The sequence below is a fragment of the Haemorhous mexicanus genome, chromosome 15 (genome assembly GCF_027477595.1).
Source record: "Haemorhous mexicanus isolate bHaeMex1 chromosome 15, bHaeMex1.pri, whole genome shotgun sequence".
Taxonomy (NCBI): Eukaryota; Metazoa; Chordata; class Aves; order Passeriformes; family Fringillidae; genus Haemorhous; species Haemorhous mexicanus.
Genome location: NC_082355.1, coordinates 6367328 through 6489223, shown reverse-complemented (window position 1 = coordinate 6489223; position 121896 = coordinate 6367328). Strand labels below are relative to the sequence as shown.

The 121896-nt window shown below is 51.3% G+C and overlaps 3 protein-coding genes and 3 long non-coding RNA genes across 7 annotated transcripts; 4 read left to right on the top strand and 2 right to left on the bottom strand.

The window, feature by feature from the left end:
• The first annotated feature begins 217 nt into the window (after window positions 1-217).
• LOC132334330 (proton-coupled amino acid transporter 1-like) lies at window positions 218-21080 on the top strand. 2 transcript variants are annotated; one of them, XM_059860292.1, is made up of 11 exons: window positions 218-290; window positions 3621-3768; window positions 4465-4555; window positions 5154-5242; window positions 5473-5568; window positions 6296-6380; window positions 8466-8684; window positions 8925-9023; window positions 10411-10577; window positions 15500-15669; window positions 18357-21080. In XM_059860292.1, exons 2-11 carry the CDS (start codon window positions 3626-3628, stop codon window positions 18623-18625), a joined length of 1428 nt encoding a protein of 475 aa, XP_059716275.1. In that variant the 5' UTR covers window positions 218-290; window positions 3621-3625; the 3' UTR covers window positions 18626-21080. The 2 variants fall into 2 exon arrangements, with proteins under 2 accessions (XP_059716275.1, XP_059716276.1); XM_059860293.1 differs by lacking the exons at window positions 218-290; window positions 10411-10577.
• A 1395-nt stretch (window positions 21081-22475) lies between these two features.
• FAT2 (FAT atypical cadherin 2) lies at window positions 22476-78290 on the bottom strand. Its single transcript, XM_059860291.1, has 24 exons — window positions 77964-78290; window positions 63300-66585; window positions 62579-62893; window positions 56135-56196; window positions 54995-55306; window positions 54132-54342; window positions 51599-51738; window positions 49652-49927; window positions 49009-49219; window positions 43993-48045; window positions 41557-41753; window positions 40775-40928; window positions 39860-40093; window positions 38675-39064; window positions 37656-37870; window positions 36929-37066; window positions 35925-36068; window positions 35479-35676; window positions 33551-34358; window positions 32664-32809; window positions 29164-29605; window positions 26603-26756; window positions 24360-24952; window positions 22476-24027 (listed from the first exon to the last, which is right to left on the bottom strand). Exons 2-24 carry the CDS (start codon window positions 66562-66564, stop codon window positions 23495-23497), a joined length of 13191 nt encoding a protein of 4396 aa, XP_059716274.1. The 5' UTR covers window positions 66565-66585; window positions 77964-78290; the 3' UTR covers window positions 22476-23494.
• Window positions 29449-31811, top strand: LOC132334332 (uncharacterized). The gene is made up of 2 exons (XR_009488375.1): window positions 29449-29584; window positions 30518-31811. It is a non-coding gene; the product is annotated as an uncharacterized LOC132334332 (long non-coding RNA).
• On the top strand, window positions 40092-43674 carry LOC132334331 (uncharacterized). Its single transcript, XR_009488374.1, has 2 exons — window positions 40092-40696; window positions 41168-43674. It is a non-coding gene; the product is annotated as an uncharacterized LOC132334331 (long non-coding RNA).
• A 23689-nt stretch (window positions 78291-101979) lies between the features above and the next one.
• LOC132334126 (uncharacterized) lies at window positions 101980-117577 on the top strand. Its single transcript, XR_009488343.1, has 4 exons — window positions 101980-102031; window positions 102580-102838; window positions 116675-117083; window positions 117166-117577. It is a non-coding gene; the product is annotated as an uncharacterized LOC132334126 (long non-coding RNA).
• On the bottom strand, window positions 107589-117648 carry SPARC (secreted protein acidic and cysteine rich). Its single transcript, XM_059859901.1, has 10 exons — window positions 117576-117648; window positions 111690-111758; window positions 111457-111507; window positions 111219-111303; window positions 110680-110801; window positions 110354-110474; window positions 110043-110176; window positions 109751-109899; window positions 109045-109193; window positions 107589-108859 (listed from the first exon to the last, which is right to left on the bottom strand). The coding sequence occupies exons 2-10, from the start codon at window positions 111744-111746 to the stop codon at window positions 108831-108833; spliced, it is 897 nt and encodes a 298-aa protein (XP_059715884.1). The 5' UTR covers window positions 111747-111758; window positions 117576-117648; the 3' UTR covers window positions 107589-108830.
• Between the last annotated feature and the right edge of the window lie 4248 nt (window positions 117649-121896).

Genomic DNA, 121896 nt, shown 5'->3' with positions numbered 1-121896 from the left:
GCTCCAGACCGCTGCCCAGCTCGGTTCCCGTCCCCGGCCGCCCCGCGGGGGCTCGGCGCTCCCGCCTTTCCCCACAGCGGCCTGGGGACCCGCCCGCCGCCAGGGGGCGCCGCCGCGCCGCGCCCGGCCCCGCCCGGCCCCGCCCGGCCCCGCCCGGCCCCGCCCCTCGCCCTCAGCGCTCCCCGCGCGCACGCGCCGCGCTCAGCTGAGCCGCGGTCACGTGACGGCGCGGCCGAGCGAGCGGGCCCGGCGGGGCCCGGCGGGGCCGGGCGGTGCGGGGCGGCGGAGAGGTGTGGCACCGGCACCGGGACAGGCACCGGGGGGACAGGGAACGGGGGGCTGCGGGTGGGTGGGGGCTGTCAGCCGCCTGTCAACCCGCTGCGTGCCCGGAGAGCCGGGGGCGCGGTGGATGCGCGGGGTCCCGGCAGTGCCGCCGTCCCGCGTGGGTGCTCGGGCCAGCCTGGGCGCGCTGACGGGACGCGGGGCTGCGGGGCGTCGTTGGCAGCCCCTGTGCATGAGCGGATGCTCAGAGCTTGGGGGTCCTGGCAGCTGACATGGGTGCTGGGGGTTTCTGGGGTTTCTTTAGGCTGACATGGGTATGCTGGGCGTGCTGGCGATGCCCTGCAAGAAGGCTGGCACCCCGTGGGGCTCCTTCGGGCGTGCCGTGCAGTGTGGAGGGTACAGCCCCCGATGTGAGGTGCTGGGAAGGGTGCGGGATGCTCTGTGGCACCCACGGGGGAGGGTGCAGGGAGCCCCACACTCTGCAGGCCTCAGTTGTGCTGCTCTGTGGAGGGGCAAGGTGAGCTGGGCAGCACAGCCTGGCTGGGGTGGCAGCTGTGGGGATTGGTGGGGTTTGTGCCCAGCAGCCTCCCTGTGGGGAGAAGCTGGGCTGTGGGCACCGGGCCATGCTGTGAAATGCTGGAGAGGTGAATCTGAGTGTTCTTGGAGCTGTGGGAGCACTGGGTAGAACAGGGACAAGAGGACTGATGCTGTGACTGGGAGGTGGGCATGGTGGCCTGGGGAAGGGGCTTGTTTGTGGCCTCTATGCAGGCAGGGCAGGGGGATCTGGCAGTGCTGGCTCTCCGTTGTGTTACACTGTGGTGGGTTATTACAAGTAGTGCTTTGGAAAAACAAGATTCAACACACATGGTGGGAAGCAGCAATGAGTTTTGCTGTGAAGCTCACTTTTCTGGAAGATTTCCTGATCTACACACAGCCCAGCTCAGCTGGGGAGAGCTATCACGGTCAGCAGTAAGTAACAGCTCGCTTTTGACTTCTGGCATGGAGCTGTCACTGTAAGGGACGAATTGCTGTCACTACCCCCCTAGCTTTCCTAATAGGATGAAATTGCTTCTGTGAGTGGGTGGCAAAAAAAAGCACATGAAAGTGGCTGAGGAGTTGGGTTTGAAGTGGGAACTGTATGTTCCTGCCTTTGCTGTTTCCAGTGACAAGGAAATGCTGTTTCCAGTGACAAGGAAATGGTGGAAATAGTGGGGTTTTGCTTTGGTTTTAAATGTTTTTCTTGTGAATGAGAGAAGTTTTGCAGCTTTTCCTTGTTGGTTGCGGGAGAGCAGAGTGCTCGCTCCCTGCTGCTACACAACCTTTAATCCAGACACAAGGCAGGCAAGTCACGATGAATGCATTTCCCTGGCTCTTCAAAGCAGAAAGCAGACGGGCCTGCTTGAAAGGGAAAAAAAAATCCACAGGGAGCAATCAGGCAGAGTGATGTCAGCACGTTGTGTTTATCTCAAACTCACTGCTCTTGGTTTCTTTGGATGCTGTGCAGGCCATCCTTGGGAAGGGTACCCATGCTCGACCCAGTCCTGTACCCCTTCTGCCCACTCTCCTTGCCCTCTGCCAGCCCTCTGCAGAGCCTCTCAGGTTTCTCTGCTGCCCCTTGGGCCTGTCATCGATGACAAATAGCTTCTAATGCTTTCCTTGTGTAAACTCCTGCTGCTGCTCTTCCCAGTCTCTGCCTCGCCGGATCGCCCAGCCTGCGGCAGAGCCGGTTCAGGATACGATTACGTGTCCCAGCTGTGAGGGAGGAGGCTGGGCAGGAGTGATGCATGTGGTGCCTTTGGCTCTGGAGTGCCTGCCAGCCAGTCTCACTGCTGCTCCAGAGCCTGGTACTCCATGGGACACACTGCTACTTCCTGCTGCTGGTGTTGCCTGGTGCTGCAGGAAATACAGCACTGCTGTTGTGGCCTGGATAACTGCTCCAGAGCAGCTGGGATCTGGAGCATCCAGACCTGAGGAAAAATCTTTGCTCTCTGCTACCCTTCTGATCACCAGGCTGGACCCTCCCAGTGGTTTCAGCCCTTGGCTTGTTTTCCATGTAGCAGCCAGATTTGCAGAGCGCTGCTCTGGGGAATGTCTGGGTGCTCTGGGGGTGAAGCGGCACTCGGGTGCCCTGGCTGAGCATTCCTGGCATGGCCAGATGTGTTGGTCTGTGCTGAGGTTGCATCTGGCAAGCGCTTGCATGACTTGGTGGGTTAATGAAGAGCTTTGGCAGGAAATGAGACAGTTTTTTGCAGTAGTAACATTTCTCTGCTGCTTCCTGTTGCTCCCAGTTCTTTACCAGTGTTGGGGAGTGGGATGGGGGGGCACCAGGACTGCTGGGGCAGGTGTGAAGCTTGGGGCATGACAGCGCAGAGGAGCCGTGGGGCAGGGACTGGATCACCAGTCTGTGGCGCAAGAGCCTTACACATAATTTCCCTGCCTCTGGTGCTCCTTCCCAGTGGGTGTTCAGGATACTGGGTGTGGCATGTGTGGGAATTGAACCAGCTGATTGTTTTCCAGACAAAGGCATGAGGTGTGTGTCCATGGTGAGGCTTGTGCTGGTGCTCCTGGCTTGCTGGACACTGTTGGAGTTTCTGTTGGAGCAAGAGCTCCAGGCTGTGCAGGTGCCTCATCCTGGGAAGCCCCTTTTCCCCATATGCACCTCCTTGGCTGTGAAACCTTTGGGGCAGGTGTTTCGCTGTCAGCACATGGTCTGTGCTCCTCTCTGATGGGGGCATAATAATTTTTTGTAAAAATTCTCTTTAATAAAAATTCTTCAATAAGGGAAAAAAAAAAAAGGGAAAAGAAAAAAAGAGAAGTTAGGAAACTTTCCCTTCCCTGGCAAGAGCAAACTGTTCCCTTGCAGCACACTGTGTCCGAGTTAAAAGCAGTTACACTTTCCTGGCCCGTCCACTTGACAGCCCAAGTGTCCCAAGTGCCAGAGCAGGGGACAGGGACACAGTGCCAGCATGTCCTCTCCTACCCCACTGCCTGTGGTGTCACTCACCACCCTTAGAGCAGGGGTACGCAGCTCCCGTGCCTGACATGAATTGGGTCACATCCAGGCTTTGCCTGCAGGATCCTGACCCCATTCTGTCTGGGTGTGCCCAAAACATGGGCACGAGCCTGAAGGAAGATCCAGTGGGAATGTGCCATGCACCTTTGGCCTTAGGACATGCCAACTCTGTGATTGCTGGGGCGGGAGCATGTGGCTGTATAAAAGCCCTGGAGGAGAACTTGCTCTGGCAGTGTGAGCGGGTCTCTCTGCACAATGGCTGACCCCAAGAAGCCTGAGGATGGGGCTGTTGAGCTGAGCACCCCTAATGCCACTGTCCCCACAGGGACCATGTCCACCCGGCGCCTCCGCAGCGAGGACTACAATGACTACAGTTCCACAGATGTCACACCCGAGGGGAGCCCTCCCGACGGCATGAATGGCTTTGCCCACCCCGAGTCCTACCAGCGCTTTGGGGAGACCAACGGGACAACGTGAGTGATGCTTCCCTCCTTCCTGGGCTGGCCTGGCACTGGGGAGGGTGGAGGAGGTCATGCTGTCTCCCTGCTGCCTTTGCTAGAGGATGGTGGAACTGTGTTTTTAGGGGGAGTTCTCATGAGGGTGATGAGGGCACAGCTGTGGTCCTGCATTTGTGGGGTGCTGGCACCAAGTGAGCAGCTGCCCCAAGCCACCCCTCTTTGCTCTCTGGTGAAGCTGGGCTTGCTCTCAGTGGGCAGTGATTGATGCTTTTCCCAATATTTTCTCATTCCACCTTCATTTGGTGAGGAACTCTGGCAAGCAAACGGCATGCCCAGATTCAGAGCCAGCCATGTTCTGGGGTCTTCCTTGTGCCCAGGTGCGCAGAGGATGCTGTCTTTGCCTGACACAGACTCATCCCTTCAACTCAGAGACTTCCTTATGCGGGTCCTTGGTGCTGCGCTGTGCTTATGCTGGGTTTTGCCATAAAGTTGGTTTTACAAATGCCCATCCAAAATCTGTTTGTTCAGTCTTTGCTTTCACACCTAGCTCAGTCCCAGTTGGTTGAGGTGGGTTCAGGGGACAGGATCATGGCTTCCATGTGCACTCCCTGCAGCAGTTCAGAGCTGCTGTGGACCCTTAACAGGATAAGCTGTGTATGGTCTGGGTGTGGGCACCTGCTGACAGTGACCTCTGCATCTACTCTCCTTCAGGTGGTACCAGACCCTGATCCATCTGCTGAAGGGGAATATTGGGACAGGGCTGCTGGGGTTGCCTCTGGCTGTGAAGAATGCTGGCATCCTGGTAAGGCAGTTCAGCCCTGCTGTGCTGGAGCTTGTGGGGCAGAGTGACCCCGAGGCACTGGGCAGCTCACATAGCCAGTGTTGAGGGTGTTGGGGCTTGAGTTCCTGCCCAGACAACTCTCAGTGTTTGGCGACTTGCCCATGTTTGCACCCTAAGCTCTGTGGCTTTGTTTCGCTGCTGAGACTGTTCCTGCTGTTCCTGCATTGTTGCTGCCTGGTGTGGGGGAGTTCAATGTGTGAGCTGGGCCTGTGGTTTCATCTGCTGGGGTCAGGCAGGACTCTGTGTCCAGGTCATGACCTCTTCATCACCTGCGTAGTAGAGATTTGCAAAATAGTTTGGAAAACAATCCTAGAAGTTCTTTGCTATACCCATAACTGCCCAAACTTGCTTCTTTTGCATCATTCCTGCCAAGCTCATGGCTCTGTCAGGTTACTTGGTCCTGGGGGGCTGGTTCCTGGGAGCTGCACCAGAGCTCTGGTTCAGCCTCCAGCAGTGTTTGCACTCGCCTAGCCCATGGAGTTTTGTCTGGAAGTAGAAGGCGCAGTGCAGCTCTGCCTCTGGCCATCAGAGTGCAGCCTTCCCCCTCTCTTCCCTGCAGCTGGGTCCTCTGAGCCTGCTGGTGATGGGAGTCGTGGCTGTGCACTGCATGGGCATCCTCGTCAAATGTGCCCATCACTTCTGCAACAGGTAAGGAGCAACTCCCCTTCTCAGCCCTGCAACTCCTACAGTTCTTCCCTCTTGCCCAAAAAGCCCTGGGGTTTTTCTGAAGCCCCTCAGCAGCAAGTTGCCCATGCCAAAGCCTCAGTTGGGAACTTCTCTTCTTTTTCACAGGAACTGTTTGCCTTTTAATGTCACTATTTGCCTTGGGAACTAGCAGACAGGGCTGATGTGATGATCCTTCTTCCTTCTCTGGACAGGTTCCAGAAGCAGTTCCTGGACTATGGAGGTGTTGTGATGTACGGGCTGGAGGCAACTCCCAGTGCCTGCCTGAGGACACATGCCATCTGGGGAAGGTACTGTTCCCCTGCCCCAGGCAGGGACTCATCTTTGAGCCTAGCATGTGCTGCAGCTGGGACAGAAGAGCCTCTGGTCACTGAGCTGTGTCAGCAGATAAGCACAGGTGACATAAAATGCTGTTTGGCTCACCTGAGTGAGCACTGACCTGAGTGCTCAGTGTCCCCGAGAGGGTAATGCTGAGGTCTTTGATCCAGTACTGTCCCCAGCCAGATGTGACTTACCCTAAATGTGTGGGATTACTAAGTCTCCACAGCATAACAAAGGGGTGAGTAGGGTCTTGCAGTGCTGGCCCATCTTGCCAGACATAGAACGTGTCCAGTGGCTGCTCCCTGCCCTGTGGGTGTCCCACATTGCATCACACAGATCATTGCCCATCAGGGGATGGGAGCATTCACCTATTCCTGTGTCCAGGGAGTGTTGCCTCCAGCTCTGACAATTCAGCAGCAGACTGGAGATGCTGAAACCAAAAAGGAGGCTTTTCTCCTGAGGCTGGTCCTGACCTTGTGAAAGGGATGAGATGTGGAGACTGGAGAGCCTGAGATCTGTGAGGTTGGGTGGAGAGAAGGTCCTGTCTCTTGATCACAGAGAAGTGAGTTGGGTGTGCTCTGACCTGCACACCCCAACCTTGGGGAGAGCAGCATTGCTGCACTCTGCAAGTGCAACCTAAGGCAACCCAAATTTTCTTATGATCTGGCTGACAAATGCTCTTCTTTTGCTTTCCAGGCGTATAGTGGGACTTTTCCTGATCATCACTCAGCTGGGTTTCTGCTGCGTGTACTTTGTCTTTCTGGCAGACAATCTGAAACAGGTTGGACTTAAACCTCCTTCATGAGCTGGGGGGAGGTGAGAGGTTGTGAAGATGCTTGGGTTTTTCTTAGCTCCTGTATCCAGTGCCCTGCTTTCCCCTAAAGATCTGGTTTCTGAGGATATGCTGCTCTGAAAAGTCCACCCCTCAGCCCAGGTACTTTGGAGGATTGTTTTTCCTGTTCAAACAGAGCAGGTTTTCCTGAGAATCTCTGTGATTTTGCAGAGGTGCTGGAGGTGTCTGTGTTGCCCAGGAAAAGTGAGGCCATCCTTAGTGAGGTAACAACAGGAAAAGGATGAAAGCAGAGGGACTGTGCATTTTCTATCCTGTCCCCCTCAGTTAATTGGTTTATTGGTGTCAATGATAACATGTAGGTCCCAGGACCTGCTGTGAACCTCTCTTCTCCCTTCTTTGGATCTGTTTGCATTCCAGTTTCTTTCCTCATCCTATGGCTCTGAAGCTTAATTACATCTTTAGAGAAAGAGTTTCTTCCTGCCAGGCCTCAGGAGGAAGTAAACAGAAACCCTGAACCGCTTGACTGGCTGCTGTTCTGTAATAAACTGGGAATAATGAGTCCTCATTCCCAGCCTCCACCAGCTCAGTGCCTTGCAGGCACTGCTCAGCTTTTTTCCCGTGTGCTCCTGCTGTGCTCTTGCAGCGGTGCTCTGGTCACTGCCATCGTGGCTGTGCCCTTTGTCAGCTCTTCATCAGTGGCAGCCATCAGCTTCAGAGGGGGCTCCTGGGGAGCAAGGGGGGGCAGGGGTCCCTCCAGTGGGAGACTTCCTATGCTCTTGGAGCAGCAGCTGAGGAGATTTCCATTGTTGGGTGGCAGGAGGAATAAACAAGTCAACACTGGTGATCCACCAGCCCTGAGAGCAGAAGGGACCAGGGTGTGTGCAGGGGCCAGGCTGCTGCTGGCCCCTGCACACACCCTGGGAACAGCCCCCTGCCCCGCTTCAAGGTGAGCTTCTTTCTCCTCAGCCCCTCACAGCAAAGACTGAAGGCTGTCTCAAGCCTCAGGGGAGATTTTCAAAAACCTGCAAGTCCACACTAGTTTTTTTGGCCACAGGTGGGAAACCCCTTGGCTTTGGTTTTGGAATTTTTTGGGTGGGGAGAGGGGAGTGTTGCTTGTTTCTTTTTGTGGTGAGGAACAGCGTGTTAGGTGGAGAATCATGGTACAGGTGGTACCTTGGGCGAGGTGCCACTGTGTTGGGCAGGGCTTTGGTTTGGAAAACTGATTTGCAGCAAGCCATAAAGAGGCAGGGCAGGCTGGGGCTTGAGCAGCACTGTCCCATGGGTGCATGGCCCTGCACTGCCCTCTCCCACAGAGGATGCTGGTTTACACAGAGTTCTTCAGCCTCTCCTCTGGGGCAGGACCTGCTCTGGAGCAGGTTAAATCAGTTTGCAGACTGCTCTTTGCTGCAGTGACTGGACAGGACCTGGTACCTGAACCATCCTGTTCATGGTTGTTTTGGTGATTCAGGGAGCCCATGCTCTTGGGATGAATGGCTCTGCCACCCAGTTCCTGGGCATGAGCTGCCTCTAGAAGTGAGCACATGGCCTGGAGTGCCTTTGGAATGAAAGACCCCAAGGAAAGAATGATTTGTCATGAGAAGGTGAACTTGGGGGCAGCAGTAGTTTCCAGATGTCCTTGCATGTGAATGGGGCACTGGGTACCTGAAGGACTGTGTGACTTAGATAAAAACTTGGTGCAGTAAGAGGGAAATGATACCTTTGGAAATAGCACTTAATGCCTCTTTCCTCTCTTCTGAACTGACCTCGTGGGCAGTGCAAAGATGCAGCCTTTGCTTTCTGTCCTCTGTGTGCCTGGCTGCTGAGTCCTCCTGCTTGGGCAGGATTTGCTGTCCTGGCTCAGGTGCCATAGCCAGTCCCACCTCTGCCCCCTGCAAGATAACAGGGATTTGCTTCAGCGCTGTCTGAAAACAGTTTGTTGGTTTGATTTTAATCAGCTAGCTGTGCTTGAAGTGAGCTCTTGGGGTACTCTGACCCACCTGGGATGGGCTGCTAAGATCTGTGGCTTTTAGACCTGGGTGGTGGAGTTCATCAGGGCTTCCTGTGCTTCCCCAGGTTGTGTCTGCTGCAAATGGGACCACCAATGATTGCAGCTCAAACAGGACGGTGGTGATGACCCCCACCATGGACTCCCGCCTGTACATGCTTTCCATCCTGCCTTTCGTGGTGCTGCTCACGTTCATCCAGAACCTCAAGGTCCTGTCCATCTTCTCCATGCTGGCCAATGTGGCCATGCTTGTCAGCCTTGTTGTGATCTACCAGTACATCGTCAGGGTACGTGTGTATGGCTCCCCTCTCTCGTTTCTGTGCTGTCCCATGTTTTGGCAGGTGGAGGGAGCTTGGCAGTGGGGCATTTGGATGCTGGGGGGGTACTGCTTGTTCCTGTGGATATGATGGTTCCCTCTGCTCTGCAGGGCTTTCCCTGCAGTGTGAGGCTGTGACAGGGAGTGATGGGAAAAGGCTAGGTCTTCCCTGTCCTCCCTGTGTCTGAACTCTGCATGGGCTTTTTTCCAGGATATTCCTGATCCCAGAAACCTGCCTCTAGCAGCAGCCTGGAAGACCTACCCTCTGTTCTTTGGCACGGCAATCTTTGCTTTTGAAGGCATTGGTGTGGTAAGTCTGGGCATGTGGCAGTGGGGCTGCTGCACAGGAGGCTCAGCATTGCTTGGACTTGCTGCAGCACCTGCTCCGCTTTGCAGCTGCAGTTGCAGCTGAACTTTGCTGACAGTAGCCCAAATTCTGGATGATGCTGTTAGCTTTAGCTCCAGGCTATCTCCTGGGTCAAACTCTGGTGCTTCCATCTGAGGCTGGAGGAGCACGTGCTCCAAACCTCAGGAGGTTGGTTGCTGCTTTAGAGGGGGCTTTATCTGGCAGTAGACTGGAAATCACACCAGCCTCTGCCTTGGGCTCTGCTGGCTGATGAGGAATTGTCCTGAGTCTTGTAACCAGGCTGGATCCTGAGGTTGCTTAAATGGGAGGCCAAAAAGTGTGGCATGAAAGATGTGATCCTTCCCTTCCCCCCTGCTGCGGGGGCACTGAGATCTCCCTTTGGCAGCCACATGGCCCCAGCCTGCCCATGCAAATGGTCCTCTCATGCAAGATGCTGTAAATAGACCAACTGTGTCTGTGAAAAAAGCTGGGTGGGTGGGTGGAGAGCTTAATTACTCCCTAAGATGTTGTGAGTTGTTTCTGGGAGCTCCCTTCAAAGGAGGAAAAAATGTTTTCATCTCTTAATACAAGCTGGCTGTATAAACACGGGGCTGGAGAGGGCCAAATCCATTACAGGAGGAGTGCTTACTGAATGCTATGCCCTGGGCAGAGGGTTCTTGCCAGCACTGAGGCACAAATGCTTTCTTTCTCGCATGACTTGGAGGTGAAGAAGCAAATAAAAATTTTTCTTGTCCTACCTCCTCACCAGATCTGCCATTGTCTCTCTTCTTGAAACCAACACCACCCAAGGACAGCTATAAAATTGTTTGTTGAAGGCCTATGTTTAGTGTCAGTAGTGTAGAGGTGGAAGAATTACCTCTCCTTGCTCTTTTTATTGTCCTGCCTGGTTGAAATCTGTCCAGATAAATTTGCTAGCAGAGGAGAGTGTGTCTTGGTCTTTCCAGAATTTACTGGGGAAAATAGGATGGTGTAAAATAGTGGGCATGGCTGTGCTGTTTTGGGGTGCAGAGCATAACGCACCCAAGATTTGGGTGGTTGGCATTGCCCCACAGCCCAGCACTGGGCACAGCTCGTGCCAAGGGCAGGGAGCAGGTCCCATATTTAAGACAAGGGTGTGGGTGATCTGTTGGAGACTTGCTATGCTCCAATGGGAGCACAGAAATCAGATCTTCAGTATAGGTTTGTTTTCAGCTGGATTCTCCAGGCTACATGTGGGACTATCCCATCCTGGCATGGTGGGCTGTGCTTGACCATGGGGATGCCCCTCCTTTTTGGGGCTGAGGGACAGGCAACCTGCTGCTCTGTCATCTTCCTCCTCCTCTTCTCCCAGGTGCTGCCTCTGGAGAACAAGATGAAGCAGCCCCGTCAGTTCCCAGTGATCCTGTACGTGGGGATGAGCATTGTCACCATCCTGTACATCAGCCTGGGTGTCCTGGGGTACCTGCGCTTTGGGACAGACATTCAGGCCAGCATAACACTCAACCTGCCCAACTGCTGGTGAGTCCCTCTGGGCAGTGGAGGGACTGGGGTGTGGAATGAGGGGCCCAGATAGGCAGGTGGGAGATCTAGGCAGGGGGACCTCACTCCTTACAGGAACTAATCTGGGTGAGCTTGAGGAAGCTTAAGGAACTGTGCCATAGGCAAACTTTAGGGAGTTTGACAAGGATTGTCAGATGCATCTGCTGGAAGAGGCTTGTTGCTGTAGTGTCTGGGAGCTCAGGCTGCTTCATCAGGATCCCTTTGGTCCCTGCCTGGGTAGGTGCAAATCTTGTTTTTTTTCTTGAAGCCTTGTGGCATCTTTTTGGGGCTCAGCAGGGCACTGGCTAGCAGATGTTGAACACAACCCCCCTGCAGCCGTACCAGAACATAACTGAATTGTGCAAAACCCACTCCTCTTCCTCACATGTAGCATGTGAAAAACCCACCCAACGCTGGGAGCTCCCAGAGGGAGTGAGATGTAACATCTTCATGTGTGGGTTGTGTTCCTTGTTTGCAGCCCTGGAGCTGAAACTCCCACTTTTGGGCTCCACATTGTGCCTGGATGTGGCTCATTTTGAGCCAATGCTTTGCCTATGAGCACTGGTGCCATGAGGATACCCCTTCCTTCTGTGGGGGCTGAGCTCTGCAGCAGCCTCCCAAACCTGTCTGTCCTCTGGGATCTGGTGACGCTCTTGAGATGCTCCAGTTTCTCTCTGGAGCCCTGTAGCCTGACCCCACGCCTGCCTGCCTAGAGGAGTTGTTTCTCCTCTTGCCAGGGCTGGTGGCTGCTGCAGCAGCTGCCTAAGATGTGTGCTGCTCTGTCCCTGAGAATGGGTGGCTGCTCAGTGTCATGGCTCCATATTCTTCCACAGGAGAAATGCAAGCAGTCCTCTTTGATGGTGTCTGCTGGCTTGAAACCCTGCAAGAGACCAGAGTGAGATGTGGAGCTGGGGGTGCCTGTCCTCCACTTCAGCCCATCCTCTCTGCTCCTAGTAGCACCCAGCACCTTGCAGTGGGACTCACTGTCTCACTGTTGGAGTAAGTTTGGGCAGGACTCAAGTTTTGAGTCACTGGTGCTTCAACATGCTGTCCTGGTAGAGCTGAGAGCTGGGGCTCTGGAGACAGCAAAGATTTGACAAAAATAGAGCCTGGTTTTGCTTTAATTATTGCTGTGTGGGTTTCTTTTCAGTTTGAGTGCGTGGATGTTCATTCATGCTGGGTCTGTGTAGTGACTGCACTGCTGGATGTTGGTGTTGGTGTGGGAGATGATCCTGCTCCTGCCAAGAGCCTTGTCTTGTCCCCTGCAGGTGTTGGGAGCTCTGCCAGGTCCCTGCTCTCAGTGAGGAGGGATGGGGCTGGTGGGAAGATGTGCCTGTGTTGTAGGGCAGTCTGAATCCCATCATGCCAAGCACAGGAGGTGTGAATCCCTTCTGCTCAGTAAGCTGAAGTACTGTGTGGAGGGGATGAGATGCTGCTATTTCTCCTGAAGGTGGAAAGCAGGTCATTTCCAGGTTTGGGCTCTGCATGCCACAGCCTGCCATGACATCTGCTGACCTGAAATGCTGCAAAGGGGCTTCTGCAGGGAGTCTCAGCTCTGTGTGCCCTAAGGAATGACATTCCCTTAGAACAGGTCCTTAGAATGGGATTACTTTGACCTGCTAGGCTACAGAGAGAAGAGTGCAAATCCATGTTTCTAGGAGTATCCACACCTTCTGTCTTTTCTTGAGGTAAACTACTTTTCTGAAAGCCAAGTATTCTTAAGTTACTTTTTAAAAGTAGCCATAGGGTTTTTGGATAGTGAGAAGAGAATAGCCTTTTGGAATCAGTGTCTGGGGAAGCCTGGCTATGTGGCAGGCCAGCTGCAGGGAAGGTGTGTTGTGGTCCTTGTCACTTGGCACACAGAACACCTTGATGTTTGTGTATGTTGCCTCTTGACAGTAAATGTTGGACTTGGAAATGGGTTATCTCAAGTAAGGGCTGTGACAGTTGAGATAAAGTCTTCACTACCACTCCTGTAGATTGAACCACAGGTGCTGGGTGAAGACTTGCTCTTGCAATGAAAGTCTTGCCCATCCTGCCTCGCCCATGGGTTTTCTTCCTGACAGTAAAAGGCTGGGCTGTAGGAGCTGGTCGTAAGGGCTGTGGGTGAGAAGTCATGGGATTTGCCTGCAGCCTGGGAGACGAGGCAAGGATTGTGGTGGAGGTGCTGCAGCCTTCCTTAGCTGTAGCCATTGCCTGGAGGTCTCTGGAGCAGATTTGGTGAGTGCTGCAGGAATCATTGAGTTACAGGGTGACTAAGGACTTTTCCAGTCTTGTTTCTCTGAAACCTCAGCTTCCTCAAACGAGGAGTGTGTCAGTTCCCAGGTCTAACCACAGTGTCCAAAATACAGTGCTGCTATGCAGAAATCCTTTCTTGCCTCCTAGGAAGGGTTGCCTCACTGCACTATGTGAAGGGTGAAGAGGTGCTGTAATGAGGGGCAAGCTGTTGGGTTGCGTGTGGCCAGTTGAAGGTAATGACAAAGCTTATGGTCCCAGGAGAGTATTTAACTTCTTGCAGCCTTTTGGGATGGCCTGGCATAGCAATCTGGCTGAAGCAGGCGTTGCTGTGGTTGGCAGAGTTCCTCTCCAAGGCCCTGCATGGGTCTTTGCTTTCTGTGGATCAAGGGTAATGCTTGAATGCTTCCTCTTTTTGGTATTTAAAATGCCCTTTGATCTTGTTGTCGTCGTTCATGACCTGTGCAGGACAGGTACACAGCCTTCTTCTGTACTTTTCTTAACAACTATTAATCTTGGATTGCCCTGGAGCACTTTATGGCTTTCATAGAATCCTTTTCTTGGGAATGCAGTGATAAGATATGCCAGCTGTGGGTTGGTGGCTCAAGGCTCCTGTGCACACGTGTTGGATGCACGGGTGCACTCTGGACTCTGGAGATAACTTTGTGTTCAGTTTGCCTTTGGAACCTCAGGGTAATTCAGGTTGGAGAGGACACCAAGGGATCTCTGGGTCCTCTTACCAGCATAAGAACTAAGTATCAGTAAGGACAGTGATTTCCTATCAATCCAGGCCCTTAACCATTCTTTGAAGATGCAGTTCTGTCTAATTGCACCTGTTTCTTCTGCTGTGCAACTCCAAGAAGAGCCTGTTACTCTCTCCTTCATGCTGTCCTATTAGGCAGCTGAAGAGATTAATAACATCCCCTTTTAACCTTCTCATCATGCCAAATGAGCCCAGGGCTTGCAGCCTCTTTTTGGACATCATGCTCCAGCCCCAACCATTTTAGTAGCCTGCACTCAACTTGCAATGCAGAGTAAGTCAGTGTCCTGTCCTGGAGTATCAGGGCTGGACACAATACTCAAGATGCACAAGCCCCAAACAAGAAAATAATCTCTTGATCCCTGTCCTTAACCTCCTGGCTGTGTTTTTGCTAGCACAGCCTGCTTTGTGATTGACCTTTATCACTGCAGGGTCCTGCTACTGGCTCATGTTCAGTCTGCTGCCCACCAAGAACCCAAGGTCCTGTTCTCCTGGCCCCAGCCCTCACATGTGTGGGAATTTGTGTTTGCACTGGAGCTTTGCTTGTGACATCATGTTGTTCCTCCGAGCTGTCAGCCATTTCTTCCAATTTGATCTTGCTTGGAATTTGATGAAAATGTGCTCTGGGTCACTGAAAGCTCATCCAGGTCAGTGATGAGGATATTTCCATGATTACCCCTTGGCAAATCCCTGCTGGCTGTTTACTGTCCAGTATGTGCCTGGAAATAGATACCAGGAGGACTTAACCCATATTCTTCTGGGGATTGAGGTGAGGCTGATTAGCCTGTACCTTCCCTCATCCTTCTTGAAGGTGGATATCATTCTTCTCCCAAGGCAGCAGGACCTCTCCCTGAGCACCCTGCTCTTTTGAAGATGATAAGGTGGCTTCAGGCTCCTGTTGGCTGCAACCTTGAATACATCTGAACTGGTCCCATAGACTTGTGTAACATTCTATTCACTTAGGTGAGCCCTAACTCCATCTGTGGGAAATGTTTGACTCTGCCAGGCTCTGCCACTAGTGTTCAAAGCTGTCTGCATGGAAATACTTGGATTTCTCTGATTTAAGGCTGTTGTAGAAGGTGGATGCTGAGACCCGGCATACAGAAGGGCACAGGCCCAAAGAAGGTCGAGGGAAGGCAGGAGCCAGATACATTCTTCAGCTTGGATCCACCCCATATTTACCCAAGTGGTATGGCCAGGACCCATGTTTCCTGTTTGGTTAGTGTGTCTTGAGTTGGAGAAGGGTTAGGACAATATGTGAGGTAACCAGATGTTACTTCTCTTTTGGAGAGGCTTTTTCTCCTGCTGGGAAGCTGAGGGCAGAGATGGGGTGGGAGGTGCCTTTTGGTCACTTGTGATGGGCTCTCTCCTGCAGCCACACTGTATCACTGCAGGATCTGGGACATGGTTAGATTTGACTTGGGGTGAGCCCAAAGTGCTGTTTTCAGCCTGTCTGCACTCTGCCTTCCTTCTGCTCAGCCCAAACTGCTCTTTTAATTCTCTTCCCCCCAAACATGTACCATGCAGCATTCCAAAAATAGCTGCTCTTTTTTGTTTGATGGAGGAGGCTGAGTTGCTTGTTCACATGACTTTGGTTTTGGAACATTGTGACGTTCACTCTGCATGGAAGCCCAGACTTATCCCATCAGTGCTGTCCTTTTCCCCCTCCTCCGAAGCCAAGCAGCAGCTGGAATGTGTTATCATGGCTGCAGCTGATCCATGTCTTTACTGTCTCTTGCTCAGTGAAGGACTTTGTGAATTAAATGCATCACCCCTAATTTTCTAAGGGTGTTCAGGAGTTTAGACCCCTAGCTCACGAAAGTCCTGGTAGAACATTCCTTTTCTGCTGTTGATATGTCAGGGGCTGGAGCAAGAGCCTGTCTCACTGTGTCCTTGTCCTTTGCAGGCTGTACCAAGCTGTAAAGCTGCTCTTCTCCTTTGGGATTTTCTTCACCTACGCCGTGCAGTTCTATGTGCCTGCCGAGATCATCATCCCTCCCCTCGTGGCCCGGGTGTCGGAGCGCTGGGGCTGGCTGGTCAACCTGCTCCTGAGGATAGCCCTGGTCTGTGTGACCTGTGAGTACAGACCACCTTGTCTGACCTTCCCTATGATGCTGTGGCACCTCCTTCCCACTGAGCCATCAACCCTCACCTTTAGCCCTGCTCGTCAAGCCCTCACAGCTGGTAGTTCCTGGGACTGGCTAATACAAACCAGTGGCCTCCAAGAAGCAGCAGCAGTGATCCTTTGCCCCCTCTGTATGGGATCAGTCTATCCAGTGGAGGAGTAGTAAACTGCATTGTTTAGAAGTGGCAGATCCCCCAGGAGCCTCAGGCCTGGGGATGGCAGTTTTGCAGGATGTCAAGTCCCACCAGGGTTTGCATGGAACACCCAGCACAGGGTTCAGTGCCAGGGCAGCCTAGCCTAGAGTCTGTTTCCTGTAGGCAGTGTGCAGCCAGGCTCCTCGTGCCTATGTGTTAGGGACATGGCTGCAAAGGAGTCATTGACTGTGAGGGATGGGCTGTTCTTGTTCCCACACACTCATTGCAGCGTGGAGCACAGCAGGAGACAGCTGACAGGTGTAGGTGACCAATAACCAGAGCTCTGGTGTGCTGCTGGGCAGGTGTGCCTGGAGCAGCCCCACAGGGTCCCTTCCCTTCGTGGTGTCCTGTAGTGAGGTTTTGGTGGATCAGGCTCCTGGCCTGAGTCTGGTGGACCTTTGGGAAAGGTGTGGAACGAATCAGGTGGTATCTGATTTTGGCTGGCTTTGATTCCTGAAGACCAAATGTTTGCTGTTGTCAGCACAGCTGAGATGCTTGACTGAGCTCCCTGGCGTCCCCTGCTGAAATGGAGCTTTGCTCCATGGCTTGATGCTGCTGATGCATCAGAGCTGAGCATCAGGGAGCTGGCCCGGTGTCCCAGCTGGCTTTGGTTTGGGTTTGAGAGGAGCGTGGTGCTAACTCAGGGGTGGTAGAGCTGGCTGAGAGCAGGGTGCTGCTGTTTCTGGCTCTCACTAATGAAAGGCCAGAAGTGCTGCATTAACAGAGGTGGGCAAGGCCCATCTCTGTGCTGAGTTCCTGAAGCCTTGATGTCCTCAGAGGGTGCAGGGATGAAATCCTGCCATACTGGGCAATATGCTCTGGCCACCCTCATGCTGTGGGTGAACTTGGAAGTTGCTTGTGGGGTTGGAGCCTCTCCTGGAGGGTGTTGGGCTGTGTCAAGCCATGGAAGTAGAGGCTTGGAGAGATGAGATGGCTTTAGGCATCAGCAGTACCCTCCTTTTTGGGGGTAGGGAGGCAGCAGAGGTGTTGGTGGAAGGATGTAGGTTCCTTTGTACCTCCTCCCCTCACCCTTCCACTTAAGGGATCTCTGTGACTCTTGCTGAGGATAAAAGTAATTGGGGGGTTGCATGAATATTCATTGGATGATTGTGTGGCCGCACAACAAGCCCCCACCAGGGCTTTGGCTCCCAAAAAGAGAATGCAGTCTGGTGTATGGGTGTCTTTCAACCTTAAACTTCAAAACCAGCATTCTTAAAACGTCTTTGAATTAATACCTGCAGAAATCAGACCATTTCCCCGGAGGCTGAGTACTGCAGCTGGTGCTTCAAATCTGCTTGTTTTAGAGGGGAGTTAATAATTTTGTTTACTTTTGAGTCCAAAGAGCAGTGTGGGGTGGGCTGAGGATGCTGTTTGAGGGGAGCTGCTCTGCTCTCCTCAGAGGCTGCTGGAGCAGGGATGCTGCTTGCAGCAGTCACCTGGCAGAGCACTCCTTTGGCTCTGTTCAGGGCTGAGCACCAGGATAAACTGGCTCAGGACCTTTGTTGCTGTTTCCCTTGGTGAAGGGATGGTTTATCTCTGGGTTTATCCAGATAACAGCAGTGTTGCAGTGGTGGCACAGTCAGTCTCCCAAACTTTCCTTCTTCTGCAGTTCCATGGATGATCTATGTCTCAGGGAGGCTCTATTGCCTCTAGCTGATTGTCAGGGAGAGAACAAATCCTCCAATAAGGAGCTCTGAGATGTCCCTTCTCCACAGGGGCTGCTCCACCTAGGCCCTTCTAGGTGTCTCCTGTTTCTAAGCAGAAAAGCTTTCAAAGCAATAAACTAATTTATTTCTCTTGGTCACTGGTTAAGCACTGAAGTCTGCTTTGCTTGCAGGGGGTTCTCTTGTGTTGTGCAGAGCTCTGGTGACATCCCTCTGTCCCCTCCTGGTGCCATGCAGGAGGAGGAGCAGGAATATTCCTAAACTTGCATTGCTAAGCTCAAGCTGTCAGGAGTCTCCCAGGGGGATTTTCCTTGGCTGCAGTTTTAACCTAACAAATGAGTCCTAACAAATGTTCTCCCCCAGGCTGTGCCGTGGGCGTGCTGCTGCTGGAGCAGCTCTTCTTCCCTCCTCCTGCTTTTATGGAGTTTCTGAGGCTTTATGGCTCCCCAGGTGTGGGGAGCAGGAGTGCTGACTCGCACAGGGGGGTCAGGAATGCTGGCAGCCAGCAGCACCCATCCTGCTGAGCCTTGCAGCTTGCTCTGGTGGTGCCCAGGGCGACAAAAAGGCTCATTAATTTAACAGCTTAATTGCTTCTTGGGGAGGAGTTGCTGGAAAAATATGCAGCCCTGTCTTCTGTCAGGGAGGAGGGCAGAGGTGGGACTCAGCCAGTGGCATCCCTGGGTGGGGTTTTGCTAGCTTTTTGCTAGCTTTGACACGGGGAGGAGCCTCTCTGCCATCTGGGAGGTGGCAGCACTGATGTCGTGCCTGTTCTTCCTCCAGGCGTGCTGGCTGTCCTCATCCCACGCCTGGACCTTGTCATCTCCCTGGTGGGCTCCATCAGCAGCAGCGCCCTGGCTCTCATCTTCCCCCCACTGCTGGAGATTGCCACCTACTACTCCGAGGGCATGCACCCCCTTGTCATTGCCAAGGACATCGCCATCAGCCTCTTCGGCTTTGTCGGCTTCGTGGTGGGCACGTACGAGGCGCTGGTGGAGCTGGTGGCACCCGCGGCCACCGTGGTGAATGCCACCACTGTCCTGGTGCAGTGACCATCCTCTCGCCCCACTGGTCCCTCTGGATGCTGAGCTGAGGGTGCATGGACACCGGGCACTGCTCTCCTGGGACTGGCCTCCCCTCTCCTCTTGGGAAGTGGGGTGGGTTTGGTCTGTGAGGGGATGGGGCTGCCCAGCACCGCGGCCAAGCTGCAGCAGGATCCTGCCCTGGGCTCTGTCTGGAAGGTGGGATCTAGGCTGGGGCAGTGCCTTCCCTGGGGGCTCTTAGGGCTGGTGGTACAGTTCCTCTGTAAATAGGCACTTTGAGAGGTGAGGAATCCCAGGGATGTAGATTTTATTTTATTATTTTTTAAAATCCCAACCTTTCCATATTTTCCCATCCCTTCAGTCAGGGCGGGGAACAGGGACTACTCTTTTTTTGTGCCAGTTTGATTTTTTTTTTTTTCCCCCCTGAGCACTTTATTTTTACAGCAACAGACAAACCTCAGCTCAGGTTAGAGAGCGTGGGGCTCACTCCTCACCTTGGCCTTGTGAGTGAGAGCCTGAGGTGTGGAGCATGCTGGGGCCCACAGCTCTCTCTCAGTGGGATCCCCATCCATGGGCACTGGCTCCTGCAGTGTTTCAGCTCTGTTTCCAGCTGCCTTGAGCAGGAAGTCTGAGCAGGCCCTGGAGCTGGGCACTGGGAGGGTTTGCTGACCCTTGGTCCACGCTTTCAATAGTGACACTTCTTTATCCCCATCCAGCGCACAACCCAATGCTTGGCTTTCAGAAGCTTTACAAAACTGAGGTGTGTGGGGAGCAAACAGGCTCTTCCATAATGATGGGCTTACCTGGTCCCCTTTGGGTGGGATGGGGTTTCCCCAGGGGTCACCACATTCTGCCCACACGCCACAAGAATACATCACCTTGTTTACAGTGCCTGAGCTGGCCCTGGCACGCTCCACCTGCCTCTGCAGGCTGATACTGAATGTCAAATCACACACAAAAACTCCGTAATATTTCTGTTTTTAACCCTTCCTCTCCTGGTTGTACTCCCTCTGCATTCTCTGCTTCTGCCCAGCTCCTCTCCTCCTGTAGGATGCAGCTCCCTGGCACTTCTCTCTGTGCTCTTTTTGCTTCTTTTGTCGTGGCTGGTGCATGCCTGGTAGGGATGGTCCTGTGCTGCTGCTGTTTTCCTTTCTCTGAGAGCCCAGCTTCCTTCTTAGAGAGTTTCCTCGCCTTTCTACTGGATTTCTACTTTTTTAAGACAAGGGAGCAAATGCATCCTCCACAGGACAGGTCTAACTCCTGCCTGCTAACGCAGCATCTCCCAAATGCCAGCTCTCTCTGGAGAGCCTTCATCCCTCATCCCACTGCAGCCATGCCTCCCTGGGGGTGGGCAAAGGCTGCCGGTGGTGGGAAAGGAGGCTGAGTACAGCACCAGTGGGCTGTGTTCCCATCTTTGGTGGAGGGTGAGGTTTGCAGTTACTTTTGGTGTTTGGCTGGGTTCTGTGAGGGGAAGGCTGTGTGGAGCAGTGTCCCTGCAGCCTGCCTCTCCCTGAGTGCTGCTTGTGTCTGCATTGTGCCCCTTTGCTGGCAGTTCTGGGTGCCACATGCTGGTACATGGACCCATGGCCAGGTGTGAGGTGGGTCTGTGCCACGTCTCTGCCCCTTTCCAGCCCCTCTTCTGCTCCCTTCATCTCTTGGGGCTCACCTCATCTTGTCCAAGGCTGTGCTGGGGAAGGTTTTGGCTTGGTCAGGAGGAGAGCAAAGCTTTAACTCAAATCCTCCCTCTGGAGGGCACAGTGGGGATAGAGAGGAAGCACCCAGGGCTGGGAAAGGGCTCCAGGACATGACACAAGCGGGACAAGTGCAATATTCATGTCCATCTCTGTGTACTGAGGCCAGTGTGGCCCTTGGGGTTGAGTTTGAGTCAGAATTGTCAAGCAGAGGAGGGAGTGCTGTGAGGAGCAGGGGATGATGTGTGATGCTTCCCCTTGCCCTGCTAGTAGTGCACTCGAAGAAGGCTGGCCACATTTTAGGGACAGCTTTGTGCCAAGGAATGTCCCTGGCCTGGCACTGGGCATCAGTGAGTTTGCTGATGAGGCTCCTGGCAACGAAACTCACTTTGCAAGCAGCAGTGAAGACTTCATTTCCAAGGGGGCTGGGATATCACAGAAGCATTAAATGGGTTTTGCAGCTCTTCCCTTTTATTAGGGTGAGCAGGGGTGTTTGAAGATGGGGCAACTTGTGCTGGTGAGACTTGTGAGGGGCTCTGCTGAGCCAGGGGTCAATGATGGACACGAAAACTTGACACTTGTGTATTGTAGGCTGCTCAGTAACCAAGAAACTTGTCTGTGTAAATATAGCAATGGTCACGTCCATGTCTCGTGCCTATGGATATTGTCAGTGTACAGCACAGGTGCCTGCCCAGCGGGAGAGCTGGCGCTGCACCTGAATCATGTATCTTACTTTAATCAATAAATATGATCTATTTTTTATGTGTAAAGGCTTTGGGGGTGTGAAGTGTGGGTTTTTCTTCCAAAAGAAGTGAGCAGGTGATGTGGAGCCCAGCAAGCACTCAGGATCCCATTCTGTGCTGCTCCCACCCCCCACACAGCACACACTATTTCCCCTCCTAGTAAATGTTTCAAATAAAAGTGTTCCAGCTTTGCTGCTTGGAAAATGTAATTTTTCTTTTGACCTCATTTGTGCAAGTAGGTTGTGGGCAGAGCTTCTTAGCTTGTAGGGCTGAGCTTTTCTCTGCCTCACCAAAGCTGGGCCTTGGTTTCTCATCTCTGTATTTATGCCAAAAGTAGAGCTGCAGCTGAAAAAAAGAGCCTGGCATGTGAAAAAAGATGGGGGATGCTGAATTGCTGCAGATCCACCCTAGAGATCAAAGGAGCAAAAGTCAGCCCACACTGGGAGACTGCCAGCACTGCTGCAGCTCAGCTTCTCTTCACTGCTGAATAATTCATGCCATTGCAGTGTGTCATTAAAGGGCTGTTGGGAAATCTGTGCTATAAAAAGTTCATCTTTAGAAACTCTGGCATATTTTTTTCCTTAAACTAGGAGGCTTTTTCAGGTTGATGGGGACTGTGGATCTGAGGTCACCTGAATGACAGGGCAGGAGGGACTGCTGAGCACAGGCACTCTGGTGCTTCAGGGTGTTTCTGACTCTGGAGAGTCACCATACTGGGATCCACAGTCATCCTTTCTCAGGGCTGAGCATTGCAGGGCTGTCCCCATCCCATGAAATGGCTTTACTGAAGCTGCTCCCTCCCAGGTATTACTTAGAGGAGCTTCATCTCAAGCTGCCTTTGCCCTTCCCTGTGTTGTGACCACTGGCCAAAGCAACCCTGGGGAGTTAAAAAAATCTAAAGGAAAATATCACTGTTGTATGTGCTGCTTCTGCTGCTGGAAAGAACAATTTGTGTTTTCCCTATGGGCAAAAGAGGTGCCTGTTGCTGAGACACCTGAAAATTAAATGTCCTCAAAATACAGAAATGCATTATTTTTGGATGATGTTTAGAGAGATTTACCAAGTGGAATGAAACCAACTAGATAAAAAAGGTCTAATCTAGGCAATAACTGCTTTCTGCTGAGCAGAGCTGGTGAGAAAGTTTTGTGGAAGTGCATGAGAGCTTTGAGAGGTAAAACACTCCTGAGCTAAGAAATACCGTGAGGAGGCTCATGGTTTCCTAAAGCAGGACAGGGTACTGTGGGTCTGTCTGCTTCATCCCTCTGGCATGCACAGGATCCTCAAAAAAGTGTTTAACTTGCTATCTTGGTACTTCTCTGAAAGCTTTTGGTGCCCAAACTAAGCTGTTATTCCCTTGGCTGAAGCTAAGCAAGGATGTCCTATTTATTTACAAGAGAATCCCTGAGATACTGAATAAAATCATAATAGTAAAAAAATCCAAACTCTTTTAATACTTTCCAAAAATTCAACAACAAAAAAAGTTACATCAAACAACCAACCAAAGAAAACCTCTCACGAAGAAACGGTACATGTCCAAGCACAAGGACAAACAGGCAAACCCATGCTCAGTGCCCCTCTCTGGTCAGAGATTCCAGGCAGTGCTGGCCAGTCTTTCTGGATACAGTACAGGATGTACAGCTGCATCACCGTGAGACTGTGACAGCCACAGGGACAAGGCTGTGCACACAATCCTTGGGGCAGGGTCCTCCTTACTTGTGTGCACAACAGCCCAACTGGGCAACCTGGTTTGAGTCTGTGGGTGGTTCCTGCTGTAACAAACCTTGTTGCTTGGTTTTTCTACACAAATTTTCTTTTTTTTTTTTTTCTTTCCCTTGGACTTCTGTTAGCCAGTCAGGGATGTGCTGGTGGGACCAGCTGCATTCCCTCTTCTCTCTCCCAGTGTCAGGGAGCAGACATGAAGAGGGTTTGCACCAGCTGATCCATTCCACGAACAAACTGTTGGCTTGATGCAAGCCCTTGGAGCCAGAGCTGGGAGCAGGGAGCCTCTGTACCCCACAAGGGGCACCACCAGGCTGTGCATTGCTAATCCTTTCACACCTTTTTCCACCATGACTGCTGCCATACCTGCACTGCTTGCCCTCCTCCTCCTCATCCTCCCTGTGGCCAGGAAGCCTGGGGTGGGAGGAGGTAGCATGCTGTTGGAGGCAGTCCCCTCGGTGAGGAAGCAGGTTAGACACTGGCATCCCAGGAGCATCCTCCATGTCCCTGCAGTGGCTGGAGCATTTCCCCTCCATTTGCAGCAGGAGCACCGTGGAGGGCAGCAAGGGGAAAGATCCAGCCAAAATTACAACCCATCCATGCAGGGGGGGACGCTGCAAGCTGAGAGAGACACACACAAGCCTCCCTTCAGCAGCATGTGCCAGCCCCCTGCCTTCTGTTCTCCGTGGAAACGCGCTTCTCTCCTCATCCCAGAGCAAGCCCCGCTAGAACATCACCTCCTCGCAGCTCCCGTAGTCACTCTCCACCATGTCAGAGCCCTCGTAGTTGGGGGGTGCCAAGGGCTGGGCTCGGATGCTGGGCTGGTGGCCCAGCTCGCAGTCGGCGTAGGAGGGCTGGGCCACACTCAGGCGCATGCTGACCCTCTTGTAGCCTGGCTCAGGCTGGAAAGGGACCCCCTCACCCTGCACCAGCTGCGCTGGGTAGTAGCTGATGGCCGTGTACTCGTTCTGGCACTGGGATGCTCCCACGTCCACGGGGCCCAGCGGCAGGAAGTCCTCCAGGTTCTGGTTGCTGTAGCGGGGTGGGATGGGGGCGCGCTTGTTGCTCTGGTCCAGCGGGAAGGGGAAGCCCCCGTAGAGAGCGACCGGCTCTGTGTCTGCTGGGGGAGGGGGCGGTGGTGGGAGAGGAGGGTGAGAGGAGGAGGCAGGGGAACCTTGGATGATCTCGTAGTGGGAATACTCCTGGACATCTGATGACAGGTACCGGGGCGGCCAGTAGGTGGTTTCTGCTGGGTAGACTGGAACAAAAGAAAGTCGTGTTAGCTGCAGCTCTAGCAGTTGGTGCCCCTCTCTTGCCCTCCTGCCAATGAGCCTCTAGGATACGTGTCAGGCCAGGGAGGACAGGAGATGTAGGGACAGGAGAGGTGTGGCTGCTAATTTGGGGATTGTGGGGTCCTGAGATCACCCCTGGCTGTGATGACACAGTGTCCCCACCATCCACTACTACTCCAGCACCCAAAAGCCAACAGCTTTAGCCAACAGCATTTTCCCACCATGTCTGCAAACCTCAGATCCACTTCCCAAGGGAAAGAGGGATGTGTAAGAGCAAGAAAAAGCTGTGGTTACTTACCCATCTCCTCCCTGGCCCAGGTGCACTTGATGAAGGAGTCGTTGTCGGAGTTGGATGGGGGTGCAGCAGGGGGCAGGTTGGGGGCCACGCTGCACACGATGGTGCCCCGGTGCTTGGGGGCGTTGGCTGAGTTGAAGGTGACAAACTCGGGGGTGCCGGCGGCTTTGCGCTGCTCGGGCGTGGCCCGGTCCAGGTTGTTGTGCGCCACATCACCGAGGATGTTGAGCTCAATGGGGGGCACAGGCTGGGTGCCCACGCCCACACTCTTGGAGAACTCGCTCTTGGAGAGCAGGTCGGGGTCCTCACGGGCCACCGGCTTGTGCGCCTTGGCACGGTGGCGGCAGTGCTTGCGGATGAGCACGAAGGCCGTGGCCAGGATGGCCGCCCCCAGCACGCCGGCAGTGATCTCCGCGATCTCCTCGGGGCCCAGTGCCCACTGCGTGGGCACGATGGCCGGGGTGATGATGGGCTGGGTGCAGTAGTCCCCCTGGAAATCCGAGGGGCAGATGCAGTACATAGAGCCCTGGCTGCTCACGCAGCGCCCGGCGTTGCGGCACGGGTTGTCTTGGCACTCCTCTGCCAGCTTCTCACACCTGTGGGGAGAAAGGGATGGAGATGACCCCCTGTCAGTCTGGGATGCACCAGAACTGCCTCATCCTGGTCAGGCTCTGGCTTACACCACCCAAGGATGCTCTGTCCTGGTCTGCTCTCCCTCCCTTGCTAGATTCTTGCTACCTGCTTATCCTGGCAGACGATCCTTGAGTATAAAATGATGCTTTTCAATAGACCATGTTTTACAGGGTGGTCCTATTTTTCAGTTGTATGCCCAAATTAAAATAGGGGGCTTTCTGCCTCAAAGGAGTGTTTGGCTAACACTGCATAGACAGATGCTCCCCTCCTGTTAAATTAGGGAGCACAGGATCAGTGTGAGGTGTGTTAACCTCTTATGAAGCCTCCCATGTCCTCCAAGCTCTGTGGAGCCTCAAGATGGTCTGTGGATGTCTGCAGGTTGAAGCAAACATTTGGAAAAAGATTCACCATGAGGTGGTGAATGGACACCCTTGCTGGAGAGGCTTTTTGACATTTTATGGAGCATCTGTAGAACTGAGATGGAATTTCTGATTCTCTGTCCTGCTCCACCCCACACACAACCTAAATGTTTGCCAACAGTACAGGGGACCTTTCCTTCCAACAGCAATGACCTCCCCATGCTTGGGGCAATACACAGTGCTTTAGTGGCTTTCCTTCCCTTTTTTCGTTCTCATTACTGAACAAACTCTGTGATGTTTGCACTGCTCTTGTTGTAGTCAGTAGTTTAGGATGTGTGAGCTGGTGTGTGCAACATGCACCCACAGGCTCTGGCTGATGTCAGGTACTACACTGCCATCTAATGCTCAGCTACAGGCTTTTATTCCAAAAGCTGAACAGGTAATTTCTGCCTTTGCCTTGACCCACAAGACCAGTGTCCATCCTGGCTAAATGGGCAAGGCAGAAGGATGAACTAGGTGTGATGCTGTTTGAACCTGCACTGGGAATCTCTGACCAGGCTGGGCTGGAGGCAAGGTGGGGGTCTCGGAGGGGCTGCTGGGCTGGGGTGGTAATGCCCACCATCTTGAGCTGGGATTTGAATTGGATGAATCACAGCTGCAACCTGGGACAGAGATTTCTTTTGCATAAACCCTGTAGAGCTGGTCCCAGATAAAACAACCCCTTCAGCACCCTGCGGGGTGGGTGTTCAGGCTACTGAAGCAGGGGGCACCTGACAGCTCTGCCAGGCAGGTTCCCCCAGCCTCAGGGCACCCTCTGGCCACCCAGGGCAGTGTCTGCCTGTACCCTGCTGCCAGGCCCCCCATCACAGCTGAGCTCCCCCACCACAGCCATTACTGCTGAAAGCTCCTGAGTTCCCTCACAGGGAGCAGCAGTGTGTGGGGAGAGACTTTCCCATCAAGGAAAGTCTTTGCACTGCCCCACAGCACCTGCAGGCACCAAAGCATCTGTAAGCAGACACGTTTCTGTTTTCCCTCCTGCTCAGAGGGGCAGTGGCCACACGATGGCAGAGTTATTTGTGTCCTGCTTTGCTCAGCTCTGCCCTCCAACACCTCCCTGCTGCAACGCTCAGGTGCCCGCAGTTTGCAATTAATCCCAGAGTGTGTGGATCTGGTGAGCTCCAGAAAGGTGCAGTGTTCATGTTTTCAGCCCATCACCTGGGATTTCACCTGTCCCAAAGTCCCCCCAGGCCTTACCTTTCGCCCAGGGACCAGTCAGGGCAGTGGCAGGAGTAGCCAGTGGCTGAGAGGGTGCAGGTTCCCCCATGCAGGCAGGGTTTGGACTCGCAGGGACTGTCCCCAAGCTCACAGTGCTCACCAGAGAACAGCCCGGGGCAGATGCAGGTGTAACCTGGAGAGGGTGAGAGTGAACATATCCGTGTGGAAAAATGGGCAACAACAGGGAGGAGCAGTGCCTGGTGCTGATGGCCCCTACAGGGGGCTCGCACAGCTACCCAGGCACAGGAATTTGCTGCTGCAGAAGGTGCTGGGGGACACCCAGGCCATCCATGGAGGCTTGGTGGGTTCATTACAGGACCTGGCGTGGTTACTGGAGGCTGGGTGGCCCTTCTGGAACAACACAGTGGCACTAGGGAGCTGTTTGAGCAACAAGTCAAGCCCATCTTCTCCTGATACAGATCAGAGATGCAGTCAGGGCACAGCTTTATGGCATGGAGAAGCTGAGGGACAAATCTGGGATAAAGGAAGAGGAACTTGGCTGGCTGATTCACAGTTTCTGACTCTGTTCAGTGCAATCCCCTGTAATTTGTTGTTCTCAGGAGTCTTCGGTCCTGCGAGTTCTCGTGGTATGAAGTGCCTGTCTCAACATGCCGAGTTTCTCCTGCTTGCAGGAGATGTCTGCTCACAGACAGAGAGAAACCCAGCACAGCCAGGGACTCGGAGGGGGCTCCTGCTGTTTGTGCTTTTGGCTGCTGTTTAACACAGCCCTAAGCATGGGAATGTCCCAGGCTATGCTGAGCTCCTGCTTGTCACCTGGCTGGTGATGCTGTGAGGGAAATTCAGAGTTTGCACCTTGCAGCACACTTGAAAAGTCTTTGCTACTCATCCACAAGCTGAACAACCCTGCTTTAAGAGCATGGGGCAAACAACCTGGGCCTGTTCCCACATGCGTGTCAGTGGCTGACACTGGTGCAGCAGGTGCTGGACATTGCCCACAGGGCTGTGTGTGCCCAAACACATGTCCTGGATGTGGGGCTCACTTGTATTTGTGGTCCTGGGGTGGTGCTGGGCTGGCCTGGGTCCTCTCCCCACAGCTGTGTTCTCACACAGCCACGTGGTTCCCCAGGCTGCTCCACAGGCGAGTCCCTGCCTGTGCAGTAATCCCACGCTGAGGTCCCTGGGCACAGCTCTGCAGGAGCTTGTGCTGCCTGCCCAGGGTCCCCAGGACTGAGCCCATGGCACTCAGAGAAGCAGGGTAACCTCACAAATAAACATCCTTTGGGCAGTCCCTTCCCTGCAGCAGTGCCCTGACTGGAGCCATGCCCCACAGGCTCTTTCCTGGTCAGCTGGGCCATTTGCAGGAGAAATTGTTCATCCTGGAAGGAAACTATGGGAAGGGTGTTAGATGATCATTAAGTTATTACTGAGGGAGTGATTTTTCACCTCCCCCTCCCACTGTATTCTCTCTGCAATGAAAGCAGGGGATTCCTTGACTTAGAGCAGAGATCTGTTTTCCCCTTGTGGGCTTTGAGCCCCTTCTAGCCCAACCAGAGAGGTTTTCTTTGCAGAGGGTCTGAAGGCTGAGGTGTGAGTGCCAGCCAGACTAACTGTTCTGTACATTTACACCTGGTGTCAAACCAGTTCACCTGAACCAGGCAGCTGCTGAGTCGACAGGGCTGGGAATCTTGTTCCCAGAGGCAGCGGGCAGGGCAGGAGAAGGTGGTGCCTCCTCTGTCCTCACTTGCTCGCCGGGCAGGGTGTGCTTTGGCAAGGGCCCCAGAGAGCTGCAGGAACAGCTTCTGCCCCACACAGCAACGTGGGAAGCGCCCCACTGCCCCTCAGAGGGGCCAAGGCACAGGCAGTACCCATCTTATAGAGGGTGTTATGGGGTGCAGCCCTGCTGTGCTGGCAGCTACAACCAGTTGTAGGGCAGTGACACATGGGTGGACATCACTGGGAGTAGCTCCTCTGCTCACAGCCCCTGTCCCTGTGACACAGCTCACTGCAAGGAGCCCCTCTGATGGCAGGAATGGGGCAGCAGGGATACTGCCTGGGGCAGAGCCTGTATAAAACATCTTTTGGGTGTGTGTACCCCACATTAGTCTGGGACTCTTGGATTTGAGCTTATGGTTTTCCCATATCCCTTTGCATAGCCCTGGGGAGTCTCTCACTGCAGTGGGAAGAGTCCAAGATCTTGGCTTGTCTCTGCCCAGATACCATCACCACATGATCCCATCTTGCCTGATTCCAGCCTTGTTAACAGCTCCTTAAGCAAAAAGGATGCAGAGGGGTGGGTGGAATCTCTATATGCATTTGAGTTTTTGGCAGCACTGCTCTCCTATGTCATGCACACTCCTTAAAAACACCTTCCTGCCCTCTGGGCCCATGGTCCACTGGTGAGAGCCAGCATGATGATCTCACACCCTGCAGCTGCTGCTGCACTGAGTCACCTGAGGTCCCCTGGGATAAAGGTTCTCTGCTTCCCCTCTGTAATAGCCCCTCCACAGGGGGAATAAAGTTGTTTTTCCCCCCCTCGCTGCTTACTGCTCTCCACAGCTCTGTGTGGGATGTTCACATACCTCCTCCTTGAGTTTCGGAGCACATCCCGTTGTTGAGGCAAGGGTTGCTGCTGCAGGCACCGGTGGGGGAGCAGCACTGCCTTATCCCCACCTGCTCCAAGACTTCCTTTGACTGCCCTTTCCCTGGAAGGAGAACCACTTCTCTGCCGTTGATTGCAACCATGTCCAGGCAGCCCCTGAACCCCCGTGTGACCCTCTGGGGCTGCAGGGACTTTGGGAGGCCCCCAAAGACCAGGTCTCGTCTGCCCTGGGAGACAGCACAGGTCCCTGGCAGCTGGAGGGAGGCGTTGCCCAGGCCGTCGATGAGCAGGCGGACGGAAGTGTTCTTCACCTCCAGGAACACCGAGTGCCACTCGCCATCACTCACAAACCGTGAGGAGGAGAGGTTCCCAGAGGAGCTTCCCTGGCAGCTGTAGGCAAGGTGAGGCACTCCATTGACCATCTGTAAAACACAGGTAGCTGTGATACAGGTTGCTGCTGTTTCATGAATGGTTTCAACATTTCTCCTGCTGCTTGTTCCCCTCTCTCCTGGCCTTCATATTGACAGTTGAGATTATTCCCAATTTTCTGATTCCAAGAAGTATCAATACAGCCTCTTTCACCTTTTTTAACCTATGCCTGGATCAATTAAGTGACTGCAACTCCTTAATTTTGCAGAACACCTTCACCTCTCTGGCACAATTTCACCCTTGGTCCTTCCTGGCAGTCTGTGACCACCATGCAAGGAGGGAAGCCCATCTTTCCATGTAACAGAGCCATGGGATCATACAGCTACTGCTGCAGCTGTTTGCCTTTTCCCCCACCTTCCTGAGCCTGATTAGAGCCCTGGCATTCAGACTATCCATAAGAGCATCACCCGTCACAGATGGACTCTTGTTCTGGGCCACGTGGCTTTTGTTCTGTTCTCACTGTCTCATTAGTGGTGGGGAAGGTGCTGGAACAGTTGCCCCTTTGGCAAGGGTGAGGGTGGTGAAAGAATCTTATTGAGGAGAAGCACTGGCAGCTTTCTCTGGAGGAAAAAGCAGGACTTGGGAGGCAGAGAAAGGAATTACTGTTGTACCCATGCTGGAAAACCAGGCCAAAGTTACTGATATGTGCTGCAATCTAATCCTTGATCTCCACCAGACTGGAGAGAGACAAGGTATTGAGCTGCTAAAAGTGAACCACATCAACGTCCTCTGCATTAAACTGGGACATCAGAAATTCCGATTTCTGGCCCAAGATGCATCTTTAAAAGTCATATAGGATGGAGAAAGGAAAAGTTAGCTGTGTTGTTTCAGGGTGAAGTCAGGGTTAAACCCCTTTTTCACCTTTATCTCCCCAGTGCTTTGTTGATAAAACCTCTCTCTCACAGAAGTCAAGAGCCTACGGAAAAGGAGAAAAGAGATGGAAAGAAGTGTTGGTGGGAAACCTGCAAAAACCTGCTATGTAACATCAAGCAATTCATCCCAGACAGGAGAGATGTCCCTGGGGGACATTAGAGACAGCGAGGAGGGTTTCACTCTTGGAAGGGGTTAGAAGAACAGGAATGATTATGGGCTACACTGACTCTAGAGAAACCCACACACAATATGAAGGGGCTACTCTGGAGCAGAGCAGGACCACAGCTAACTCTCAGAGAAGCCCACGGTATAAATAAATACCAGTGGGAGGAGAGAGCAACTGCTGAAGGAAGAAATAACAAGAAGCAGCTGGCACATGGCATGGAAGGGCCTCAGGGCAACACGTGTGTAAATCCCTTTGCACAACTGGCAAGCACACCAGAGAACTTTGTCACTTCACTTCATCTGCAGGAACATGATTTCTCTTCAGATGGGTCTGTAGATTTGGCTTATCAATTTCTGGGGCTGGGAGACAGCTGAGAACTCGATTCCCTGGAGCAAGAACTGACACACTGCCAAGCCTTTCCCAGCTTGCCTGGTCTGCCATCCTCTTCCTGTAACCTATTTCTGAACATCAGGAGAGCTCAGGGACTGGAAAAGTGATGATATGCATGCTCTTGGAAGAGCTCATCCTCTTCATGAAATCTACAAGCCATCAGTTATTGTCCTTTCAAGGCTTAGGCTCATATCTGGAGTACTTCAGTATATAAAATTTAAAATCTTGAGAGATTCCTTCATTTTTATCAGGCCATGTGATTTAGAAACCTTTTTATCCCTAAAATATTGCTAATAAAGTGAGCCAGGAAAGAAATTATTCACAGACACTTTTATGGAGGAGGCTTTATCAATGTTTCCTATTGAAAAGACTGTGGAGACAAGCTTGGGCACAGGAGATCATGGGCTCACTGAACTCCACCAATAATGAGCCTTTTCTCCCTTGACTCCCTGTGCTGGCCTGGATCAGTGGAGTTTCTTGCCATCTTGTACTTCCTGAGCACCACCGAAAGTGCAGGATTCCTTCTGATGAGCTCTTTGGTGAGGCAGAAAGGATAAGACCCTTCATGAGAAGTTTTTCACACTGGCCCTTTCAGCCTAAAGTCACTCTCAGAGATGGGTACAGGACACATGGCTGATATTTCTTTGCTCCTGCTCTTCAGGAGTAATGGCTGTGGCAGCAGGAGTTTGAAATATGTGCAAAAGGCATGTGTGGGGGGGTTGGCTGCTGTGCAGCTCCCTGTCTGAGTGGGTCTTTTGTAACTGTGGAAAGATGGAACAGGAAGATGGGGTTGTGAAACCACGAGAAGAGATGGGGAAATCCAAGAACAGGATGAACACTTCCAGGTAGGTTATAGTGTGTAGATCTCAATGTGATCATTCTCAAGGATAAACCTCTGTAAGCTGGTAAGCATGTCCTGTGATCTTAGTCTCCAGTTAGTCTGAATTCAGTTGATGAGGAATATATAAAACAGCTTTTCTTTAGTCATCGGCTGCTTTCCTTCTGTTGCCAAAGTGGAAGAGAGAGATCATCTTTGAATGCTTTGGTAAGTTCAGTGTTCAGTTGAGTGGAGGAGAGTGATCAGAATGAAATATTCCTGTCTCTGCAGGTGTCTAAAATAGTGAAACCATCTGAAGAAAGTGGTTGAAAAGAAGGGGGTGTGTGTGAAAAATACATTTTGGATTCCTGCTCTTTCTTTTCTGTCCATTATTGTAAAGAACCTTTAATTTGAGGTATGGGAGAAAGTTTGCCCTTTGCTAAAGTAGAAACAAACTGTTTTGTGGACAACTCCACCTGATAAATTCTTTGTCCTGAGAGGTGAGATGCAAGAGAGGAATGAAGAACCAAGAAAGAAGGTGATGTAGACCTGCTATGCATGTCTGATGACTTCACCAGAAGTCACAATCAGAGACCAATACATGCATTTACATGTATAGAGGACGATTTCCTGTTGTGGCTGCAGCAAATGCCAAACTGTGCTTGGCTCTCATTTGGTCTTCCCAAGTCTTGTATTTCACAAATTACTAAGGGTACATATTTTTGCATATTCTGTGATTCCCTTCCCTGAGATAGTGAGGTTTTTGTAGCTGTGAAGAGAAGTTCCCCTGCAGTGCCACACCCACCTCCAGAGTGGCGTGGTCGGTCCCGTTGGCGTGGAACATGACTGCGTGATGCTGGTGGGTCTTGAGGCGAAAGTGCATGTGCCAGGAGGCAGCCTGGGAGTGCTGGTACCAAATGTAGCTGTGGCCCCCAAACCTCACAGCTGTTCCTGAAAGGAGAATGAAAGAAAGGTTTCATCTTTGGCTATGACTCTGAGGCTATGGACTGTATCAAACCTTGCCTCTTTTGCTAGTCTGATGCCACAACTGTCCAGGAGCAGTCCTATCCACAGCAACCCATGGATCCCTGCACTGCATCTCCCACACCCCCAACAGGATCTCCCAGTATTTCTTCTATGCACTCTACTGTGAAGCAACCCTGAAATATCAGCCTGGCTATTTCTGTCCTTCAAGGTCTCCTCAGTGTGGTCTACAACACCCTTGACTTTCTCCATCCTTAGTAAGTTTTTGTATTATTCTCTGGTATCCCCTTACATTCCTGCCCTAGTGTCACTGATCCCTGCTTCCTCCAATTATTTCTTGAAGTATATTAGAGCCAGTATAACAAATATATTTTATTTGGCTTTCCTCAAATTTATCAGTTACTCTGTGCTTTGTCAGGATCACAGGTAAAAAATTCTGATCACTGACCTTTATTTCCTGCTAAGTATGAGTGACTTTTCCCAATCAGAGAGACAGATGTTGCTGTTATTAAATGCTACAGGAGATCAATTTTAAAAAATAGACTATAAGAAACTTTCAGACTCTAAAATCTTTGAAGTTGTGGGCAGAACTGTTGGTCACTGGGCAGCCTAATTCCATGGAAAATCCAGGTGCTCTATAGTGTACTGAAGGAGAACACAATATGTCCAGGTTTATAGGGTCAGACACTGCCAGGAGGGATTGCTCACCATTGCACGAGCAGATCTGCTCCAAGCTGTGCCGTGGGGTGAGGACGCTGAGCCGGGCAGTGCTGTACGTGGACATCATGCCGGGGTCCAGCTGGATGGTCTCCTTGCAGACACGGTGGGCACAGTCTGACCCGTGACAGGGCACATGGATTGCTTTCTTCATCTGGAGCCCCACGAGCTGGTCCATCTCCCCAGCTGACCCAGTGAGCTTGCTGACCAGCACCCGCGGCTCGTACAAGGAGCCGTGTGGCTCTCCAACAGCCAACAGCAGATCCACTCCATCAGAGGCAGCTGCAGGCTGCAGGCTGGCCATGTGGATGTTCTGGCGCCGGGTGACAAGGATGTTCCCCAGAAATCTCTGCAGGTTGCGCCAGTGGTCCCCCACAAACTCCTCAGGGGAGAGGTGTCGGAAGTGCAGCACCACGGCCTTGTCCAAGGCCTCCTGCGTGAAGCACCACACGTGGACGCTGACGCTCGTGGCGGCTGTGAACGTTCCGTCACTCACTGTCACGTTCAGAAGGTAGTGGCCGTGGGGGAGCTTGTCCCCAGCAATGATCTTCCCATCTGCAGCCCCAACAGAGAAGAGCCCCTCCTTGGGCACCTGAGCCACCAGAGTGTACACCAGCGTGTCGTGGGGGTCCCGGTCTGTGGCGTGGATCTTGCCCAGAACGCCGCCTCGGAAGGCCTCCTCGTTGGTGGTGATGAATATTTCCAGGGGAAGGGCTGAGGGCGCGTATTGGCTCTGCTCAGTCACTTGGATATTTATAAATGCAGATGAGGAGAGGGGAGGGATGCCGCTGTCGGAGACCTGGCAAGGAAAAGAGAAGGATCTGTTACAGCCACACGCTGACTTACTGTCACCTCACCTGACTGGTGAGGTCCTGAAAAGGAGAGCGCCTTTCACAGAGCAGTGTGTGGAAGCTCTCAGGCAGCACATTGGGAGTGAAGAAGGATGGGAAAACTTGGCAGCAGTGTTGGAACTCTGCCTGGAGAAAGCCCTAGGGAAAGAGCAGCTTCCCATCCTTAGGGAAGGATGGAGGAGACTGATGAGGCCTTGGAGACGGACTGAGGCCCTCTGCTAGTGGTGGGGTCACACTCACTTCCCTGTGCATTCAGCAGAGCTGAGGCACCTCTGAGCGGCTCTGAATTCCTGAGGGTTAATAATTTTTTGTGATGCTGCCAATCTTTATGGATCCACACGTAACTGAGTGTACAGAGATGTAAAGCAGTTACGCACAGCAAAACATTCGCTCACCTTCCAGGCTGCTTAAGCCCCTGTCCCACCTCTGACAATGTCTGTCTAGCACTGAGTCAGGGAACCTCAAACAGAAAAATGCGAATAATCAGATTATGGGATAAATTTCTCCCTAATGCTAAGCAGTTAGAGGTTGAGGTTTGTAATATAATAGCACCCAGCTTTTGCAACAATTGCCATTACTGAAGAAGTATGTACTTTACATGTTATTATCCTTTTGTTTGTAATAGACTATCCCTACTGATAAAGTTGAAAAATAATGAATTCATTCTGCAACAATAGAAATCTTTTTTGAAGAGGAACTGAAACCACTTCTTAAATGACAAGGATAATTAGAGAAAGCTTGTAGGACCAGATCCAGGTCTCACTTTAAATTGGAATTCACTAGAATGATTATGGGGAAAGCATCTGTCAAAGGAAACTGCTGACAGAGTATTGTTCATGATCATATTATCTGATTTTATCAACACAGAAGCTGGCCCCCTGCTTCTTGTGGGCAGACTGTGTGGAGAAATGAGCTCTGCAGCTGGCTCCAAGCTGCAAAATTTGTGCCTGGATTGGATTTCTTCAAAGCCAGAGATGTTTTCATTCAGCTGGGCCATGCTAATCGCATTTTATTGCTACTTAAGCTGGCTGGGGAATTCAGACTCCAGGACAGTAACACAGGCTCTACCTGGACTTGCAATAGGTACTGTTCTTTCACTCTTCTGTTAAGGACAGATGATGTCACCAGCAGACCATTTTGGGTGACTTCAAAGGCTTTCCCATCATTGCCCTGGGTGATCTGGAACGAGTAGGGTGGTCCATTTTCTGGAGAGTCTCTGTCGCTCATAATCAGCTCCAGGACACTCGTCCCCACGGGAGCATTCTCCTGAAATGGGGAAAGATGCTATTGGAGGAAGATAAGCAAAGAGAAATGGCCCAGGGGAACCTGGAGTACCCCAGGAGCTGCTGGATCAGGAACAGGAAAACAAATCCCACCCCTGCCCTAGAACACACAGAGCACAAAGCAGCGATGTGATTCATCACTGTCTCCCCACTTTACTAGAACAGCAGCCTAGGAATGAGTTCCTTAGTGCAATGAGAGGGACTGGGAGAAAAAACTGTCTCCTGGCTTACCTGCACCACCACACTGTAGTTGAGCTGGAAGAAGCGAGGAGGGTTGTCGTTGACATCAGACACATGGACGTGCACAGGGACATCACTGAACTGAGCAGGGTGGCCGTTGTCCGTGGCTCGAACTGTCAGGGAGTAACTGGGGATCTGGAGGATTTGTAGTGCAGGATTACTTGGAGAAATGGCAGAATGGTGGCTTTTCCACATTGAAATTTTATTCTGCTGCAGCTTGTTGAAATGCCCAAGGTCATGCACCATGGCCTCAACAGCTTTGCCTTTGGCTAAGGCTCTCCATCCATAAATCTCACTCAGAGATCATTGCTAAACTAAATCAGCCTCACAACAGTTTCAGAAAAGAGAAACAACTTGGCAAAGATGGATGAAATTAAGATGGGAAAACACCTGTCAATAGTGGTTTAAGAATTATAGAATCACAGAATAAGGTGAGCTGTAAGGGACTAACCAGGTTCAGCTCCTGTCCCTGTGCAGGACATCCCAAGAATTCCACCATGTGCCTCAGAGTGTTCTCCAAAGGCTTCTGAACTCTGGCAGGCTGAGACAAGCTGCTGCTGTTTTATGAATGAGAGATTATCCAGGTGACCTTTCTCCTCCCCATACCTGTTTTCTCTAATGTTCTAATGCAGAGAAGCAGAACCCAACCATGTTGGTTTCCACAACCAACATTCCCAATATTGAGACCAAAACTCAGAGCTATGGAAGGCATTCCTGCCTATGGAAGAGGCTGGAACTAGATGATCCTCAAAGTCCCTTCCAATCCAAACCATTCTATGATTCTATACTGCCTTTCCTAAAGCTCAGCCTTCCTACTGCAATATCTGTGAGTCTAGAAAACAAATTAATGCCTTGTCTTCTACCTACAATATTCTACCTACAATATTATGAGTAAATAATTCAGAAAACAGGGGGTAGCTGAGTAAGCTGTTCTCCCTCAAGTCTTTTGGGGCACATCTGTTTCAGCCTTGCCATTCTCATTTTCCTGAACTCACCTCCTCCCTGTCCAGATGCTTGGCAATGCTGATCTGCCCATTTTTGGGTTGAATGGCAAAGTGTCCCAGTGGGTTCCCTTCCACAATGGAATATGTGATCTGATTGTTCATGGATCCATCCAAGTCATCAGCTGACACCTGTTTGGAGAAAAAAAAAAAAAAACACTGCTAGGACTCTTGGGCCAAAAAGGACATGCCATAAAGAAATGGGACCACTTTGTCATTTAAGGGTATTGGTTTGAGCTTGCCTTAAATGAGGAGGGGGAAAGGAAGGTCGTTCAAATAAGTGTCATCCAATAGATTTTTTCAAGACAACACATTTTCCTCAGCTTTCTCCAAGTCCATTTCCTGACTTTACCACCCCTGTAATGGTAAGAGCCTGGACTCTACTATTCTGCCCAGGGGAGCCTCTGCCTTCCCCAGGTCACAAGGGCCTTGTCCTTTTTCAGGCATTTTTGTTTTCTTGGGATGTTCTCAAAGCTCCTAAGCCCACCCTTAAACTTCACCTAAAGGTGTCTTATAAGGCAAAGTGTTCTCCATGTCTGTGGAGTTTCAGGAATTCTGCCAACCATCCTTTTTTAAAAGTCACACTTTAATCTTAGACGCTGAATGCCACAAGCCCACTGAGGTCACTGTGTCCAAGGAAAAGAAAAGCGCACCAGAGGAGTGAATATTGCATAGCACAAACAAGGAAGAGGTAAAGACAGCTGGCGTGGTTCAGTCATACCGTGAGGATGATCTCTCCAATGGCAGCATCCTCCCGAATGTCAGCGAAGTAGGGATCTTGGATGAACTCTGGAGCATGGTCATTAATGTCAGTTATGTTGATCACCACCATGGTCACATCACTGAGAGAGGCTGAGCCCTTCCTCGTGCCCTCAATGGACAGGTAATACTCGTGACTCGCTTCAAAGTCCAGGCTCCCATTGATGTATAAGGCACCTACGTTGGGAGATGGGGAGGAAGGGACAGAAAATACTTCAAATGAATGGCACATGAGATTTCTTGGAATACTGAAGATATGCCAAGGCAACTGCCAAACTGCCCGATGAAACAGTGTAGTTGACCTAACTTTGACCCCCCTGATGTGGAAGAATTTTATCAAGAGCCTTGTGACCAGAGAGGCTGAGGAGCCATTGATGAGGATGTTACAGCCGAGGGCAGAAGGCCATTGCTGACACAGCCAAGGGCTCACTTCAGGGAGTTTGCACTGGCCTTCTGATAACAGCTCTTATCACACCTCTGTGCAAATAGAATAGGGCTTTATTTGGCTGGTAATCATGGCTCAACACCTGCCCATGGTTAGGGTGCTATTATCCATGGGTTAGGGTGGGTATTATCCATGTTCACTGAGTGCTACTCAATAAAGCTGCCTGTTACCCTGGGCAGCAGGTTCCTCGTGGGAAAGACTTTTTAAATGAAAACACTTTCTCCTGAAGTTTGAAGTGGGAAAATGTCCTCATCCCGTTCTCCACATATACCTCATTCACATGGACCTGTCTCAGGTTTCAGACACACAGGAGGAATCTTTCCATTAATTTCAGTAAGATTTGGATCACGTCTAAAGTAACTTGAATTGCAAAATTTGAAGTAGAAAAAAAGACTGTATTCCCTACCCTTGTGCTGGGTAAACACAGAACTAAGCAGAAGTGGGAGCCAAATGGGGAAGAAGCAGAGAAGATGCACACAAAGACATCCTTTGATGTTGGATCATCCTGGACCTGCTTGGGCACAAGATCATTTTACCTGTGTTTGAGTTGAGCTGAAATTTCCCGTGGTCATTGCCGTTCACAATTTCATACTTGATCTCTGTGTTTTCTGCATTGTCCCTCGTCAGGACTGACAAGTTGAGCACCTCGGTACCAACAGCCACATCTTCTTTCACCATGGCCACGTATTCAGGGGCCAGGAAAACAGGCAGGTACTCATTGAGATCCACAACAGAGACAGTGACAGTGCCGAGGGATGAGAGGGGCTGCGGGCTGCCACGGTCGGTGGCACAGACTGTCAGCTCAAAGGCTGAGTGCTGGGAGTCCTTCAGGGGCTTTTCCAGCCGGATCACCCCCGTGGTTTCCTCAATTGAAAAGTGTCCGTTGGCAGAGTCAGACAGAGAATAGACCACCTCAGCGTTGAGACCTGGAAGGGAAACAGACAGGCTGCAGTAATTAATGGGTAGGGATGCTGCTGGGTTTATTAATTTATAATGCATTATTAGGACTATATGAACAGAATGACCTTCAATTCCCAGGGAAAATGGAGGCTGTATGAACATCATACCAACACTGAGTGTGCCCCTGCCCATCTGCAGGGTCAGTCATCTAGCCAGCCCTGACCATTATCCACCAGTGTCAGCTGTCTGCATTTACTACTGTTCCTCATTTTTAATTACCTTGTCTTCAAATGTAATTTCTCTTCATATCTGCTTCCAAAGAAGATAAATATGATCTTTCTTTTCTAAATTCAGCCTCTGCGGGAGAGGTTTATTGAAAGTTCCTTTCTTAGGAGCCTTACCTACACTTCTGAGAATCTCTGTGTCTTCAGGAGGACCTCTCCATCCATATTACCTACCCCACCCATATCTAAAGCTCCTTTTTTCCTTTATTACACTCATTCTCAGTCCCCACCTTTGAACAAGTTTCTGTCCAGTTTGGATCCCTGCGTCACAGTTTATGCTGTGTATCACAGCCACAGTTACTGAGCGCATTCTCAAAGAAGGTCTGCATGTTTCTACAGATACTGTGCTCCCAACAGGGTCACAAAAATGCTGATGCCAGCCCAGTAGTCAAGAACATGTCAGCGACGAGATCCAGGCACATCTTCGCCAAGATTCAATCACCTAAGCCCATTGCTGTAGCACTTCCTGGGTTTCAAAGGCTTCTATTCAGAATGAAAGATGAACTCTACCAACACATAAATCCCATTCTGACTCACCTTCATCAAGGTCCCTGGCAGCAACCACAGCGATGGGTGTCTTAGTTGTGGTGTTATCAAAGACGGCCACAGCGCAGTGGCTGGGGAAGAACCTTGGTGCGTTGTCATTGGTGTCCTCAATGATGAGTGTCACGTCAGCCTGGCACGAACGGCCCCCGCCGTCAGTGGCTTTGGCTACGAGGTGGTACGTGGGCTTCTGCTCACGGTCCAGGGTTGCAGATGTGGTCAGCTCCCCTGTGGGAAAGAACAGGAGGTGGTTGTGTCTCCAGCAATCACAGCTGCAGCCTACAGGACCTCAGAAGGTTCAGCTGTTTTCCTGGATGAACCGTGGGAGACAATAATTGAGCTAATAGTGGTGATGTGTCCACGCCACATTGCTCAGGGCTATCCTTGGATCATTGCCAGCCAGGGCCCTGGCAAGGTTTTGCATGGGCAGTCCTGCAAGTTCAGCTGAACTTCATCCAAGGGATGCCATCATGGGATAAAACTGTTCATAAATAAATTGTACTTCAAAACCCCACTGCACTGAGCTTTCTGCAATGTAATGAGCCCAAGTGATCTCTAGAATGATCATCAAGTCTGTTTGGGTAAATACAATGACCAGGACACAATAAGAGGTGTTTTGGGATTTAGATCTTGTGTCATTGGCTCAAGCCAAATACTTGCTGCTCTTTCCTCCTTGAGACCTAGCTGCTAGACATGGTGTCTGCTCTTCCTTTCAACAGAACAGACAGAGCAAACAGGATGATGTAGAACTCCCTCTCCTCTGTGCTGTGGCCATTCTTCCCTAGCTTGGGACAGCTGGAATAAAAAGCTCCTTGTGTTGGTTAAGAGGAGGTAAGTGTTGAGCCATGCTGGGAGCTTGCTCTTCTCAGGGGAGGGTGAGGAAGAGGATGAAAGCAGCCCTGCTCTCACCTGTGTGTGGGCCCAGCTGGAACTCCTCGGCACCAGGGCCGTGCAGGCTGTAGGTGATCTGGGCATTGCTGCCCACGTCGGGGTCACTCGCTGATATTTTCAAAATTAAAAGACCCGGCCCAGCATCTTCCGAGACTCTTCCAGTGTAGAGTATCTGGCCAGGACAGAAGAAATCACTGGCATCTGAGCTCTCTCCAAAATACCTCCACCCCATATGTAAGGAGAACAGGCCCACAGAAGCTTCACAGAGGATAAACTCTGTGTTTTATAGAAGAACACAATGTGCCTCCCATTCTTGGCTGCTGGGGTGTGGACTGGGACAAGTGAGCTCATTTCACACAAGCCTTTGAATCTCCTTTGGGAAGTAACCACCTCTGTTCGTTCTCACCACAGGTGACGTCCACACCAGCGATCAGCTCTCTACAGCAACAAACCTCCTGATGGGAATCTCCCAGCTTAGTAGGATATAAAACTCAGTAATTTACATGTCCCTTCCCAGAAGGCTTCCTGGCATTGTTTATCTCCAAAAATTACTCTTCATAATGCTTAGGCTCTCACTTGCTGCTGGCAAACATGCTTGGAGGCTAGATTTAATATTCTTGCTTGACATGCTGCTTAATTAAAATTGTTAAGCATAATCAAAGCAACAGGATCGTGTGAGAAGAATTATGACAAGCCAAATCCTTCAACATGCTCTGCCTGTTCTTTCTTCTTTTCTATTGTGTTCTTTCCCTCCCAGGATCTCCCTTTATGCCCCTGATGTCCCAGAACAGACGTCTTACCTGGCCACACTCAGGACTGTTGTCATTGATATCCAGTACAAAAATTTCCACTTCGGTGGTAGCCTGAAATTTCCCATCAGAGGCCATAACTTTGAGGAGATATTTCTCTGTATCTTCTCTGTCCAGAGGCTTCTTGGAGGAAATTGTCCATTCGCCCTCAATTTGATCAACTGTGAACTGTCCCAGTACGTCTCCTTCTAGAAGGGGGCAGGAAGCAAATAAAAAAGGCATTTAGTAAGGCCTGAAAATCAGAAGGGATAAGGAAAGGGAATACAGGTCTGTCCACTGATGGTTCCTTCCTTAGGAGACGTGAAGGACCTGGATGCTCCTAGAGGTCTTTTCCAACCCAAATGATTCCATGACTCTGCCTCAAACTGGCGATGCAAAGAGGGCACTGGTGGCACATCCACCAGGTGAGGAGCTTTTGGTCAACCTCACTGCACAGCTGGGAAATACCCTGCACATTTTAGTTATTCCCTGTCTGCACATTACAGTGGGAGAAGGAAACAAGTGATTGCAGAAAAGTCAGTAATGTTCTGCAGATGTGCATATTCATTGCCTCAAAACCACATTGTCTCACCTTCCCAAAGCCTGTCAGTCTTTTTTGTGCATGTTCCCAAGGGGATCCGAGAGCTGTAAACACCCTGCAGACATGGTTTGGATCTTACTGTTATGGTACCGTGTACAGTTGTAGTTCCTCTAACCTGTAGAGGTATTTAACATATAGCTTTGTTTTCTGGGGCTACTTTTTGTTTCTGTAAGAGCCAAATGATGAGAGACAGGTAAATCCAGACTAGGCAGGCTCTCTGGTCCACCAGATTCATGCTGCTCCTACTGTTGTTACACATGCTGGATTTTAAATGGGCTGGATGCTGCCACAGGAGAATCCCTCTCTCCTGGGAAGGAGCTGGTGCTCTCTGCTGACCCAGGAGGAAGCACAACAGGCAATGGGGGTCAGTGAAGAGAGCTGGCTGTGGAATCTGTTTGTGATGGACTCTGAAGGGTCTCGCACAGTGGGATAAATTAAATTCACTCCCTTTCTACTTTCATTTGTGCCGCAGTGATGAGGTTGTGGAGGCACAATGACAGCTGTACTAGCTTTTCTTCTGATGCTGGGAAACACTAGCCCATGCCCAGATTTAGTTTCTGTGTGTTTGAAATCAACATGGACAGAGGGAAGCTGGGTTCTGTGTTCAGAACAGAACACAGAACCTCTCTTTTGCTGCATTTCCATGTTTATTTGTAAAGTTTGATCTGTGTTTGTATGTGCAGAGCAGAGAGCACAAGGTGTTCACCCCTACAATAAGTGTGCATCCTCTCAGGTTTAAAGTACTTGGAAGTTACTACTACCTTTAAGATGGCAGAAATGTGAATATATAATGGATTAAATCTTTCCTCTCAAAGGCTTGCGAATACCTAGGCATGCCATAAACCAAATGAAAGTACCAGCATTCCTACCCTGATTCAGATGGTTACAATAATAGATAACAGGCTGCAGCATGATCTGGCCTAATCTTTTGACCCTGAAGGGTCCTCGTTTGAGCCTGAACAAACATTTTAATTGGAAGGATCTGCCCCAGATCTTAGAAAGACCCTTTAGGGTCAAAAAATACCATAAAAGCAAGCTTCTACTTGTGCAAATGCAGAACAAACATTTCAGCGTAACTTTTTAGTTATTTTACAGCAGTGGTTAATTTTAGTTGGCACATGTGATGTTTCAGGGATGCAAGAATAATTTTTAGTATTTCTTGTTAGCCAAAACCTTTACTAAGATTGACTTGATAGTCTTAAATATTCCCCAGTGCAGAGTGACTATCTGCAGCCTTGTTATTCAGACAACCTCCAAGTGGTTTTGTAGGAAACACACTTAATACCAAAAAGTTATATATAGTTATTAAAAAACATAAACAGGCTACAGGTATATGTGTGATGTGTAAACTGACTGCAGTGCTGGTAGGAGAAAAAGCTGGGTCAAAGAACTTAAATACAGATCACAGTATCTGTGCGAGAAAAATCTTCCTTCCGGCTGTACTGCCTCTCCTGTCCTTCCAATAGGTATTATAATTACACTGTCTTTATTCCTCTCTTAAGAAAATGTAAATAAATATTTCTACAGTACAGTGTAACTACTTTATATGTATCTTATTTATTTTCTTATTGCCAGAGAAATAGGACAATTCTGTGGTGAGACAGTTATTTTAATGATCATTCATATTTTAATTATCAACCCACTGCAGTTACTACAGGGTTTTGTATTCCCCGGATTCATTTGAGTCCAGCTCACGACAGAGTCAGCCTTCATCTCCTGCTTCTGACAGGACTGTCAGTGTACCACTATTTCTGTGCTAATAACCTGTAAGACAAGGTATCAAATCCTCACTTTGAGATGACACTCTCTCCTTGCCGACTGGAGATTCAAAGTCAGGAACAACTCACCGGTGATGTAGCACGTGACGCGCCGGTTCTGCTCAGAGATGTCGGCGTCGATGGTGCTCAGGGTGACAACGACCTGCCCTGGCTCCGCATTCTCAATGATCGACCCCCTGTAGAAATCTGAGGTGAACTGCGGGGCGTTGTCGTTTTCATCAGTCACAGTGACCTCCACCAGGGTTTGGGAAGAGAGCTGCACCTTCCTGCCGTGGTCTGTGGCCACCACATAAAAGCGATAGATCTCCTGCTCCTCGCAGTCCAGCTCTTTCAGGGTGGTGATCCACCCGCTCTCACTGTCGATGGTGAACAGCCCGCGGAGGTTGCCAGACTCGGCTTCCAGACTGTAGGTCACCTGCCCATCACTTCCCATGTCCTGGTCATTAGCTGTCACTTGAATGACTGTGGTTCCTGAAGGCATGTTCTCCATGACAAATGCTCTGTAGGGATCTGCCTCAAAAACAGGTCTGTTGTCATTCACGTCCTGCACTTGGATATTCACAGAGACCAGAGAGACCAGCTCAGTCTCCAGATGTGAGCAGTGAGCCATGACATCAACCTGGTACCATTTGGTGGTCTCATGATCCATAGGCTTTTTGATTCTCAAAGCCCCTGTCTGTTCATCCAGTGTGAACACCTCATCCTTGTTACTTTCTGTAGTGGTTCCCTTCACCAGGCTGTATATAATAGGATCCTCTGCAAAAGCTTTGACTGATCCTATTTCTGACCCCTCTGGAAGATCCTCAGATGCAGAGAAGGTATAAAGGGGCTCAGAAAACCTTGGCAATGTCACCTCCCTGGGGACAATCTGGAGATTCACTGGAACAAGGGAGTTCCAGTGAGGGGGTCTGCCATCTTCAGCCTTCACCTTGAAGTTAAAGGCTCTGTTTTCTAAACCAATAAGACTCTCCTTGACCTTAACAACCCCAGTGGCAGCATTGATCTCCACAAGGTCTTCTGCCACATCTTCCACAGAGTCAACAGAGTAAATGACATCTGCATTTGCACCTTCATCAGCATCGTAAGCCAGTACCTGGATGACAGGGGAGCCTTTGCTGACATTGGATTGGATGGACAGGGTGTATTCAGAGGCTTTGAACAGAGGTGGGTTGTCATTCTCATCTGTAAGGATTATTTTCACAGTGCAGAAGGCCACCTTCCCACCCCCATCCTTGGCCATGATTTTAATGGCAATGACCCTCTCTGTGGAATTTTCCCTGTCCAGTTTTTGCAGTGTAGCAATACAGCCTTTATTGTCTATGGAGAACTTCTCATGGGCGAGTTTATTTATGATGGTGTAGTCTATGGTGCCATATGGGCCACCATCTGGGTCAATAGCCAGCAGCTCAATCACTTTGGTTCCTATCTCAGCATTTTCTGCCAGCTCTGCCTCGTACACATTCTGCTGGAAAGAGGGGCTGTATTTGTTGGCATTTGTGGTGTTGATATACACAGGCACAGTGCTCTTGAAAACTCCATCTGAAGCAGAAACTCTGAGATTGTAAGATGGCTCCAAGTCCTTTTTGCAGCGGTTGAACATGGATATTATCCCAGAAGTGCTGTTGATGGCAAAATGCCTGTTGTCATTACCCGAGAGGATCACATACTCCAGCCGGGTGGTGTCTCCACTGTCGGGGTCCAGGGCCTGGACTTTGATCACAATGTGCCCACACATAGCCATTTCACTGACCTTGGCTTCATACTGAAGCTGGCTGAACTCAGGGGGATTGTCATTGATGTCTGTCACATTTACGATTACCAGGGCATCACTACTGAGTGGAGGCACCCCGTGATCCACAGCTCTGACTTTCACGCGGAACTGTTGCTTTGTTTCATAATCAAGTGCTTGAGCTGTTGTTATTTGCCCTGTGCTGGCATCAATATTAAAGAACTTGGCAGCATCTGAACCATCATCCATGATCTGATAGGAGACCACTTTGTTTCTGCCCGAATCCTTATCAGAGGCAAAGAGCTGGACAACAGGGGTCTGTGGTGGCAAACTCTCCGAGACAGACGCTGTGTAAATGATCTGAGAAAATATGGGAGGGTTGTCATTAATGTCCTCCACCTCCACCTCGACTCTGGCTTCTGAGTAGGATCCAAGTGCTGTGTCTGTGGCTCTAACAGTGAACGTGTGTTTCGTCTCTAGCTCATAGTCCAGCTGCCCTGTGACAGTGAGGACACCAGTTTTGAAGTCGGTGTTGAAGAGCTTCAGGGAATCTTCTTCCACAATGTTGTAGATGAGGCGCAAGCCTTCGGGGCTGCGGGCCTGGATGTGGAGGATAGATGTGTATGGGGGGACGTTTTCTGGCACCTTCACTCGGTAGTACAAACTCTGGAACAGAGGGTTGGATCTGTTCCTCACACTGATCACAACCTCCTCTTCAGCATGCAGGGGAGGCTCTCCTTTGTCCTTAACAATGACCCGGAGGCTGTATTTATTTAATGCTTGATAATCAAGAGGCCTCTTAAGGGAGATGTCTCCAAGGTAAGGGTCAATCCAAAAGTATTTGTATTCCTCTGCAAATGAGTAGGTAACAGCTCCATTATCCCCTATGTCTTTGTCTGTTGCTGACACCTGAAAAAGGACATCCCCTGGCTCTGTGCCGTCCTGCACCGAGGCGTAGTATGGCACATTCTCAAACTGTGGGGGGTTGTCATTGACATCCTCTACATAAACTCTGACTGTGGCTTGGGACACTCTTGGTGGCTTCCTGTTGTCCTTTACTTCCACAGCTACCTCATGCATGTCTTGCATTTCACGGTCAAATTTCACACCCTTGGTCTGAAGGACTCCAGAGGCCTGGATCATTTTGAACCTCTCCTTTTCATTCAAAAGTGAGTAGGAAAGGGGTTCATTTAGCTGATACCCTTTGACCCCAAGAATGGTTAGAGTCTTCTCATCTGTAGAGTTCTCCATCACAGTTGCTGTATATACATCTTGCTCAAATTTCAAGCTGGTACCTTGTGCCCGAGTTAAATTTAACTTAACCAGAGCAGTGCTCTTATACAAGCCATCACCAGCTCTGACTGTGAGCTCTTGGTAGCTTCTCAGGCCAGTTGTGTTAAGAATGGAGATGAGACCTGTTAGTGGATGGATGTGGAAAGCATTGTCAAGGTTCCCTTCCACAATGCTGTAGGTCACCTCTGAATCTGCATCTTTTGCCTGCACTGACAAAAGCTCCATCCCTGGGTGGGCAGGTAGCAAGACAGAAATGTCATAGGTGTCTTTGAGAAAGACTGGAGGTGAATCATTGACATCTTTAACGTGGATTGTGACCTTGGCAGGCTTGGATGCAAACAAGCTGGGACTTCCACTGTCGTGCACATGTACACTGAAGTGGAAAACTGGGGTGAGCTCATAGTCTATATCAGCACGACTGGTTAGTGTCCCTGTGCTGGGATCCACGGTGAAATATTTCAGTGCCTCTGGTTCCAAAATCTCATAGGTCAGCAAAGCATTGAGGTCTTGATCAGCATCTGTTGCATAGGTGACGAGGGGAGCATTGCTTTCATCCAGAACCATGCTTTGTGATGGGGCATTCTCCATGATCCAGCCAACGAAGGAAGGCTTAATGAACACAGGCACATTGTCATTCTCATCTATGACATAGATGAGCACCACTGCATCCATAAATGCTCCAGCCATGTTGGTACCACGGACTTTCAACTGGTAAAAAGACACCTGCTCAAAATCTAAGTTCTTCTGAGTGGAAATTAGGCCTGACTGACAGTTCATGGAGAACACTCCATCTCCATTTCCATCTTTTATTTCATAGCTGACTGGTGACAAGCTTGTGGCTGAAACCTGGATCAGAGGAGAGCCAATAGCAGTGGATTCACTGATCTCTGTGATGTATTCAGCCTCTGGAAATTTTGGCGGGGTTCGATCCGAGGGTCTAATGTGGACATGTACTGTGGCAGAATCTTTAAGCTGAGGAAACCCCTGATCTTCTGCCTTTATAATGAGAGTAAATCGCTCCTGCCTGGATTGGTCCAGTTTCTGGGCAACTGTAACAATTCCAGAATATGGGTCAACGCTAAAGAAGCCTTCCCCATTACCTGCAAGGAGAGAAATTAGAGTGAAGAATGCAGACACCTTATTGGTCTTTGTTTTCTGCAACTCTTTTTCACAGATTCTCCTGATTGCAGACCTGATTAACATCTGTTTCTTCAACTGAGAGAAATTAATTCATTTCTAAATAACTGTAAGAACAACAAACCCATTGAGATCTGTGAACTAGCATTTGAATCAATCAAAATGTAAATTGGAGATAAACACCCTTCTAATTTAAGCATATTTAGTGGTGGCAGAGCATGTGCTTGAAGCTTTTGCCTCATGTGCAGAACATGGTAGCACAGACAGTACTAGTTCCTTCAAGCCCTGTCATGCTTGTAATTACCAATACTTCAGGAGCAATTAAATTCCTCAGTCCTTGATCTAAATTGCAGTGAGAAAGATGGAGCAAAGGATGGCTTGTCTCCTGCAAAGAGTTTACGGGCTAAATAAGCCATGTGGCACAGACATAAATACTTAAGTTTAAACCTTTATAGTGAATGATAAAATATTTGCCCATCGAGCATGAATGACTCAAAACCACCACCAGTCAATGCTGAGAGGGTTCTCACCATTCCTTGAGGATGTGTTTCTTGGTAGAAATAGTGGAATGATGATGACTCCTGTGGGAATTGGGAGTACTTTTACCTAACAACTGAATAGTTCCCATGGACAAAGAGAAGCAGATTTTAGGCTGTTCTAACTCGTCCAGTCACTATTTTTCTTTGACCAGTGACTCAACATTAAACTGTCTTCTTAAGAAAAGATGCTAATATTCCATAATATGGACATTACCTACTCACTCTGGATTTTTTTTTGGGGGGTAGGAAGAAAATCACATTTTAGAATTGTGCAGCCATTTGATATTCTTTGCAACAGCTAGAGAAAGCTGGTCAAGTGGCCACCAGTTAGAGCATGGCAATGCAGGTATGATCACAACCTAAACTGTCTTGTTGCATGGCTCTCACCTGCCTGAAGGGAGTAGTGGATTTCAGCATTAGCTCCCTGGTCCTGATCAAGGGCTCTGACTTGGATGACCTCTGTGCCCACCACTGCTGAGTCCAGCACTTCTGCTTCATAATGGATGCTGCTGAACTGGGGAGGGTGAAGGTTGCAGCTGTCCACGTGGACGATGACTCGGACAAAGTTCCGCTTGATGGGGACCTCCTGGTCTCGTACCTGAATGGCAGAGAGAGAGGAGGAACAGTCACACCCAGGGACAAGCCAGTCTTCCCTGCACCATCGTCCAAGTAACTCATCAGCACTCTGCAGAGATGGGTGTTTTGCAATGGTACCAACCCCTTGGCTGGGAATGAACCTGGAAGTTTCAGCACCAAAGCTCAGCCTTGAATTTGAAAGCAAACATTAACTATTACACACTGTGTTTTCTTTTCTAAGAATCCAGTGGCCCTCCAAAGAAGGTGGTTAGAGGAATGCAGGGTGTTAACTACATTTAGCCACATAGTAAAGGTGAACACCCTGCTTTCCTCTTCCCTACTGCTCCAGACAAGTCCTCCCTCAAAGACTAGAACCACTTTTAATTTCTCCAGTGACCCATATATCCTGGCCAAACCGGTGGACTCAGCTTGGTTGGGCTTGGTTAGGACTCACCATCACTGTGAGGGTGTGCTGAGGCATGGGCTGGGAACTGAAGCCTTCTGCTGTTGTGAGGGCTCCATTGCCTGGATCCAACTGGAAAAGTCTTGTGCTTTTAGGGTCCACACTGCCATGGATGGTGTAGATAAGCCCCTTTCCTTTGTCCTTGTCTGTTGCACTGACTCGAAGGATTTCTCTCCCTGAGGGGGTATCTTCAGGAATCCTCACCTCGTAATGGCTCTGAAGAAACTGAGGACGGTGCTGGTTGATGTCAATCACATGGATAAATGCCTGTGGGGGAGACAGCACAGTGAGGGCAGCAACGGGACATGCAGTCATGTAAAATCTCAGCTACCAATCCTTCTTGGTTACTGACATTGGGTGCTTCTTGGGTTCCATAACTTTTGGAGCTTTGCCATCTGTGATGACTGGGAACCCCTTTGTCCTTCATCCCAATGAACACCTGCTGTGCCTTCCCCTTTTGTGTTTTTCAGTTTGTTTCCTCTCTTTTTTCAAAATCTCTCCAGTCTGGCAAGGCATTCAGAGTGAACGTGCCTGCACTTGGCATGTGGGGAAACAGTCACAGCCTGCCATGGAAAGCAGCAGCAGCTCAGCCGTGGTGCCAGCTTTGCTGCTGGCTGGTGCCTACACAGCAACCCCCATTATTTACTCAACAGAAAGCTGACAGAAGGAGGTGTTTGGTTAAAGAAGGGAGGGTCTGGCCTATCTTAAGAGCAGCAAGTGCGTGGAGAAGCAAAATTTCTGTTCTACCCTTTGTAGCCAAGTTTTCCTCTCTGCATTGAAAAGCACATGCTGGGAATCCTGAATCCTGCTGTGGAAGTCACTGCTTTCTCCTGTGTGGTCTCCTACCCTGGCTGTCCTGACCCTCCTACTGATGTGCCTCCTGCATCTTAGGAAGCCTCAACCAAGTGTAATAATTTGCTTCCTTTAGCAAACCTGAGCATGCCATGGGGGTTTTACACGAGCAGGTTTCTTGACATCTGCTAGCGGCCTTGAGTGCCAAAATAAACGTAGGGATGAGATGCAAGGTGGCATGGAATGCACACTAGGCAAGGTGGGGCTTTGTTTGTTTATTTGGAGCAATACTTGAAGATAGTTGAGACATGTGGCCATCCGTTAGCATCACGTTTCACAAGAATGATGGAGTTCCTCACTCATCATCCCCCACAGAGAATTTCCCATGATAAGCATTACTGACAGGTGACTCACATCCTAGGTCTTCCTGTGCATTGAGGACTGGATTTTTGGCTGCTTCTTATGCATGGAGAGAATAACTAGTGAAAGATCATGCCTTGAACACCCTAAAGATGGACAAAATCTCATCATTTTAGCCAGGGCTCAGGGACATGCCTGAGAGTGAAGTACCTCCTTTTACCAGCACTTAACTTTATATGTGGCAACTCAGAGCACACAGCACCTCTGCAGCTGCCTCACTCACTCCCTGGGCCTGACCTCACCCCTTGTAGAGGGATTTGTGCTGGCTGTACCTGGGCTGGCATATCCCAGGAACACTCCCTGACATGGGAACATGGACCCAAGCCTGACCTAACTGTGTACACACTTCCCTTAAGATGTTGCCCCAGATGTGTTGTAACTCAGCCTGAGCAGCTGAGATCAAGTCGAGGTCTGAGTGTATGAAATGCCACCACAGCTTGGCTGGTGGTGTGGATGTGTCCCTGTGTGCTGCCTGGGATCAACAGGAAAGATCCAAGCTTTCCTAGACCAGCTGTGTTTCCAACAACATAAAAACAATCTTAGCTTGGTATAAGATCTGTGTACTGCAGGATCGTCCATTACATTGTCACTGTGTAATGCAGGATCACAGTGTAAGGACATTCCTGTGCCTGGCACCTGATCTAGAGCTCAGCAGACAAAGAAAACAGGTTCCCTTTGGCATATGCTCCCCCTCAACAGGGTCTCCACTAAGGAAAAAAACATTACCTGGGTTTTGATCGTACTGGATCCATCAGTGACTTCTACTGTGAGGTTATAGCTTGACTTCTTCCTTGCATCCAGGGGTCTTGCAATGACCATGCTGCCTGTGCTCTTTTCAATGTCAAAATCCATGTCATCATCACCACCTGGGACATGGGGGAGACAGGGAAACAGGAGCGCAGTTACAGTCAGCTAGACTGGGGACAGTGCCACAGGTAAGGTTTCTCCCAAATCTGGAAACTCAAACCAACATGAGATAGATAGATAGATAGATAGATAGATAGATAGATAGATAGATAGATAGATAGATAGATAGATAGATAGACAGGCAGACAGATAGATATATGATAGATGATGATGATGATGATGATAGATAGATAGACAGACAGATAGATAGATGGATGGATGCACACAGGAGGTGGGGAGGACAAAGCAAAGCTGGACAAAGGGATAGTCACAGATGGTGACAAAGGAGTGTGAAAAGGAAGATGAGGGGAATGAGAGAAAATGAGGAGGAGGAGAGAAGGGGAAAAGATGCACTTATGCATGTGATGTCCTGGCTAGATTGGCAACAGGCCCATTTGAGCATTGATTTATTTGCACAAGGTTTCCAGTCATGCATCATCACTGGCTTAGCATGGACCAGGGACCTGCTGGGTAGAACAGGGCTCTTGCTGGCTTCTGATTCAAGGTCACACTGTGGGCATATCAGCAATGGTCCTCATCACCATGGCTGGAAGCCTGTGAGCTCCCTGAATTCCCAACACTCCAACAGTTGGGGAGGCAGACGGTGCTTCCAGGGTGAGCAGAGCCTGTTGCCTCCAACCCAGATGGCTGAGAATTGCCAGGAACAGCAGGCCTGAGCAGCTCAGCAGCAGAAGGCTGTCCCTCACCCTACTGCTGCTCAGCCCTGGCATGGCAGCTCCTTTCTCATGCCTCAATTGCTGGGGCCTGTTGGGCCCCTCCTGCACATTAAACCCTGCAAAGCTCCTCTGAGATATGGAGAAGCTGAAACAGTTTCCTGTAATTTATCTCACGTCTCAACTTCTTCCTTCCTGGCTACTGGAGGCTCTGGATTCTGCTTTATTCTAGTACCAGCTGGTAAAATCTTTGCTGGTTGTAAAATTACATCTCTTCCCTTGCTGGAGGAATGCAGTGCTCACCAGCCATCTGGACCACTGCTCTCCTGCTGGGAAGAAGACAGAAAGAAGCAGAGACAGAGGGAGAGAGATCCATGGATGTCCTTCCCTCAGAAAAGAGAGAAGAGCTCTCTGTGCACAGTGCCCAATGGAAAGAAGAAGCCCAGAAAAGGAAAGGGATGAAGAGCAATATTGCTTTGTCAGAATTTTTGCAGACTCCATCAATCCCAGTCACAGGGTGTTTGTGGTCTGGTGAAGGTAAAACTTTGAATGAGGTGCTGAAGGCTCCTGGATCTCTGCATCACCTCCTTGGTTGCCAGGTACCATGACGCTGTCTTTCCCTGGCAGGGAAAATAAAATCCTGTCCTTTTCCACCAGGATAGAAACCAAGAGAGCCTTCAGCATCACTTGGAGCTCTAGGAACTGGGAAAGATGAGGTCAATCTATGCTCCAGCACTCAGCAGGGAAATGATGGGATAACATTCAGAGGAATACACCGCTCATCCTGCAGACCCAAGCAGACACTACTAATGCCAGAAAAACCTTGCACTGATATTGTCTTCCTCCTTGTAGGGTTGTATCTCTTGTTGGTTAATTATATTTATATGCCATTATCCTTGCCCTAACACAGCAAGGGGAAAAACTATTCACTTGCCCAATTAAGGCTTTGTTTGACAAGGGCAGGCCCTGCAGGCAGTACCAGGGAAAGGCTGTGCAAGGTAGATTGGGGCACCACTTCAAAACATCAAATTACAGGAGCACGATTGGCCCTTGTTGGTAGGACCAGTTCTGCACAAGCTGCCTGGAGTGTGACAGCCTGGGGTGACAGCCCACGTCCCCTCTGAATCCTGTGTCTTAAAGGAGGCCCTAGAGCTCCACATTCCATGTCTAAATCACCCCTGGGATGTGGTGAGGAGGAAGGGAGAGCCCCACAAGTTAGGGCAAACCAGGTCTTTGAGGAATGCCTCCTTCTCAGTTCCCTGCTCAAGACTCAACATGGAGAGAGATTTGGGGGGTATCTGTAACACTCAGCCACACACCTGGATCCTTGCAGGCAGTTTTAACAAAACCAAGAGTGTCACTTGATTCCCTGTAGGAGCTGGCACTGGCATGCCCTGCCTTTCGTGCGACATCGGAGAACACCTCAAACACAGGCAAGTTCCAGACTGCCATTAAAAAAGCATGTTGGGTAATTGCACTTGGCACCTGAGGCCTTGGATGGGCAGCTTTGTCTAATGGCTGTTTAAACCTCCTGGTGCCTGTGAGAAAGCTTTCCCTGTAGCTCAGCTATACCTAAAGCAAACAATTCCATTAGCTCAGGCATGCGAGTACTGAAAGCCAAGGGAGCCAGAGCAAATGCTCACAGACACCTCTGCCCTGCTCTGATTTCTGTGCCTCACCTGTGATGTTAAACCACACTTGGCTGGGGCCCATCTCAATGCTGATCACTCCCACCATGTGGTTCACAGGATCTGTTTCCATCACGGCGAAGTTGAAGTGGGGCTCATCAAAAGCCAGAGGCTCTGAAGAAGGGCCCGGCCGGGCAACCCAGCTGATGTGAAGCCTCACGTGGGAGGAGAGTGGGGGGCTGCCACCATCTGTGGCCTTGACCTGCAGAGAAAGGCATGTGCACCCAGGGAGAAAGCTGAGTTAGTTCAAAGGAGCTCCATGAAAAGCTCCTTCTCCCACCCACTGGGAGTTTCAGCTCCCAGTGTGCCCAAAATCCCATCAAACAGATCCTGAGGCAGGATCTGCTCTGGCTGCTTCCAAGGCAGAGCCATGCAACCCAAATTCCTCTTTACCAACAAGTAAATCTGCCAAGCTCTATCCATAGCAGAGAGCTGGATCACAAGCCTTGTTTGCAAGGACCCACATATTGTGGGAAGGCTTTGAACCTACATCCAAGCTCCATAGCCTGATCAAACATCGTATAGAGGCATGATGGAACACAAAGACTGCTCAGGTTTGGGTCCACATCCATATGGGATCATGGATCACTGTATTCCTTTTTGAAGGTAGCTTGGAAAGTTAACTTTAAATTTATTGTCCATTTTTAATAGCTTCCTACCTTCTGCACTTCCTACCATTCCCTCCCACTTTCTCTCCCTCTTAACACGTTTGCCTAATTCAAGCTCTCCTCCTCTCCACTGCTGCATTTTCTCCATCTCTTTCCTTTCATCTTTTCTGTTTGTGAACCCCCTTCTCTCTTTCCCTCTCTGCCTGTCTCTCCCTATCAGCTCTTTGTGCTTCCCTCTCCTCTCACCGTGAGTATGTTGTATTCGGAGGCAGGAAAAGCTTTCCTGGAGAAGACTGTGCCAGTTGTGGGGTTGATGGTGAAGATGCCCTCCTCCTCCTCCTCGATGGTGTAGGTGATCTGGCTGTTCTGGCCCTGGTCGCGGTCAGAAGCGATCAGCCTGTACACCGGCAGCGGCGTCTCTGAGGCCTCTCTCTCGGGGAGCTGCACCATGAACAGCTTGTGGGGGAAACTGGGAGGGCTGTCGTTGGCATCCAGGACTTGGATCACGACTCTGCTGGTGGACTTCAGGGCTGGCTCTCCGTTGTCAGAGACAGCCACCTGTCAGCAAGCAAAGGGAGTAGGTGACAGGGCTCCTAGGTGACCTAGAGTGTGGCCAGCCAGCCTGCATCCTGGTGAGCCCGGACTCAGCTAGGGGGGTTTTGTAAGGGTCTGCATTTGTATCTCAGCATTTTCAAAGGCACTGCTCCTCTCTGCAGGGGAAAGCCTGGTGGCTGCAGATAGCAGTGTGCAGGGCCTGTCCACGTACGGGGGGATGAGTCTGCAGGGCTCCTGCCTCCAGCTGCTCTGGGCAGCGGGTCAGGCTGGTCATTAGAGATCACACATCTCAAAACATCTGTACTGCCATGGCTTGGCCAGGCACCAGCCATCCTCACCCTGCCCTGCCTGGGCACGCTCCCAGCATGTTGCATTGCAGAGAGAAATTATAGACCCTGATAGACTTAAAAACCTCCAGATCCCTCTGATGGGAATACTCATAGCTGTGAGCATCTGAGGATGGGGGCTGGTGAGCAAAGCTACACAGCAATATCTGATACAATGAGATGAACTAGGGTGGGTTTCTCTGGCTTGTTCTTTCCCCCATATTGTATAAACCATACTGCTAGAGGACAGTTCCAGTCCTCTTCCTGCATTCCCACAGCTTCCAGAACAGAACTTTTGCTCCAGTCCTCAGCAAGAAAATAATAAACCCTGCAGTACTGCTGCAGCTGTCTCTTGGGTTAACACACACCACTTAATTAAGTTTCCCAGCAGTTGGGAGCTGATGGGATGAGATTCTTTCTCTGTGCTCCAACATGCAAGGAAAGCCCTTTGAGGACTTAATACACTTGTAGGTAAATAAAACTAATTACAATCATCATTACCCACCTCTAGGATATGTTCAGCCTTGTATTCTCGATCCAGCTGCCATGAAGTCGTGGAAATCAGACCTGCCAAGAAAGAAACCCTTTGAGCTCCAAGACTCAGCATGCAAGAAAATCCAGGGCTGATCAGATCCCTGAATGCCCAAGATCAGCCTGCCCACCTGTCCTGTTTCAGGTTCCCTTTGTGATCAGAGGAGAAAGATACCCCCAGAGGGTAACCCATCCCCTCCCAGCATGAATCCTTCTGTGGAGGAGTTGCTGCTGCTCTCTCATCACAGAGACCACGGAGGAGGGGGAACACCTACCAGATGCCTGCATCAGTTGAGGGTTGGCAAGGCATTAGGTGAGAAAAGCTGCAGGACCATAAAAACAAAACTTTTCTTATGCCTCTAAGTAAGAAACATTCTGCATGTGCTGGCACAAGTCTGGCCTCTTAACAAGCCTCGTAACAAGTCTCTACTCCTGTTTTTCCTCTGCTGAACCTTGCTCTTTGTAATTTACAGTGTTTTAACAAAAGTTTGTCTTCTCTCCTGGGAAATACCCTCTACTCAACTGCTAGAACAAATGCATTCAGGCTAAAAACAAGGCACACAGTCAAAAATAATGTTGGAATATTATTTAAGCCTTGCTGAGACACAGGGTGAGTCCTCCAACAATTGCAAGATTTGAGGGATTTCTGAAAAATACACAGTAGTTTAACCACAGGGAACAGGTTGGATACAGGAGGGAAGAATTGTGGCTATAATAAACTAGAGTTGAAACAAAAACATCGTAATTGTCCCTTTTGGGCCTGTCAATGACTAAGCTGAGTAGAAACAAGTGTGGAAAGGATGGAGTTGAGGCTTCTCTTTCCATGTCTGGTTTCATAAAAGTCCTTGCTGAGTGCCTTGACTCTTCACTTCTGGGGAAAAGCAGCTCTAGACCATTTTACAACTGCTGTACCAAGGCTGAAAATTGTATATGTAATATTTGACCTCCTGAAAGTCATCAAGGCTGACACAGGTGAGTGTTTTTGTCCACTCCCAGTTATCAAGGTCTCTTTCTTCCCTGTGAAGGGAAGTTCTGCTTCTTCACACCAGCAAAAGGCAGGGTGCATTTCCCTGAGCACAGCAAGCACTGACACAGGTTCATGCTACCCTGGGAAATGCTTCCCATGGGATGCCACATGCATGTGCAGCGGTGTGAGCACGTGCACTTGTGTGCCCTGAAACACTTGTACATCCCAGCTGCATGAACCCATCTCAACTCTCACTTCTGGTGCAAAACCAGACAGTTTTAATTAACACTATTGTCTTCAGCTGTACCATAGTTTTTGTTAATGTCTGCCTGAGCATGACAGGCAGGAGAAAATTTCAGATGGCTGCAGGAAACACGAGGCAGCTGAAGGAGGGAGCAAGGAGCAGCTGCTTGGAACATGACACGTGTTCACCGTTTCCACTTGTTCTCTGGGATTATTCCCATTTGGCACCAGCCATGGCGCTGAACATTTATTTGATGCCTTTACAATCATAAATCAACACTCCTTAATGCGTTATGACAGGATGGCTTGAAAAATTCTGTTTGCTTGTCTGTCATAGTGGGTTTTTTTCTCTCCCTAATCATCCTTTTAACATCTCAGCAGGTGAAGAGGACTCAGCAGAGAGCCCGCTGGCTGAGGAGCTTTTAAAATTTTCCCAGGTTAGTGAGAGCCTGTATGGCTCCATTAGCAGCAAAACTCATGGAAATGCACTCCTAATGGGGGCCTGGAGAAGGAATTGCAGCAGCAGCTCACTGAGATCTCTGATGTTCCTGTCCTCACTACCAATATTGAGCCCAGAACACCAGCTACTTCAGGGAATGCTTCATACTTTTGGCCTAAAAATTCCACAGGACACACAGATATGGAAAACAGACACCCATGTGCACACTGGGGATGCTTCTGGTTTATCAGATTCCAAAATCCAGTTGCAGCAGACTAACACCTAGTTTGTACTGGATTACTGCACGCCTGATGGAAGGGAATTTGACCACTCTAAAGCAACTATCTGGATTTGCTTGGCCACACCCTGAAATTCTTCCATGACTCAATGAAAAAAATGAAAGAAAGCAGGATCACAGCTTTCTAGTGCTGGAGAAGGAGGACTGTAGTGAAGGCAGATGAACTGGAATTTAATGAAACTTGAATGTCTGTATCACTGAAGATGCTCCTATCTCCTGGGGAGTAAGGGCTGACCCCCTGCTCTTTGTCACAGAACCTGTGCTGTATCCCAGCTGGGAGTCTCACCAGATGGAATTTTTTTGCTTTATCTTCACATCTGCTGAGCCACAAGGCAAAGGGTTGGCTTCTCCTCCTGACCCCAGACAAACTCTGTCCCTTACTCCGTGCCCAAACGTGGCTCCTGGTTCCCCCCTCTGAAACCAGTTACCACTCTGCCCTGGGATCTGAAAGGCCTTGTGGTTAGTTAATTAGGGTTAATCACCCTAATTCCCATTTGGAGCCTGGGTGCTGGGCAGTGCTGAGATGCACAAACTGACAGCAGTGTTCACACGGGCACAGAGCACCCAGAGCTGGGGACTTGGACCCTGCACACGGCTCCTGAGAGAGGCCTGGAATTAATGCACATTTTCATTTGGTGCTGCTGGTATACACCCTGTGAGGCCAGAGGGCTAAAATGCAATTGGAAGCTGCTATTAAAGGGGAACTGCCATCAGCTTTTGTGGCCTGGGGACACAGTTCCTTGGTTCTTTCTGCTGTCCCCTACAAGGCCTGGGAAGTGCACGCTTAGTTTTAATGAGTGTTTTGTGTGTGCATGTGCATGTGTGTGAGTTATAAGCACCCTGCCCTGCTGGAAAACCCCATCTGGCCTGTCCCATGGGACGTGTGATGGAGTTGAGTGGGTGTCCTTTATTTGTGCTCTTCCATGAGGCCCTGATGGTTTCTGCTGAATCCTACAGAGACTGAACAACACTGTCAAAGGTCCTAATTGCACCTGACTAATCAGCCAAGCTCTGCATCCAGGTGAAGGTCCAGGAACAGTTCCTTCTGTTGCCTGCATGCAGGCAGGCATAGACTGTGTTCCAGCAGCCTGTCCACACACAGCAGTGAGAAAAGATTGTCTGTCTCCCTCCTGCTTGCTGCCTGCAAAGGGCAGAGAGGAAGGCTGGTCATGTTGGAACAAGAACACCAAAATTACCAGGGCACGGTTGTCAGGGAACGAAAAATAGTAATAACTTCTGCTGGCAAGAACAGGGCTGGGGTGGAGGTTGCTGGCCCCCTGCCCTTGATGCAGGGGGGAAAATCTAAGATAGTTAAAATAGCAGGAACCAGGATTGCAGGCACTGAGGCATTCACAAGAGCTTGAGAAGGGAAGAGGTTGTCCTCCTAAAACCCTTTTTCTCTTGTCTTATTCCTGTTTCCATTTAACCTTTTTATCCTTCTCTTCTTACCACCCCACCTCTTGTTCTGACCCCACTGTGCACTACTCCATGCTCAGCTGTGTTATGTTGATTTTGGGGAGCAGCCAGGCAACCATCCCTTGGGCCTAAGGAGCAGGATGTCCTTCCCTGTAGAGAAATCTTTCCTTGCAGGGAACACACAGGAATCCTGGGGAAGCCAATGGACACTGTCACAGCAGAAGAAACACCAGAAGAACAAGCACTAGATAAGAACTGGAGACAAATAATCCAAAGTAAAAGGACTCTCCAAACAGTCTTTCAGCAGGATGAATGGCTTTGTCCTGACTCCTCCTGCCACAGCTTCCCAGTTCCTCCTGGTCCTGTCTGGACTCAAACTTCCTCCTGAACAAAACAAGCTGAAAACTTTTCCAGCAGAAGAATACCCCAAACCCTGCTATCTACCCCTGTCTCCCACAAACACTGCTCCACACCAGCTGCCAGGCTGGGCTGGAGAGATTCCATCGCCCATGGCACAGAGCTTTCATCTCCATGCACAGTTTTGTTCCCTCTTCTCACTAGCCTTTCATGTATTTTCCTCCTTTTTCTCCACCCTCTTTAGAGAACTGAGAGCTTGGAGATCTTACAGCCTTTCTGTGGGAGTTTGGGAATGCTGGAGAAGCCCAGGACAGGTATCATGGCTGCTCCTGGCTCCCCTGCAAGGCCTCAGGAGAAGTCAAGGGGCCATGCTGGTTATGTCTCCACTGGCCAATCCACCCATGTCAAGGTACTGAATCAAACACACAACCAGGCACCGAATTAGGTTACCTGCAATAGTGTGTCACTCTGCCCTAAATGATATCCAGGGCTATTCTGCAGGGTTATTCTGGGTGTAGCAGAATGTAGCAGCACATCAGGACCTTAATTCCTATTAAGACACAGGATGAGAATGAGCTTCCTCCTCCTCCTCCTCTCCCTTTGCCTAGAGGCCACTACCAGAAATGTCCTACCTAGAAGAGACCCAGACTGACCTCTGGCCCTCTTGTGTTCTGGCTTATTTCAGTGCCAGTGTGTTTATTTGTCTGTCCTTTGATGACAATGACCATGTGGGATAAGTGAAAAGTAGAAGTCTTGATCACAGTCTTCTGCCCTGCAGTGGGAAAACCCTTTCTTTTTTTTAATACAATCCTGCACTAATGGGGATGACAGCAGTTCATCTTCCAGCACTGCACTACCAAACTGAGACCAAAGATTATTGTTTTATTCTACTTAATGGAACAACTAGCCTGCAGAATGAAAATACTACTGGGTTTCCAAAAGGCTGCCTAGGGCACTGAACGTTAGACAAGCTGAGATATTCCTTCTGGCAGCAGCAGCAAATGACTTCTCTTTAGATACTGTAAACATGAGGGTATAACTGCTCCGTTTATGCCAATGTTCACAGGTAATTATAGGTTCTTTTGGGTGACATGCAAGTAAAATAATGGATAACTGAATCCTCATCAGGCTTGGAAGCAGGACCTTAAACAACCTCCAAGCTCAGGGTTTAAAGAAGAGACTTCCAGCAACTGTCCAAGAGATAAGATCAGCCCATGAGTTTCTTTCAGAACTGACAAACTTATCACTCTTCTCATGCAAATGACCCGAGTATAGGGAGAGATGGAGAGGAGATGACTCATACCTGAGAGAGCTTTTTTTGTCTAAGATAGAATTAATGGGATGGCTCAGAGGTGAGGTGTCTCATTAGCAAACATTTGGATTTTGCCAGAGTCACTCATTTTGCTACAGCACAGCCTTGGATCCTGACTTTGCACTCAAATGGGGCTGAAAGCTTTGCCTGCAGCATGAAGGCTGAATTTCCTGCAGGGTGCCCGGCGTCTCAGCTGAAGAGGGGAGCCAGCTTGGTGTCCTGACAGCCATCCTGCTCCACATCCCATCAAATGGCAGTGGTTTTATGCAACAGGGCTTCTGAAGGAACATTTCTGCAGAACCCTGCATTGTGTAAGCTGTCCTGGGGCTGGGTTGTGCATGGCTGTTTGGATTATGTGGGAAAGTTGGATGCAAAGCAATGTCCTGACCAGGATAAAAAGCTTCTGGCATCACAGACAGCTACAGCTGTGGGCAGCAGTGGTCACAGTTAGCTGACATCTCCAGGTGCATTTATACAGTGCCATGTAAATACACCCTGTGAGGTTCTTGTGACAAAAAGATTTTAGTATTTCATAATAATAATAATTTCTTTCTTCCATTGCCCTCCTAGCCAGCTGTAGAGCACTGCCAGACAGCCATAACACCACTGGTAACATGTAGCTGAGAGCAGCCCTAGCCTTTTCCAATCCATCCAGCTCCTCATCTGAGAGCGAGCTTCCATTCCGCTGCAGTAGCTGAATGGCTTTTATCATCTCCAGGAGATCAAAGTCATGCAATTAATACTCTCCCATACTCAGTCTCTGTGCCCTGCCCTCCCTCTTCTCCCAGGAGTTGATGGCATGAAGGGCTCGGCACAGCTTTCCCTGCCAGACTGGCCCAATGTCAGCTCTGCCGGGATAGTTTGAGGAAGGTGTTTACACAAAACATCAGCGGGTTTTTGATGGCTCTGGAAGATCTGGTAAATAATCCTCAGATGAAAGATACAGTCTAGGAAGATGGCAGAAGAGGCTTACTACACTTACTACATTAATGGTGCTGGAGAATGGGTGGAGTCTTTAAGTGCAGTGGAATTCATTTCTGTTAATCCTGCCTGGGTCTGTGTCAGGAACAGTCACCTCCAGAAGGGTGTTCCCTGGCTCAGGCTGTGCAACAGTTGTTTATAAGGGGGAAAATTAAAAGCAACTGTTTAAGGCTTTGAAAGCAGCACATTTGTGTCAATCTAAGAGCCATCTGGATGCAAATCGCAGCCCTCAGGTTGAGGGTTTCAATCCTCAGACTCCCCACAGAGTGTATTTGGAGACTGGGACTTTTGCTGCAGCAGAAAAGTGTGACAAAGGCAGCTGTGTGGGCTGTTTATATTGAACATGTAACATCCTCCGGGCACTTGGAAGCCTGAAAAACAGATGCTGAGCTGGGTCAGTCTTACCTGTAATGAGGTTAATGGTGAAGAATCCTTGAGGATTTCCAGTTAGGATGTGAAAAGTCAGTTTTCCCTCTGAGCTGGAGTCTGGATCGAAGGCATCAAGCTGGAGGACTGATGTGTTTGGTGGGGAATTCTCCATCACAGAGGCATAGAAGACAGGTCTGGACATCTGAGGTGGGTTGTCATTGGTATCGGTGACTTCAATATAAATTTCAGTCACAGAAGACAGAGGAATTGTTCCTAGGTCAAGGGCCAGCACAGTCAGCCAGTAGTGAGATGTTCCCTCTCGGTCGAGCGATCCTATGGTCCGTATGGTGCCTAGGAGAAGGACAGGGAGTGTTTGTGAGGGATTTAAGGAACTCAGACCACTTAGTCCTTGATGACAGAGCAGTCTCAAGTCTGCTTCCTGCTCTGCTGCACACACAAACTCTCACACCCACCCTGTGTGGCTGTGAGACCGTGAGGGGATTGCTTCTTCTGAGGTTAAGTTTTGGTACACAAGTGATAGAGAAGACCTTGCTATTTTGGGGGAGGACAGACACTGATCTGCCGTTATTTTAAGGAGAAAAACTCCTGCTTATTCCTACCCAGATCCAGGGGTAAATTAGTAAATCCCTGCACAATCAAGAAAGGCTTGAATGCATAGAACATTGTAAGGAGCCAGGCCAAACACAGCACGTAGTTTAAGCCTTCAAGGGATGCTATTAAATGAAGATGTCCTTACCTGTTTCCTTTTCAATGTGGAAGACAGACAGGCCAGTGCCTTCTCGGAGGAAATACTGAACCTCTCCATCTTTGCCCCTGTCGATGTCCTTGGCCGTGACCACCATCACCGACGTGCCCTTTGGGCTGTTCTCCTGCACCCAGCCTTTGAAGACAAAGGAGGCAAAGCGTGGTGGGTTCAAGTTCTCGTTGACATCAATGACGTTCACTTCCAGGTGGCAGAGGGAAGAGCGAGAGAAGGGCTTCCCACCGTCACTGACCTGCACGGTTAGATTGTAAGAGTCCCTCTTCTCATAGTCCAGCTCCTTGTCCAAACGGAGCGCCCCTGTCAGCTTATCCACATGAAACACCATCTCCTCATTGTTAAGGAGGCTGTACCTCACCTCCCCTCCAGAGCCAGCGTCAGGGTCAAAAGCTTCCAGAAACAGGAGAAGGGTCCCCACGGGCAGGTCTTCGGGGACCTTCACACTGTTGAGGGCTGGGAGGCACTGAGGGGTGTTGTCATTTACATCCTCCAGAGTCACAACGAGGTCTGTAACAGAGAACAGCTGGAAGCCTGTTTTGGGCTGGTCCCTAGCCTCTATTTTCAGCACATAGCAAGGCCACAATTCTCTATCTAGAGCACCTGTAACTGTCACTTCTCCCGTGACACTGTTAATGGCAAACTTGTCCGTGGGGGTTAGGAGGGAGTACTTTACTCTCCCATTGTCATCTGTATCAGCATCTTCTGCTTTCAGTTGTGCTATTGTTGTTCCTGCTGCTACATGTTCTGGTATTGCCACCCAATAGGCACCTTGAGTGAATTTAGGAGTATTATCATTGGTATCCAACACATTCACAGCCAATAGTTTCCAAGATGATTTTTGTGGTGTGCCAAGGTCATACACTGTAATGTTGAGAATGTAGAAGCTGGTTTGCTCATGATCTAAAGGAGAAAGGACTTGAAGGAGACCCAGCTCAAGGTCAATTTTAAAGCAGCTGTCATCATTTCCATCTGAGATCACATAAACCAATTTTCCATTAAAACCAGTGTCAGGATCGATGGCTGAAAGGTCAGCAATAGTTGAGTTGATGGGAACAGTCTCTATGATATCAATGGATCGTGGAAAGCTGTCGTCAAACTTAGGAGCATTATGGTTTATAAGGTGCAAGTTCAGAGATGTTTCATCATCCTGCCCATGGCCTTGAGACTGAGACTCGATGGAGTGTATGATGGTTTCTGTCAGTTGCTTCAAGACTCCTGTTTCCTCACACTGCATTTTGACGGGGAGGCCTTGGCTGACCACAGTGATGTTTACAGATGTTGGCAAAGCGTAGTTCTCCCCGTCTGTTGCAGTTATTTTCAAAGAGTAGAAAAGTGGCTGTTCAGAAGGAAGATCTCGCAGAGATATTCTAAGGGATATTACTCCAGAGATGGGATTCAGTTCAAAATGCTGTAAGTCATTGCCAGACTTGATTTCGTATTTGATATGCTGCAGCTCATCACTGTCGATTGCAGAGACCGTGGCCACAGGGCTCCCAACTGGAAAGTCCCGTGGGATGGTGCCACTGCAGCTTGCCTTCTCAAACACAGGAGCGTTGTCATTGACATTGCTGAGCGTGAGGGAGACGTACACCTCAGTCTCGTGGCGGAAGGGTGAGCCCCAGTCTGATGCCCACACTCGCAGGTGGTACCACCTCTGCATCAGCTCGTAGTCCATCGACTTGGAGGTGGAAATGACACCAGAATAGGGGTCAATGACAAAGGGAACTGGTTTCTGGTTGGCTATGCTGTAGGTGACAAAGCCATTGTCTCCTTCATCTTCGTCTGTAGCCCTTACTGTTAAGACACTGGTGCCAGGAGGAACATTTTCATCAAAGGCCCCATGGTACGATGACTGAGTAAAACTTGGAGCGTGATTGTTGCAGTCGGTGATGTCAACAATAACAGTGGTGGATGTGTGACTGTTACTGCTTGTAACTTCAAGCTCAAAACTAGACTGCTCATGAAAGTCCATTGCTCTGACTGTAGTTATCAGTCCAGTGTAAGGATTGATCTTAAAGCTTGTACTGTCAGGAGTCGGTCTCAAAATGTATTTAAGATTTGGGACAGCTGGTGTGATCTTCACCATAACAACTTGGCTTCCAGCTGGGGAAAATTCACTGAGCCGGACTCGGTACACTTCTTTCTCAAACCTGGCAGAAACATATTTGGAGGGAGGTATGTGGACAACTCTGACAGGAGAGAACAGTGGTGGCTTGCTCTTGTCCTTGGCTTGCACACTGAGGTTGAAACCAAACGGGTAAAGTAACCAGTTTATCTCTTTGTTTGACACAATCATGAACTCAGTGCTCCCAAAGTAGGATCTGATGGCTTTGAAATGTCTTCCCGGATCTCCATCCACAAACTCGACTGAATCAATCCCTGCTTCTGAGTCACCACTTTCTACAGAGAGAGTTGCATAGATAAAGTCTTCGTCTGAGTCAGGTGATGTCACCTTCACCGAGGAGATAGAGGGGGGTTTCCTGGCAGATGGCTCCACCTGGATGGTGAGACTAGCCAAGTTCCCAAAGCCATTCCCCTCCGTGATCTTTCTCATTCTGTCCACAGCCAAAACCTGCAGGTTATGCCTGCCTCGATGCGTGCTGTTCAGCCTGCCTGTGACCATAACTGCCCCCGTGGTGGGGTGCACAGTGAATAGGTTGGACTTGGTGTTGAGGGCATAGTAGAACTCAGCGTTCTGGCCAGCATCGGCGTCAGTGGCACTGAGCGTGCCGACCACAGTTTTCAGAGGAGTGTCTTCTCTGATGGACACTTTGTAGGAGGGGGGTGAAAAGAGAGGTTTCAAGTCATTTCTGTCCAGAATATGGATCAAGACTTTAGCCCAGGCTTCATAGGCAAAGGTGCTCTCAGTGGCCTTGATTATTAACATGTAACTGTCTTTGACCTCACGGTTTAAAAGTGCTGTGTTGCTGCTCCTGGTTCTTATTCTCAAGAAGCAGAAATCCCCAATCACGTGCTCCTCTGTTTTAAACAGACCAGTGTTGTCCCCAGAAGCTATTCTGTACCTGATGTCCCACTCAGGGTCTCTCTTGTAAATACCCATCTTGACGTAGCTCTCCACGTAGGTCTTGGGGGCTGAATTCTCATAAATGGTGGCATTGTAGAAGAAATGTGTGAAGTGCAGAGGGGAAGTGTTGCCCTTCTCACAGCTGGCCTTGTGAACCACACAATGCATCAGGAAAACAGCAACACTCAGGAAGTGACTTCTGATGGAGACTTCCATGGTGTGGCGTCTCCTTGAGCCCTGCAGGTGTCAAAGGAAGAATGTTAGGAACAATCTTCATTAAGGTCAGTGCGTTACAGATAAAAGTCTGCAAGGGCTCAGCCTCACCTCCCTGCTCTGTCTACCCGGATCTTTATTGATTCAATTGTTAGCTCAGCTCTTCTTCTCTCTGTCCCAGTGACAGATCTGTCCTCCCACATCCCCATGCTGGCTCAGATTTCTTCACTTTCTCTGCATCAGTTTCTGCCTTTATAGAGGGCAAAATGTGCTAAGTCATGCAAAATGCTCTGATCAGGCTGACTTGCTATTCTGTGAACAATCTCGCCCTCCCTTCATTCTGCTTTCTCCTAAGTCAAACAGCATATCTACACTCTCCACCCATAATCCAAACTTCCTCTTGTTTTGTTTCTCCAGCCTCCCTTCTCCATCTTAACTTCTCTCTCCACTGGTTTCTGGAAAGTATCTTTGAGAGTCAAAATACAAACTGATTTATGTGTCTCTCTGTGGTTTTCTTCCCTTTTCTCTCCCTGTGCTACAGAATGTGCTGTCCTTCCCCAGCAATGATGGGGAACACATGCCATGTTGTAAAAATTCCTTATGTATGTGCAGCTCCATGATGTGGCCTTTCCAACAGCCTTCTCTCACTTTCTAGTCAAGCTCTATTACCTCAAAGTTCTAACTCACAGGCCTGACCCTGCTGCCTCCTCTGTGCTGACTGAAGGAGCGGGTTTCCAGCTAGACACTTTGCCCATGTCACACTCAGCCCTTGAGTAATCTCTCTGGCTGTTGCCTTCTCATGGCAAAGCCTCAGGGTCAGGATTCCTGTGCAGGATCTGCTGTCCAAGATCCCCTTCCATCAGCTTCCTTCTCCAACAGCTCCTGAGCAGCTGTGGCTCCACAGTTTATCTCTGTGAACAAGGTGTATCAAAGGAGGAACTGGGGAGCACACATGATTAACAGTGATGTAACTTTATTAGGGAGCTTTGCAGAGCTTGTTAAAGGATCAAGGCCTGTTCTTTTCAAAAGCTAAGTGCATGCTGCTGTGTGTGCAGTTAGGGGTTGAAACCAGGGATAAGCTAAATATAGGTGCATATATTTCCCCTAGATATCCTAGGAGATCTTTATCTAGAACTGTTTCTTCCTGTTTTAAATTTAAATTATGTATCAAGTACCTGCCAGTCATTTGGCACATTCCTAATTTAAACAGGGAAGACTTGTTTTTCCAGACACTTTTTCAAGACTCATCTCTTTAAGAACCAGAACTAGTTCAATTTGTAACTCAAGTTGAATGCTAGGAACAAATTGTTAGATCCCAACTAACAGTATGTGTCATATTCTCCCACTGAGGTGTCTAATTACTGATAAATACAAAGCTGTAAATTTCATATTTGCTTCAAATCCTTTCCTCCTTGGTAAATAGAAGCCAACCATCCAAAAATCTCTCTGTGGTCATTCCTTTTTGAAACAAATGCTCTGAAGCTGAAGTCAAACTACCAGAAGCTGGAGAGAAATCAACACAATTCAGTTTGGCAAAATTCCGACTCATTTTTTCATGCCTTCATTTCACTTCTAGGAAACACAACATAATCCCAAATGTACTTCAAATTAAAAAAAAACTTGGAGGGCAGAGCTGGGTGACCCAGAAAGGCATGTGGCTCCTTCTGAGAAGTCGAAAACCATGTTCTTAAAAGCTCTGCTTGTTGCTTGTTACTTAACAGCTCTTCAGAGCTGTGCAGCATGTCGGGACCTGCCTAGAGCTACTCCCTTCCAGCATTTTCAACTGCTGAACCTGGAGAGGAGACGTTGGCAGGCTGCGCACGCGTGGCTGCGAGCGCTGGGGCAATCCACACAGCCCAGAGTGCAGCAAGGCAGCAGAATAAACCAGCAACCAAAGCACAGCTGCTCCACCAACAGCAGACTTAATGAATCCAATCGCTTTGTATCTGGGCTAATTGACTTTTTAATTGAATTGTACTCAAACGGCAATGTGAACTCATCTCTCATAAGACATCAGAGAAGCCGCAGAGCAGAGACGTTATGAACTCCAAACCACAAGAAAAGCTGGATCCAGAGCACATGCCTTCCTGGGCACCAGCAATTCAATATGGGAGGATAACCTTCAGCAAGGAGTGGGTTTTCTGGCATTTAACAAGATGCAAGCTTTCGTCTGAATCTCTCCTGGAATGTACTTAACCTCCCTCTTCCCTGTGTACTTCCTGACATCTAAGAAGGGCTTCACTTAACATTGCTGCTTTTCCCCTCTGTATTAGCAGGGTTTTACTTCTCTGTCCAGATAATTATTTTTCAAAACCTGTTGTGACCTCAATATTTCTTAGAGCTTTGCTCTCAATTACTAGCTGAACTGAAAGCTATCAATGGCTTCAGCAGTTATTATGAGGGATGGAGAGTGACTATGCAGAAGCCTCATTTCCTCTGGAAATGATCTGAAACTTTGAAAGACACAGTCAAAACTTGGGGAGAATTGTCTAGGAGGCATCACCATCAACTTTTCAAGAGCTTTTCTTTGTGTCAGGACCATGCTCAATTGAGCAGTATCACAGAGTCTGTGTCCCCTGACAGCAACTTCCCACCCTGGGCCTGGAAGTCATCCCCTATGACCTGCAGCTGCAGTTTCTCCTTTAGTAGGCTGCACTGGGAAGCAATCATGCTCTGAGGGTCTTGTTGCTCTTTCTCCAGCATGGTTTTGGTGCAATTTGAAGTGTAACAGATCTCCCGGGAGATGACTGTGCTGTCCCTGATCTGTCCTCTGCTTCTGGAATCATTTATGCCACAGTCACAATGCAAAATTCTCCAGAAGTGGGACTGGGACATTTCCAAGGGCCATGGGGAAACTTTACAGAAAAAAGGGGGAGAGTGCTCTGAAGAGAGGGGAAATCTGGTGAATTGGCTCAGCTCCAGGGAAAATCCCATTCAGACTGACCCTGGAAGATGACAGCAATGAACCAGACAAAATGAGGTGGGTTTCTATGACTTTTGTTCCGTGGGTTGAAAGCTCTGCATAGCATGAAACCAGCAAAAAAAAGTCAATTTATTGGCCCTTATTCCCAAACGCAGGTGGCTTCCAAGGAGTAGCAGCACTGCCAAGCTCAGGGGTCCTTGCCACGGATTTCAAGGATCTCCAGATGGAAACAGGGTGAAATCAAACAGATTTTTCATGCAGATTAAGAGAACCATTCCTCATGTCCTTCGCTGTCAGAAATTAGTGCACGATCCACAGGACCTGTGGCAAGGGCCATACACACTTCAGGGCTGCCAGATCAGCTTCAAGCATTTAACACTTGAACACCCTCACTTGCCTCTGCTCCCTTCACTCATGGGACCATTTATTTCTACTCCTGAGAGTGCTCCAGCTCTCTTTGTGGCCTGCTGGAGCTGGCTGCACACGGGGAGCCAGCAGGGCTGGAGGAAGCCCAGGTGGGATGGAGTGTGGAAGGCAGGGCACGCTCCCAACTGAGGGAAATACCAGGGCATCATTATGTGGTGATTCAGCCTCCTTTCCTAATCACCAGGCGAGGATCAGAGAGCCTGGGGGGCTTCCCCCTCAGCCCTGTGGATGCAAACTCCCCACAAAGGCAGTAAACAGTCGGGGTATCTCTAATCAGAGCCCAAGCACACGGCTAAATTTAACATCCAAATTGTGAACCTCTGTCAAAGACATGCCCAAATCTGTCGGGCTTGAAAGGAGGGAACAAACACAGCACTGAGATTCAAAGTGTGTGCGTGGGGAGACCCTGGAGTTGGGTGATTTGGGGGTATTGGTGCAGGAAAAGGCTATTCTGGCCAGCTGGGGTGAGTGGCTGGGGCAGGGGCAGGGGGTTCTCTGGGGGCCCTCCCAGGGGTCTCCTGCAAGGTGTGGGCTGCTCTGTTTGTTGGCCATATCGCAGAAAAGGGCTGCAGCCTGCCAGGAAGCAGGTGTGGCCCCAGCCCCACCTTTTGATTCCCTTCAAGAGGAGCATTTGAAAGCAATAAAAACCCAAAACACAAAACAAGGCGAGTGCTGAGTGCACCCAGAGCAGCATTCCCCTCGTGAGCTGTGGTGGGGGCTTGGCACAAGTTTTTGAGATCAGAAGATTAAAGAAAAATAATCATTTTCATTGGAAAATAAGGACAACTCTTCCTTACTACTCTTTTGCAAGCATGTATCCCAAGTTTTCCTTCTACCTCTCGTTTTCTTCCCTCACCTCCCTCCATTTTCTCTCCCTTTTTCCTTCAATACAAGAAACAGCCTCTTCCTCATAATAAGGACCAAGCAAAATCACCCCCAAACACATCAACTTCTTTGTCAGAGGCTGCAAGAACAGCGAAAGGCAGGAGATGAGACAGGCTGTTCAAGTCATTAGTTTACCGATGCATTTCAATGGCCATTGTGAAACAGAGACAGAGAGCAAAGGGAGCAATCCTGTAAGATGGTGAGTACAAGGTTTTGGGAAGGCAATAGGAGATGGAACACTCTTCTTCTGGCTCGGTGGAGCAGAAGATGGGGCAGTGTCCTTGCAGCTGCCTCCCGAACGGGACCAACCAGAAAGCAGTCCCCGGGCTTTCAGTGTGGCAAAGTCACAGAGTTAAATGGACACTGTGTTGGCCATGTCTGTGAAATGTTTTGCTTCCCAATGCTGAAATAGCCTGTGTTCACCCTGCAGGGAGGTTGTGCTGCTTGGTTAATGTTTGCCCTCTCTGCAACAGTGATTTTGGTGGGATTTGGATCCTTTTCCATTGGGGAGTTCCCTGATGGCTGCTCACAGTCACTCCGTGGGGTTTGAATGCTCTGTGGAGATGGGTATCTTTCAAACTGTTTTCTTGGACTTTGAAAAAAAACCAAACAAAACCATCCCATCCTTGGAGATCCTGCTCCTGTCTTTGGTTGTGCAGTCTCTGCTTGGCTTTGCAGCGCACAGGAGAAACAAATCCTGGAGGTACTACACAAAGCCAGAAACTAATGAAAAGAGCTCCTGAAGTTACAGTGTTTCCTTCTTCAATCTATCTCGGGGTTTTCCAGCGCCTGTGGATGGTTTCTTAGGGCTGATGCTTGCAGAACTGCCAACACCAGCCTGCTTGGGGGCTGTGCTGGTGTGGGTGCAGCTTTTTGCTGGACTTGCAGATTCCATCCAGGCACAGTTGGGCTGTTCCTTCCCCATCTCGACTTTCCAATCTCTGAATGGCTTGGACATAGTTTTGGAAATTGTTTCCAGGTTGCTGGGCAGCCTGGAGCAAGGTGGCTGATCATGTAGAACCTGGAGAACGTGCCCTTCACCTCCAAGGACTGTCCTTGCTCAGAGTGTCCCATGAAATGCTGTCAGGGCAGAGAGTGGCAGTGCCAGACCTGTGCCACAACCATTTCATGGCTGAGCTCTGTTCCTGGGGGAAAGGGGCTGTGCACTGACAGGGTGGGCTCTGCTGAGGGCTTCTCAGCTGCAGAGCCATGGGAAGCCATGGGTTAATGAGTCTCATGCTGGCATGCAGAGCAGGGACTCCTTCCCTGGCCTGCCCAGCATGGCAGGAGGTCACACACATGTCCCTGAACAGAACAGGTACAGCCCTAAAGCACTACAGATGTTCCTTCCATCGTGTGCCAGCTGAACCAGGCAGGTGCCTGAACCCAGGGGTTTTGGGAACCTGTGAGACACTGAGGTGTGTGGGGCAGTCTGGGCCACAGGCTGGGAGGGGGATCTGGCAGAGATAACCTTTTTCTCTGGACTGCTGTAGGGCTTGGTGAAAAACTTCATTCTGAGGCAGCCCTGCCTTCCCCAGACCTGGTCTGCCGTGGCCAGTGGACCTGTGGGGGTCCTGCCAGGACCATCCTTCAGGGCTGACAGTGGGAGCAAGGGGGGTTGCTGTCCCTTGAGTAGTGCAAGACATGGATGAGTAGAGCCAGAGAGGAGATGGCAGGATGGCCTTCCACAAGGGAAGGGTAGCTGGGAAACATTTAGTTACTCTGATGTCCAACTCCTCCTTCCCCCTTACAGCTGGATGCTTTTGCCACCTTTGTCATGGTGCCAGGTTCCACAGGTTGGATGCTCAGAGCCAGACTGACTCTAAAGGCACCTTGCTCCACTGTGGCTTCCTCCAGCTAGCCACTCACCCCCTTCCCTCGGGACATCTCACCCATTCCTCCATCCTGGGGGCTTTGGCTGTGCTCCTGCTGCCCTGGTCTGACCCTTCACAGGAGCAAGCAGGTGCTGTGTGTCTTTTCCTCCAAGCCATCCTCTGTCCCACAGCATCACCTGGTACGTGAAGCCAAAGGCCACCTTTCCACCTGCAACGTGCATTTCTGTCTGCTCTGTGAGGAACCCAGGCAGAGCTGGATTTTGTACTGCTGCCAACACCTAGGCCTGGCCCAGATGTGTCACATAGCTGAGGTGACATTGTTGTAAGCTCATCTGTTAGGCACAGGACAATGTGAACATGCCTGAACTCTCTACAGAGTTGTGAGGGTCAATGATCTGTCTTGGCATTGCAGCATCATTCTAGAGCAAGAGTTAATAGCTCCAGAGCTATGGAGCCCTCACTGAGGTCTGGGGGTTGAGGGAACCTTGCAGTGCCAGCTGCCTTGCTGCTGGCTCCTGTCCCAGGGCAAGTGTGACAGGAGGGAAGTGACCTCCCTTGTGCCAAGAGGGAATCATCCTTATGCATCATTCCTGATCCCTTTCCTCTGCTCTACCCAGTTATGGGAGCAAGGGGGTAAATCCTGCTTATGATCCAAAAGCTGCCACTGCACAGATAACCAGTGGAAGTGCTGAGGGGTGGACAAGAACAGCAGCTGTGACAGCTGGGAGACAGGGAGAGACAGCACATCCCACTGTGGCTGTCATGGGAATGGGGCACCTGCTGGCTGGGACAAGAAACAGCCCTGGGGGCTGGAGACGGGGCAGCCAGTGCTGGTAGGAAGGAATTTTGGGGGGAGCTGCTCACCAGACAGGGTGTGAGGGGCCCTGGGGTTCAGCACCACAGAGCAACAGCCCAAGCACATTGGCACAAGGGCCAGGTGGAGCATGCCAGGATCTCACATGAGTGTGCCCCAGCTCTGCTGCTGCTGGGACTGTGCACCACTCACCCTGTGATGTCATGGAGGCTTTTAGCACCAAGGACCTCATGCCCCATTCACTGCAAACTATCTATGAGAGCCCACAAGGGGTCCTGGGCTCTTCTCTGATTGCTTTCTCCGGCCAAAACTCGTACTGAGCCTTTCACATTTTCCTCATGCTTGGGATGCAAGTTATCTTGCACTGATAATCACTCTCCTGTCTGCAGACTGCTGAAGGATTTGGGTGTGGGGGACCACACTGTCAATCCTGCTACCCTTCAGATGCACTGCCCAGCTCCAGCCAAATTTAACCAGATAGGCAAAGACTTGAAAAGAGTTAACTTTGCACAAGCTTGTGAAAAGCAGCAGGACCGAGGAGAGAAATCCAAATTAGGACTCCCAGCTGGAAGAAAAAGCTCTAATGTGGGCCCAACCCGATTTTTAGAGATCAGAGAATCCACACAAGAGGGAGCGCCGCAGGCAACCTAGCTTCATGAATTCTGCTGCTCACAAACCAGCTGTTTACTGAGGTGCTGCAAAGCTGGGAGAGCTGAGGTCCCCACACACAACTCACACCTGACCCACGGACACCAACAGGGCTCAGCTCAATCCATCCTGGGGAGAGCAGCAGCTCTGCCCAGTGTGAAGGGGCTCTGACCCTGCGAGTCCTCACTGCCACCTTAACTCAACCTGGGTGTTGGTTATGAGGCCACTGCCCTCATCACCTCCAGTGCCCTTCCTGTGATTCCCCGTGGGGAACACACATGTTATCCTAAAATCGCTAAAATTCCTTGGAAAGGAGCCCAGGAGCATCTTGTGGTGAAAGCTGCGTGAGGGACCTTGTGCGCCGCTGGATGCAGGTGAGGAGGGACAGCTCAGCCTCCGTCTGCCCTGCAGCACAGCCCTGCCCACCACGCTCCTCCCTCACCTTTTCCTCCTACCCGGCAATTCTCATTCACCCTGCAGACCTGTCCCCGCACCGATCCGACGATATTCTCCTTCCCTGTCCAGATCCCTGCCGGTCCTTTCCTCCTGCAGCCCGCAGGTGAACACAGAGCGCAGCTCTCTGCTCTGCTTGCAGCCCCTCTCTCTCCGTGTCCATCTGTCTGCCTCCAGCTGCTCCTTCCCGTCCCTTTCCTGCCTTTGGAGGCAGCGTAAGGACACAGAGGACAAAAAATGAATGAGACAATCAGGGCACGATCCTCTCTCGTGAAAGGATGGCTGGCCAGCATGCCAACAGCCGTGCCACAAAAACTCCCTGCAGCAGGTGTTTATTGAATGCAAGGGTTACCTGCGAGCTGATAGAAAACCTTCAGCTCCCGGACCTGCCCGCAGCCGCCCACCTCCTGTGCCGTGTCCAAAGTGTTGCACAAGCTGCTGCAAGGCCAGCCCGTGCCCTGGGGAGCTCCGGAGAAAAGATTAACCCTCTGGACAGACGCGTTTGCCCAGCCTGGCCTGACTGCCACAGCGTGTCCTTGTCAGCTCTCCTTGTGCTCCCAGCACAGGTCACTCCCTCCTGCCCCGGACTCTCTGCTGGAAGTGTATTTCTGAGATCTCCTGCCACTGCAGCACCTCTGTGGAGCCAGCAAGGGTGCATGGACACTGCGTGGAGCACCTGTGACAACCAGGCTGGGCACAGAGTGTCCCTGTCAACCGGGGCCATATGGAGTGTCTATTCATGGCATAACCCACGTCTCCCGGGCTGCCTGAGTCACAGCTTCTATCCAACGTGCAACCCAGCCACTCAAAAATAGTCACACAATGGAAGAGCATCCAAATAGCCCTGCCTGGCTACCTCTCTATTCTATCTTCCAAAATGGCCAGTTTTGATTGCTTACTGGAGGAGCATAAAAAAGAAGGCACAGGTAACCTGCTCCTTCTCCCACTTTTCAGCATCAGTGCAAGTACCTGTCTGATCTTGGGCTATTGCATTTAAAAACCTTCACTGGAGCCATCCATCCCAAATGGATCAAAATCTCGTTTGAAGCCAAACACAATTTTTGCTGTCTGCAATAGCCTGTGGCAATTTGTTCCACAGTTAATTAAGCCCTCCATACAGAAAAGCAAAGTGTTTCCTTTGGTTTGTTTCAACCCTGCTCCATGTCCATTTCTGAGCTACAAACCTTTCTAGCAGCCCTTGCAGCCTGCCCCTCCCTGGAGCTCCTACTTCCAAGAACTAGAGAATAAAGTTTCTTTGCTAATAAAGCAGTACCTGCCTTATTGCCAAGGAAAAAGTGTGGTTAGAGGAAAAAACGCTTGCTCAGCAGATCAGCTTGTTAATAGACAATGCAGCATCCATGTTGCCAACCCAGTTAAAAAAATTTAAAAGGGCTCAGGGGTATTTAATCCTCTTATGTTTGTCCATGATACAGAAGGAAGCCCGGTGCTAACTGCTCGAGGTGCAGCTGCACTTGCATGCTCCACACGTGGCACTAAACAAAGCGAGGCGTACGGAGCAGGGAATGCCATTGCTGCAGCATGCAGGTAGCTGGAACGATCCTGCAGCACTTGCCTTGGAGCAGTTGGCAGGAGAGCAGGATGCAAAATGCGTTAGTTCCTAACAGATGTTTGATTCCAGGTGTTGTGTCTCCTTTGAACTCTCCCTCCGTACATGAGCGATGCTTGTTTGTTTGCAGGGCTGGGAGCTGCACTGGTTTGGGAACATTAGGATTTGAAATGCATTCATGGTGCGAGGGAAAGGCTCGGGAGGGAGAGGAGCAGATCCTGCTGCGCTCTCCCCTCCACAGGCAGAGCAGCTGGGCTCATTTTGGGAATGTCCCGGAGCACGCTGAGCACAACAGGCAGGCTGGGAGAAGCAGAGCCCGAACCCCCGGCTGGGTTAGAGACCTCTCCCTGCCCAGAGCCTCAGGCACCCCAATCCTGTAGCAGACAGGCAGATGTCCCTGAACTGTTCCCGATAAGGTGAGGTGTGCTGCACATTAGGAGATGATAAAAGCACACAATGCCAAGCCCGGAGACTTTGCTGTCCCGAATCCCGAGACAGCCCAGCCCTGCTCAGGAGCCCAATACAGACTGTTTGCTTTCCCAAAACTCATACAACCTCCCAGGTCTCTCTAGCCAACACCCTGGAGAGCCACGGCAGCTCCCTTGACATCCCCGGGCTGCTCTTTGCCCCTCTGAGTGCCAGAATGGGGGAACGGAGCAATCCACGTCCCCCTGCCAGGATCTAGGGCACCCTGGGCGAGCAGGAGCCCGTTGGCCACAGCCCTCCCTGCCCAGCAGAGCCTGCCCAGCTTGCACCACCACACAGCCTGAATTTCCACACCACCTGGAAACTCTCAGCCCTCCGCAGCCACAAAGGCAAAGGAGCAGGAGCTTTCTTTGAGGGTTTCCTCTGAAGCAACCTCAGTCGCGTGACCGCTGATCTTTGCCCCTCTGGAGTGCTGTGCTCCACCGAGTCCAACTTCAATTTCCCGGGAGGCTGATTAGCTGATAACTGCAGTTTGGAAGGGCTGGCTCCAAGTGCCCAGGCCTCTCTGCCTGTATTTCCACCTCTTTTATCAGGGCTGCACATGTACATAGGAAATAATTCCTGCACGCCCTGAAGTGGGACTGGGCTCGCTCTGGGATTTCATCCTGTCACAAGGCACTGGCAGTGAATGAAGGTGCAGACACACAAAGGGTGGCTCTGGCTTCAGCTCCCTGGCTCTGCTGCCCATCCAAGGGGCAGGTGAGGAGCTCCTACCTGAGTGTACAGGGAAGCTGGGCAGGGGAAACCCAGCGCTGTGACTGTACTCGGGGATCCCCACAGCACAGCCCAGTTCGAGCTGACAGTGGAACTGGCTTAATGGGGCACATGGGGACAGAGTTTGGAGCTGTACCACCTCACCCCAGTTAGCAGGGTTGTACAGGGTCAATAGCTGAGCCTACAGCCAGACACCATCACTGCTCCTGCCACAGCTCATCCATTTACTCCAGCACAAGCTTGCCCCCTGCAGAAATCCTGCCCCGTTCAGACACCTGGATTGCTCCTCTGCTCACTCCCTCCACACCTGCCTTGCTCTGCAGCGTTGCTTTTGATACCTGGAGCCCACCTGCTTGCACTGGCTGCAGCCTGCTGAAGCTTCCCAGCTAAGCCAGATGTAAACAGGAATAAAGCTTTTTCTGCCTCCTTCCATGAGCCCTGTGCTAGGGGTGTCAGAAGGGAGGAAGAGATGAAGAGCTCTGCATCCCAAAGCTCTCTCTGCAGGTGAAGGCTGCTTCCAGCAAGTTACTCACATGCAAAAGCAGTTTCTCGATTAAATCTCTGCATCCTCCATGCCTTTCTCCATCCATGCTGTACAGACTGCTCCCTGAGTCATTTGCACTCCCCACACCGGCGAGCAGCGTGCCTTACCTGTTGCAACAGGAGAGAAACCTCTCCTGAAGTTCACTGTCTCTCTGCTCCCTGCGCTGGAAATCCTCTCCGGCAGCAGCGCCTCGCTGCCCGCCGGGGCTCCATGGTGCTTGCGAATCAGAGCAGAGGGCTCCGAGAAATTCCTGTAGGCAGGGGTTTTGCCGGCTGAAACTCCGGCGGCACCGGTCGGGAGCAGCGAGGGAGAAAGTTGCGAGGGGTGGAACTCGCTCGCAGGAGCGCCAGCCCTTCCGTGACGGGCTGCAGGAGGAGGAGGAGGAGGAGAAGGAGGAGGAGGAGAGGCATCGCCCGCTCCGTCAGTGAAGTTGTGTGTGTGTGTGCCTGTGTCAGAACTGGGCAAGGACCCAAGCCTTAGAGCCAAATAATTGCAGCGCTTTTTACTGTTAGATTAACCAGCTCTGCCATGAAATCCAGGACTTCAACTGCAGGGGGGTTGGTGGGCTGGTGGAATATGTCAGGTAAATCCCTCCCAACACACCTGAAAAACTCAAAGATTGTTTTTAGCTATCTGCCAGGTGGGTGTTGTAAGGAGGGATGGGTAGAAGGGGGTGGGGGAAACCTGAATCTGCCCTCGGAGCAGCTGCGTGCGAGAGGCACTTTGAAGGTTGTGGTTGTTGTTTGTGTTGGGGAGCCCCCAGAAACCTCGGCTGCCGCCAGAGAGCCCCGGGGGCTCCGTGCTGCACAGGCAGAGAGCGGATGAAAAGGAGGTCCTGTCCTGAAAAGGCAGGAGGCAGAGCGAAGAGAGGGAGGCAGCGAGGAGAGATGGCAGCGCGGGGAGACCAGACAACGTGCAGGAGCTTTGGGGGATTTCTCTTTGTACAAGTAGAGCATCCTGATTCTGGGGGAGTTCTTCAGGGCTGGACCAAGGTGGAAGGACACGGACCCTTCTGTGGGTGTTTCTGTGAGGGTCCTTCAGTCCTCTTTGTGCCCTTCTGCCTCCCCTCTTCCTTTCCACCTCAAACCCCAGTAAATAGTAACATTCCCCTTTTAGACTGAAGTGAGGTTTGAACAGGGTAGTTCTCAACATGGGAAATGAATGTTCAGCTTTAGGTGAAGTTTCCTCCTCCTCTGGTGCATTTTTGCAGATGAAATTACCAGAAAGCCTTCTGTATGATTTTAGGGGAAAAAAATAATACGGAAATTGGACAATTTTAGCTTCAAACTGTCCACATAGGTGCCTGGCTGCTCCTACGTACGATGGCACAGGAATGAGCGGAGGAGAGAGACAGGGTCTGTTAACATCCCATTTTGAGGAGGAGTGGTTGGTGCAAACTTGCACCTTACTGGTCACCAGCAAGCCTCACAAGACAGGAGGTTATTGGTCCTCTGGCCACACGTGCAGCCTCAGCTGGAACTTGTCTCAAACTAGATGCTGTCAATTTAAATCACACTATACCAATCCCTTGGAAAATCCATGTGATTTCATGGTGCAAGTCCAAAAAGATGTGAAGAAGTTGACCCAAGATATATTGGGACTATTTGGAGTTGTTGGTGGAGATGAGTGAGAGCAACATGGTAAATTCACCAGAAAATGCAGTTTTGATGGAATCAAAATTGATCAGGAATTTAGATTAAATCTAGGGAGTTTGTACCAGGAATGAGAGGGGAAATGTGCATGGCGTGGTGAGACTGACCAATCTCCCATGGGTCACTGTGGGACACTGCTGTGTGGGTTGGGAAATCTCTGTAGCTTTGGTGCTTCAAATGTTCTTGTTGGGTGCTCTGCTCACAGCATCTTAACTCCACTTGGAAAATGACTTTGATTTCCAGCTCATCGTAGCCTTTCAGAAACAGTTTGAACTGAATGGGAAGAAGGGAAAAACTTAGTTGGATTTACATGTGCAGCTTGTCCATTTTTTCCAGCTGGTTTGTTCAGATGATTTATAGAGAAACTTGCAGTGAAGTTTTGAGGATTATGAAAGTGACAGTAGAAATAATTGTACCTTAAAATTGCAAATTAGCTCCTTTTCAATGACATCTCATGAGGGGAGACCAGATCATCCAGTGATGGCACTGGGAGGTGCATTTGGGAGGAAGGAAAGGAAAAGTTCCTTCACACAAGCTGCGTGTCTTGTGTCTCACAGCTGAGGAAGGCGAGAAAATCAGGTATTGGTGGCTGGATTTCAGCGGGGCTGATGCAGGGCTCAGAACAATACCTGTATTATATTTAGACACACCAAGGTGCAAGTGAGCAAACCTCTGGCTTCAGGGCATCAGCTGATTGCTGCAAGAACCAGCATTTCCCTGAGTTTGGAGCCTTTCACCACTGCACAGGTGCCTTGCTCCTTCTGCAGCAGTGGGGACTTGGTCTTGTCTTGTGGAGCAAGGTGTGCACCCTCAGCCAGCAAGGCCAGCAGTGCTGATCTCAGTAGTGCCACCCACGAGCCAGCTCCCCCTGTCTGCACTGTCTTCTTGCTCTCCCAGGTGGTGACAGGGACCCTCTTTCATCCCTTTTCTTTGCTCTGCTGATGAAATGCTCTTTGGGGAAGCTGGTGCTCGCAGAAGGGCTGTGTATCAGTCAGGCCCTAATGAAAAATTTGGTGTAAGCTGGTTATTACTTGATCCCCTTACAGAAAATGTACAATATCCAGTGAATGCAAAAGCCACTGACAACTCCACCTTGTTGCCAGCAGATTGGTGGCACTGGGTGTTCCTTCCCACAGAGGTGGCAGAGCATGGTGCTGTTCTTGTTGGTTGCAGGGCACTTAGCTCTCAGAAAAAAACTTTGCTCCTTGGCTATGGAGCACCAGAACATGTGGGACATGACTGAAGGAGGGCTTGATTATCCAAAAGCCCACCTGCTCTTCCAAATGTACAGGTGGTTTAATAACAAAATTACCTTTCCTGATTAAATCATGGCTTTGGGGTGAGCAGCAGTCTAGCTATGGAACCCCCAAAATCCTCATATTATAGTTAGCTAGGATACTAAGATTGATTTCTGCCTTCCTTACAAAGACAAACATGATCTCTTAGAGCACACTGGGGTTGGTTGCTATCCCAGTGATCCAGGAAGTACAAGAAGCAGAGGAGAACTTCTCCTGAGGTGCAGCTGTTCATTCCATATCAGTGGTGAGTGAAAGCCTGCAACTGGTGAAAACTTTGTGGCTCTGCCTCCTCAGCTCTCCTGCTCAACTTGAAGTCAGGCTGGGTTGGGAAGGAAAGTGTTGTGTTTATCCCAAGGAGCAACTCCTGCTCCTGCAGAAAGGGATGGGTTGCAGAATTGCAACCTGTGGTTGCAAGCAGAGATGATTGGCCTGGCTGGGGGAACTGTGCCCGGAGGAAAGAGAGAAGATGGAGCTGTGCATGGTGCCTGGCTTTGTCCTTTTTCACACCACTCAGACAGTCAATCAAACAAGCCAGCAACGCTCCATAAGCTGCTGTCAACATTTCATGCCACCGTGTCCCACTGTTGGGATCTCACCCTGTCAGAAGCAATGGGACCTTCCAGGGTGTGGGGGATGTCAGAGCTCCATCACTTGGCTGGCAAGGGTGCTTCTTTCTCCCTAATCATGGGGAGAGATTTCACTTCCTGGTTCCACCCAAGATCTCCATGTAATAAAGCCAAGACGTTCTGCTGTGGGTTACCTGCATCTAGAGTTTTCCAGAGAAACAGCATGTTCAGGCTGGGGTGGGGAAATCACCACGGGCCTCTCTGGACCAGCAAGAAACATTTACAGGGGCTGGACTCTGCCCTGCCTGTCTCCTGCAGACCTGCCTGCAGGCCCATCCTCCAGCTCATCCTCCCAAACATGTGCCTTTCCTGGCCAACACTTGCAGCTGGCCCCACTGGAGTGTTGCCTCCGTGGACCCACAGGTCAGGGCAGTGCTGTTGAGATGTGACTCTGGATTTTTTTTCTCCAAACCCTTCTGCCTTCAGAAACAGCCACGATGGTGTGACTTCCTTGATCATCCCTCCTGAGGGTGTGGGTGAGCTGGGGGCTGGAATGCTCCAGCTGTGTTGGTGAGGGTGGGCAGCCAGACTCCTGGTGCAAACGTCCGCTCAGGGGCATGCAGGGATCTCTGAGTGACCTCCCTCGGGGACAAACAACTCCTGTTTCTCCTTTGCAGGGAATAGAGCCCGTCTGTGTGTCTGGCCCTTCAGCCCTGCATCTGCTGCCGTGCTCTCTGGGTCTGTTTGCACGGCAGCGTGCAGGGACTTGCCAGGGAAGGGGCGATTATCTGCCTGGAATGGCGGCAGCGCTTCCCCAGCGGGAGCGTGTGCTGGGGGCAGGGAGGATCCAGTCCTGGGCAGGGATCGGCTCCCTGAGCTGGGTCTGCCTGCAGCCTCCTTGACCAGTGCTGATGAAGCTTCTCCAATGATTCAGGATCGTTCCTATAGACCTGCAAAACACCCTGCAGCTCCCAGACAGGCAGGATCTGTGGGGGAATGAGGGGGTGCTGTCTGGAGAGGGACGTTTGGGTTGTTTGGAATCTCCCAAGGGGCACAGGCTGGATCCATCTCTGCCCTTGCAGTAGACTGGTAATCACAGCCCCTGACTCATATCTCTATGAGCACACCTCATTCTCCCTCTGAGACACACACTTTGTACCCAGTACAAATTTGAGCTGGGATTTGCTTTGAGCTCCAGGTTATCCTGAGTCCAAGAGGAGTCTGGTGATGAGTGAGTTTGACTCAGGCCGCCGATCAGACATCATTTTGGGAATAAGAGGCTGATGCACTGCAGACCACTCCCCTCCATTCACTGTTGCATCTATTGAGATCCCACAGTGAATGGAGCTCACGAGGCTGAAGGCTTTGGCTCGTGAGGCTGAACACTGGGTAGTCCCTGCCCTTAGACACTCAGGAGGGCATCACATGGAGCTCCTGTTGGAGTCAGGTCCCCCACTCTACAAGTTTATTGTTGGGACAGATGAAGCATGACACATGGCTTAGAGTAAAGGGCACGAGGTTGTTGGCAGTGTTGGAATGGAATCCAAGCCTCTTTGGGCCCTGTGTGGGATCATAAGGATGCTGTGGCATGCTCTCTGTGTTGGCTTCCCACCAAGCATGATGCACATTGATTCCTACAGGGCACTGCTGACAGATCCATTGCCCCTTTAAAAGAGATGAAGTCATCTCCCTCCAAAGCCATCTGGCACCAGGACAGAGTCAGAAGCTCAGTGCAACAGAAGGCTGGGATGCCAGCCCACAGAGGGGATGTCATCACTCCACAGGCAGATGGGACCCTGAAGGGATGGGGAGAGGTGCTGCTCAGGACCCCGGGGGAAGGGTTGGTGTGTGGGGAAGGCACTGGTGACCTGCTGGCAGAGTACCAAAGTGTGCCATGGCCCTACTGCCATCACCCCTGTGAGCAGAGCCCACTGGGGCTGGAGCTGCAGGTTTTCCTGGGAGGACAGGGGGCTGTACCAGGCCCTCATCATGGGATGAGCTGGTGAGTCAGCGTGTCTCCTCCTCCCCTCCATCCCTTCGTGCGGAGCAGGCATGAGCTCATCCCGAGCCACTGGTCCTGCCCCGCGTGCCGGATGGCTGACTTCAGGGATGGCTGATCTCAGGGATGGCTGAGCTCCTGGATGGCTGATCTCATGGATGGCTCACCTCGAGGATGGCTGATCTCATCGCTGGCTGTGCCACCAGCGCCGTGTCACTGTGTCACCGCAGTCCCTGACAGGGCACCGTGGGAAGAGGAGCAACCACGTCCCAGCGAGGCTTGGGGAAATGATCTCAAGCAATACTGCCCACCAGGCTTGAGTGGGTGGTGGGGGATGAGGTGAATTCCTCGCTGGCACGCCCAGGAAACAGCCTCTCACTTCCAGGTCTGGCAGGAGGTTTCTCTCTCACTATTGCTGGCCATTCCCAGATGCCTCTTGCATCACAGACCCCTGAACCCTCCTGGTGTGACTCGCTCAGGAGCTGGTCCCCTTCAGAGGACTTTGCTTGGTCATGCTTTTGTGCACCAGGAATGTCCCAGGCCACCAGAAGTCTTTCTGAAGTTGCTGCCCTGGACCCCCTTCTCCCCACCATGTACTGCAAGGTGTGGTGGCTTCTGGCCAAGGCAGGGACCTGGTCAGTGCCTTCTGCTGGCTCAGCTTTGCAGGAAGGAGCTGGGGCTGTGATGGGTGGATGAACACAATGTGCTTTTCCACCACCCTGAATGAGAAACCAAACTTCAGCTTGGTGTTTGTGGAAAAGATTGGTGGGGCTAGCAGTGGATAATAGAGGAGAGGACAATGTGGGAATTGCTTGGGTCTTACTAGGATATGGGGATAGAGGACAGTGAGTTAAAGGGTAGAGCAAGGATGAGAAGTTAAATTACAGCTCCACAGTTCAGGTGTCTGTCCAGAGAGAATGAGCCATTCCCAGAAGATGAGTCTCTCCCCTCACTGATGCCACACAACCAGCTTGGACTGGATGTTTAACTTTTAGTCCAGTGCACTGGATCGTGTGCTGGGGATTGCACGGGCAGAGCAGGGTCTGCCCACACTCTTGCTTCACTCAAATGTCTCTGGTTTGCTTGGCTTGAGCAGAAACTCTTCCAAAGTGGAGGTTAATTTTGAAACAGGGAAATAATTTGTGCTTGTTTTGGTCTGGCCTGAAAAATCCCGGACCACTAACTCTTTTCCCTAAGAAAGACCACTCCTCTCCTGCTTTGTCATGCTTTGGGAAAAAAGTTCTGCTCTTCTCCAGCCCAAATCCTTTGTACTCTCCCCTTAAATTTTTATTAATTTGTTAACCCATTGCAGTCCATAAATTTTTATTAATCTGTTAACCCTCAGTCCCACACTTCCATGCTCCCTTCTCAGATCCTTGCTTTCTCCTTCTCCTTTGCCTTGGTGCTTAGACCTGACACCCAGTCTTGCCTGGCAGAGAAACCAGGCTGGAAGTTCCTTGCTCCAAGGGCATTTCAAAGAGGCGCCGTTGTGCAAGGCAGTCTTGTCCCAGGAGCACAATCCATGTGATGATTATCTCGATACCATCCTCCCTGAACCAGGGCAGCCTCAGCCAAAAGAGGAATTTAGAGCTAAACAGCTTTTGTTTACAGGAAGCCAAGCACAGTGTCTGGGCTTGTACCAGTGTAGCAGGAGATGTTGCCTACTGTCTCAGACTGCAAAACATTGATGGATGGTGTGTCCCTGAGATTTCCCAGGGACGTTATGGGAGCAATCTCCCTAATTTTTGAAGCATCTAATACAGGAGCCCGATGGGGAAAGTATTTCCTTTGGCTGACTGGACAACCAAGCAAAGGTCATCAGCTTTATTGACTGCTGTGTTTGGCCATGATCACCACAGGCTTTGCAGCCTCTGCAGCGCTCTGTGCCTTGGGATGGAAGAAGGTTGGGCCTCAGGTGTGTTGTAAAGGGCACTGGCCACCAAGGGACACAGTACCAGCAGCCCAAACCTCCATGAATTTGTACTACTGAACAAATCCACTGTAAAAATCCCACTGATTTCTCACAGGCTAGCAAAAGAGAGGAGACAAACTTCTCTCCCAGTGCTGAAGCTACTTTTCAGGGGCTATTATTGTCTTCCCTCTGGGTTTGCAAAACAACAGTCCTACAGGAAAAAAAGCTGCTCTGCAGAAAGAGGCAAAGAGCCTCATGTCCAAGGCTTGTCCTGCTCAGGACAAGGAAACAAACCATTGGGAGAGAAAATCAAAATGTCTGACTGCTCTCCAGATGTGAGGGAGGGCTTGCCCACATCTGGCAGGGAGTGTTTCTCAATAGGAACAGCTTTCCTCAGCCCTCAGCACATGGCTGGGGGTGGCTGTTGTACCCACAAACAGGATGGTCCAGTTCCTGTGGAGGCAGATCTGTTTGGGCAGTTCAGTGAGTCAGAGAACATTTCCCAGGAGCTTTTTGCGTCAAGAAATGTGTTTTGGTGAAAAAAGGAAGAAGTTTGTAATAAGTTGAGAGAAAAAAAGGATTGAAAAATGAAAGAAAGGCAGGTTGCAGAGGCATTTCCCAAACAGCAAATCCTAGTGCTGGGGGGTATAATCCAGCCCAGTCAGAATGGCCTTTGTGGGATTCACTGGTGGCCTGCTGCCTTCTTTCAAGTGAGCCATGTTTGGTAACACCTCATGGGGCTACAGTAAGACTTTGCCTGTCTTGAAGCACTTTGTCCAACCATTTGGAGAAATATCCGAGAAATTTACCTTTGGAGTTGTGCTGCTCTGATGTGTGTCAGTCCCAGGCTCTTTCCCTTCATTCCTGGGGCAGGGGATAATGATGTCTGTAGTGCTGACAGTCTTCTTGGTAAAAAATGTGTGCTGAGAAGAGGGGTGGCAGAGCCTCAGTGGTGTTGGGCTGGGCCCATATCATCCCCCAAATGTCTGTCATCTTCCAGTGCCTGCATCCTTCCAGGGAAACAGGGGCATCTGTTAACCTCCTTTTCACTGGTGGGGAAACTGAGGCATGGAGATGTTCAGCCATACTTGCAAACATGTTAAGCCAAACAGGGAGTAGATGGATGAGGGGAAGCAGAGGAAGGGAGAAGGGACCTGAAGACTGGAAGATTTGGTGGGGCAAGAAGATACCAGGTGTGGAAATGCTGCCTGGGAAGGTGAGCCTGTCCTTTGCAGAGCCAAAATTTCTGTTTTGTAGGGCTGGGGAAGGCACTTCCTTCATCACCCTGCCCAGCAAACCCTTCCCCAGTGAGCTGGGCATGAGGGCTCAACTCAGCTGTTTGAAGTGAAGGCTGGATATCCTGCTGGCGAGCAAGGTTGGTCTCTGAGTTTCCCCAGAAAGGAGGTTTCTCCACTTTCTGCTATGGCAGCACCCTCCATCACTGATGCTTCTTGATTGGGGGTTTTGCTGTGAAGCAGCTCTGAGTACCTGCCCTTCCCTACTTCCCTGATCTGTGCAGTTCAGGCATAGCATGAGCAAGAGGAAGGGGCAACCTTCATTGGAATGAGAGGCAGTCTGCCAGGAAGATAAACAGAAAAGGCCTGGGTGAGAGGTGTGGAGAATCCCTAAAGCTGAGGGGCTTTGCATTAATTATCATATTAAGCATTCAAACTGCAAAAATACCCATCTCCGTTTTCATGCGTGTTCACTTTAAAAGGAAACAAAAATCCTGCTTAATTGCTCCACTTAATTCATTAAAGGATTAAGGCAAAGACTAAAGGAAAAAAGTGAAGTATGATGATGGGCGGTTCTGGCATCCTGCTCCAAACCATCCATGAGTGTTTTGGAAGGAGCCAGGGTGTGAACATGACTCCTCTGGCCAGCGTTCCTGCCCCGTTCCCAGCACAGTGGTGAGCCCTGGAGCTTGAGCAACCCCCACCACTGGGACCAGTGGGACTTGGGGGCACAGCCCCAGGCCCTGTTCTTTGCTTGGCCGATGCAAATCCTCCCACTGAGCCCTTTGCAGGAGCTTTGCAAAGACCTCAAGGCATTCTCCATCCTCTTTGGCTGCATGTTTGACAGATGCTTCTGACCCATGGAACAAACCTCATACCGAGCCACACCATAATCCAGGGGTTTCTTTTTTTGTTTTGAAGTGCTGCAGCAGGAGGCAATGTTGGCTTTTGCAAAATGTCCTCTGTGTTTGTTTGCATTGAGCTTAAAAGTAAACCTGGGAGGCTGGTTTATCTCTCAGGCCCATTTTAATTCGAGTTCCCGAAGTTTAGAGGTCAGGTTGGTGTGGCTCTGCCTGCATCACACCTGGGCAGGGACTGTGCTGGCAGGAAAAGGATACAGGGAAAATGTGCAGGTGGGGAATTTGCTGCCTGATAAAGGAGAGGGGAGCAGCTGGCTGGAGGTTAAGGTTAAGGTCAAGGTCAAGGTCAAGGTCAGGAGAAGAGATTGCCCATGACTTCTCAGATTGGTGTGACCAAAGCCAGGCTGGAGTGCTGGCTTTGGAGCAGAAGGACAGGGGTAAGCCCACCTCAGGGGGACGAGCTGTGCTGAGGAGAGGAGGGAAGTGCTGCCATGGGCAGGGGCTGCTGGGGATCTCACAGAGCAAAGAGAAATAGGAACAGAGCTCTGCAGCCAGAGCATGTGAGACCAGCTCTGGGCTTCTGCCTTCTCCTGGGGAAGGAAGGCTGCTGGCTTGACAGAGGGACTGTGTTTGGGGATGTGGGTTTGCTGCTGTACAGCCCCTGAAATCAGATCCCACATCCTGAGCAGCTGAGGTTGTCCTGTGGCTCCTGGTGGCTCAGCACAGCTTTGGTGGCAGGAGGAGGCCAGGGCAGCGTGCATCGCCCTCCCAGCCCAGCTCCTGCAGGGCCTGAGGTCAGCTACAGCACTGCCCCTTCCCAGCTGCCAGCACACCCGAGCCAGGATGGGCTGGGGAGCCTGTTCCCTGCAGCAAGGACTGAGCACGTGGCTCCTGGGCATAGAAGGGCTGTTGGGGTCTGGCCTGAGAGGGGAGCAGAGCATCTTCTGCTCTGGGCTGCCCTCAGATCACTGTGCAGCACCTGGAGCAGCTGGGCTTGGGCAAGGTGAGCTCCCAGACAGAGCTCAGCTCCTCAGCAGGGCACCCAGGGTTTGGCTGACAGCCTGGCTTTCACTCCCTCCTTCCTTTGCTCATCCCTCTCTGGGCTCGTGGCTGACCACAGGTGGTAGCAGGTGCCTCTCAGAAAAGCCAGATTGGAGCTACAGATTTGTGTGTGTGTGTGAGGGGGAAACAGCAAATCATCCTTGAAACAATGTCCCTTTTCAGAGTCTTGGCTCCTGGCAGGAATAATCTGTCCTCCCTGGGCAGCTCAGCCTGGCAGCAGCTCTGCCTAATCCTGCCCAAGTCATGGCAAATCTGTGGATCGCTCAGCTGTGGGGTGACACGAGAGGCTTCTGCAGCCCCCTGGGGAGCCTCTGGGGCTTGTTGTGGCTCTGGAGGAGGCTAGGAGGAAAGGGCAGGTGATATGGTTATGTGGGGAGGCACATCTGTACAGGCAGGCACATGTGTATGGGCAGGCACATGTGTATGGGCAGACAGGAGTGCTGGGAAGGTTGGGTTTGTGCTCTGTTCTTAGGACAGCCCCCATGGGGGATGCTGAGGGTTGGTCCAGGGTGGGGATCGGGGTCCATTAAGGAACCAACATGAATGGGCATCCATTGCTGGGTGGGGAGAGCACTGACTGCTGCCTTGGGGGTCACTCTTGGTGCCTCAGGGCTGGACTCTAAGCAGAGACCTCAATCCTGGTGTGCTGCAGCAGCTGGATGCTCTGGAATGCCCTGGACACAGCTGCTGTCACCCACAGTGAAAAATAAGGGCTGTTCAAAGATTCTCAGTGACTTTGTAACCCTCTTTTCCCAAGGAAAGGAAGAGGCAACACGATCCTGCTCTCTGGAGCTGTTTGCAATAGTGCTGCTCAGATTACTGGGGAGGGTGTGCACAGAGATTTAATTTCAGGAGTTTTCAGCACTGTGGGCTTCTTTCTGCAAGTGAATCTTGTGCTGTTTTGGGTCTAACAGTCAATTGTTTGAAATGCCCTCCCAGAGTTGTTCCCCTACCAACTTTTATCTGTCTCCGCCATCATAAATATCATCTCATTTTATCTTTCAAATGGGCCCTGGAATGAAGGCTGTGGGCTGTCTTGAACCCCAGACTGGGGAATTCAGATTTTATGTGCAACATGCCAGGGAATTTTGTTTTCCAGTAACAACTTGTGCTGTAATTGTGAACTTCCTCTTATTACAGAGATCTAACTCCCCACTTCCCTGGAAGGGAGGCTTGAGCACTGCTGGTGCTTTCTACAGTCCCCTTGAAATTGTCAGTTTTAGCAAAGCTGGTGCAGGACAGGGATTTGTTCACCTTTTGATGCAGAATATTTGGAGTGGGAGATGCAGGAAGGGTCATTGCAGCTGAACCTTGCCTGGAGGAAGGATGGAAGGAAGGGGAGGGAGTTCCTGCTTACCACCTCCACCTTTCCTTCCCAGCTCCTGTTTTCCTCTTCTTTTGCCTCCTTTCAGCGTGCTCTGACCCCAGCCTGGCCCTGGGTCACCTCCTGCTGGCCAGGTCAGAGCCCAGCTGAGCCTCTGGCCCTGGCAGGGAGGGCTGTGCTGCCCTGTCACCTTCTGCCAGCCCTGCAATAGGCATGGGAGAGGAGTTCACTCAGCCTGCTCCTGCCAGACCCCCTGGTGATGAAAGTTGGTGTTTAAAGGCAGCGAGATAGGGCTGGGGAGGGGATCAAAGCATGCTGCCTGCAGCAGCTCCTGGCCATGCAAAGCATGGGGCTGTGCTCTCGAGGTGATGCTCAGCACTGCTCGTCCCCTGGCCCTGCTCAGTGCCACCCCAGTGCCAGCCCTGCCTCCAGACCTGCTGCTTCCCTGCAGCGAAAGCTCTGGGCTCTGCTGGGCACAGGCATCCCTGTGCACAAACCCCTTCTGCATCGGGGCACAAGGGAAGGTGGCTGTGGTCCCTGATATTTCAGGGGCTCTTTGATCCCTCCTGAGAGTCACACAGCTCCCGGTGTGCCACCTCCAGGGGCAGAGCTGCAGAAATTGCATGCACATTTAAATGCAGCTTGTGCTGCCTGGCAGGCGTGGAGCAGCCTCTGTTCCCACGGACTCATTTACCTGCTTGGAAGTGGAAAGTGTTCAGTACCTGGCGGGCTTTGCTGAGCTAATTAATTTATTTAATAACAATTCTTAGCTGCTCTCCAGGCCTAGCTGCTTTGCATCCCAAAGGGTAATGTTGTTTTTTTTTTTTCAGAAGTTCCCAATGGAGATGTGCCTGGTTTATTTATATAGATAGGTATTACCTTTTTTTGCAGTTCTCCATTTGAACAGCATGTTGCACAGCAGGGCTCTGGCTCTGTACCCCTGCTCTGACATGCTGTTGTCATGTATATAAACACTGCCACCACTCTGGGGACACTGCTCTGGGGATGCTGTGGGCTCTGCCTTCTGGGACAAGGGGTCCCAGGGCTCCATGAACCAACAGGGCTGCAGCTTGAGATAATGATCCAGCCTAATTAACCTGAAATCCTCCAAGGACTTCAGTCATTAGAGGGAGATTGGGGAGCCCCTCTGCTGGTCTGGGTGGTTCATGGTGCCCTGTTTCCCTTCCTCTGCAGTCCCCAGGAGGAAATCCAGCTGGCTTGGGGGGATGCAGGAGGATGCAGCTTTCCATGATGACTTGTCAGCTCAGCATTGCTGCTCTCAGCCAACACCCTTCCCTTGGAAGTAGGGATGGGGCTGTGCCCTGGACTAGGGACACACATTTCCTAGCAGGAATTAGGAAAGTCTTGTTACCTGACCAGGAATCTCTGTCCATTTTCCTGCTGCCCCTGGCAAGGCTGTTAGGACAGTTGACTCGAGGGAGTTTGTGTCTTGTTTCAACACAACATGGAAATGCTGATCAAGGCTGCCTTGCCTTCAGGGACAGGCAAGAAAACATAGGTGTGGGAAAAAACCTGTCACCCTGCAGGGCGGGTGCAGGGCATGCCACTGGAATTACCCACAGCAGTGCCCATGGGAGCCTCTGGGTGCTGGGGACACTGGCTCACTGCTGGGGCACAGGAGCAGGTCTTGCTGTCTCAGGGACTGGGCAGGGGAGGAGAGGAACAATGTCCATGGGTTGGTTTTTCCAGAGCCCGGCAGTGCCACTGTGCAGGATGAGAGTGTGACTCCACGGCAGAATTCAGCAAGGTGCTCCTGGCACCATCCGGCCCAAACCTCCTGTGACCATCCTGTTCGTGGGGGGCTTGTGTGGCTGCATCCTGTCCTGAAACAGAAAGAAGAAAACTCTCAGAGCCGTGGTTGAGGAGCTTTTCCATCGAGCTCCGTCAGGTGCAGAAGCTGTGGCTGAGGATCCCGTGGCACCCGGGTGGGCTCTCTCACCCCACTCCATTCCCTGAGTCCTCTCACCGCTCGGCAGGAGCTTGTTCTCCTCGTCCTAAGACAGACCTGGGTGTTTCCGAGCCTTCCACCCCCGGGTTGTGCCCCGGCGGGCTCCTCTCCTCCCCCGTTCCCCACTCCTACCCCAAATGGCATTTTCCCTGCCGGTGAGTCACGCTGCGCTGTTGCAATTCTCACCTGGCCACGACCTCAGCGGAGCCCTGTCCCTGCACGCCGGAGCTCAGTGATTCAGCCGGGATCAGAGCACTTGCGCCTTCTCCCTGTGCCCAGCTGTGTGTATCCAGGAAAGCATTTCTGCCTGCTGAGCAGTGAATCACCCAGGAGTGGCTTACCCAGCCCTGCCTGCTGCGAGCAGGACGGGCGATAGGAGGAGAGGAGGAGTGTGGGCAGCCTTCCTCCCGCACAGGGACCGCGGCTGCTTTGCGATGCAGCACGCAGGTTTTGCAGGGGAAGAAGAATCGAGTGGGGATGGAGCACCTGGCTGCTCGTGTGCAGCCTTGCGGGGCGCTCTGGTGGCTGCCAGCCCCGGGGCAGAGCGGCCCAGCCTGCCTGTGCTAGCTGCAGGGGCTGCAGCTCGTCCCCAGCCCCGTGGCTCGTCCTCTGCTGGTGCTTCTGACGAGCCGGGACACGGCCACTGCCGAGGGGACAACGCCGTGCCCTGCCCTGAGCTGGTGCTGGGCTGATCTCGCTGCCAGCTCCCACAGCCCATGCTGCAGCTGGAGGCTGGGGATTTTCCAAGTGGGGAGCTGGAACGGGGCCATCCTGCCTGCCCAGCTGTCGTCTCCCACTGGCAGTGGGTGGCATTCTGTGTGGATGGAGCAGCCTCTCCTTGTGCTCTTTCTGTTGTGCTGTTTCATTTAATGTGGTCTGCATTTGCTGTTCACTGGCTCAGAGCAGTTAAGAGCATCTAATTTAAGAACTACTACAATAAAAACAACTTGTGGTAATGACACCAGTTTTAAAAGAAAGTCAGTTGGTGAGTCTTCCTCTTTGACCTGTCTGCTTCTGGTGCAGTCTGTAGCATGATGAGCATTTAGTCACTTGGAGCAAAATCCTCTTTGCACTCCCAGGTCCTGGGAGAATGGAGTGGGAGCTGAGGGTAAGGCTGCTTTGGGCTCCCCGAGAAGCTAATGTGGTGGGTAAGCCTGGTGAGCATCTCTTTAGATGGGATTTGCAAAAATATGTCCTTAACAGGTTGAAGCAACCCTGTGGCCAGTCACTGAAAAGCCTGCTGCACTCAGAAGGGGCAGGAGCAGGTGGTGGGGGCCACAGACATCCCACCTGGGGTTGCTGTGTATAGAGCTGCTCTGTGCTTGGCTGTGTCTCTGACCTGAGTTTTCTGGTGGGAATATTGGCCAGGATTGTAGGGCCATGCTGCTGGCTCCATTCTGTCTACCAAGGAATGATCTGAGCAGCAGCAAAGCTGTGTCTGATCTGGACACAGGTCCCTAAAGAGCAGCATGGCTGCACTCACCTGAATCTCCTCATCCTGCATCACATCAGACTGCTTGTTGGTTCCTTCTCAGGATGTGCTATGGCTTATCCCACCCATCCATGCATCCCTTATTTGATACCACGCAATGGGGTTGTTCCCTGCTGGTCTTGGGCAGAAGGGGACCTCACCCTGGTGGTGTCACCATCCTTCAGGCACCTTCTCGATGCTGTGTCTGCTGGCAGACACACACACGTGCCTGGAGCTGAGGCACCTTGGGACAAGGTCTGCAAGGTGCTGTGGTAATTCACACCATCAATAACTGCAGGGGATGAATCTCAGATACACATCTCTGGGGCAGGGTGAGGGACCTGCAGCTCATCTATTCCTGGCACGGGAATCAAGAATAAAATTGCAGCCCCTGAAAGTTCAGTGATAAGCCTGACAGTGATAGGTGTGGGGAGGGAATTTCCTGCAATCTGCTGACTATAAACATGGCTATTAATATTATTCTGAGAGGATCTGGTTCATGATTTATTTGACCTGTGTGGGGGACAGGCCCATAGAAGGCATATGGAATAAATCAGGTGAAACCCAGAGCTGGTTCCACCCCTGCTGCTGCAGCGAGGGTGGTGGGAGCGTGGCAGCCTGCAGGGAGGCTTTCCAAGGATACACCACAGCACTGGCTAGGATGGGTCTGAGCTCTGTTAACAGGAGCTGGGGTTAGAAGAGGAAGTAAGCAGGATGCTGGGAGGTGAGTGGTGAGGAGCTTGGTCCTTCCCAGGCCCCAAAATGTCTGGGCTGCAGCACCGTGCAGCTTGGTGCCCCACAGCGCCGATGGAGAAAGGGGGGTGGGAGGGAGGCATGTTGCTACAGTTCTGCCATTACCACATCCAAAATTATCGTTCACATAAACAAGGCAAGCAAGAAGCAAACCTCAGGACAAACCAGAACTCGTCTAGGGGGAGCGGGAAAAGGCAGGAGCCACAGGGAGGGGAGGGGGAGGTGGGCTCCTGCAGCTGGCGCTGCGGTTTAACCCTGCCCGTGCTGCTGGACACTCTCACGGCCACCTCACCTCGGGGCCGAATTTCCTGGTGCAGGTTGGAAGGGGGAGATGAGGAGGAGAAGGAGCAGGGTACCTGGGGAGCAGCTCCTCCATGCTGATGTAGGAACTTCTCCCTAGCCCCAGGCAAGCATCCAGCAGCAATTATCTCGGGTGGGTGCCACCCAGAGCGAAGCTCTCCTGGGTTTTATTTCCCGGCCATCTATTGAGCTGCCTGAAGAAAGCTCTGCTGTAAAACCTGTGTTCCTCCTCTCACAACGAGGGTTGTGCCTGGCTGACTTGTACTCAGATAAATAACAGCAAATGGGCTCTGTGCAGGGCACTGGGCAGCAGAGGAACCATCTGCCAGGCTGAGGTTTAAAGCCTAGGCTGGTGTGTTGGAGTAAATCATCTTCCCATTCAGCATCCCCACCTCTCCAGACTCTGGTGCACCCCTTCTCCCCATGGTTCCGTAGGGAGGTTTAGCTCCATGGAGCCCAGGGCTTCACTAAAAGGTGAATTGTATACCATGACTGCCCTGTTGGGCTGAGGGTGGTGATTTGACTCTGAGTTTTAGAAGAATCAGGTATTATGTGGCTTCTCTTAGGGAATTCATAGGGAATTAACCTAAGGGTTCGCACACTAGGCTGGGAGGGGATGTCTGTGCTTCAGGTGGCTGAGCTGGCCACTGGGGTCATTCTGCCTTCTGAGGGGCTCTCCCTGGTATCTGGAGAGCGTCTCACTTCAGTTGCATTTTCTTGCTGTTAGGGTTTTATTTAATGCCAAATGAGTAATCTGCAGGTGAACAGCTTGAACATCCTTGGTGTCAAATCAGAGGAGTAAAGTGTCTGAAATATGGAATTTGAAGTACCAGGAGAGCAGGAATTGAGAAATAACCAGTTCCTTGACTGATGATGGGAAACCCAGCCTTCTGGTCTGCTGCAGCACAAGTGTTGCAGAGATGCAGGCAGGCAGATGGATGGGTGAGATCTAATAAATATTGGCCAATGCTGACATGGCTTGGTGTGTGTGTACAAAGGATGATTGTGAGCAGCCTAAATATGATTGTTGGGCAATAGTTTGCTGTTATGCAAATCACACCAGTGTTGCACAACCAGGGAGGGGTAATTCTTCAGGTGTCCCAGTGCCTCAGCTGGGGCTCTGCTTGGCTGAGATCAGCTTGAACGGCACTGCAGGAGCATGATGAGGGGCACAATGTCCAGCTTAATGTCTTTTTCTGGGTTCACAGGACAGATCCAGGTCCCTCTCTTTTGCTCTGTTGTCACAAAATCCACCCAGCTGGTTGAGATGCTTCTCACTGTGTCCATCTGCCATCGCCTGTCCCTTCATTTTACACTGTTCAAAGATGGACAAAGGCACAGGAGCTGTGGCTCTTGCACAGAGCCACTCCAGACACAGCTCTGCTCTCAGATAAGCTTGAGGCCAAGTGTTTCATCCAGTTTTAAGTCTGGAGAATTTCTTGCTTGCAGCCCCAGGGCATGAGGAGCCCAGGCTGGCTGCAGCTGGGAACGCACCCTGCATGTCAATGTCTCTGCTGCTGCTGGGGAGTGTGGCAGTGTGAGGTGTTCCCATGTGGATCTGCACTGGCTGATCCTTGGCCAGGCCCAGATTGCTGTTAATATGCTCTTAATGCTCCCTAAGCTGGTTATAGAGGAAATTCTGCTTTAGACACTACCCTGAGCTCCCTGCCAGTCCCTAGCACAGCTCAGTGGATTTCAGCAGCATGCAGGATTCCCAAATGAATAGGAAATTATGGGGCATAGCTTTGTTAGGTGCTTGGAAAGGATTTCCTTCTGCAAAAGCAGCGTGTTGTGTTAATGGGAGAAATTATAAAGGGATTAGGAAGGAACATCCCTCTGCAGCAGATGGGAAAGGGCAGAGCAGTACAGGAAAGTGCAGTGGAGCTGGACTCTGTGGGAGCTCCCTGGGCTGGGTACAGGGAAACCTGGGGCATGCAGAGCTGGAGAGGGGAGAGCCAAAGCCCCTGACTATGCACAGGTCTCTCAGGGCAGATCATATCAGATCAGCCTTTGCAGCTCCTGCACCAAGGGCCCCTGAGGTATCAGTGGTTGTGACTGAGTCCTCAGGTGAGGAGGAGAGCCATCAGCTGACACTTGTTCTGACTGAGCCCCTGAGGGTGGCTTCAAACCACTGAATCCAAGGGGTTTGAGGTGAACAGAATCTCCCTGCTGGGCTGTGCTCTCCTCTGGGGAGATGCAGTTTCAGGGTGCAGGTGCTGTGTGACTGTGCTGGGCATGCACTGACTCTGGCTGTGAGTCCTGGGAAGCAGGACATCCATCAGAGTGAGTGCCAAGACTGGTGTAAGGTGAGGACAGGTCCTAGTTCACAAAACATGTGCCCTGAGCCAAAGCTTGCAGTGTTCCTGGAGAGTGGGGCAGGTCAGGAGGCTTCTGTGGCAGCTGGTGTGCCTGCTGGCCAGGCTGGCTCCAAACGTGGCCCAGGGTGTCCAGCAGAGAGTGTGTGCATGGACAGGAGCCCCACAGTGCACAGCAGGGACATTTGCTTCCTGGCTGCAGGATTTGACATTCTTCTGCTCTTTGTTTTCTGGCAGAACAGGAGAGTGTGTGGATTCTCACAAGTTCTGGTATCTCTGATTTATCTCCTTTCTCTTCATACCTGAAATCACTGAGCTTGGGGAAGAGAAAGCCTGACTGCCAGCAGCACTGAAAGGGCCCTCTATATTACCTGTGGTTTATAATTTCCCAAGTGCTTCTGTCCAAAATTACCAGAGGGCAGAACGGCTGTGGGGAACGTGGAAACAACAAAAGGATGGCCACAGCTTGCTCTTGTTTATACAGGAATGGACCAGCAAGGCAGTGGGAGCATGTGAGTGCCAGATGGACAAATGGACAAATCCCTGGGAACTCCTCACATGGATGTACCTGGCCAATGTCTTCTTCTGTGGTGGATTTTTGCATGTATGGGCTGTAAACAGAGGGTAAAGGCAAAGTGACCACAGGCTGTGGTATTCCACCACCCTTCCTGGATGTGCTTTTGTTCTTACAGAGACATGTGGACCTGTGTGGGGCTCAGGAGACAGAAAACTGAAGGTGGGGGAAACTGTTCTCTGCCAGGGCCTTTGATGAGAGGCAGCTCTGAAGGCAGAGGTAATTCCAAGGGAAAGAACACAGACGTTGGGGTGTTTTATGATCAAGGGACTGCCTTCAAAGCTAGTTGGGCATCTTGGGCTAACCTAAGGTAGGTGTTGTAACAAAAACAAGTGACCTGTAAAATACACCAGGTCTTCACATCTCTGCTTTCTCTTCTGCTGGGCACCCAGAATGCAGAGGCTGGGGCAGGTTGGTGGGGAATGGTGCTGATCCAAGGAAATGACACCAGCAGTGGAGAAAACCATGCCAAAGTTGTACACGTGCAGAAATGAGTGGTTTTAGGGACATGGAATAAAGTGGAATAAACACTTAAACGCATGTCAAAACAGCTCTGTAAGGTGCAAAAGCAGCTGTTGGTGCAGAATGTATTTATGTGGAAATATGTCTGGAGGTAGTAAACACCAGTTTGTGCTCCTCTCCATGTATGTGCACAATGCCTTTCATGGCATAACGTGAACATGACTGAAGGGGAGGCCTGGTAATCGAGATGAGAAAAGATATGGAAGCACATGAAAGGCAGAGATTATACATTCTTGTAAAGCCTTCAAAGATGAATTCATGCACTGGTATACAAATATGCAGGGTGGGGGGAAGAGAGGTACCCAAACACATCAACAGGGAATTATACCCACAGAGAGATGAGCAGTCCCCCTCTCTTTTTGGATGTATTATTAATACCTTTGTGATGATAATTAAAGCCCCTGTTTGGGTGTTGCATCTTGTGATTTACTGCGGTCTTATAAATCTTTCAGCAATTTGAAATCTGCAGGGAACAAAGGTACTGCAGAGTTTGGAAAAGAAACAAAGAGAAGGAGCTGCACCACATTCAGCAGAGGGTACCCTGGGCTATCTGGAAAGAGTGGCTGATAGGCAGGGAGGGTAGGAGGTCCCACAGGACTTTCCAGCCCAGAAAACCAAAACCTGTTGCCTGTGGACCCCAATTCCTCCCACCAAAGGGAGGCACCCATCCAAAGTACCTCTCCCTCTGGCTGGCTCTTGCACTTGTGGAAGGGGATCTGGGTCTGGTTTCTCTCCAAAAGGGCAGAACCTTTCCTGATGGCTCCGTGCCCTCCTAGAGAGTTGGAAGAGGGGAGGGCTGAACGTGGGCAGGGGGAGTCACGTGTGAGGTAGGCAGTGCTATTGGAAGCTGTGGGTGGAGGCAGGCAGAGAGAACACTTGGGAGCAGACAGAAAGGGGGTAGAGGTAGCTTCTGGGGACCTGGGGAGGGAAATGGAGCCAGTGAGGGATGTGCTGGTGAGTGATAGAAATAGAGCAAAAATACTTAGATGAGACGTGTGAAATGGGGGGCTGTGGCAAGAGGCACTGGAATGCAGAATTAAGATGGTGAATATGGTAGGGTCTGGAAGGAAGAGCCAGAGGTCTGGAGAGCTGTATGGAGACACAGAGGAGTGGAAAAAAGATGTCACAGTGGGATAGAGAACAAAGATGAGATGTCTCTAAGAGGATGGACATGTGTGAGAGGCAGGTGGGACAGGAGGGCTCCACTCCACCACACAGCAGCCCTGCTGCAGGTCAGGGAGAGACCTTAAGGAGGGATCTCTGAGCCTCTGACCCACTGGCAGTAGGAGCACTGCAGTGGTGTCTGTGGACATGCACAAACCACATCTCCTCCCTGCCCTCTCTGTGACCTTGGCAGGGTGCTCCCTGTCCTTGCTTCTAGGAGCTGAGCAGGCTGGGTCAGCAAGGCAGAGCTGAGGGCTCAGTCTGAAGTGCAGCTGTGGCTGCAGCATGATGGATGGAGGCTGAGTGACCATCACAGGAACTGGATGGCTCCTAGGTTTCAAACCACAACCTGTAGCCCCTCTTTGGAAAATGCAGCTGGGAGGCAGACAGGAAAGGGCTCAGAGGCAGGAGGGGGCTCAGGTGAGAAGGGCAAGCAGTGAATGGTGCTGATCAGTTGTTGCATTGCTGGCCTCCTCCCACGGGGCTGAGAAGGGACATCTTGAGGGCTTTGCCAGAGCCATGGTGCCATTGATGTGCTGCTGCCTGGGCCTGCTGAGGAAATGCCAGAGCAGGGGAAGAAGGGGTGACTGGGACAATATCTGGAGTGCAGAGCAGCCCCTAGAGAGCAGGGAAATGGGGAAGGGACAGTGCAGGGATGGGGCTGTGGCAGGGATACACAATCTGCCTCTGGCCCAGCAGCACCCACCACACCACATGTGCCACCCCAGCCTTATCAGACAGACTGCTTGCTTGTGCCACCCTTCTTTGGGGTTTGTTTTGCTACTCTGACGCTGAACTTGTTTTCTTCTCCTTTTGGCCAGCTTGCTGATGTCCAGTTGGCATTTGATGGGATAGCAGTCACAGCCATGACACCACTCCTGACTATTCCTGCCAAGAAATCAAAGCTGAAGAATGTGGAGGTGGAGGTGATGGTGGGACTGAGGGGTGGGGAGGCATGACAGGCCATCTGCAGAGAGCATGGGGTGGTCTGTGCAGCTGACAGTGAACACCACGACTTGCCCAGTGGAGATGGTGATTTCTGGCTTCCTTTCTAGGATGAGATCATTCACTGGATTCCCACCAAAAAATCAGCACTCCCTCCCTCAAACAGTTCAACCCTGCTGAGGGCATCTGTGCTGATTATTGCTGTAGATGAGTCTCCAAGAATGCCGAGGGGCCGATCCTTCGGGGAATCAAAGCCTGGCCACGTGTGGGTGGATGGGAAAGTGAATAAAAGGATGAAGAATTTGGTCAATCAATGCCTCCCAGTGCTGGAATCCTGCTTGTCATCATCAGACTCAGATGAAATGAGAGGCACTGGCAACGAGCAAAACTGGAAATGAGTAGAAGTCAGGGGAGGTTTTGGGTGGTATTTTTTCAATGATCACCTGTGTGATCATTGTTTCACCACTCCCAAAGCAGTACATGGCTTAATTCTGAGTTCTGCAAGAAGAAAAATGTTGTTGCCAGGCCACTTCTGATACCCTGAATAATCTACAAGAAATTCAACCATCTCTTCTTCAGCAAGGCAGGGTCAAACTCAGAGTACTCAGATAAGAGCTGAACCCACGGCTAATCCCAGTCCTGGGGTGCCTGCAGATGAACAAACTCAGCTGGAAAGCTGAGACCCTTCAGTTTGTGCTCGTGTTTTCCTACTTTGCTCCTCTGCAGGTCTCTAGGCAGAGGTCACAGGCAGGGTCCTGCTAGGAAAACGTGCTGAGAGATCAGTGCCTGCTCTTCCCCAGTCCCTGAGGCTGAGGGGGAAAGAAGAGACTGATGGGGCCAGGAGAATGAAGGCTGATATTCCCCTGTGGGTGAGCCATGGACTTGCCAAGAGGGTGGGGAGCAGAGCCTCCTGTTTAGCTCTGGGGGAAAGTTGACTTCACTCCAGAGGGATGGGGGTAGTGCTGGAGTGGCTGTTGGCTGTGGCACGTCTGATGTAATTTAGATCTGGAGATATGGAGGAGGAAACCCCAGCACAGAGAGAGGCAGAAAATCCCTTCCAGCATTTCCTGGGAAGTCTGCTGGGTTCTGGAGAAGGCAGGATGGAAAGTGGGCAGGACAAAGGGGTCTGGGATGCTCAGAGTAGCTCAGAGAAGCTCTCCAGCCCTGTGTGGGGATCAGTTTGGGGGCAACTGTGGCCCTGAGGAGCTGGCTTGGCAGGAGGGGATAGAGACAGGGAGAGGGAGTGCAGAGATGGAGGGTTTGAATGGATGGATGGATGAATGGATGACTCCCATCCAGAGGCACCCACCCACCAAGAGTTGTCTCTTGGGTTAACAAGCCCCAGAACAAGCTCCTGTTCTCTGTGGGGCTGGTGTGGTACCCACAGAGTCAGAGCCACCTGGACTCAGCTTTACTCTCAGCTTAACTCACTAGGATGGAAGGAGCTGTGTGAGGATAAGCTGGGCCCAGGGAGAAGCAAGAGAGGGAACAGAACATGGAAGAAGAAGTAGAAGCTTGTCAGACAACCCAAGACACCCTGTTTGTGCGTGGGTGTGCACGTGTGTGTGTGAAGCACAGCTCTGCCATTTGGTCTTGGTTTGGTCTGCATGGAGGGGGAAGATTTTTGCTCTCACACCTGCATGGAAAGAGGAAACATTTCCAAAGAAACAGGGATGCCAAGGCAGGTTCATTCACTCTCTTCACAGATCCTCTGGCATCCTCACAGAAGGAACCTTTACAGCAGGGGCATGTCTCAACCCCATCTTGTTTCCTCTGTCCCTGTGGCTGCCAGCAATTCCATCCCTCTCTGTCTCCTCCCTGGGTCCATTCAAAGCCTTCCCAGACAGGGCTGGATCAGGAAGCCAGGCCTCTCCCAGCTTTGGCAGTCCAAGGCTGGCCTTTCCCCAGCAATTCAATCATTCCTTCTCTCCTGAACGGAACGTGCCCCAACACCTTTGCCTTGAACCGAGTTGCATTCAGGAACCTGGGTTTGCCCACACATGTTAAAGGTACAGCTGGAGGCCAGGAGCAGGGAAGTCAGCCACAGCTCCAGCGTGGAGGAAAAGGGGAGCCCTCAGCAGAGCCCCAAGCTTGGGGCTGTGGAGGGGGGGGCTGGCTGCTGGAGCAGCAAGGTGTGCCCTGACATCCCAGCCCAGCTCCTTTCCAAAGGAGTTCCTCTTCAGCTAACATTTGGCTTCTCAAGCTAGACCTGAGCGTCCTTGAGGAGAGGAACCATCCAGAGCAGGAGGACTGGGTCTGCCAGGGGGTCGTTGCCTGCATGCCTGTGATGACTGCAGCTGTGTGGTGGTGATGGGGTCTGAGGGTGGCAGGAGGAGGGATGGGCACAGCAGTGTGGGAGTGCTGGGCTGAGCCCCGCGGTGCCCAGGGCTGTGGAGGCTGCTTGGCTCCCAGCCCTGCTCTCCTCCCTGTGGGCAGCACGGGCAGGGGGTTGTAGGTGTGAGCTCTAGGTGCAGCACTTTGATCCCCGCCAGATTTTAGGCAGAGGCAGCCAAGGAGAAGAGGATGGTCTTCTCCTCCCTTCCTCTTCTGCCCTTTGCATATGGAGAGGGAAATTCATTCTCCTTCCAGTCTGTCTGCCATGCCAAGATCTCCAGGGGAAATGAGTTTCCATGGCCAGGGGTTGAAGTTTGCCAGCACTGGCTTGAGAACATCTGTATGCACAGGCCCTGTGTTATGGTTAATGTGCAAGGGATATGGGCATCTGCCTCTGAAGGGCAACAAACCTCTGGAGCCCTCCAGATTTCCCCTCTGATTATTACAGCATGTTTCTTCCTGCCACAGGTAGTTCATCCGATGCCAGCTGCCAGGCAAAGGAGAAGGATGCAAACAAGATATGTTAAGTAAAATACTCCTGGATGAGCAAGCTGTAAAGGAAAAGGAAATTATTCCTGTGGAGCAGGATAAAGGCTCACCAAGCAGACAGCATGTGGGCAGTGCTCAGAATGGGGAATGACTCTTTGAAGGGCATGAAAATCTGCACCAGAGCTAAAACCTGGAGCTGGCTCTCAAGTGAAGGGGGAATCATCTGATAGAAGATAAGGTAAGGTTTTCATTAAGGACAACATGACCAGGAGGAAACAACAGGAATCCTGCAGGATGAATGGTGCTGCTCAAGCCCAAGCAGACAGGGCATGATTGCAGGTGTGGTTAATGCAGAAGAGCAGCAGGACTGGGTCAGACCAAAGGTCTGCCCTGACTCTCTGCTCTCAACAGCAGATGCTTCAGGGAGAAGGAGCAGAGCAAACAAGTGGTGATACTTGACCCAGATATTAACCCAGCTTCCAGACTGCATCCAGTTCAGGCACTTGTGAGCTGAAGCAGCCTTTCTGGGGACACTGGTGTTGGGGGAGAAAGAGCCTCCACTTTCCAGGAGATCCCTCATTTCACGGGAAGGAAATGCATTACCTGGCTGGTCAGCACTGGATGCTCAGTGTAGGAGTCCTGTGGTATTTTTACACTGCTCCTGGCTGTGAAAAGCCCTGTAGCCCCAGCCACCAGGAATTGTCCTGCCAGGCATGGTTGTGGTGCCATAACTGCCCTGGGCAGCTGCAAACAGTCACCATCAGGCTGTGGTCAGGCTTGGCTTTGTGCGTGGAGAATTTTGGCCCCAGAGCTGATGGCAGCAGAGTCTCCAAAACCCAGGCAGTGAAGGTGATCAGTGAGGTGTTTGGACAAGAAAAAACAAGAGACTTGTGCAGTGTCTCTAATCCAGATGGAGTAGCAATCAAAAGGAATATGAAATTAAGAAAAATGTAGGGAATGCACATAAAAATGTGTCCTGGGGCGAGTTGTTTCCCAAGAATCACAGAATCAGAGTTTCTTTGATTAGGAGCATAATACTGAGCCTGGCAAAAAATGGGCTCAGTTGGGAAATGGCCCTTGTTTATGTGGTAGGACATAACACAGAAAGTAATGGAAGTTCTCCATGGGCAGTGCAGAAACTGGATAAAACCTGACACAAATAATTACTTACTGTGCAATTACCTCGGCACCAGAGCATATGGCCAAGCCCAGCTCCTGCTAGAATTCAGCATCACTGTGCAGTGAAGTACTTGTCTGTCTGTCTGTCTGTCTGTCTGCATCCTCTCTCTGTCCTCAGGCCACCCAGAGGAATGCCATGGCTGTGGTTTTATGCTCCAGCAAATCAAGTTAAGACCAGCCAGTAGGTTCAAAAATTAGAGGGAATGGTAGTGAGGAAGACAAAGCGAGCTGCAAAACACAAAGTTTGGAATCATAAAAGCCATGAATCCTTTAGAGTGCAAAATGGTCTGTGCTCCAGAAGGGCTGGGGGGAGCTTGGGCACCTCAGGGTGAGATGGGATGGTGTCATTAGGTCACTTAAAGAGTCACTGACAAAGGTGTCAGCAAAAGCAAGTTTGAATGTAAGTTTGTCAAACTGCAACTTAACAGAGTTTGATGGGGCAGCATCCACTCTGTCACTTCCTACCTGGATGAAGCACACAGAGGAAAAGCGACCAAAATCATCTCAAAAGGATTTGCTTGGAGACCAGAGACACAAAAGGATAAGAGTGGAAAGGGTAAGGAAGAGCCTCCATTGAATCATGAGGTTCAGAGTGGACCCCCTGGCAAAACTTAGCCTGAAATTTGATCAACTGCTTTGTGTCTAAAGGGTTTAGCAAATGGGACAGGATGGGATGGGACGGGATAGGATGGGATGGAATGCAATGGGATGCAATGGGATGTAATGGGATGCAATGGGATGCAATGGGATGTAATGGGATGCAATGGGATGCAGTAGCCCAGCGTGGTGGGGACGTAGCCCTAAAGGCACCAGGTCTCCGAGCCGCTCCGAAGGGCAGAGCCCTCAGCTGAGGGCTGCGGGAGCAGGTCTCTCCTCTCTCCCTATGCCCGGGCAGCCCCGGGACAAGCTGCCCGTCCCGCTCCGCTCCGGCAGAGCCTCCCCGCAGCCCCGGCTCCATCCCCGGCCGCATCGCTCCCCCCGCCGGCCGCTCCGCGCCGCTGCCGGGGATGGGACCGGCCCGGGGAGGAGCGGGACGGGGAGGAAGGAGAGGACGCGCCTCTCACAGTTTCAGGGGGCAGACAAAAGTGTGTCTGATTCCTTCCCCTCTGCCCTCCCTCCAGGCCGGCCGCAGGAGATGCGTCCCTCGAAGGGTTTCCCCCGGTATTGTCTCCTCGCTGGAGGTTGGGCAAGATTTCATCCATCTTTGAAATATATGGGATTTTAAGAGAAAAGGGTGCTCCATAGGGGATATGGGCAGTTTGGGAACTGCTCCTCAGGCCGGAGCAGGGCAGAAGGGTGGAGGAAATCCTGATACTGGGGGACACCGTCTGTGCCAGACCCATGATAAGATCCCCCCTCAGTAATTCTGGGAGTGCTTGAACTGCTGTGGCAGAGACCTGTGTGTGAGATTCCCGCTGGGAATGGTGACTCAATCGACCCCACCACTCTGGGTACCTGAACACAGGTCAAAGCCCTCAGTTACATGGTTCAGTCCTCCTTTGCAGGGCTGATTTTAGCTGATGAGACTCAAACCTGTGTGAAATACCAGCCTTCACACATGGAGCCTGAGGGAATGATGTGAAGCTGCATCAGGAGTGGCTTAAGTTGGATATTATCAAATATCCAGAGGGTGTTGGGCACTGGAAGAGGCTCCCAAGAAAAGTGGCCACAGTGCCTGCCCGATTTTTAGAAGCATTTGGACAACACTCTCAGACACATGCTGCAATTCTTGGGGCTGTCCTGTCGCAGGAGTTGGACTTGTGGGTCCCTTCCAACTCAGAGTTTTCTGTGATTGCATGATTCTGTGCTGTAGGATGAGTTTAATTCCATGGCTTCCCAATGTCACTGTTAGCTAGAGCAGAAGCAGCTCCAGGTGCAGCTGCACCTCACAAACAGTGGGGCTCTGAGTCCAGGCTGTTTCCAGGTGTGTAACTGGAGTAGTCCTGGTGATCCATGGCTTGTCACCTTTTGCATCACCTGCATTTTGTACATTTCAGCCACAAACCTTAATGAAGTATTTATGCCACAGTTTGTCTCTCTTACAATAGTAAGAGTTGGGAAAACAGGACAGCACAAATCTCTACAGAAATCTTTGCCTGCCCCATCTTTCCTCTCTTGAATGCAGGACTTGGCTCAGTGGGTAACTGCACCAAAAGGAGCCATCTCTGCAGATGCACTGTAGCACTTGGGTCAGGCTGGTGCTGGTTTTGGATCCAGATCTGTCTGTTAGTTTTCTATTTCGTTTGTTGGTATTTTTTTTTCTTTTTTAGGTTTGCAAACTGTGTCCTCAGTCGGCACAAACCACAGGGAGAATTTCCACTCGGAAAGTACAGGGGAGTTTCTTTACTGTTGTGCAGGCACGGGGAGGCTCCATTTCAACTCCAACAGGGAAAGGGCTGTTCTGTTCCACCCTTGCTGACTGTCTGGGTCTGAAAGCTCAAAGAGGCCAGCTTATTCCTCAAGTCCTGACATAACCCCTTGTATGGCATTTGCCCCAAGGCAGTGAAATTCCAACCACTTGATACTTCAGGCTGTGACCTTTGAAGGGTTAAGAGAGCCCCAGCTCAGAACTCCTGAGCTCATGCTGATGCTCAAAGCCAGGCCAGCTGCACTTTGTTATAGCACTGGGTTGGCTCCTTTGGGCTCTGCCAGACTGCTGGGACAGTAGTGTTGTCCCAGGGGAAGGGACATCGCCTCAGAGAGGGATCACAGCACCTTCAGAGCCGTGATACCCAGCTCTCCCGGGGCAGCCTGCTGGCTTTCCTGAGCTTGCTGGGACTCAGGGCTGACTCGTGCACCAGAGGGGAAGGCGGGGGAGAGCAGGGCTGCAAAGCCTTCCCCTGCACAGGACCCAGGCTCCCGTGCCTGTATGGTGGCACTGGCAGGAGGGCTGAGCTGGAAGGAGTGGAGGAGCTGCCTCTCCCAGGGGAGCAGAGAGAGGGTTTCTGGCTGAGAGGGAGTGACTGGAAAGCAGTTTGCACAGGATGGCTGATCTCCTGCAGCCCCTGCCTGTCTTCCTGTCCTCTCACCTACCCAAACCTTCTCTCAACATCTCTCCAGGCCTGGAGGTGGGTCACATCCAGCTGGCTCTTGCAGGGGTCATGGGCAGTGGTGCCCTTCTCTGTGTCAGGTCTGCCAGTTTGTAGCAGCTGCTCCTGCAGTGTGGAGGCACTCACTGTGTCCACAGAGAGCCCCTCTTTGGCTAAGAGCCCTGGGAGGCAGTGTGGCCAGGGGGAAGGGGTGCTGTGCTTTACCTGGCTCCTCTGGGCTTAGCTTTCCCACGGGGGGCAAACACCCTGGCCATACAAAGTGTCTGTGTCCTGTGGGATCTGCACCGGCTCTGCAGCCAGGAGTGACCCTGTGCAGGATCTGACCTGACAGCCCTGCTGGGAGCACTGCACATTCCACAGGGGCTGTCAGCAGGGACCTCACAGCTGAGCCAGAGCTCTTGAAACTTGGCTATTTTTAGCCCATGCAAATGGGGGTGTTTATTTTCCTACTCTTGTGCCTTTTTGCCTTTCCCAGGGATTTTATTGCTGATGAAAGCAAGTGCCTGAGAGTCACATGAGTGTCTGTGCTGGCTGCTGCAGTGACCCCATCTCTGCCCACATGTTTCCCATCCAATATTCCCCCAGCCCTTTACAGTGATGGGCTGGAATGGGCAGAAACACCTCAGCTTACCTTGGACCAGAAACTTTTTTGGGGCTGGAAGACCTGTGGTAACAACTTGAACCCATGCACGAGGTTGGTGTTGAGGGGGCAGTCCCTCTCACCAGGATGGGATGAAACGGAGGGACATTGCAGGCTGGTTTATTGTCAGTGTTTCAAATCAGTATTTTTTATTACAGAAACTCATCAGGTTGCTCACACTGTGGCAGGAATTTAATAATATAAGGCACAGGGAACATTCAGAGGTAAAAAAAGGGTTCTCAGCCTGTGAGATTTAACCATCACTTTGCTCCTGTCAGGACCCTCTCTTATAAAGCAAAATCAAAATACCTTCTCCCTTCCATCCTTTGCATCCCTTAAATCCACAACAGGAAAAAAATATTACAGCCTTTCCCTCGAGCATGTGGCAAACACGCCACTTTCTGGGCGGAAATATCCCTTCCAAGTCTGACACAGCTTCCCTGGAAGAGCAGGGCTGGAATTTAGGCACAGCCAAGGCAGAGGGGTGGGAAGTGCTTAAGGCCACTGTGATTTGGGGAGAGCCAAGAGCTTTGTCTCACCTGCAGCTGAATGACAGCACCAAGGTGAGTCACACACACCCGGGGGAACAGGCAGCCACACAGAAAACACGACAGCAGCGTGGTCATTGAGTGATGGTGAAGCATGTAGCACTTTCAAACCTTTATTATTCAAGAGGATTTTACAGGATGGGAATAATTTCATCTTATTTGTTTTAAATTCTGTGTGCTTCCCTATTCGCTGGTTCAGTTTATCTTTTTTTTTTTTTTTCTGTGCCCAATAACTGCTAAACCCTGGGAATGGGAGGGGAAAAAAAAAAGGGAAAACAAAATCCTACCACTCTCTGTCTTTCTCACCCCCTCTCCATCCTTCCTACCACGAGCTGGGTGGCCAAAATGTCACCTGCAGCTGCTCTGCTTGAGAACCCAATCCTCCTGCATCCTCTGGCTCTGCCTTCCCTCGCTGGCATCTGCGCCTGGGGTGGTGAATCAGCTGAGAGGATTGTGTGTCTGAGTGTCCAGGAACGTGTTGTTAGCGAGAAGTTAAGAGAAGTCGATCTGAGAGTGGATGGTGAGGCAGAGCGGATATTTAGCACAGGAACAATCAGCAGTAAAGACGTAGGAGAGAGAAAAGGCTGGTAACAGTGTGTGGAAACAGCTGGGTGAGTAATCTAGTGGTGATAGATAAGGCTATGAATGAGGACTGTTATTTCTCTTAGCACCGTTACTACATATGTTTAGACCTATATTAGCACCTTGTTCCCAGGGAAAAACAAAACAAAGCAGTTTAAAAACCAAAGGAAGTGGGAAAGTTAAATCATGACAAAGTTGGCAGCCGTGCAGGAAGGTGAGGAAGGTGAGCGTTTATATCACAAGATCCTTGTCTATGTCCTCTGTGGAAGGAAAAGAGAGAGACAAAGTTAGGAGGTGGATACTGCCAGGCTCCCACTGTTCCTGCACCCTTCCCACTCCCCCTGCTTCCCCTCAGCCAGGGCAGTGATGCATTGCTTCATCCACAGTGGGGGTTCTGGGGGTGCTCTTCAGCCTCCCCCCAGCCCCATTCCTCCTGGGTACTTACGCTCCTTGATGCCAAAGCAGCTGGCCCACTCCTCCAGGGCGATGTACTTGTCGTTGTCCAGGTCACAGGCCTCGAAGAAGCGAGTGGTGCAGTGCTCCATGGGGATCAGGGGGGCACGCAGCGGGGCCAGCTCCGTGTGGGACAGGTACCTGCCAAGGTCACCACACCCTCAAGGGAGGGAAGGTGCTGGCCCCAGCTCTCTGCTTTGGCTGCTGTCCCTGTGCACTCCCAGTATCAGCCACTGAGTGTCACGAGGGTCAAGGGCTGGTCACAAAATAGCCACCAGCTGGGGGTCCCTGCCAGCTGCCCCCACCCCACAGGCCTGAGTGTGTGATCACTCCCATGCCCATCTGCAGCCCACAGCTAAGCCAGCAGCTGCTATCTCAGCTGCTGAAGTTATCCCAGGGCCTTTGGACTAAGATATTTTAGGGCACTATCATAGAACAGTAAATCTGAGAAGAGAGAATTTCCACACTCAAGGGAGGTGGGAGCAGCTGGGGCTGGGGGAGGCCCCTCTTCCTGCAGAAGAGCAGCTTGCAAGAGGCAAAGGTGCCTCTACCCCACCCTGGTTTGCCAGAACCTCTGCCACCAGCCACCCACATGTGTCACATCTCCAGCCTGCCTCGACACCTTCTACTGCCAAATCACCCTGGTCCTCAGGCAGGAGATGGTTCTGGGGTCCTCGTCCTGCTCTGCTGGCACTCACCCATCAATGGGGTGCTGGTCCAGCTGCCCGAACTGCCAGTGCACAGGGAAGATGTACATGTTGTAGTTCTTCTCAAAGTCCCGGGCCAGGAGCTCCACGGTGTGGTCACCGGCCTCCAGGCGCTTCTCGTTCTCATGGATCTTCTTCACCTGCCATGGGAGAGGTGGCAAGCCTTGTCAGCAGAGATATGGGGTGCAAGGCTCAATCCCACAGGTCATTCTGGATCGGCTCCCTGTCTGTGCTGGCCTCCACTGTGGGGGTGAGCTCCCAGACCCCTTCACCTGTGCCCCACCTTGAGCTTCTGCTTCTCAGTCAGCAGGTTGTTGTCCTCGTCGCGCTCGTACAGCGTGATCAGCACGTTCTTGAGCCAGTCCCGCATGCGCAGGGGGAACTCGGTCAGCTCTGTGTCCAGGCAGGCAGGGATGACTGCAAGTCACACACAGGGCTCAGTGCAGCATCTGCACATGCAGCTCCACGCCCTGGACACAGCCCCAGTGCCCTCCCACCTTGGCTCTCTGAGCTTGCCAGGACCTTTTCTCTCCACCAGGCTGTGAGCATGGGGGGTGTGCCCAGTTAGAGGTCTGAGGGAGTGGCTCCACTTACATTTACAAGGTCCAATGTAGTCCAGGTGCAGCTTGTGTCCCTTCTTGGTTCCCTCCAAGGTGCACTTGGTGGCAAAGAAATGGCAGGAGGAGTCGTAGGTCTTATTGTCAGTGCCACAGACCTGCACAGGAAGGGGAGATGCTGCGTGAGAGACAGGGAGAGCCTCCAGATGAGATGTTTAGCTTGTTCCTGGGGTGGGCAAGGGCTCCTTCTTCACCACCAGACGGGGACCAGCCACCCTGACTCTGTCTCCACATGTCACCATCTCTGGCAAAGCCCATGTGGGTCCCTCCCTGCCCTGGGCACCGAGCAGATGCTGCCCTCACCTTCTCGAAGACGCCGGCGGTGGCAGGGCAGCTGGAGGGGTCCTGGCACACACACATGGGCAAGTTGTTGTCATCTACCTCGCACACCTTGCCGTGCTTGCAATGGTGGTTCTGGCAGGGGTCTGGAGCAGGAGGGGAGCAAAGTCAGAGCCAGCCACATCCTCACCTCCCACGAGAGGCTCAGGGCACCTCAGCTCAGAGGGAAGACTGAGACTTCACCAGGGACAGCTCCCCACATCTGTTGTCAAACTGGGAAGATGTGAAGGGTTCCAGAAGTCCATGTTAGCCCTGGGGCTAATCCTGGACTCCTTTCTGTAGCCACACCAATGGCTTTTCTGTTGCAAAGATGGGGTTACAGAGAGCCCAGGGCTGGAAGAGGCCATGTGCCTCTTGCTTTGAATGTGCATCCAGGCTGGTATCATCCTTGTGCTACAGCCCTTCCCAAAGGAGCCCCTCACTATTTGGGGTGGCTAAAGCTCCCCGACACGGGGAGGGGACAGTGTCCCTGCCAGCTGGAGGGCAGTGGAAAAGTGACTTACTCTCTGCAACAATCTCCTCTACATCCTCCGTGGGTTCCTCGAACTCTCCCACCTCCACCTGGACAGGATTAGCCCCCACAGGCTCCTGCAGAAGAGGTTGGTGTTTCTGCTGTGGGTGCACAGCCCCAGATCCTGGGGGGCAGAGCAGCCCCCCATGGCTCCCCAGAGCTTTGGAGATGCTCTTTGCAGTGCAGTGGGTGCTGAGGGGTTGGGTGAGGAGGAGGGAAGAACCACCTACCTCTGTGGTGGGATCTTCGATGACCTCTGTCTCATCGGGCAGAGCCTCCTGCTGCAGAGGAAAATGCACATGAGTGAGGGTCCAAGGGGGGTGACCCACTGGAACAGGCAGTAGGGCCGCCCTCAAGCTGTCCCTCATTCCTCAGTACTTTATTTGTTATAAAAGCAAATCCCCATTGGCTGCTCCAAATGGACAACCCCAACAGCAGAGGCTCTGCTGCCTGCTGCACTTACCGGAGCTGCCAGGGCTTTGCCTGCCAGGCAGAGAAGGAAAAAAATCCAGGCCCTCATCTTTCAGCAGACCTTGAATAAAGCAGAGGAAAAGGAGGGATGAGGAAGGAGGCCCCTGTGTGCTGCTGGGCTCCAGGCTGAGCAGACACTTTGAGGAAGGCATTCTCTCCATTTCCTGCCTCGTCTGTTCAGTGTTACAGACCCACATGCTGGCTTTCCTAGCCAAAATCTTGGGCCAAATTGTGTTTCCAAGATAAATTTGTTTGATTTTGCAAAATGAGACAGTGGGGTTTAGATGTCTGTTGCTCTCCTGGTTACCTTTAGGAAAATCACAGTCAAAATGGCTATTTCCTTCCCTGGAGGGTTTTTTTTCACCAATCCCCCCACATTTTTCATGTTAAAAATCCCCTGATATGAGTGCCAGGTACAAAGAATGAAACTCTATCATCTTAGTTGCCAATCAGAAAAAATATGGAAGTGGATGAAGGAAAGAGATAACAGAGAGACAATGAGACAGAGCACTTGAGAATTAAATCCTTTAGAAAAGGACCCTTTCCCCCATGGATACAGACATCCCTAGGGGTATCAGAGACCAATCTATCATCCCCAACACCCCAAAATGTTGGGGTGTCTATTGTTTTTCCCTTTGCTGCTCAGACCCGAGGGTCTCCAGACTGGTTTTGAGGGATCCAAGGCACATTGAGGTTGTGCCCTGCTGGGAGACGAGCTCCAGAAGGACGAGCCCTTTGCACCCTCCCAGTCTGGGCAGTTGCTAAGCCCCCGCAGGAGAGGCAGCAGCTGCGGTGTGAGCCAGGAGAGCACAGCTGGTGACATCCCCGTGTCCTTGTCCCCCCCGGTTCCTGTTTGGCAGGGCTGAGCGCTCTGTGTGCGGGGGAGAGGAGCTCAGCTGCCCGCTTAGTATGCGGCTGGCATCGCGCTGCTGCCCGTGGGGGCTGCCCGCTCCTTCCACCCGCGGGGACACTGGAACACCCCTGTCCTCTCCCCTGCCAGCGAGGGGACCCGTGCCCCTGCCAAACCTTCCTTTCCGCCTGCCCTCCTCCGCTCCACCTGCACCCAGCCCGCCCTGGGGCCAGCCACTGAGAGGGATTTGCTGGGACAGAAAGCGTTGGATGAGATTTCTCCTTGTCTCCCAGGGTATCCAATGTCACTGCAGCCTTTTCCTCCTCATACACAGCAGCTCTCTGGGTATACAGCCACACCAAAGCTGGGCTGCCAGGGCACCAACCCAGCTGGGCTCTGCTTCCTGATTCAAAGAGGTTTGGCCACTCAGAGAAAATCCTCTTTCCAATCTCAGGACCTCACCCAGACTCTAGTGGGGTGTCTGTGCAAAACAGGGGTCAGGGAATGGAGGGCAGCTTTTCTGGGATGTCAGAGGGCTGGGAGGGGGTGGTGGGGATGGCTGCTGTGGTGGTGTGAAGGGGAGGGGTGATGAGCTGTGGGCAGGGGTGATGAGCTCTTTGGGGCTGTGGGGAGGGGTGATGAGCTCTTTGGCTCTGTTGAGGCTGCAGCTGAGCAGCTCCCTCCTCTCCTGCTTGGTGTGAGCTGTCCCTTCCCTTCATCTTGTTTGTTCTGGAGGTTTCTGTGAGCTCTGCCAGCATTTGCCAGCAGAGATCACTGGTTCTTTCTTCCTGCAAGGGTTGTCTGGGGAGTAACATGGAAAAGTACAGGTGATGTTGGAGGCCATCTCCTCCTTGCTGGTATCCCCTGGCTAGTAAAGGCTCCTCCTGGGCTTCTCCCAGGGGCTTGTTTGCTTTGGAAGGTGCTCTGAGGTTCAGTGATGCTCACTGGGCAATGCCCAGCCTGGAGGAGAGGGCAGTGCATGCACATGTGGAAGGTGGAATTAAGAAGAACCCAACCACATGCCAAGGCCATCTTAGATCATTTCCCCAAGCTTTAAAAAGCCTTGAATTTCAAAGTCTGGGCATGTAGTAAGTGGGGTCAGGGAATTAGGTGTTTGCTAGGAGCCAGCAGACAGTTGGAGCTGCCAGTGTTGTGTTTGGAGGAAGAAGGAGCATGAAAAAGTCTGAGCAAACAACCTCTGCAGAACTGTCTTGTGCCTTAGATGGTAAAACAAATTTATTATAAAATAACAACTTTTTGGAGGCAAAGCTGTGCAGTGAGGACATTCCAGAGTCTGTGAGCCCCTGGCTGGGTTGCAAATGGTCATTCCTGAATGCCTGGTGGCCAAAAGTCCTGAAATAACAGCTCAGGAGCCCTGCACACAGGGTTGCTCCATCAGGATAACATGGTCCATGGTACAAGTCTCCCTCCTTGTGGAGCAACCATGGTCCTGCTATCCAAGAGGATGCTCTTTGGAGCTGGCAGCTGGGCCACACCAGGAGCTCAGCATCCATCCCCCAGCTGAGGGAGCTGGGAGGATCCCTGAGGGGCTCTGCACTGGGAATGCCTGGCACTGCTTTGTGAGCCCCTGGAGGGCAGAGGGCAGCAAGGGGGGTACAGCCAGGAGGTCATTTTGGACAGAAGAAAACAGGGAAAAAGATTTTAGCAAGCAGGGAAAAAGATTTTAGCAAGCAGGGACTTAGGCCCTTCTGTATCCTAAAGGAATCTACAGACACCAGCACTTTGCAGGATGCTGGAAAGCAGCACAGAAAGGGCTGCTGAATATAGAATAAGAGAAGCTCCATGGTCACCCACCCTCTCCTCAGGCCTGCCCTCCTGAATGCAGTGGATTGAGCAGGCAACAGGGCACCATGGGCTATGCAGATTTTTCAAGACCTGATCCCACTTCCATCCTACATGGGGACTTCAGCTCCCACTTAGCTCCCCTAACCCCCTCCCAATGGCTCACCTCTCCAGCATGGCCCTCAGCACCAGCTGCTCATTGCATTTTGCAGCCATACCCCAAAGAAGAAAACCACGGGAGGTAGAGAGGGCAGAGGCTGACCCTCAGCACCTCCATAAAGCTGCTCAGGGAACTGTTTACCACGCTCCCCCCTAGCTTGTGGCACCATCATCAGCTCCTTCTGATGGAGAATGCTCCCCACAGTGATGCACAGAGATTCTGTGCTGCTGGGTCTTTCCTGGGGACCTCAGCTGGGGCCTTTGTGGGCTGGGGAGGACACTGCTGGGGCCGGTGCAGCCTCCAGGAGAGGCTCCATGGATGGTGGAGCGGGCTCCATGTGTCGCTGGCCCTGGCCAGGGTTGCGTAAGCCCTTTGGGATGCCACGTTAGCGTGGGGAGGAGTCTCTCCCTGGCCACTTGGACAGCTCCTCCTCACCCCGGCTGCCACCCCTGCTAACCCGGGCGAGGGGCTCTGCTGCCTCCTCCCACTGCAGCCACGGAGGCAGGAATGGGGAACACAGCCCTGCCGTGCCTCAGCTCCTGCCTGCACCCCAGCACGGCAGCAGGGTCTCTTGCACCCACCCTCCCTCTGCTCACTGCTCCTCCAAGTCTCTGGAGGATCTGACATTCCCCCACCTCACTCTGAGTCTAAAGGCAAAGCTGCTCCAGAAAAAGATTCTGCCAAACCCAACTGGGGTCACAGTGTTGAAGGTGCAGATGGGTGACCAAGTGTGACCCCCACAGAGACACAACACCAGGGCTGGGTCCCCACTGCCTGCCCTGCCCTCCCTGTGCAGGCAAGACCCTCTGAGCTTTACTCAGCAGCCACTCCCAGGCTGAAATTCCATTTGAAGCCGGAGATGTTTGTGTGAGTTCCCATGAAGCTCCCTGCTGAACAGGCCCCTGCACGTTCAGTGCTGGCTCACCCAGATGTGCTGCACCCAGTGTGCAGGCCCTGGGTGCCTGGGGAGCAGGGCAGGGGACTGGGCAGAAGCCAGCCTGGCTCCTGCCACCTGCACAGACCCTTCTCACACACTGTGCAGGCTCAGAGAGCCATGCAAGGCTTAAATGGATGTGAAATTCCCTTTAACTCACACACACACTACTCTGAGTAAAACAAAGCAGGGGAAAAAAAATCCCCCTACCCTATGTGCCCGTGTAGAGTCATTAAAGACGCGGCTACCCCACAGCACTGTGTGAAGCCATTCCCTGTGCTGGGAGCTGAGCCGCTCGGTGTGAGCTCAGAAACGCCCAGATCTTACAGGGCTTGCTGATACAACAGCAAGAGGCCAGCCCCATCACAGCTCTTTGCCGAAGCTGCCATAGTTTCTCCAGGTTACAGATTTAATCCATAACGGAAAACACTTAAATTAGTACCAAGAAAAGAGCCTGGATGTGCCGTGGGCTGCAGGCAGCCACTCGTGGATGAGCCCTGTGCAGACAGGCGAGACAGAATTTTGCTGTCCTGCCTGAGCTTTTACTTTTGTGTGGGCTGGACCTAAGGCAGTGTCAAAAGCAGCCCGGACGGTTTGTGCCAGATGCGGGAGGTCCCTCCGGCCCCGGGGGTGCCACCAGCTGATCCCGCACAGCTCCACAAAGGAGGCAGAGAATAAACTGTCCGATAAATATTCTGCAAAAATGCAAACCATCTCCAAAGCACTCCCTGGACCTGCCCTGCCACAAGCGCTCCAGCGATAACAGCCCCAACATCCCTCGGACCAGAGGACCCAGAAAATGTTTCCATGGGAGCCGACATTCCTCTGGGGCTGAGTCATGGGAGAGCAGAGTGTTGTGGAAGGAAGGGCTTCAAAAAAAGTTCGAAAAGTTTATTTCTGCTCTTCCCCCTCCCAACACCGCTCGCACCCCTGCTCCTGCCGATGTGGCAGACAATGGCTTGGCTTTAATTGCTGCGCCGGACGCCACAGCTTTTCTTTTCCTATTAAAACTCGTCTGGTCGACCCTAACAAACGGCTGCAATTAAATTCTGTCCTTTCGGAGGGATGCTGAGTTTTTGGGCTGCTTCAAGTTGGTCGCCTCTGAGGACTCGGGAGTACTGGTGACATTGCCGGTACCCCCGGTTTCACTCCGACTTGAAACTTCTGCCTTTCGGTTTGGGTGGGGATTCAGCCCCCAACCGGTTAAATTTCCCTTTTTTTTTTGGCTAGATGCTTTCTCAGAGAAGGGACACAAAGAGCAGAGTGAGACTGTCACGGCAGCGGGCCGGGAAGGACAGCGGCTGCCTTTAAAGGAAATGAGCCCTCGTCTCTTCTGTGTGGACCTAAAATTGTGCCCGACGGAACCCAAGTTCTTAAAACTTGAAAAAATAAAAAAAACCCACCCCGAAAGAGCTTTGCTCCTCCTCTCCTGCAATCTCCGTCTCCCTAACAGTCGATCAGCCAGAGTTTGGCAAGCCAGGGCAGCAGACTTGAAAAGATTTCAGAGTTTGCTTGGAACAAAAAGCCGTGTGTATTTTTTTTTTTTTTTCCAAAGGAGAAATAAGACCGGCTGCAGTGAAAAAAATAAAACCGCTGACATGAAGCCAGCCGCTCTTTTGTTCTTCCTCTGGATACTCTGGTGAGTAAAACATCACCTGCCAACACACCTCAGGCTGGGAGAAGTGGGGACTGTTCCTAACTACATCTAATTTTCTCTGCAGGTTGGTTTGATGTGCCCAGACCTTGGTGTCATGGATCTCACTAAAGAACTACCCACCAGCTGAAAACACAGAGGGGGAAAAAGGGAGGAGAGAGAAGAATGAGGGCAAGTTAAACCTTTACAGTCAGATTCCTCCAAAGCATTAAAGCTCTGGCAGAGAAATTGAGAGATAGTCAGTTTAGAAGGGGAAATGCTGGGAAGAGGAGAAGGAGGTGAAGTCAGCAGGGGTCTCTAAAGGCACCGCTTGGGGTGGAGAACGTCCAGCCCCCCATCCCGAGTGACGCACTGCCAGCACTGGACGGACTCCCCGGGCTGGGACAGCCGGTCCCGGGACCCCCACGAGTGGGGCTGTGGGACCCCCGTGTCGGGAGGAAAAGCACAGCAAAGGCAATCGCGAAGCTCGGGCCATACCTCGCAGTCCCGGCAGCACGGCTGAGGGAACTTCAGGCGCTTGGACAGGCTGGAGGAATCTGCAAGTTTTAGAAGGAGGCAGGAGGAAGCCAAAGGGTGGGCTGGGTTTCCCTCTGCCTCTCCCCCTCCTCCTCCTCCTCTCTAGCTTTCCAAATCGGTCTCTTCCTCTCCTCCGCTTCCCAGTGGGCAGTCCCTGAGCCTGGCTCCAAAGGATAGACCAGAGAAATCAAGCTGAAAATCAAAGGGTCCCTGTCAGGGACAGACCAGTCGCCAGCGCAGCCCTCCCAGCAGTCACTGTCACAGCAGCTGCCTGCACTGAATTTTCAGTTCTCTGTCTCTCTCGGACAGACAGCACACGGGGATGGGGAAATGCCATCTCTCTGCCTGGTTTTGCACCTCCTAGCACCTCGACCTGCTGCAATTATAATGTTAAATGCTGTCATTTCTCAGCGGGGTAGCTCAGTCCCTGAGCTGGTGTTTCCCATCCTCAGGGGGATGCAGAGAAAAGCAGAGTTTTTGCTTCTTCATCCTGTCTCCTAATATTGCTGCTATCTGTGACTGCCTTGTAGAGAGGGAGAGGAAAGAATGACCCAGAGAATGTGGAGGATAGATAATTTCATATCTGAAATGCTGTAAGTAGGCAGAGAAATGCTGGGCTGGTAGATGTGACACTCAGCACAGTGATCTCTCTGTTGTGGTTATCATGCAGCAGATCTGGACTGATTGAACAAAACCCACAGCCAGAATTGCCACTCAGCTGAATTGGGTGGTCTCTTCAGACATCACTCACTATTTACAGATCATAACTCAGCTGGAGAAGCTGCCCAGCCAGAGGCAGCCAAGCAGCAAAGCTTGTATGCAGTCGAGTTTTCCCATCTGTTCCTCTCTTTGCCCAGGGTGAAAACCCAGCTCCTCTCTCCTTGCTTCTCTCCATAGCTGAGAGGATCTGAGGTGCATCTGCTCCCCAGCACCAGCATGGCCTTGGCTCTGCACTGCAAAGGAGAACCAGTAGCCAAAAATTGCTGCAGTTTGGGCATCCCTAAAGAATGTCTCTGTGCCATACAGGGCTGTCCTGAGCCCCGTGGATAATCCAGCTCTTTGCAGCTTGTGATCCCCCTGTGGCATCCCCCTGTGATCACCCTGGGGCTGCTCTCCAGGGCAAGGGAAAGATGGTGTCTCATGTAGCCAGCAGGACTGAGGACATCTGGGCACCAGCAGTGAGATTGTGGATGCCGGGTGAAGGACACCTGAGATCATAGCAAAATTCAACATTGTGTTTTGTCTTGGCTGCCTGGGGTTTGGGCTCATTCTTGATTATGTGCTATCTTTGAGAGGGCTGAGACATGGACCTGGGTGCTTAACTCTTGCCACTGATGTTGCTGAGAATTTAGATGTCAGCACAGGGACTGGCCTGTGATGACCTGCCAGGCTGTGCTGGCTCTCTGCTCTGTGGGATGCCTTTGTGTCGTGGCTCTGTGTCAGCTCACTCCTCACCCGGCCTCACAGCACTTCTGCTGCGTGTGAGAGATCAGATGTAAGACTAAACATCCCATGGCCAACAAGGAAAAAAATATAGACAGGACAGAAAGAGAAAGCAGAGGGGAAAGAATGGAGGAGGGTTTAATGAGAATCCATCATCACTTCCCAGTGAACAGGCAATCTCTGTGATCAGGCAGCTCAGGAGGCCGGTGGCAAAGAACAAGAGAAGAAAATCTTCACCCATTTCTTTACTTGGCTGCACACTTCCCAAAAGCCATCCCTGGGTGCTGATATGTGGATCTTGATACCACTCACAGAGACATTCATAAATATTCCATGTGACCCTCCTAGGTCCCTGTGGAGGCTGGATTTGTGATGGTGTCTAAGACTCCATGGCTCCTTCTAATGCAACAGACTGGAGCACCTTGTCCTCCCACCGCAAATGTCCATGGCTCCCAGGTGCAGCCCAGTGCCACTTGTAGGTCCAGTATGGCTCCAAGAGGTCACACATCCCCTAAGCCAAAGTTTCCTTTGCTTGAGTCATAACCCAAGGAGCTGGACATAGCTGTTGAATGCTCTCTGCAGTGGATTAGTCACGGCTCACATTGAAATTGTACTGCTGCTTGTTCTTCTCCTAAGGAAAAAAAAAAGACATCTGGAAAAAATTTTAGAGAGGGAAAAAAAAAAAAAAAAGAAGAGAAAAGAAACCACGACTTTTCTAACTGACAACGTGGCAATTGCTCTGCACTGCAGCGTGAAGTTAAGCCCTCTACTAAGGGCTTAAACAAATGATAGTGCCACGGAGATAATTATAGCAGGGATTTCTTTGTGGATGTTGTGGCTTAGGCCCTGGGTCTGAGTGAGAGCAAAAAGCAGTGGTGCAGTCACATCTGGAAATGGCCCCCAAGCTCATCCAGCAAGCTCAGGTGGGTGGGAGTGAGGGGTGCTCATGGTGCACAGGATGGGGACAGCCAGGTTCTGTGCCTTGGAAAGAACACAGTGCCAAGCATCAGCAGTGGGATGCAGGGGGATCACAAAGTGCCTGGAGCAACAGCCTGGCTCTTTAAACTCAGCAGCTTTAAAGAGCTCCAGAAATGACTGAGAGCTTGCAAAGGAAGTCCTGGAAAGTCCTTTCCACTCTTGTAAGGCTTAGTGGGGTCAGCAAAGAGGAGATTTTTCTGTCAGGCCACCAGGAGGAAAATTGGACCTCACACATATTTAGAAAGCTGTCTTATGCCATCTGGGGCACTGGATGGGCAGGAGATTGCCCAAGGGGCCTCCTCAGCACCAGGAACCCTGGCAGGGCTGCAGCAGGTCCAGCTCAGGCTCTTGACCTGTGCCAGTGGGTGCTTTGGGCATAGCAGATGAACCCCAGGGCTCCTGGTGCTCGCTCCCAGCTCAAGTGACTGCACAAACTCCGATGGAAACAGCAAACAGGGCAAGACCCTTTGGGGCCTGAGCTCATTTTACAGCAAAGCCAAGAGGTCTGGAGGGGTGAGGTGGTTTGAACTCCAACTAACCCCAGACAAAAATCCAAATTTCTTCATCCTGCTTTGAGCCAGGCTGGGCAGATCTGGGCTGGTGCAGTTGAGAAAACCCTGATGCTTTCCAAGAGGGAAACAATTCTGCTGTAAGAGATGAAGAAAAAGGCAAGTGAGCAGCTCTGTAGGAGTGATACAAGTGTGGATTAATAATCTTGCTCACAAATCTATCAGTGTGAGGAGCCTTTCCTTCCCTCTGCTCTGGGAGGGATTCTCTAATGAGTTTTTCTCTAGAGGATGTGTCTGCATTAATTTGTGGTGGATGCTGCTGCAAAACAATGAATCCAAAGTGCATATAAATAAACAGGATGCCCTGGAACCACTGTGGAAATGTAATTCGCTAAGTCTTCATCCCTGGATGTGTGGCTGAAGGCTGAGCTCCTCACAGGTGCAGGGCAGCGTGGGGGAAGTCAGTGGCTGCAGGGGTGGGAACCCAGCACCCAGCTCAGGAAAAGTTGACAGTAAATGCAGAGCAGAGAGGAATCTGCTTATCCTAGGAATTTCCCATCTCTCCTGCTCTCTGGGAGTGTGTCAGCTGGAGGGTTTCTGGTTTTTCCCATTTCAGAAGCAGATGAGAGGCAGAAGGGCTGTGCTCTCTGGGCTTGCCCTGAGCAGATGCAGGGCCACTGGAAGCACCATCTGCACAGGGCAGGATGAACCTGAAATGTATTTGGAACATGCATGAGAGCGGCTGTCTTTGTCCTGCATGGGGCAAGGAATTCTTCCCAGTGGGTTGTGACTCTGTCCCTCTGCTGAGCTGTGGGGCTGATGCCTGGCTCAGATGGAGCAGATGGACACTCACAGTCTCTTGGATACCTGCACTGGAGTGCTGGTCAGAAGCAGATGGAGAAGGAGGAGTGGATTGCAGATTCTCAGCTGTAATCCAGCAGGGCAGGGGATGGAAAGGCAGCTGTGCATGGCTCTGCAGTGACTCATGGCCTGGGAGCAGGCTGCAGAGCTAGAAAGCAAGACAGGCTTACTGTGGGATGACTTGTTCTTTCCATGAGGTGTGTGGGCTCTCACAGCTGTCCCAGGGTTCTCTGGTGGAAGGCTCTTCCATGCCCCATGGGGAAGGTCTCTCCTCTGCCTCCTTCAAACTCCCCCTGCATTATCATCTCACTCACTTGAAAATGTGTGGGGTTGCAGGCCTGGGAGAAGCCTGTCTGTCCTCCCTGAAACCAAACTGAGGCCAAAGAAGCAGGGGAATAAAATCCATCACCTTCCTCAGCTGTGGTGCAAGACAGGAGCTCTGTGTGCTGCAGCTGCCCCTGCACTGCCCAGGATGCTGCTCTGGGCATCCA

Coding starts and splice junctions, on each gene's coding strand:
- LOC132334330 (XM_059860292.1), top strand. CDS start 3,626: ATGTCCACCCGGCGCCTCCGCAGCGAGGACTACAATGACTACAGTTCC. Junction 4,556..5,153: donor TGAAGAATGCTGGCATCCTG/GTAAGGCAGTTC, acceptor TCTTCCCTGCAG/CTGGGTCCTCTGAGCCTGCT. Junction 6,381..8,465: donor TGGCAGACAATCTGAAACAG/GTTGGACTTAAA, acceptor GTGCTTCCCCAG/GTTGTGTCTGCTGCAAATGG.
- FAT2 (XM_059860291.1), bottom strand. CDS start 66,564: ATGGAAGTCTCCATCAGAAGTCACTTCCTGAGTGTTGCTGTTTTCCTG. Junction 40,929..41,556: donor ACAGTCCTGAGTGTGGCCAG/GTAAGACGTCTG, acceptor TGTCCTGGCCAG/ATACTCTACACTGGAAGAGT. Junction 39,065..39,859: donor TGCCAGGGACCTTGATGAAG/GTGAGTCAGAAT, acceptor TTTCCCTTCCAG/GTCTCAACGCTGAGGTGGTC.
- SPARC (XM_059859901.1), bottom strand. CDS start 111,746: ATGAGGGCCTGGATTTTTTTCCTTCTCTGCCTGGCAGGCAAAGCCCTG. Junction 111,508..111,689: donor GCAAAGCCCTGGCAGCTCCG/GTAAGTGCAGCA, acceptor TTTCCTCTGCAG/CAGGAGGCTCTGCCCGATGA. Junction 109,194..109,750: donor GACCAGCACCCCATTGATGG/GTGAGTGCCAGC, acceptor TGACCTTGGCAG/GTACCTGTCCCACACGGAGC.